This window comes from Erpetoichthys calabaricus, chromosome 3 (genome assembly GCF_900747795.2).
Source record: "Erpetoichthys calabaricus chromosome 3, fErpCal1.3, whole genome shotgun sequence".
Taxonomy (NCBI): Eukaryota; Metazoa; Chordata; class Cladistia; order Polypteriformes; family Polypteridae; genus Erpetoichthys; species Erpetoichthys calabaricus.
This window is the reverse complement of record NC_041396.2, coordinates 214683772-214827950: the sequence shown is the minus strand read 5'-3', so window position 1 is coordinate 214827950 and position 144179 is coordinate 214683772. Positions and strand designations below refer to the sequence as shown.

Below are 144179 nucleotides of genomic sequence, written 5' to 3'. Positions count from 1 at the left end.
CTCCCAGGATTGTGCTTGCTGTGTCACAGAAGGTAAGACACAGGACACAAAGGTAGGAAACTCTTGTTCTAGAAAAGGTATGACACATCAAACATCAGCACATACTGCCTTTTGAAAATAAAACGTTTGTGTACTAAATGTAAAAGGCCTGCCAATAAAATAAGTTACAATAAGTGGGTAAGTATAGTGTATATACTATTAGCTTTACTTTCATTGCACAATCTTCTATGTGGTAAATTATTACTAAATATTTGTGTAAATCTCTTGCCAAAAGCCAAGTAAATAGTTAATGTACTCTTTAGGCGTGCATAAAAAGAAAAAGTACTATGTGTGACTACTAGAGAGCGCTTCATCAGACAAAATACAAACCTTCATCAATGTTATCCACCCAGAAGAAAAAATGCTCCATCTACACCAGTAGCCAAGCTTTTCCCTATTAAGGACATGTCATATCTGACAACTTTTCCAGCTATTTTTAGTCATATCCTTTGCATACAAATCTTAGCCAGTTAGTGGTATGTTCTTGTGAAATAATTTTCAAAATATGACATGACTTGCAGCTCACTCTGTATTTGCACGACTCACTTCAACATAATCAAACAGGTTTGATTTTGTTTTAAGTCATAGGGTATTAATCTGTGTACATGAGAGCTAACAAACAATTAATGCTGATCTCAAAGTGCAATGTGCATAGGGAATGCTGGTGTTTTGGACCTTACAAACAGAACAGAGGCTCATCTGTCTGATGTCTAATGGTTTATGTACGACAACTTTATTTTTAAATATATTTTCTACTTCAAATTTTATTTTTGCCCATCTTTAGTGAGCAAGGTACATCTCTTTTACTTTACAAGGTATGCCAGAATTCGTCTCCCAAGCAGAGTTCTTTCCTCTATGAAATTCAGAAGTGAACTGGCCTGCTGTCTCTCATCCCTTTTCTCATACTCCAGTGAGGTCACATGACCAGAATGTACTACCAAAAGGGAAATGGGCAGAAGTCAGGGCTATCATGGGCATGCTGGGCAATTGCCTGGGGGCTGCACAAGCATAGAGGCTCCATGCTAATCTATGTAGGCTATGTTGTGACTTGCTGAGTGGTTGTGTAGGTAGGGGCCCCAGTGCACTGGTTTGCCAGGGGGCCTATAATGCTGTTAAGACGGCCCTGGCAGAAGTAATTGTTTGAATGTGACAAGACACACTGTCAAATAATTGTGCAAGAGCTGAAACCAACAGTCTGTCCTATCCTTCATCAAATAAAACCCTAATCAAAGATCAGAGGACTACCTTTGTTAACCAGGAAGAGAGAGAATTGAAGAAAATCGTCAAGTAAGTTTTCAGATTTCTCTGCAAACTCAGATGACCAGGAAATACAAAAATGCTTTTAGGCTTTTCAGCAGTGATGGCTTGGACCAGATAGATAGATAGATAGATAGATAGATAGATAGATAGATAGATAGATAGATAGATAGATAGATAGATAGATAGATAGATAGATACTTTATTAATCCCAAGGGGAAATTCACATATTCCAGCAGCACCTTACTGATACAAAAACAATATTAAATTAAAGATTAATAATAATGCAGGTAAAAACAGACAATAACTTTGTATTATGTTAATGTTTACCCTCCTGGCTGGAATTGAAGAGTCGCATAGTTTGGGGGAGGAATGATCTTCTCAGTCTGTCAGTGGAGCAGGACAGTGACAGCAGTCTGTCGCTGAAGCTGCTCTTCTGTCTGGAGATGACACTGTTTAGTGGATGCAGTGGATTTTCCATAATTGATAGGAGCCTGCTGGGTGCCCGTCGCTCTGCCACATATGTCAAACTGTCCAGCTCCATGCCAACAATAGAGCCTGCCTTCCTCACTCATGCATTTCTAGTCAAGTTTTCATGAGAAAGCTAGGTCACTGGTAATGGAAATGGTGGCAGCTGCAAGAAAAAAAATGGCATCTACATAAGAAGTAAATTTATTTTTAAAAACTTACACCCAAGTAAATTCCAGGGTTAAAAATCTAATTTATTTTTTTGTGGTTGAAAACCTCTAAGGGAATGTGAAAATATAATAACAAAAATGGGGTTTAATAACAAGAAATAATGTGAAGAACAATAATAAACAGACTGGATAACCTCACTGAGAAGACCAGACTCCCGTAGACTTCTGGTTTCTTCTGAGGTGCGTCTTAAATATGACGTTTCCAGTCACCTCCAGTAAAAAGAGAAGAACACTTGGAAGCATCCGGAGTTTCACATCCTTTCCCTCTGGGGGCCTCTCTGTGCTCTCAGTTTGTTCATTTTGAGAAGGTAGAATGAACTGTGACAAATGAAGAGAAGAAGCTCTTCTTACAGACAAAGCTTTTTACTTGTAGCCTCATCTTTACATTAATCTTCTAATTTGTTCTGAAGAAGCATCTTAGTGAAAATTAAAAAAAAATGTTATGTAACTTTTAAGAAAAGTTATGGATATAAACAATTAGCTTCAATTAAGGCCTGTGGAATCACCACAGCAGGGCTAATGAACAGCAGGTTAATGATAAGCAAAAGCTCTCTGGTTAATATTTTATTTACCCTGAGGAATATGGCATGGTGGGTTGGGCTAGTTTTAATATATTTTTAACTATTACAGAGAAAACATTGCACAAAACAGAACATTTGTTAAGTAAACATTATCACACATTGGGCTTATCTGCACATAGAAGGAAATTACTATTTTCAATTTTACTGGCAGACACTGAGAATGCAAACAGAAAGTTCTATGAACCCTGAAGAAGTACTCACAGTCAAGTTTGACACTAAAGTTAAAACTTAACCATAATAAGGCAATAATCACTTTCCTATCACAATAACTTGTTCATAAATTGTTAAGCATTTGAGCCTCAGATGTGCTGCCCGTTTTTTGTCCAACTGAGATATTTACTGGGGGATTTGGGTGTGACATAGCATTTAATACAATTTCCATTTGTCCTAGAATAGAGTAGAACCTCCCAGAAGACTACTAATGTCACTTCCTGTCTCATCTGCACCTCTTCTGAAATCACTCTGGACCAGACAACTGACTGGAATGGATCTCCTCCTGGAAAGACATCTTATTTAAAAGGCTATGAGAAGCCTATACATCACTAGTGGTGTTTATAATCACTTTTTGATATTTTTCTTCATTTATTTCATCACCCAATATTAAACGGGGTAACCAAGTAGTCACCCAACACTTTATCTGTTTCTGTGCTTTATTTTAAAATATATTTAAATTAGAATGTACTGTATTCCCATTGTTTCAATGGCATTTTTTGAAGAGCACTGTATACACAATCTGAAGTATAGAAATAACCACAATTTATACTGCAAAATATCCTAATTAAAACTACATTATTTTAATCATGATAAATTTGTTCCCATACATAAAATAAAAACTGCAGGAATTTAGAAGAAAACAATAGTCTTACTGAAAAATATATCAGAATGATATTTTCTCAAAACTGTCTTGACTAGTTCACAAGTAATTCATATTTTATTATTATATTTAGAAACAACAACATTTATTTGTGTAGCATGTTTTCATACACATGATGTAGCTCAAAGTACTTTGCAAAATGAAGAAAGAAAAAAGAAAAAATATATAAAAATTTGGCAATGCTAATTATCCATCCATCCATTATCCAACCCGCAATATCCTAACTACAGGGTCACAGGTGTCTGCTGGAGCCAATCCCAGCCAACACAGGGCGCAAGGCAGGAAACAAACCTCGGGCAGGGCGCCAGTCCACCGCAATACTAATTAACAAAGAATAAAGTAAGGTCTGATGGCTAGGAGGACAGAAAAAATAACAAAAACTCCAGCAGGCTGGAGAATAAAAAAACAAAATCTGTAGGGGTTCCAAGGCCACGAGACCACCCAGCCCCCACTAGGTATTCTACCTAACATAATGACCTCAATCAGTCCTCATGGTTTTCAGGTTTCACATGGAAGAATTAGAAGATGATGGTCATGTAGACCTCTGGCCTTCAATCCATCAATGTGGGGACTGCATGGTGCTTTGATCAGGTAGTGGTGGCGCAGATTGGCAAGTGGTGGCATGAAAAAAAGATAATTAAGTGTATATACAGAATATCAGGGTTACACTAAAATGAAGTTATGAGAAAGCCATGTTAAAATAATGGGGTTTTATCAGTTTTATAAAGTGCTCCTGGTGAATTTCTATCGGTAAGCTATTCCAGATTTTTGGTGCATAACAGCAGAAGGCCACCTCACCACTTCTTTTAAGTTTAGCTCTTGGAATTCTAAGCAGACCCTCATTTGAAGATCTAAGGTTATGATTTGGAGTGTAAGGTGACAGGCATTCTGAGATACAGGATGGAGTGAGATTATTTAAGGCTTTGTAAACCATAAGCAGTATTTTAAAGTCAATTCTAAATGACACAGGAAACCAATGTAGTGACATCAAAACTGGAGTGATGTGCTCCATCACTCTTTCTTTTCCTAGTTAAGATTCTTGCAGTTGCATTCTGCACTACTGTAGTTGCAATCTATTGATGTCTTTTTTGGGTAGTCCTGAGAGGAGTGCATTACAGTAATCTAGTTGACTAAAAACAAAAGTCTGAACTAATTTTATAGTATCTTGCAATGTTACAAGGGGTCTAATTTTTTCTATATTTCTTAAGTGAAAAAAATGCTGTCCTAGTAATCTGATTAATTCGTAATTTAAAGTTTATGTCATAATTACCCCTAAACACAAAAATGTATTAAATCTAATATTGGCAAATTTCTGGAAATCTATTTTGGATTTTTGTTTTGGAAGATGCTGATCTTTTTCCTCCACATGAGGCTACATGTTTTTATTATCTATTGTCAAAATACATTTTTTACAGTTTCCACATTCACCACACTGTTATTTGCCTGGAAAATGAATACCAATCTCATATTGTTTCAAAAATGTAAGAACTGCAATGGGTTATTGATGCAAGTTCTGGTAAATGTTAAAATGATCCCAAATGTTAAAATGGTGACATTTCACATACAAGGGACATTCAAAAAGTTTCTGCACTTTTATATTTTTGTTGGAAACGGTGCAGGCGGGAGGAGTAGTAATTGGTCGTGTCTGAGAGTGTCATGCGAGTGAGAAAATTGCATCACAAGCGAAGGTGACTATGTAGAAAAGTGATGCAAAGTGTCTTTGAAATTCTTAATAAATAATAATAAATTTTAACGTCCCTCATAATTACATTTGTTTTTAGAGGTATTTTTTTTATTTGAAGCACATTTTATATACTGCTTGTAGTTATTTATAAAATTATTTAGTAAATTTGTCTCACAACTAACGTTTGAGGTTTAAAAAAACAAATCTTGAAGTGCTATTACTTTTGAAGTGCTTCTTAGTTGTGGTTCTCTTCCATGTTGTCTATGCCATCAAGTTCAGGATGTCAGGAATAGTCTGGAGCTCAGCCCCTAGCCCTTCTTTTATGTCTGTATTTGGCTGCCATTCTGCCCTTTGTCCTTTCCCATTGTATTTTGTTTGCCCCCACCTCTTCTACCTTTATATTTTTTAACCAATGTTTCTTATTCAGAAGTCACATGACGGAGGGGCAGGGGACCTAAACTGATGAAGCTCAGATGATCCATTGTTACAATGTTTATATCTCAAATGTTGTAAGTTACCTTGGATAACGGCATCAGATAAATAAATAATAATAATAATAATAAAAGAGTGTTGTGTGTTATAGCTTTGAAACATCCTATTAGGAACTGTGACACCCTGATTGAAATCTGCATTGCTTTAGATTAATTTTTTGCTGGTCATCTATTATGGATATTTTGAGTTTAAACCTCAAAAAATTTGATCCGTCATCACAGATACTTAGGGATACTTCCTCGCCGATCTGCAGGGTGTCACTGTATACCAATGCTTCTGCAGACTGGATGACTGACAACCTTACCACCTCTGACATCACTTCCAGTGTCCGTTCACCTGGATCTGCCTTTTTCTGCCTACCTGTATTTAACCGGAAGTGTCTCTACCTTGGGCAGTCTATATTCAGACTCACATTGTTTTTTTTTCACTGAAAATCACTTTAGCATTTTGTATTTACGGTAAATGTGGTTGCTGTGTTGCCCCCAAACTTTTATCTGTTTTTGCCCACATTTACAGACCATATATGTGTTTGGTAAAAAATAATTTACTTTACGTAAAATATAAATATTTTGTGTTCAATTTCAGGTGCGTCACACTACCCTTTTGTAGCACAAGCATTTTGTTAGCAGGTTGTTAGAATGAGCTGCACTGATACTAAGGGCTGCTTCCCAAGAAGTACTAAGCACCGTGTCATTAAGGCTCTGGTCTTTGTCTGAGATTACAGATTGGTTGTCCCTACCTTGGCTGGTCACTTCTATAATCAGAAATCAAGTACTACTTTTATCACACTAATATATACATTGTCATTTTGCAATAATAGTGGTCTACTGTAGTAATGGTGATTAAATGAATCTGTCTCCCCAACAGGATTACGAACAGAGAGTACGAAATGTGATTCAATGTAAATTGCAGTATCTACTGCAAGCGTTTTGCGACATGTTGTGACTGGACAACAATGGATTACCTACTGCTTTGAGAGGGTTCTTACTGACTTACTGAATTAATTCCTAATGCTTTGTGATTGAATTGCTGCAGTTTGTTATATCAAATATACAATGTATTATTTAAGCTTCTTTCTTTATTTCTTTATTAATACACTGATTTATAACATGTACCATATATCTCAGATCACAAGGGAAGATAACACTCCCCCAAAACAAAATAATGTTCAATTGCAAAGTGTTGCTTAATTACTTCAGCAACTGCAGGGAATAAAACTGATCAGACTATGTTTTGTCAGATATTTCTGGGTTTCTTTTTAATGCAGTATTATTTATAAAGCTGTAATGCATGAAGCTTGAATTAAGTTTGCAGTTTAAGCTTTGATGGGATGCATATGCCAAAGAATATGTCACCCATATTTAACTTTGATTTTAAAATTAAACTACCGTCCACCGTTATTTTCCCATTCTGTTTACATGTATCCTTTGTCAGCACTTATGCAGTTCCTATTTAATGTAACACAGATGAATGTGTCAATGTTAGTCAGAGGAGGACTTTATCAAATTGCAATATAACAAAGTCACCAGCTAACTGAAGAAATGCTAAATAATGAGAAGGCGTAATCTGTCCTGTTTTTTCATTTTCAGTGCTAAATTCAGGGAAACAAAAAAAACATGAGCTTCTATTCCTTAAGCCTCTCAATACTAACTGCAAATGGCAAACACATGTGACTGAATAATGTGAACTTTCTTTTTCCAAAACAATTCTTAATTCCATTTACCTATTTTCCTAAAAATACTCCAATGCACCCATTGACAGCAAGAAGTGGTTTGCTAACCAATTGTCTCTTAGTCTTTTACAAAACCACCAAACAGCTACTATAGTGCTAAATGAGTGAATTAAATTAAATTAATGACAGGAAAAAATAATCATAAGTTCTAATTTATTTTCATGGGTGGCTAGTATAAAGAAAAGCTTACTTGCATGTCTCCATGAAATAATGACAATGAGAAGCAAAAGATGAATAAAACTGTGGAGTGGAAAGCAGACGCCAAACAGGAGTAATGACAAAGGAGGATAGATAGATAGATAGATAGATAGATAGATAGATAGATAGATAGATAGATAGATAGATAGATAGATAGATAGATAGATAGATAGATAGATCTTCTTATATAATACGCTACCATGGCTGTCCGTTTGTTTGTTCAGGATTTTAAATCACATGTAGCTCTCAAACCATTTGACCTATTGACATGAAATGTGGTACACATATACTATGTGACATCTACTATCCGCTTTCGGGGTGATGATTGATCTCCAAGGTTATTTCTCTTTTTATTTTTATCTTATTTTATTGTAGAATCAACTCTCGGCAGTGGCCAGCAGGGCAGCCATGCGACATGTGTACAGGCGCCATTCTCATCTCTACCACCTTCGCCGTCACTTCCCCTACCTCTTCATATCTTAAATCATTGTTGAAGCAGATTGAAGACTTAAATGTCAGCTTCAGTGAAAAATTAAGGAAAACGTAATAAGTAATTGCAACACAAACGCTGACTTAATCAGTTTTAACGCGAAAAGATGCTGATGAAAGAAGAGAAGCGGGCCGCTAGGGTGGAGAAAAGAAGAGCTGCTCAGGAAGCAGCAAGCGCATCAACCTCTGAGCAAATAAATGCTAAATGTACAGAGAAACAGTATGAAAACTATGAATGCTCAAGTGAAGTGTGTTCACTGCACATTATCATGCAGTGTGCCGTTACTGGTAGATAGATAATACTTTAAAGTAATCAATATTAATATCAGAACAGAAAGGTAGCTGTACCTGCTGTTAGTATATTCGACATTTCTGTGACTTATTGAATGCTCCCTTTTCATGAAAACAGCATGTTATTTTATAATTTGCTATAATTTTCCTAAGGCTCCTGGAAAGTGTCCAAGAATTCCATTATTACAGCTTGCCATCTCTTTTGTGTCATGAAGTCTTTATGCTTGGTACTAGACAGATTACATACCTAACCTCATTGAAGTACAGCCTCTTTTTCTAAGAGTGGACCAGTTTCTCTTCTCATGTCATGTCATCTCATCTCTTGAATCATGGGGAACTGAAGCCTATTCTAGCTGTATCTTTAGTAAATAGTATACAACCTTCAATAAATAATTAATTGAGCTGTTGATAATAAACATATACTATTGACACAAGCAGTTCAGTATCAAAAATCCATATACGCATAATAAACAAATACTAAAAACAAGAAAAAAAATTAACTAATACATTACATTTTTATTTCATATAACAAATTACAACCATTCGGGTAGTATTAGGGTGTTGTACCATGCTAGACATTCTGGATGCAATGAGAAGTCTAGCAAAATGACACCTTTAATTGGCTAACTAAAAAGATTACAATATGCAAGTTTTCAAGACAACTCAGGCCTCTTCTTCAGGCAAGATGTAATCAAATGTAATTACATGTTGCCTGAAGTAGGGGCCTGAGTTGCCTCGAAAGCTTGCTATTGTTATCTTTTTAGTTAGCCAATTAAAGGTGTCATTTTACTTGATTTCTCATTGCAACCATTTGGGTACAAAGCAATAAGAATCAATTAAATAGCCCAAATCCATTTTAGCAGCCTTTATGGAGTAGCACATCCACTGATGTACATTATTGAAGTGTTGCAAAGGGCTGTGACACCACAATTCACATGGAAGTCTCTCCAATGTGTAGCAAACAAAGTAAGTCCTTCTTAAATGCTGTAAAAAGCTTTGTAACCCTGTTGGGAACACAGCTGCATGCAATTGACCAAAATACAGTAAACAACTATTTTTCAGAGTGACATTTTTATATATTAGAATGATGACTGTAATATAAGTTTAAACAGTTTCAAATTATAGAAGTGACCAGCAATTAATACCAGACTTTCTGTAGCTATCCCGATTTGATTTTTCCCACAAGAAAAATTTATAGGATTGGATAATCAGAACATCACACTTGGATCTTGACAGACAGCCCAATAAATGCCACACATGGATCAAATCTGGATATTTTACATGTTTAAACTGCAGTTGCTACAGCAACATTTTTAAAGGTGACAGCCTAAATATCAAAAGTATAAATATACCATTGACACATTGTTTGAACTGCAATACAAAGCGTTTTTTTTACATTTTATTTTGTCCAAGCACATACTTTTACATTGGAAAAACACAACGTTGTATACTCAGTAGAATTTTAGAACACAAAAGTAACATACACACTCACTCTGAAAAGAACCCGATATCAAGACTGGAGTATCTAAACAAGGTAGGTAGTATAAGTGAACATAGAAGTATTTTTGTTCACCTGCCCATAAGCAGGCTGATGTTAGTACATTCATGAAATATCTAGCTGCTAGTGAGTGAATAAAGCAATTCAAACCTGAAAAGGGGAAAATGTGATACAGAGAAAACAACACCAAAGAACCTGCAAGGATCTTCATTAAGGAACCTCTACCTACGCTCAGAATATCAAGTCAGTCCATCAGCAGTCTCCTGAATAACTTGGCTGAAGGTCTGGTATATGAAGCCCAACACTGATTTTGTAGACAATTAAGGTCTGTTTGGAAAAGGCCACAATTTTACAAAAGAGACAACCCACACCCCAGTCAACAAGTCTTCAAGGTCCTATTGGGCAACATCAGTAAAGTAATTAAGTATTTTTAACTATATAAGAATAAATATATTCTAAGAGACACATTAGTAAACAAGTTAAATACAACCTGTTTACTTAGAAATAGGTTCTTCTTAAATTCTGTAATGACTAGTAGCAGGACTGAATAATTTCACCCTTTGTTGTGTACTTTGAGCTGCATTCAATGTATGAAATGTGGTATATTAATACATATATTGTTATATAAAAATATCATTCAAGATCTGAGTAAAATTATTTGCAAAAAGACCACATACTAATGGCAAGAAGTATGTCAAAAAATGCAACCATAAAAATACCATAAGTTGAGGAATTCCAATTAAGATCAGAAAAACTGGTGATTATTTTGTATTTCAATGCTCTAACAAAATAAAAATGACCACTCTGAGGACACACAGCCGTGCATAAGTGTCTTCAAGTCTCATATGCGCATGCTTTCTCCCAGGGAATAAAGGCACAGTGATATCACAGTTGCACCTTTGTACCAAAAACAGACATGATGCTGACCACTATGGCACAATTATACCAAAACACTGAAAATGAGCCAGACTCCAAAAAGAAAAAAACAATAAATACAAATTAAAAACAAAAATAAATCATGAAATCTACACAAACAGAACAAAAATGCTTTCAACCTGTCCAACACCCCTGGCATCAACACTTTCTACTCTGCTACTATTTGTCTACTGTGACAACAGCGTGAACAACTATATTTTGGAACATAAAGTAAGTGTTCTGTACCATATCAATATTTAACATCTGAAAACTTGCTATAACTAAATCTGAAAAATAAAAAACAGTAAAAATCCACTAAGGGATTCCAATGATGATTTCACTCCAGAGTGTACATTTTGTATTTATTTGTCCTCTCAGTTTTATGCCATTTTATTAGCTTCCGATCCAGTTTTAGTCACAAGGTTACCACTTTTATGTTCACTTAATTTGTTTCAGCTGTAGAAATCATTTCTACACAATTGTTCTATGCACTTGTTCTCTGTAAGTTATATTGGATAAAACTGTCAGATACATAAAAAAGCATATAAAACAAATTCAGAATTTTTTATGAAGCAATGGCAGAGTGAGATACTTAACAAAAACGTCAAAGTGTACTAATTTTATAAATTATATGACACTGAGTAAAATACAAGTCTGTCAAACATACATTGCATCCCCTTCTTAAAATCAGATGTGATGCTCCCTCTCCTAACCATCTGGGGCCTTATGCATGAAGCCTGTTTACACTGAGAATTGTGCATAACCCTTTTGTTACGCAAAAGTCGAGATTTATAAAATACTAGCTGCATATGCCCATGCTGTAAAAAGTCTGGGTTCCTAGAAACTATTGAAATTATCAGAGAAAAAATTGAAATGCAGAGTCAGCGGTTTCCTTTTGTCTTTTGTCTATAAGTAATTTTGTCTCCGACTTGTTAATTTGGGGTCACCTTGCCGGCTCCTTGAGCTTCAATGCTCACACTTCTGGACTGCCTCATACTTCCAGGCTGGACAAACAGACACACAAACTTCCACGCATAGATGTTTATATATAAGACAAACTTGATGTGAAAATTGGCTTAATTTTATTGTAAGTTTCGACCATTTGTTAAGTCCTATGCAAATATTTCTGCTGTCTGGATTTTAGCTACACCATACGGCAGATCAAAGAAGTGAACAGAAAATCCTTTTCATTATGGATTTCAATGCCACATTCCAATGATCTGTCGTCAATATTGATAATAACACCTCTTGCATACACTTAATGTGAGTGTGTCGTAGGACATAACTGGCAATGGTAGCATTAGCTCAGAGAATATCACCATTGGCAGGCTATCAGAGGATTGCAATGATTTGTTGGCTCATGGTGATGACTGGTTTATAAGCCGATTTAGGCTTCCTAAACCTGTCGCCTTGGAGTTGTGTGCTGAATAGAAGACTACATTACCGAAACTATCATACAGAAATTCACACAATCCCTGTTCCATTACAGGTTTTAACAACTGTTTGGTATTTGGTGATGGGTGCCTTTCAGCATGAACTGGCTGACCATCAGGATTCTTTCAGTTATTCCTGAGCCATGTCATGCCATCTGTATGAGATGGTATAATTAAGGTGCTTCCTAGATATGTACACTTTCCTAACAGTCAGAGTAAGCAAGCCAAGATCAAAAGGCAATTTGCAGCAATTGACGATTTTCCTAATATAATCTCCAGAAATTACTTCACAAGTGTTATGATGAAGGCACTGTCACAGAATGAATTTGCTCTTTTAAACAGAAATCACTTTCATTGAATTAATATACAACTAATATGTGATACTCAGATGTGTCCCGGCAAATCTACGATTCTTTTATTTTATCAAGTAGTAGTGTGGGAAGCAAACATGCTGTATGTGATAGTTGGCTTCTTTTCAATATCAATGTCAATTTATTTATAGAGCACATTTAAAACAATTTCCGTAATGCTGTAGCCAAAGTGCTTTACATTAACAGATACAATGAACATAAATAAAATAAATAGAGATAAATTACAATAAAATGAAATACAGCCCGTGGTGAGTTACAAAAAAAAAGAAGATGACTAAGAGTAGGGCAACCATAAGTATCAGTGAAGGTCACTGAAAGCTAGAATATAGAAATGGGTCTTCAATCTAGTTTTAAACAGTTCAGTTGTAGGTGGCTCCTTAATGTAATAAGGTAAAGAGTTCCATAGACGAGGTGCAGCAGCTGCAAAAGCCCTGTCCCCCTTAGTTTTACACTTGGTCCGAGGGACCATAAGAGACAACTGACCAGTAGATCTAAGCTCTCTGGATGGCTGGTTTAAAACACACAATTCAGATAAATCTGCAGGAGCATACCCATGTAAGGATTTAAAAATAGCAACAAAATTTTAAAGTCTGAAACTAACAGGCAGCCAGTGTAAAGAAGCTAATATTGGAGAAACAAATCAAACGTTCTTGACCCAACCAAAAAATGGGCAGCAGCATTCTGAACCAACTGCAACCTGCGCATCAGGGATTTGCTGATCCCAGAATACAACGAGTTGCAGTAATCAAGCCGAGAAAAGATAAAAGCATCAGTAGCTTTCTCAAGATTCCTAGGAGATAAAAAAGGTTTGACCTTAGCTAAAAGATGAAGCTGGAAAAAAAGTTAATCTGTTTCTCAAAAGAGAGGTTACCGTCAAAAATGGCACCAAGGTTCCAGATTTGAGGTTTGCAAAATTCAGCTAAAGAGCTGAGAAGTTTGAAACCAATTTGAGCTTTGGCAGGGGGACCAGCTATCAGCACTTCCGTTTTTTTTTTGATTGAGATCAAGAAAATTGTCAACCATCCAGGATCTTAGTTCAAAAAGACAATTGTGCAGCTAATTAATTGCAGAATTATAAACAGGAATATAAACCTGTGTATCATCAGCATAACAGTGAAAAGAAATACTACATTTCCTGAAAATAATTCCTATAGGATGAAGAAAAACAGAAAATAAAATAGGACCCAAAAATGATCCCTGAGGAACACCACATTTAACAAGAGCAGTAGAGGAGAAACAGGAATTGAAAGACACTGAAAAGTGTCTACCAGTAAGATATGACCTGAACCAGTTAAGAGCAGCCCCTTTAGGCCCCACCTGATTTTCAAGCTGCAACAGCAAGATCACAATAGTATCAAAAGCTGCAGAAAGGTCTAGGAGGACAAGGACTATAAGTAAGTTTAATTGATAGTATTGCAATTAAGTTTAGTACATTATAAACAACTTGTATAATCTTTCTTTCAGGTAATAGTTGGTACACCACAAAACAGGAGATATAATGAAAGGCACTCCTACACACAATCTGTGATAGGACCAGTATACATTATCTACTATATATGTGCTATGATACATATACAATACATACTGTATACATATACATATAATACATTGGCAGTAATATGATTTATTACTAGCTGTCCCCTGCGGCTCCACCCGCATAGTAGTGAAACAGGACAGTGAGGAGGGCCCTGCCTGGCTCCCCACTCCTGACGTCACACTTCTCCCTCAGCCCAAAGCCTCTGTCTCGGATTAGTACAAATATATCGCTCCTGCAAGCGAACTATGATTCGTAGTGCGATAAGAGAAGTCACAAAATCAATCAGAATGTTCAAGCAAATTATTGAAAAAATTTGTTAAAGTAGTTCTCTCGTGAAAAGTGGGCAGACATACAGACAGAAAGACATTGGATTTTATACATATACAGATTTCTTGCTTTGCAAGTTGCCTTGGATATAAGTGTCTCCTAAATAAATAGTAATTATAACAACAGAACAGACCATTGGCTTATTAAAAGGTAGATGGGAATGTTTCTACTCGTCGGGTGGCTGCACACTGCTATATGGTTCCACAAAGGTTTGCCATATTGTGATGGCTTGTGAAGTACTGAACAAAATAGAGCACAAACATGAGCTGTCTTTGCCACTCGAGCCAAGATGAGCGCACGGATGGCCCAGAACCTGTTCCTCAGGACATCAGTGCTATGGCAATTCAAAGATGTTTGGATGGTGCACATCAAATGTAAAGAGACTTTTATGGATTGTAACATTGACATATGCAGTACTTGGCAAAATGCTTTAGTTTTTTTTACAAGTTCAGTAAGACTGTTCTTAATATCTCTCAGTTCTGAAAATACAGCCAACATTAATTCACACTGTATATTAGAGGTGGTCTGAACACGGCATGATGGTACGTTGCTGTTCTCCACTCAGCTGCTGTCACTTGCTCCCATTTTCATTTTTTTCCTTTATTTCTGACATCTGCAGAAAGCCCACCAAAAAGAATGCTTTTGCAGTTCTCTATTTCAGTCAGTAATACCTCAAATTCAAATTCACTTAAGGTTAATTTTTTTGGACTTTATTTTCTCTGTTCTTCTATGGATTGTAGTAAACACGTCACTCAGGGACATGGGCAAATGTATATAGTGATTACATCATGAATATTCAAAAAATCATTTTTGATAGGTGGTGATGTGGATTGGCTAAAAGCGTATGCACGAGCACATAGTTTTAAGATGATTTATAAGGAACTTGCCATGGCATGTAGCATACATATGATTTTTTTTTTTTGTGTGTATGCTCTTTTTACCTTGTGAGTGTAAAGTTCAGCATGCTTAAACATTTAATTAATTAATTAAGCAGTTAAGGGAAACCTGTTTGGACTGTTCCTCATAAATGTGATTTTTTTTCCAATTTTAAGATAGGTCATTGTTTTTATATTGTGTTATAGTAGCTTGGATGGGATTTTTCCAGTGCAGAAAGAAAGATAATAAGCTGGCAATGTGGTGTAAGCTATCATAATAAATCATTCATTAAGCATCAGGTGTTATTATGATACCAAGGCTATCTAAATTATAAGCAAAACATTTATTGCAGTGTAGTCTGGGCATGGGATAATCTCAAAACATATACCCTATTGAGACAGGTGCCTGATAAAGTCTCTCACAGTTAGGATACTCAGGTAGTTTTTGAATAGCCTGCATGAAGAGAAATGTGGGCTGTGTAAAAGTTTCAAAATAAGAATGTATGTTATCAAGAAATAACTTCAAATTAACTATCTAAAAGTCTAATTTAAAAGTTATTTTCCAGACGTCCTCAGGTTATCTAAAGATGCAATTTTCTGAACACACTCGTTTAGTTAGAAATACCATGCTTACTTTTTATCACAGATAGATAGTACAGTAGGGATTGTAGGACTGAAAATTAGGTAAGCATCACAACCTTCCTCCCTACCCCACTTTAGATCTCTTGAAAAGTATTTTTTGTCATTCACCTTTGTGTTCAAAATGAACAAATTTACAATTGCATAAACTTTTTAAATAAGTACATAATATATATTGCAAAACACTAAAAATACAGAATAGTGTGGGAGGATATTCACTTTAACAAACTTGATTCACCTAGCTAATGTAAGGTGAAGACATGAACAGATGATGTTGTCTTTTTAACACTTTCTACTCAAATTAAATTGGAATGGGTGTTTAAATAATTACAGTAATTAAAGAAATTATATAAACACATTTTAATTGGTGTCAAAATAATTAAGTAGAAAAATTAATTAAATAAATAATAGAGAATGATGTATTATAGAAAGTAGAAATAGACAAAAAAAAACTGAAAACATTCAAATAAACAATTCTGTAAACGAGAGATAAATTCGATCTTATTAGTCTTATCTGTATAAAGTGATTGGAACAACAGGCAATTACACAGCGGTAGATGTTCATAAGAACATAAGAAATTTGACAAATGAAAGAAGACCATAAAGCTTGTTTATTTACCTAATAGCTAATTACTAAGTTGTTCCAATATATAATCCAGATATGTTCTAAACTGTAAAAATTTCTGTTTCCACTGCATGACTTGGTCATTTGATCCAGTTTCCTAACCCTTTCTGCATGAAGAGGTGATACACTTTGAGATACACTTCCCTTTCATTTCACTGTTGTTCATGAGTATGTGAAGTTAGTTGAAAGAGTTCTGCTGGCTTTTATCAATATCTTTGAGAATTTTGTGAACGCGGACATAGTCGCCAAGTAGTCTTTTTTGCTCTTCTTTATGACAACCATTGCATGAACTATAAAAAGTAGATTCCATCAAGCAAACATGCAATTGGGAATTCAAAAAGATAGTAGACACTGAAAGAAAAATGTAGAAATACGTATCTGTCCAAGTTATATTTTGCTTTTAGTGCTTATTGTGGTGATTTCACAAAGGGCATATCAGTGATATTGAATGATATAAAAATAACATAAACACATGATGAAGTTTTAGAAAATTTCAATCCTGCTGACTATGCTATATTCATCCACAGCTTAAGCCATAGTCAAGGACACTAGCTGGCACAGCTCCTTTGTTATCTCAAGTACAGTGGAGGATCAGTTTTCTAATCAGCAAATAAAGGGAAGAATGACTATTATAGTAGACTATTAAAAGTGGTCTATTTAGGCCTGAAAGGATTCACCTAATGATTCATTTAAGAAGCTGCTGATAATAAATCACAAATTTAAAACAAGATGGGTTTAAAAATGTTTAATTTTATTATTTCTTGGCTATTTCTATTTTTAACTACATATCTGAACTATTCTGTTCAATGATAAGTGAAAAACTACTAAAAACTATTGAAAGTGAGATTTGGGTTGGGTTACGCAACAATAATCTCAAAAATATGGGCTTAATTAAATGGTGCAGCTGCTTGAATTGTTTGGGTTTTTTTTCCAAAATGACATGTTTTTTTATTAGTTCATTAATGTGTTGACTATTGAGCAGTACAGTAGAATAGAAAATCATTAGAATATAATAGAGACGTAACTAAATTTTTAATGTTTCTATACAAGCTAAATGAAATGACATGAAATGAGCATGAGTCATACAGAAAAAGTAATCTATATAGTATATTTTAAAGAGACACTAATTGATTAAATAATATATATATAACTTAACACAGCTTTGGTTATTTGAGTAAAGTTCACTCTCCTTTCCTTCTCTTATTTTATACAACACTTATATTTTAAATAAACTTTACTTGTCTTGCTTTTATCTGAGCAAATTAAAAAGAAACAAAAACAAAACTGCAATCACTAAGTAACAGATAAATAGCTAAGTTAGATTTACCTACAAACAAAGTGGTTGTAAATTACACTGGTACAAGTTGGTGTAACAAAGGAAATGTGTACAGTAGAAATACTGTATACAAACTGACTGCGGTTCCCCCAGAGGTTTATTTTTTCCAGGGATATTGATGACTGGAGTTTTAATTTTTCTCTCATTCATTATCAAATGAGCCATAGTTCAATAACTAATTAATGAACAGATATTGTTAGGTTCCATTTATACTAATTAGTTTGGAACTGTACTTCTAGTGTGTTCAAACAAGTCTGATTCTTTTGTGTATTCCATTATATAAATAGTATTTTGTAAAGTTTGTAATTTCATTTTACATGTGAAGTTGTTACAGGGCTTTGAGCCTGCTGTTCAAAGACAAGCTAAACTGAATTGATTTGAAATGTAAAAGGTAACAAATTTTATAATAGGAACGGTAGTTTGTATAAGCTTTAAAGTCTTCCATTTGTAGCCTTGACAAAATTAGATGAGTTTAGTTCTGCCCTGTTAAAAATTTTAACATTTCATTTTTATTTTTACATTTATTTTGTGCTTGTTCATTTTTCTTACATCACATGTTGATGACTTCATCACTGCACTCATTTTGGAATTTGGCTGCTATGATGTGTTAGTAGGGGCATGTGCAAATGTCTGATGTCAGAGTAGCTATCTTATGCACGTTGTTTCAAAGGGGATATGCTTTGTTTAGCTTGAATAGTTTCTGTCAGTTGTTTTCCAGTTTTTTTTTTTTTTACTGTTTTCTTTGACTTTCTTTTGTTCACTATTTCAACCTTGGCTTCAAGCTTGTCCATTTATTTTGGTTGCTGTATTCATACAGCTTCGTGAATACACCCGTACTCTGTGCAGATTTTTCTTCTTGATATGCCCTCAAAAGACTTTGCTGTCATTTTGGTACACTTTTATGGACAGATGTAATCAGTCAAGACTTGCACATACTTGGAAACTAATTATATTCGTGTGACAATCACATTTAAAAATAGACTAAAATCCCATCTCATTTTCTTAAATATTTCACTTGTGACACTTTATATATTTTGACTGTAGTCGTTTAGTTACCAATTTGACATTTTTCAATTATTTTCTGAATGACATGGCGATGTTGTAATTACTACTGCTGCTTCACAGAAACGGGAATCAGTATATTCTCCACCTCTGTCTCTTACTATCAAAAGCATTGGTATTCTGTGGTGCTCTAGTTTACTTGGTAACTGTTTGAATTTGTGAGTGTTTATGACTGTTCCTGTCCTGTGCAACTAACACTTTTTGTACCTATTTCTAATTCAGCATATGACATTTTAACTTTTCAAGAAATGTGTTCTTTATTAATGATAATATATTTACCTAAGACTTTGAATATAACTATTTTCAAAACCTTTAGATATACACAGATGTAGAAGTCTTTAAATCTTACTTATTTGAGACCTTTGGATATACAAGTGGTCGTCAACTTACGACCATGTTCGGTTCCGACTGACCGCTTATAACTCGATTTGGACGTAAGACAGACCATTATATATATTCAAACCTGACTGTATGTATAGTACTGTATAATAAGTCCCTTAAGTCGTATTGTTTGTTTTATATCCTTTACTATCATCATTTTTAGCACTTAGTGTAGATTTTCCATCATAATTCTTTTTATATATACTAGGGGGCTTCGCTCGCCAACCCCCGTGTTTGGTTTTCCAGATGCACACTTTTAAGATTTTTTTTTCTTTGAATTGTTGCTATTTCATTAGTTTCACTTTTATTTCAGAACTTCTGTAAAAACAATATTTGTAATCTTGCGAGTCCCAATATCCTGAAACCTTTTAATGAGGTCAGGATAGGTTTCTCTGTTTGGAATTTCAGCACAGACAAAACGATCTACATCATCAGCAGTTAATAATTTTTTTTTACAAAGTAAAAAAGTAAGTAGAGTTCTGCATTGGACTCCTGTCTGTAAAGTCGTGCTGTTTTCCTCTCACAGTTCCAAAAGTACATGGGGTTACCAAGGTGATACCCCATTATTATTATTATTATTAGATTTTTGTACAAGGGCTAGACAGAACGTTTTTGACACCTGGTATAAATGTAGCTTTTTAAATAAGCAGACAGATAAATATATATACATGAACAAAGTAACCAATAAATGCATTTGCGGTAAACTCTGTTTTTGAAATTCTCAAGATTCTTTATTTGTCACATGCATAGTTATACAGGACAACACGCAATGAAATGCATCCTGATCCGCTTATCAAAAACTGTGCAAAATTAGAAGAATATCAGTTAGATTAACAAAAAGTCCATCCATCCATCCATTTTCCATCCCGCTGAATCCTAACACAGGGTCACGGGGGTCTGCTGGAGCCAATCCCAGGCAACGAACCAATCCTGGGCAGGGTTGAGAATCGCCAATCAACCTAACCTGCATGTCTTTGGACTGTGGGAGGAAACCGGAGCGCCCGGAGGAAACCCACGCAGACAAGGGGAGAACATGCAAACTCCATGCAGGGAGGACCCAGGAAGCGAACCTGGGTCTCCTAACTGCGAGGCAGCAGCGCTACAACTGCGCCACCGTGCTGCCCTTAACAAAAAGTCATAGATTGAAAGGTAACAGTATAGTAGAACATAATAAATAAGTACAATTATGTGAATAAAGTAGAATTAAGTGGTAAGGTGCAATAGTGTAGTAATTATTGTGCAAAACCAAAGTTAGACTGGTGCATAGTTAAATGAGGCAGTTTGTTTGTTTGCGCTACTGCGATCTTTACTTTCTTTTTTTATATTTTCTAATTTTCCTACTTTCATATCCTTTAACTTTCTCAACATGTGTATAGCGCAGTTTTTTTTGTTTTTTTGTTTTGAGCCTTTCTAATTTCACTGGTTTCATAATCACTAACCTGCTCTGCATGTGTATAGCGCCAGCGTTTGTAAATGTCTTTATGAAGTTCTACTTTCTTTTACTCATTGTCTTTTAATTCTGAGCTGGATTGAACGTGCTATTTTTTCAGTTCCACTTGTTCCGGGCTGATAATTACTTTCCTTATTTTCTGAATTTGCAGCTCGATTATTCTTTTTTGCTCTTTTTTCTGTCCAACACATTTGAGTCTCTTTTCTCCGCGTTGCTCTCTTCTTCGCTTAGATGTCAACATTTAATTTATAACGTACTGTCCTTATACGCTTTATATACGCTGAGAGCCCTGGATCTGTGTGTGCTCAAATCCTTCACAAGACTGAATGTTTTGCTGCCTATTGTCCTATTTGATAGATTGTAAGTAGGGTGTGTCTTTGGTCTCGTGGGTCTTTAAAATGTCTTACGAGAAGATCACTTTTTGTTTTCCAGGAGAGGATTTCTTTTTATAATAGATAGATATATTTTTTTTGTTTCGTTATTACTGTTGCTTGCATAAGTGCTGAACCTTTAACAGCTTCACAAATCCTTTCTTTGTCTGTGTTATGTTATATCATCAGTGTGAGTCTCTCCCAGTGTTCATTGTGTTAACTGTGAGAGGAGGAATTGTACTGGCAGAGTTTGAGCACTTATATGGTTTCTGCTTTAACATTTCAGGCTGTTAATAATAAATTTTAAGAGATAAAGGAGTTTGGCAGTTCACACGAAGCAGCATATCGTGAGTCACAATGCAGAAACCTCCGAGGATAACCGGATTCAAAGCCAGAACATAGCATTACAGCACGTGTGGTGAACACCGGTTACAATAGGACAACTTGAAGTCACATGTGATCGCATTCTCTTTCTTTCCTCCCTCATACTGCTTAATCACCTTCATTTTTCTGTCAAGATCAATTGCCTTGTTTTCCCGTAATTGTAAAACAAATGTAATTGAACGTAGTTGAAATTGTTGCAAGTAATAAAATGAGATCGAGATGAATGAGTCATGGCATATGGAGCTGAAGTGGCAAAAACTGTCGTATGCCTATGAGACGCAGTAGCGGTCATAAGTTGAATGATCATAAGACACATAGGTCGTAAGTCGATGACTACATGTACAGAGATGTTTTATATCATTTATCTGTATGCTGACTGCTACAAATGAATGTATGTTTTTTTGTTCTTTATTTCGCCTTATACAATTTCTCGTATTAGGAATTTATTAGTTTTCGCATACCCCTTGGGGTTAGAGCGCAGGGTCAGCGCCCCTGGAGCAATTGAAGGTTAAGGGCCTTGCTCTAGGGCCCAGCAGAGTAGGATCTATTTTGACAGGGACAGGGATTCGAACTGGCAACCTTCAGGATACCAGCGCAGATCCTTAGCCTCAGAGCCACCACTCCTTAGCGGTATTATTCAAGTTATCTTACCTTTGATACGCAACAGCTCTCCTAAATTCCGTCAGTCTAGTCATAATGAACTGAGCTGTGCACGTGACTGGACTCCCTCAGGCTTCTTGTTATAAAGTCCGTCCATCTTGGAAACATTAGAATAGTGATTTTAGCTGTTATTTAAGAGAATTTCCCCAACAGCAACCAACAGAGATGCTGGCTCAGTTAACTAGTGACTCTAGACTGGACTGTTGTGGGGACCTAAGTGATCATGCCTGGCATATGAATGTGTGTTTTGCAATGAATTCAAGTCTATTCAATTTCGTTTCTGCCTTGCAATACTTCTAGCATAAAGCATGACTTTTTGTGATCCTGTCATATAAGGATTGGGTCCAGAAAAAATGTGGATAGATAAGGTTTCATGTTTACAAGAAAACATGACAATTTCCTTCTTTTTTAGCATAGACATGACTGATTAAAAGCTAATATTTAAAAAATGAACACCCCAAAGCATCCATAGTATTTGAAAACAATTTCACAGATTTATATCTAAAAACAATAACTGAATAACAATTTCTCACAGTAGACAACATGTCTAATTAGTGGTGAGTAGCAGGTTTGAATCCAAGTCTGACCACTATTACTGTGGCAGGTTTGAATATTCTCCATACTCAAACACTTGTGCATTTTAATCAATTTTTACTCTATGGTTGCTTAAATTTATACAGATTAAAATTGCAAGAGGACACAGAAATACACCAATGCCCTGGAGCCCCAGCATTAACATTTAATCTGATACTCTGTTTGAACTTGCATGAGTCAATAACTCTGCTCACTCCTGCCTGCATTCATTTTTTGAATATGACTGGCCAGAAACAAATAATGCTAAAATATGGATAAAATGTATCTGTTTACATGTCACAAATAAACATTTTATTTTATATAATACCATTCATGACAAACACCCTCTGAAACAAATCTCCTTTTTTTTAAAGATTTATTGATTACAGGCAGGTTACATGATTTGCTCAGGGCCACACAGTGAGTCAGTGGTGGGGACCGAACCCAAAACCTTGTGGTTTCCAGTTCAACTGTTTAACCACTATGCAACACTGCCTGCCTGGAGGAAGTGGTGAGAGGGCAATCTTAAAATATGTAAATATGCAATTCAAGTGCATGCAGATTTTTTTCCAAAGATCAAAATGTATTGCATTCATTTATCCTTCAAGTGGAGGCTTAATCATCTGCCAGGGTTTTGTAGTGTATCTTTTTCCAGGCAAGGCTTTCATAAATGCAAAAATGTTTTTATTTGTATGCGAAAAGGCAGTTGACTTTTTACAATGTTTTATGTGATTCATCTCAGTACCAGTAAATGAAAACAAAGGACAAAGGATTATATCTGACTTTGAAAACAGAAACAAGTGACAACATTATACTTTCAGGAAGGATTAATTTCCAAACATAGCAGTACAACTGGTACAATCAAGTTATATTTTAAAGTCATGGGCTGACATAATTTTTCAATTATTCAACGACAACTTAAGCAAAAACAAAAGAACATAGAGTTTATTACTTTAGTTATACAGTTCATTTACTTGAAGATTTAGAGTTGGATATAAAAAAACTTCACAAGTCTTGTAAATAAACTTTCTGCTAGGCTGTAGTGGTTAAATGGTCTTCTTTTAGAACTGTGATGCAATGAGGACACCTAGTGGTAAACTTGCTGTAGTAAAGTTATTTTATAAACTAAATCACTGGTATTCATTTGTAACTTAGGACAGCCAAAGTGTCAACAGATTTTCAGTGCAGGACAATTTCTTGCAAAGAGACAAATATTACATTTTGTTTATTTTTGTGAGCATTTACTGTTAAAGTTACTATGTAACAGTAAAAATAAAATTATTTATTCACAATCTTGCTTCTAAACCTTTGTTTGACTGTTTATTGTTATCTTTATAATAATAATAATAATTTATTACATTTATAAGTGCCTTTCTCGCTACACAAAGTGCTTAGACAGAGGGGAACCACTTCAACCACCTTCAATATGTAGTACCCACCTGGATGATGCGACCGCAACAATTACTGCACCAGTACACTCACCACACATTAGCTATTAGGTGGTGAAAGGGTGAGAAAGAGAGAGACAATCAGAGACAGGAGATGATTAGGGGGCCAGAATAGACGATGCTGTGAAAAGTAATTTAGCCAGGACATCAGGGATAAACTCTACCCTTTACAAAAGATGCCCAGGGATCTTTAATGACCACAGAGAAACAGGACCTCTGTTGTATGTCTCATCCGAAAGATGGCACCATTTTTACTGCACAGTGTCCCAGCCACTACAATGGGGAATTTGGGATCCACACACAGACCACAGGGTGAGCTCCCCCCTGCTGGCCACACCAACAGCTCTTCTGACAGCAACCTAAGCTTTTTCCTAGATGGTCTCCCATCCAAATACTGGCTGGGCCCAAACACGCTTAGCTTCAGGTGGATAACCTGTTCAGAAGAGCATGTGGTATGACTATGTGATGGCAAATACTGTATAGAACAATCAAATTGTATTACCAGTGACTGTCAATGATATAGTCTTCCCAAGAGTTCAATGAGTGTCAGTCAGTCAGTCATTATCCAACCCGCTATATCCTAACACAGGGTCACGGGGGTCTGCTGGAGCCAATCCCAGCCATCACAGAGCGCAAGGCAGGAACAAACCACGGCTGGGCGCCAGCCCACCGCAGTCTATGAGTATTTTTTTATTTTATTAAGATACTGTATGTATATTTAGAAAAGTGTTTTAATGTATAAATAGAGATAAAACATAGTTCTTTCATAGTATCTTGTCCTGACTTGACCAAGGACTGTGTCAGCAGTATGTGGAGGATAACCTCTCTCAATGGAAAAACTCTGCAGTTTGAATGAAACTTATTATGTACTGTAACTACTTCATAACAAATGCAATTTCCTTTTTTCAAACTTGGATGGCATGTGGTTGGTTGGCCAATTCCTTATTCGTAGTGAACACTCTAATCCATTTTTCAACTTGCATAGTCATGATAGAATCCTGCAAAAGAATCAGGTGCAATTACGGTGCAGGGCACACTAACACACACAATCCCACCCTAGGCCAGTTTAAAGATCCCTTTAATCTAATATGCACATGTTGAGGGCATGCCAAGAACACCAGAGCATCCAGTGAAAACCCCCAACGAAAAGTGAAAAACTGGTATTTTGTACACAGACAGCAAGTAAAGCATGAACTGTGTCCAGGCAGCACTGATAATGTCTATAAATACTGAGCAATGTAAAGCACCTTACAAATAAATCAGCATTATTGAATTACAACAGTAATCATACAAATCTCTATGAATAAAAGCTGGTGCAGAAAAGAAATTAAACTTAAAAAGATTGCTTGTATAAAAAATATGAGATTGTGAAATACATACCTTAACTTAGAAATATCAGAATATCTCTAGTCACTATTCAAACACCCAAGGGTTTTGTCCAATGAATGGCTGTTTTTTCTCTGACATTTCAAAGACATTAGAACATTATTACAATCTAGACGAGAACAGGCCATTTAGTCCAACAAAGCTCGCTAGTCCGATCCACTTAATTCTTCTAAAAAAAATATCAAGTCTAGCTTTGAAAGTTCCTAAATTCTTATGGTCTACCACAGTGTTTGGTGGCTTATTCCTAGTGTCTGTGGTTCTTTGTGTAAAGAAAAACTTCGTAATGTTTGTGCGAAATTTACCCTTAACAAGTTTCCAACTGTATCCCCGTGTTCTTATGAACTCATTTTAAAATAACAGTCTCATTCCGTTGTACTAATTCCCTTTATAATTTTTAAACACTTCAATCATGTCACCTCTTAATCTTATTTTGCTTAAATTGAAAAGGCTCAGCTCTTTTAATCTTTCCTCATAATTCATTCCCTGTAGCCCTGGAATGAGCCTAGCTGCTCTTCTTTGGACCTTTTCTAGCGCTGCTATGTCCTTTTTGTAGCCTGGTGGCCAAAACTACACAAAGTACTCCAGATGAGGCCTCACCAGTGCATTATAAAGCTTGAGCAGAACCTCCTTAGACTTGTACTCAACATATCGTGCTGTATAACCTAATATTCTGTTAGCCTTCTTAATGGCTTCTGAACACTGTCTGGAAGTCGATAGCTTAGAGTCCACTATGACTCCTAAATCCTTCTCATAAGGTGTACTCTCTGTTTTCAGACCTCCCATTGTGTATTCAAACATAACATTTTAACTTTCTACTGTATGTGTAATACTTTACATTAACTGACATTAATTTTTTTCTGCCATAAATTTGCCCAAGTCTGTATGCTGTCCAAGTCCTGAGTGGATACTACAAACGACAGGGAATAAGTCCAAGATTATCTGAAACTTTGCTGAGCTATACCCCAGTTTCCTGCAACCCTGAGCTGAATAAAAGGTTTGATAATGAATGTGAGGAGACCAGGGTTTGTGTCCTGGGTTCTCCCTGCGTGGAGTTTTCATGTTCCCCCCATGTTAGCCCCATGGGTTTCTTCTGTGTGCTCCAGTTACCTTCCACAGTCCAAAAACATGCAGGTTAGGTGGATTGGCGTTTGCTAAATTGGCCCTATGTGGCTGTGTGTGTTTGCCCAGTGATGGACTGTCCATGGTTTGTTCCTGTCTAGTGCCCTATGCTAGCTGGGATAGGCTCTAGCCTATGATATATCATGGTGACAGGCAAATTATCTAATACTAAAGTGATTTTGATTAATATCTATGCACCTAATGTGCATGACAGAGATTTCATTCAAAATGTATTTGCATCTATCTCTAATGTGAACACTCATACAATTATAATGGCTGGAGACCTTGGGTTTTAAATCCAGACCTGGAAAGATCCTTGGTTGCAGAGGCGATAACATCTAATACTGCAAAGATAATTACATATTTTGCAATGGATCATAACTGTGGAGGTTTTTAAATCCTAACTTAAGAGCATACTCCTAACAGTTATAACAGTTATATAACAGAACCAAGCAGGTTAGAAAATAATTGATTGATTGATTGATTGATTGGATGGATGGTGTTTCAAAATGAGATCTGTTAAGAAGAGATGGATTTAGATGTAAACTCTACAGTCAGACACTGATTGCCATGAATTTTAAAGTTTTGTAAAAATGCAGAACCTGTGCAGCCTGCAATGAGTTGATCTTGTGAAGTCCAAGTGCTAAGTTATTTTCAGTAAACAATTTTAATTGGAAAAACTGTTAATCTATTCACTAATTTGAGTTACTCTGATTTGCTAATCTGAAGAGTTAGCTTAAACCCTTTTTTCATTTAGTCCGATTTGCAGCAGAATTTTTAGATGAGTATGAAATATCATATGACTTCTGTCACCACAATGTGCTGAACCTCTTAATGACCTCGTCCTCCTAACCACTATACCAGACACAGAGGAGATGAGTTTCAGCAGCTTCAGAACATTTATTTTCACCTAAAAGCAAATGATACTCCACTATAAATTTATTTAAGTCCAAACAACATTTCTCCTAAAGTTTCCTTAAAGGAAAAGTTTAAAATTTTACAAGTCAACTTTATTAATTCAGAATCATAGTACATACCGTACTATATATATTCATTTGCCTCATTAAATTGTTTTCTAAGATGAAGCTTTTAAACTTTTTCTATTTTAATAATTTTTTAATTAAAAGTGTTATGCCCGTTCTTGTGGATTTAGAATGGGTTTCAAGGGGTATAAATCCAAACATGAGAGCCTAGTCACATCTGCTGTAATGGTTCTCTGATGATTTTCAGTTGCAAAATATATTTTAAAGATATTGTGGCAAAGTAACCTAGGAATACCTAGTGTATAATTCCTTCATCTGAGTCACATCAGAAGGAAAATATAGCAAGTTTGGTAGTGGATGTAAAGTATGTTTCAAAATCAGATTTCCATCTCAGTCATAGTGCACTGTAGTTGTGTGTGCGATCCTGTCCACTCTTGGCATGGGACAGAAGCTGGCAATGTCAAAATTGCTGAGGGTGTAAATCAGGTTGGTGTGGAAGTTAGGCGGACCATCATCAGTACCATTTATTACACTTTTTATTATTACTTTTTCCAGTTTTTAATTAAAAGACTTTGACAGCAACCAAAAGAAAGCGTGTAATGTTTAGAGTTAATTGGCATTGTAAATTTTTTATCAACATGCCGATGGCCTCGGCTTTTTCAAAAATCTAAGGATTTGATGAAAAAATGCAACTAAGTGTAATCAGTTCAGATTTATTGTCATGTGTACAAAGTACAATGGAACTCTTATTTACATGCTTGGGCAAACATAATTAGAGAGGCAAAAGTAGAAAAATATACAACCCATACGTTACAGTGAGACAGCGGACAATTGGCAGTTGGGGGGTTGCCAATGAATAATGTCGAAACTCCACCCGTGCTCTGAGCAGACAAGCGAATATGAAATGGATCCTCACCTCAAGAAAAATTTGCACCAAGAATATGTGATAAAATGTATTGCTTGTATTGTCACAAGCATGCCTCAGTAAGGCAGAAGTCACATTTACTTAAATGAAAGCTTTTCTCACTTCAAAATGTACATATGTTTTAAGGCTTTTCACGTTTGGACTCATGCCTAGGTATTTTCTTTAATTTACACAAAATTCTTCACTTTAGAACTCAATTTAATATACTAGCCAACCCGCGGCGTAGCATACGCCGCATAATTATGTATTGATGGGTGAACACTTCCTGAATGACACAGTTGTCCAAATGGGGTGGGTTTGAGGATACCACTGTGAGTGAATGAAAAGATAGACCTCTGGAGAGAGCAACATACAATTGTCCGTGACTGAAAGCGAGATCGTCTGTGACGATGGAAGCCACGCTGGTGAAAGTTACTTCGTCAGTAGGGATAAGTGTCAGTACTTGTTCATTAAGGTGTAGCAAGTCTTCGTTGTTGACGCTTAACTGTCTTCTCTGTCTTGTGGCGCAGTGGTAGTGCTGTTGCTTTGCAGTAAGGAGACTGTGGAAGATTGTGGGTTCGCTTCCCGGTTCTTCCCTGTGTGGATAGCGCTTTGAATACAGAGAACACTGCTATATCAATAAAATGAAGTATTATTATTCTTATGCGTCCAGCCCTCTCTCTCTCGCGCGCGCCTGTGTGTGTGTGTGTGTGTGTGTGTGTGTGTCGCTCTCTCTCTCTCTCTCTGGCTCGCTCACTTGCTGCACGTGTTCCTGCAGGCATACGCCGCATAATTATTTATTGATGGCTGAACACTTCCGGAAAGACACGTGGACCTTTCATTATTCTTTGCGGTTCCGGCTGCTTTTCTATATATTATCCACCAAGTCACCAGACCAAGGTAGTAGCGGCGGGGGTGTGCATACAGAGGGCAGGGACGTAATCAGAGTGAGCGTATGACCCACACTTACTGGGTATTCCTCATTCGTGGGGAACAATTGCAAGCCCCAGTCCCCATTACGAATTGGGTTCAACGGCTTACCCACGCCTGTCGACGCCGGGTAGACACACATTGATCTATTCAGTGTAGCACGCGTGCAGTACCGGACATCCACGGGCATCACATACCTGTTAATGCTCAATCTCACGTGGCTGAAAGCCACTTGTCCCTCTAAGAAGTTGGACGCCGACCGCTTGCCGATCGCGTAACTATTTAGCAGTAGGGAGTCTCATTCGTTTTCGGACTTAACCAGATTAATTGCTCCACCAACTAAGTACGGCCATGCAACACCACGCACAGAATCGAGAAAGAGCTATCAATCTGTCAATCCTCTCCGTGTCCGGGCAGAGTGAGATTTCTCATGTTGAGTCAAATTAAGCAAAATTTGTGTGTGGTGAGTTGTTGCGTCTGGGCACATGAGCAGGCACTGTGAATGCCTTGAGAGCGTGGGTGGACGTGTGCCGGGGAATAATGAGTATCTATATATCTTCTTAGGTATAGACAGCGTCTGATAGTTGTGATGGTTGTACACTCCTGTACATTGCGGTAAACGCTGGTAACAGTCAGGCAGGCAGGCGTTCTCGTCCCATGCTCTTAGAGTTGGTGGGCGTGTTTCTGTATCGGTTCGAGTTGTTGGGCGGTGCTCTGTCGTTTGTATGCCATGGTCAGACGACTTGGTGGATTATATATGGAAATGCAGCCGAAACCAAAAAGAATAATGAAAAGTCAACGAGGCTCAGTGGTGCATGTGTACTGTAGCAGAGACAAAAGCAAGTTGGTGAGTTGTTGTGAACGGGCACATGAGCAGGCACTGTGAATACCTTGAGAGCGTGGGTAGATGCGTGCTCGAGTTGGTGGGCTGGGCTTTGTGAGTTGACTGACATGGCTATTTTTTGCGTAACCCATGGTTGTCTTCCGGCAGTGTGAATGCCTCGAGAGACTGGGCGTCCTTGTTTGGTGAGTTGTTGCAGTTTGTGAGTTAAACGCTGCGATGGTTTCACATGCTTGGTGAGTTGTTGCAGTGTGTGAGTTAAAAGCTGTGATGGTTTTACACACTGGTAACAGTCAGGCGGGTGGGCAGGCGTTCTCGTCCCATGGTCTTAGAGTTGGTGGGCGTGGCTCTGTGAGTTGTTGGCGTATCCCATCGTCTTAGCGTTGGCGGGCTAAGAGTGGTTTATTTATCATGCGTATCCCATGTTTTACACGCTGCATACAGCGATTCACATCCGCGATAAACATGCCTCTTCTTAGATGGTCCTGCCATGTCCAACCTCGTTCTCGAAGCATACACACCGCCTGGTCATGCACCCACTCACAAGAGCAACTCACAGAGACCCACCCACCAACTCTAAGACCATGATGTGTAAAACAGTTTGCGATAGTGGACGCGGTCGTGCGTCGTAACCGAAAAGAATAATGAAAAGTCAACGTGGCTCAGAGGTGCATGTGGACTGTAGCAGAGACAAACGCGAAGGACGCCATGTTTTGTGAGTTGCTGCGTCCGAGTTGGTGGGCGTGGCTCTGTGAGTTGTCGTCGTATCCAATGGTCTTAGACTTGGTGGGCATGGCTCCGTCCTGCGTGCGCCATGGGTGTCTTACTCGCTGGTGGCTTAGTGAATTATATATATAGATACTATGATTGTGAAGAAATAACTTCAATATGAAAAGTACCAAACATGTCCTTTAGTTAATTGCATCACTGAACTGTAAGTGTTGGCGGATGGTAACTGCTTGTCTTTGAATAAAGGAAAAAGAGAAATGCTATTTATTGAATGAACGATACACACCATAGCAATACTCACTACTTATAACTCAGTAGGTCTATACATTAGGTTTATTGAATTGGCATATAACCTTTTGACAGAAGATTATATAAATCAAATATCTGTACACAACAATTCACAGATTGCTTCTAGGCTGTTCAGGTGGTGTCTGTATGTCCAAAAAGCAAGTAAATAACGGTGGTGATGTTTGGGCATTAATTCACATTACTACCTCATTCTACTTTTGTTTCTTTCGCATGGCAGGTCATTAGGAAGAGCTTTAGAAAAGTATGTTTTTTTACAGAACATGTCCATAATATTTTTTGCACCAGTCCAGTTTTGTGGTTATTTATATGAATTGGAGGAATTGGTTATTGAATAATGATGTGACATTTTTTTCATATTACTTTACACAAATTTGTTTCATCCCATTAGAGGGTCAACACCATCACCACAGAATAAAAGGATTGAAAATAGATTATTTTTCCTATTGACTTATAATTTTTTTTGTATTACACCGGAATTTCACAGGAATTAACTGTCATTTTTCACAATAAAATACTGCTTTGAATAATGGATTGTTTAATCACAGCAGGCTAAGCCATCTAATGTAATAAGGCAGCAAATTACTGTAAAATTGTATTTGGACTGGTCCATGTTGTATTGTGGGACATTTTCAGTTTTCACCTTTTCATACCATTTTACTTCTGTGTGTGGTAAGATGACAGTTAAAAGTGAAATCCTGGCTACTGGGACAATAATTGAAACTTGTTTGTTAAAGTAGAAACATTAGAACCTTTTTCTTCATATAGAGAACCAGAAAAACTGAGGTAGACAGGAGAAGGACTTTAACCCTGCCACAGGGGATGCACAAATCAGTGTGTTTCTTCGTGCCGGTCCCAAGCCCGGATAAATGGGGAGGGTTACATCAGGAAAGGCATCCAGTGTAAAATTTTGCCAAATCAAAATGCGGACAACAATACAAATTTCCATACAGGATCGGTCGAGCCCTGGGTTAACAATAACCACCACCAGTACTGTTAGCCAACAGGGTGCTGGCGGAAATTGGACTAGAATTGGGAGAAGTGTCTGGAGGCAGAAGGACAGGAGGAAGGTAAAGAGAGTGGAACTGAGGGTAGGGACTTTGAGTGTTGGCAATATGACTGGTAAGGTGAGAGAGTTAGTAGATATAATAGAGAGAAGGAAGGTTGATATATTGTGCATGCAAGAGACTAAATGGAAGGGGAGTAAGGCCAGGTGGATCAAAGGTGGATTCAAATTGTTCTGGGAAAGGGAGGAGAAATGGGGTAGGTGTTATTCTGAAGGAACAGTATGTCAAGAGTGTTTTGGAGGTGAACAGAGTGTCAGACAGAGTAATGATTATGAAGCTGGAAACTGGAGGTGTGATGATGAATGTTGTTAGTGTATATGCCCTACAAGTTGGGTGTGCAATGGATGAGAAAGATGATTTTTGGAGTGAGTTGGATGAAGTGATGAACAGTGTACCCAAGGGACAGAAAGTGGTGATTGGAGCGGATTTCAATGGGCATGTTGGTAAAGGGAACAGAGGAGACAAGGAGGTGATGGGAAGGTATAGTGTCAAAGAGAGAAATTAAGAAGGTCAGAGGATAGTGTATTTTGCCAAAAGGATGGACATGGCTGTAGTGAATACGTATTTTAAGAAGAGGGAGGAACATAGGGTTACGTACAAGAGTGGAGAAAGATGCACACAGGTAGATTAAATCCTATGCAGAAGAGTTGATCTGAAGGAGATTGAAGACTACAAAATGGTGGCAGGGGAAAGTGTAGTTAAGCAGCATAGGATGGTGGTCTGTAGGATGACGGAGATCAAGAAGAGGAAGACAATGAGGGCAGAGCCAAGGATTAAATGGTGGGAGTTGAAAAAGGAAGACTGCAAGGTTGAGTTTAGGGAGAAGGTGAGATAGGCACTGGTTGGTAGTGAAGAGTTACCAGGCAGTTGGGCAACTACAGCAGATGTAGATGGTGACAGCAAGGAGGGTGCTTGGCATGACAGCTGGACAGAGGAAGAGGAAAAGGAAACCTGGTGGTATAATGACAAAGTACAGAAGAATATACAGAGGAAGAGGATGGCAAAGAAGACGTGGGATATTCAGAGAGATGCAGAAAGTAGACAAGAGTACAAGGAGATAAGACGCAAGTTGAAGAGAGAGGTGGCGAAGGCTAAAGAAAAGGCGTATGATGAGTTGTATGAGAGGTTGGACACTAAGGAGGGAGAAAAGAACCTTTACCGATTGGCTAGACAGAGGGACCGAGCTGAGAAAGATGTGCAGCAGGTTAGGGTGATAAAGGATAAAGATGGAAACGTACTCACAAGCGAGGAGAGTGTGTTGAGCAGATGGAAAGAGTACTTTGAGAGGCTGATGAATGAAGAGAATGAGAGAGAGAAGAGGTTGGATGATGTGGAGATAGTGAATCAGGAAGTGCAACAGATTAGCAAGGAGGAAGTACGGACAGCAATGAAGAGGATGAAAAATGGAAAGGCTGTTGGTCCAGATGACATACCTATGGAAGCATGGAAGTGCTTAGGAGAGATGGCAATGGAGTTTTTAACCAGATTGTTTAATGGAATCTTGGAAAGTGAGAGGAGGCCTGAGGAGTGGAGAAGAAGTGTACTGGTGACGATATTTAAGAATAAGGGGGATGTGCAGGACTGCAGTAACTACAGGGGAATAAAATTGATGAGCCAAAGCATGAAGTTATGGGAAAGAGTAGTGGAAGCTAGGTTAAGAAGTGAGGTGATGATTAGTGAGCGGAAGTATGGGTTCATGCCAAGAAAGAGCACCACAGATGCAATGTTTGCTCTGAGGATGTTGATGGAGAAGTTTAGAGAAGGCTAGAAGGAGTTGCATTGCATCTTTGTGGACCTGGAGAAAGCATATGACAGGGTGCCTTGAGAGGAGCTGTGGTATTGTATGAAGAAGTCGGGAGTGGCAGAGAAGTATGTAAGAGTTGTACAGGATATGTACAGTTGTAGAGGGATTTGTGACAGACGGGTATCAGCAAGAGTGAAAGGGAAGGTCTACAGGACAGTAGTGAGACCAGCTATGTTATATGGGCTGGAGACGGTAGCACTGACCAGAAAGCAGGAGACAGAGCTGGAGGTAGCAGAATTAAAGATGTTAAGATTTGCATTGGGTGTGACGAGGATGGACAGGATTAGAAATGAAGACATTACAGGGTCAGCTCAAGTTGGACGGTTGGTAGACAAATTCAGAGAGGCGAGATTGCAATGGTTGGACATGTGCAGAGGAGAGATGCTGGATATATTGGAAGAAGAATGCTAAGGATAGAGCTGCCAGGGAAGAGGAAAAGAGGAAGGCCTAAGAGAAGGTTTATGGATGTGGTGAGAGAGGACATGCAGGTGATAGGTGTAACAGAACAAGATGCAGAGAACAGAAAGATATGGAAGAAGATGATCCACTGTGGCAACCCCTAATGGGAGCAGCCGAAAAAAGAATAAAGGAGAAGGACTTTAAGGACCTTCAAAACTCAGCTTAATATAAATGCTGGAGAAAAGAGGTGAATACAGTTTAAAAAAAGTCCTGTAAAATACATTACATTATTTGTGTATTTTCACATGCAAAAAAAAAAATATAATAAATGGTTAAAACAATGATTTTAAATACATAAATGCATGTAAACTTAGGTTTAAACAGTGTTTTACCTGTCAATATCAATCGATTGTTTCAATGTGGAAGACTATTGTTATAAATAATTGTTGTATTGCTGTTAAGTCACAATGGCACAGCAAACTAAATTTGCATAATATTAATATACTGTATTTGCATAAGGAACACCCCCTTTGCACCAACACTGTAAACAGAATCTTAATGTCCAGCAAACCCATTTTTCTGTGTGTACTGAAGGTTTTTCTGGAAGATGATTTATATGTTTTTTTTTAATAAAGCGATGAATGCCCTACATCACAAAAGGAAAATGAAATCATTCTATTTAGCACTGTATTTGTATCAATGTTTAAAAGTGATGGTCTGTCTGATGGCAAAATGATTGGTAGCTGAATTGCTAGTCAGTTAATTATTTTGTTACAGACCAGTTTTTTATCACAATTGTTTCTTAACTAAATTTGTTCTAGTAGATTTACAGAAAATTACTGGCTAATAAATTGTAGTACTATTACAGATAGCATGTAAAAATTAAGGGAATTACTGTAATTTAACAGTAGCATAGGGCTACATCGCAGTCAACTTGGCCACACAATTAATATGAAATCACTGTTTAGTATATCTTTTTTGTAATATCCAGCAATATGATATAGTAAAATACTGTACAAGTAATGCATTTAATAGCCAGTAATTTACTATAAATTAACAGTTGAATTTTTTACAGTATACTTTATATGCTCCTAACCAACCATGCTTTATACTCATGTTATAATCACTTATAAGATGGCTGATTAAGAAAGTTTGGGACAGCTGATGAAATAGCAGTACTTACATTGTGCATGTACAGTGCACCATAACACTGCTCTTTAATCTCTAAAATGTACTGTTTTTGTGAAAGTCATGTGTGTATTTTTAGGTCTTTGCATCTTGAACTGAATTGAATTGAAGCAAGTGAGAAAATCCTCCGCTCCATGTAGACTAGTCAAAATGAGACAAATGAGCTCACTATGTAGGACACAAAAAAATTGAGTGGCCTGAGATCCATGACTCAACCTTGAAAAAACAAATGCAGTGGTCATTTTTTGTACTGGTAAAATTCAATGAATTATATGCATATCATGAAAAAAATATTTTCAACAGCAACAACATCAATCCAGTTTTCTTGTTCAAAGCCATGCTGCTAATAAGGTTATCCTGTTTATAGTGTTGTTCTATTTATGGCACTATGTTTAGACACATAAAAACTAACATTTCCTTAACTGTTTACTCCTAAATCAATGCAGTGTGACTTATGTCTTTGGCATTCTCATGATGATTTTGCATTTGCTTTAATTAACTGGGCTGTCAGCAAAGAAGCTTCTCTCCAATACATAATTTCCTAACTAAATATTTTAATTGCTACCATTTGGTAATTTAATAACATGTACATCAAGTTATTTACTCTACATTAAGAAAAGACACATGTTTAAGCAAAATCACTCTGATATTTCCTCTGGTTTATTTTCCTGTGGAACATAAATGACAACAAAAACACAAACATTTTTTGTTATTTCCTATCAATAATTATTGTGGCTAAAGCTTTCATTTATAATCTTTGCATCAAAATATGCATAATAAATAGCTATGTTTCCTCAGATAACACTGTTAGTGCTTAAAAATTAAAACTCAACATGTCGCATGGTATTTTGTCTTATTCATTTACAAAAAATAGTTGCATGCATTGAAAGATAAAGTATCTATTCATCCACTCCACTTTTTTCCATTACAGAGTAAGCAGGCAACAGCTGCCAACTCCTACATGAACAGATGCCTGGCAGCAACCATGCCTGCATAGGCACAGTCACTCTCACTCTCACTCACACTGGGCCCATTTACAGTTACCAATCAACCTAACCTGCACACTTCTTGGAGTTACAAAAAACTGGCACACTCAAAAATGCACATTTGTACTCAGACAACTCACAATGACACAGAAAGGACATGCACAAGCTGTGACTGGGTCAGGAACTGAGTCCAGATGCCTTGAGCTGTGAAGCAGCAGTGCTAACCAATATGCCATCATTTTTCAAATGGAAAATTATATACAAAACAAAATAATAATAAAGGTAGAGGCTACAGCTCTAGTCTGACTATATATCTCATGAGATTTTTTTCTTTGATTGCTGTGGGCACTGATTAGAGGTTAATATGTTTTAATTAATTCTGTAAGTATGTATTTTTTCTTTGTCACCTTAGTTTAAGTCGAGATGTAACTTATTTGAACTGTTAGTGACTATAGAAGGTCACATGACTAGATAGAAAAACAGACTTTGATACAGGGGATCAGTATTCTTAAAATAAATCACATTGAGTATAAATGCATATTTCTAATATAAAAAAAAATCAGCACTGGTTTTGTCTTCAAGTCCTGCAACTTCATATGCTATCTCCTGCCAAGCATTAAACATAACTGAGTTCTTTCAACTTCAGGCTTAATCACTACTATCTGAACTAAAATTCTCATATATAAGTGCTGCTAACTGCTAGCCTGCTATGTTCAGTGTGTTATAGCTACTGAAGTTAACATGTCAACATGACTTACTTTTACATAACAGTAGTTCTGCCTTGAGCGGGCAAGGAACTACCGAGCCTATACTGCCACTAAAGCATCCCAACTGGCCTTTGTCTTACCCCAGAGCTGGTTTTGGTGAGGAGGAAAAGTCAGCTCAAAGCTCACAGTGCAATGACAATGGTCAAGTCAAGTAGCTTTTATTGTCATTTCAACCAAATAAAATTAACACAGTACATAGTGAAACGAAACAATGTTCCGCCAGGACCACGGTACTACATAGAACACAGGACTGCAGAAAAAGATACACGTTATGATTTAAAGTGCATGTATGCAAACATGTGCAGATATTGCAGGATAGTGCAAAGACAATTGTACAAGTGAAGACAGTGCAGTGCCGATCAGTACACATTTATGATATCTAAAGGTACAAAAAAAGAAGCAGGTTATGCCAAAATGTGACAATATCTTAAAGGAAGGAACAGATGTAAACATGACACTGGAAGCAGGAAGAAGGTAACAGTATAATAATAAATATAATAATAAATATAAAGTCATGATCTAGTTGAGTGGGAAGGTGTGTGTGTCTAGTCCCTGAGAGTTTAGGAGTCTTATGGCTTGAGGGAAGAAACTATTACAGATTTTGGTAGTGAAGGCCTGAATACTTTGATACCTTTTCCCAGACAGTAGGGAGGTGAATAATTTATGTGAGGGTGCTTCAGGTCCTCCACAATGCTGGTGGTTTTGCAGATGCAGCATGTGGTGTACATGCCCATGATGGAGGGAAGAGAGATTCCAATTATCTTTTCAGCTGTCCTCACTAACCGCTACAGGGTCTTGCGATCCATGACAGTGCAAGTCCCAAACCAGAGAATGATGCAGCTTCACAGGATGCTCTGAATAGTCCCTTTGTAGAAGGTGGTGAGAATGAGTGGTGGGAGATGGGCTTTTCTCAGGCTTTGCATGAAGTAAAGACACTGCTGGGCTTTCTTGGCTATGGAGCTGGTGTTTAGGGACCAGGTGAGGTTCTCCACCAGGTGAACACCAAGGAATTTGATGCTCTTGTTGTACAGTGGAGTATAATTGCATCTATTTTTTCTTTAGTCATCAACCATGTCTGTTGTTTTTTTCTGTGCTAATAGACAGGTTGTTGGCTTTGCACTAGTCTGTTAACTGCTGCACCTCCTCTCAGTATGCTGACTCGTCGTTCTTGCTGATGAGGCTCACCACAGTCATGTTGTCCGCGAACTTGTTGAGGTGGTTTAAGTTGTGCATTGCTGCACAGTTATGAATCAGTAAAGTGAACAGCAACAGACCAAGCACACAGCCCTGTGGAGCACCAGTGCTCTTTGTGGTGGTCCTGGAGATGCTGTTTCTAATCCAGACTGACTAAGGCCTGTCAGTCAAGAATTCTGGGATCCAATTGCAGAGAAAGGTGTTCAGGCCCAGCAGGCTTAACTTTCCAATCGGGTGCAGGGAAATGATTGTGTTGAAAACGGTAATGGCTCTTCTGGATAAGTATTATAGACAGATTCAAGTGGGTTATTTGCGCTATTATATTAACATGTTGTTATATGTGTACAAGCTGTGCTACCTGTCTAAGACAGTTTGAAATCTAAGTTATCAACGTAGACTTCATCATTAAGATTTGTAGTGCTCCATATAATGCATATGTCTCTGTTATATGTCATTTTCTATCTATCTATTTGGTATAGAATTCGTTGGAATTGAAAACTGTGATGCATTTTATTACTAAAAATGTTTGTGATGCCTCCATCTTTTGGAATAACAGAGACATAACAACCAGACAGACACACAGACACTTATCCTTTTATTAAAATAGATTTTTGAGGATTCAGAGAATAATGATTCTGTTTCTGTTGTTTATTTTTTATTATAACCTAATTTGACAAAGTTTATTTCTTGCTTGCTTTTTGCTTTCTTTGTTTTTGGAACACCATTTGGAGGAATTACATGACTGTGGTTATTTCTCTGATGATGTTAGAAGTGATGAAATATAAGTGCAGTGGTCACTTCATGTACTATCCATCTGTCAATACATTCATTAACAAAGTCTTCATTAGACTAGTAAGCGTATGAATTTAAATAGGCCCTAGTGGTAGGTTTCTGTTTCTGGTTATGATGTCTTTGTGCTCATGACTTCTTATCAATGTCTTACCCCTTTTATTTTCCTTTTTCAATTATTTCTGATAATTGTTTTGCCTGACAATTTCTTGTTTTTGGTTAACCATCTCTTGGTCTATTGCTCTCTCACAGTAATCCTCAGATGCACCTTGTGTCACTACAATAGTAACAGCAGAGACAGGAGACATAAGAGAATTAATAGATCTGAAGCCATAAAAATACAGAAAAATACCTTGTATTTTCATGAAGACAAAAGAATTATCACAGATATACAGATGGGCAAACTAAAGACAGGCAGGACTATGTGCAAGAACACAAAGAACCAGAAGAATACAATACAATACAATACAGTTTATTTTTGTATAGCTCAAAATCACACAGGAAGTGCCGCAATGGGCTTTAACAGGCCCTGCCTCTTGACAGCTCCCCAGCCTTGACACTCTACGAAGACAAGGAAAAACTCCCAAAAAAACTCAGTAGGGAAAAAATGGAAGAAACCTCGGGAAAGGCAGTTCAAAGAGAGACCCCTTTCCAGGTAGGCTGGGCATGCAGTGGGTGTCAAAAGAAGGGGGTCAATACAATACAATACACAGAACAGAACAAATCCTCAATACAGTATAAAATAAAATGTTTTTTTTTATTTTTTAGAAGTAAAAAAAATAAACATTTTTACAAGTACGGAGCAGAATTTAACAGTAGATGATATCATATAATAAGATTTGGATATTTTTAGAGTCCTGGAGACCTCATCCATCAAGCTGCCTCCCCCATTTGGCCATTCCACGGGTGAAACAGTGTTGGGCCAGCCAATCCGATGAAAGGACCCCTCTTTCTCACGATTCCTGCGATCCTCCATAAGGGATGACTTTACCTTAGGCAGGTAAAACAGCTTGGCAGGTGGGCCGTGGCACCAAGTGCCACATTTGAGTACCAAGAAGAGAAACAGAAAAGGTGAGGGTTAGTATCCAATTATAACTCTCATGTTACTTATGTTTTAGTGCTAATGACTAACAACAGAGATGCTGTATGTGCAGTTAATCAGCAGCTCTAGTCAGGATATGCTAAACTGAAGTAGTGAGTCTTCAGCCGGGATTTAAAAGCTGAGACCGAAAGGGCATCCCTTATAGTAGCAGGCAGACCATTCCACAGTTTAGGGGCCCTGTAACTAAAAGCTCAACCTCCCACTGTTATTTTATTAATCCTTGGAACTATAAGGAGGCCGGCATCTTGAGATCTTAATGTGCGCTCAAGAATGCACAAATACTGGAAAAAGTGTAGAAATATAAAAACTTAGAACTAAAAATCAAAACTAAGCAGAATGAAGCAGTGTGGACTGTGGAGGCAGAGGTGCTGTACAGTAAGGTGGGGGCTGAGTGAAAGAGAGAAACTCAGTTAACATCACCGGGAAGCGCTCCACTCACAGTGACCAGAAACACTATCTGCTCAGCCCAAGGTTAAGGAGTCTCTTTTAGCTCAGGCCAGTAAAAAAATTACTTCTGGGAGCCATTGTAATCCAAATTTTGTGAGTTCATGGCAGCCCACAGCTGTTACTACAGTGCAAATCTGTGAACTCAGTAGGCTTGTGGTGTGTGTGTATGCGGGTCCACAACAAAACGATTGGCGTAGTCAGCAGCCAGCAGTCAACGCACTGCAGAGTGGTGGAGTGTGGTGGTAGAAGTACTGTGCAGTAAAGTGGGGACAAAAAGAGAGAGAGACAGAGAGAGAGAGAGAGTTTAGCTGACATCACCAAGAAGTGCTCTGCTCGCAGTGCTCAGAAACACCATCTGCTCAGCACAGGGTCGATAAGTCTCCTTTGGTTCAGGCTGATATGAAATTGCTTCTGAGAGCCTTTGTAATCCAGAAATTGTAGGTTTGCAGCTGACCACAAGTGCAAATCGGAAAACTGAGATGGCTTATGGTGTGTATGAGCCAACATCAAAAATAGTAGACATTAAAGGTGCCCATGTGAACAGAAGTCGGATTTCTAGAGCTCACATGGAAGGGTGTTCTCTTCCTTTATTTTCCTACTTCTCCAATTACCTGACTGCCACAATTCACATATTTCCAATAAATAATAAAATGAATATTGGAGTCAGGCAATTAGTGAGGAGCAGAATTGAAAGTAAGTCAGCCCATTTGCCTTTTTTGTTTTAATCATCTCATGGCTGTCACTCTAGCTGAATATTAAAAATTATTGCTTCATCTGAAAGGTTAAGGTCTCCATGCCTATGAAAAGCATCCATTGGGACATTAACCATTTATATATAAAGCACAGTGAAGGCCCATTTTAAACTTGATTAGTCATGCTGCAACATGATATTGAGCTTCTCTCCATATCAAATATTCTTTTAGTGCCAGTCTTAAGTTATATCATTCTAAGTTGTTGGAACACAGAATGTCTCCAAGGATTATTGTGAGAATAATAAACCAGGTGGTTAACATGAAACAGAGACATGACCAAACAAGTAAGGGTCAAAGCCAGGAGTCAGAACTTGAAATCGGCAATCAAAATCAAACTTCAAAATCATTAACTTGGGGCTGCCTTGCCAGCTCTTTGAACTTCATGCTGTAGCCTCACACTGAGGGCCACCTCGCACTTCCGGGATGGACAGACACACACACTTACACATGCAGATGTTTATATATAAGATATAACTGCTGGCAGAAGTAGCAGGATGAATTCTGAAGTGTATACAGCGGTACTGTCTGCTCAGATTCAGCCAAATCCTGCAAAACTGATCGGATGACGCTTCACAATTGAGATGGACAATGAGCCAAAACATACTGCAAAAGCAACTCAAGTGCTTTCAAGGCAAAGAATTGGAATATTCTTCAATGGCCCAGTCAATCAGCTGACCTCAACTCAATTGGACATGCATTTCACTTGCTGAAAACAATCCTGATGGCAGAAAGTCCAATGAATAAGCAGTGCCCGAAGACAGCTGCAGTAAAGGCCTGGCAAAGCATTACTAGGGTGGAAACCCAACACTTGCAGATGGCCATAGGTTCTGGACTTCGGTCATTGACTATAAAGGATTTTCAACCAAATATTGAAAATGATCATTATATTTATGATTATGTTACTTTGTCCAAATAATTTTGATCCCTGAAAATAGGTGGACCATGTATAAAAATGTCTTTTTTTTTTTAAACAGCTCATATGATAGTTTTTTAAACCCCTTAAATTAAAGCTGAAAGTCTATACTTCAGTCACATCTTTATTTCTTTGTTTCAAATCTATTGTGGTGGTGTATATAGCCAGAATTATGAAACTTGTATCACTGTCCTAATACTTATGAACATGACAGTATTAGAAGCCAACTATGCTACAGACTGATGATGTAGCCTGTAAACATCACATTGAAATGTTGTCACTTCTGTAATGTCAACCATGACACAATACAGTAACATGACATCTCCAAATGGCCTGGCATAAACAAAGAAAATATGACAAACTTTATCAAAATGTATCAAAATAAAAGTAAATCATAGAAATGCAGTCCTTATGTGAAACCACCATAAAATATACACAGTTGTATTTATAACAACCAGCTAATATGACAGTAATTTTCCCTCTAATGTTCAAATTAAGAGAAAAACTAAAATGTCCTGTGCTGGAAAATTTGGTCCCTGTATGTGGGTTGATCAGAGTGGGCGCTCAGATATGTTTTTTTCTCCATGTTCAACAATTACAGTGTCAGTAATGGCACCAAACAAATTGTTTGGAAATCATAAAGTATGACTCACATTCAGAATCAACATTGTTTTTTGAATCTTATGTGCCTTGTGGAGTTTACAAGTAAAAGCATTTTTGTGGAAAAATGTTTTGCCAAAGTTACCTTTCCATTTTCCAATACCATTACGATTTACACTGTGCTGACACTGACACTAAAACAACAAAGTTATATTAACCAAGTACTTGGACAGGTGTGTTGAACATTACTACACAAATTTATACATTTTCACTGGTTTTCTTCAAATATCCCAAATGTGTACATGTTCAGTTAATTGGACTTTAATCTCTTCTGGAGTGAATGAGTATGGCTGTGTCTATGACTGCACCTTGCAATCAAGTAGTACCATATGCTTGATGCCCCACAGATAGGCCCTGTCCCCATGATTGCTAGATGTACTTGCATCCATGAAAACAAAATTCAGACTTATGTATTACATCTGATCTGTCTGTTTATACTTATAATTTCTGTTCAGTCTAAAGCCAGGATCCATGCTGACTAGTTTTTTGCAGTGAATATGTTGTGTTTGTCAGTGATCTTCTTCACCAGATATTTTCCTGGAAATTCACAATACAGCTGGAATGGGTGGACATTTTTGTTCCACTGTGAAGCCCAGGGTGCGTACAGCCCCCCTTAACCCCTACACAGATTGGCTGGACAAACGTTTGCCACACAGCACACAGTTTATTTACATGTGGGAGTGTTTCCTTCGCTGCCCACAGCACAGCACTAAATGGCACACAATGCTCATTCCCTTCTTTCTTTCCTCTCTTCTCTTTTCTTCCTGTCCGCCTCTACTCCTCCTGGCAAGCTTTGTCCTCCGCCTCCCGACTCTGGCTTCCTGAGTAGTGGCTTGCTGGTTCCTTTTATAAAGGCAATTAGAAGTGCTTCAGGTTGTCCTACTTCCAGCAGGACTTCTGGATATAATGGAAGAGCTGAATCCATGGGCTCAACAGCAGCTGCAGCACCCCCTGGTGGTGCCCATGGAACCCAACAGGGCTGCATCAAACTCCAGCTCCCATGGAACCCTGCAAGAGTCCAAAGCAGCACTGCAACTCAAGGGGGCTGCCACCTAGCACTCTGGGGGAGATAATGCTCTGGATAAGCTCCCTTCACCAGTCTTTCCAGTGTGGAGGTGTCCCAGCTAGGCCGTGCACCACACCAGGCACTCATTAATACTCTGCAAAACCAGCACTGTAAGGCTGTTGCCAACATGGTTATCATTGGGTGGCACGCACAAGAGGAAAAAAAAAAGCCCTATCGGTCATGACAGTGCTGTGCGATATTTCAATATTTCCCTCATCTATAACTGCACTCATTTCACCAAAGGGAAGCTCAAGCTCTTCCAGTTGATGTTGTTTTCATCCCACATGTGTTTAAAAAAATAAATAAATAGATTTGCACTTTTCTTCATTTGAGGGGTACATTAGCAGACCATAATGAGAACAATAGGAATACTGCCATTGGATATATGCAGCACTGCTTAGCTAATTATACATGCAAATTAGCCACGTGCCCAGCTATGATCCCAAAACAAACCTTAAATTAAGCCCTCACCCTCTCCCTCCCTCCCCTCATCGGAAAGCACAGGACACGCTATGAAATAATAAAAACAAAATATTTATTACTATTTACAAGGCATTTCTTTCTTCTTTATGAAGGTATTTGCACAGATAAACAAACGTTCTAACTATGCCCGGAGCTACATCACACATTGGAATGAGCCAGTTGCACACTTGCTTAAATACACAGCTACTGTGTACTCCAAGATGGGAACTCTGTGAGTGCTATGATCTGTAATTTATTTACTTATTGCTAGTTTGTGGCCATTTGTTGAATTTTGTTAGTGGCATTAATTTTGTTTGCTTCTTTTGTTGATAAGGCATGGTGGTGTAGTGGTTAGCAGTGCTGCCTCACAGTTCAGATCACATACAGCTGGCAGACATTTCCCTCATCCTCAGGGACACTTAAAAGACCATTGCACCGTTATAATCTACTCAGAACTAGTTCAGTTCCTCCTTCCCTACTGACTTCAATTCTTTTTGTGGAGTTTAGCAAAATTCACAAATATTTCCATGATTTTGTAAAACTGGGAAAGCAAGCTTTGCAGGGTTCACTCATCACTAATGAGGCAGCAGCATTTACATCTGAATGTTAGCTTAGAAATGAGATGATGTTCACAACAAGCAGTGTTAGAATCTGTATAAATAAAACTAGTAACCTGAATGCATGTGGGCATTTTGTTTCCTCATTTTTAATTTGGCAGTGCAGATGATTGCTCGTTGCTTTCTATAACTTTCATCTAGTTTTAGAATTTAGGTACTACATGCCCACCCAGTGGCGTAGCTAGGGGCAGGCGGAGGGGGCGGTCTGCCCCAGGCGGCACATTTTTGGGGGCGGCATTATTGGCCAAAAGGCTCAGAACACTTCACGTGTAAGCAGCAGGTTTCGGAAAAATATCACTCATGAATGAAAAAAAGTCAAATTCTCTGATGTTCATCCACAAATGCTTCAAAAATCATTTTCAGATGGTCCTTCTGTGACGGCATCAGACACGGCAGTTGAAATTTATGAGGCAATAACAAAAATAAACAGAAACATTACACCGATAATAATTTCTAGGAAGATAAACAACTAATTCACAATGTATAATTTCGTTTCATTATCAATCCGAATGCGTTCTTGCTCATCCCCACCTATCACTTGTGCACCACACCAGTTCTGATTTTCGCAGTATAATTATATTAAACTAATAATCAGAACATGGCTTATCAGTGCGTCTATACTATATTCTTGTCTAGTTGATGCTTATAAATAATTATATGTGAAAAAAAATTGCTGTTTCTCTATATATAAATAAATCTATGCAAAATGTATCTTAATATTTCTCTATACGTCATTTTAATTTTCTATTTAAATAGGTTAACATATTCAGATACGTTGAAGGGCGGCAAATTAAAGCCCCGCCCCGCCCCAAGTGGCGCGAACTCGAGCTATGCCACTGTGCCCACCCAAACTGAAATTAATCTCACAATCTTAATGTAGCTCCACTCACCATTATTTTCAATAACTTCATTCTACACTGATTGCTTTAAACACAATTTAGCAATGTGTAATGGATGGCAAGGATGGACAGGTTTCCTAAATGGGATGGAAGGGACCCTTGCCTGGCTGGAAGACCCGGATAGTGGATGGAGGTTCTAAATGGATGAACATCTCAACTGGGATGGTTGGTGCTACTTTACTTGGTGTGACAGAGAAGTGGAAGTACAGGAGGAAATTGCCTATCAGGGCTAAATACTCCCCCAAGGAATTAAAGGGTTGCATCTTTTTACAAGAGTGCCCATGTGCACACTCATGGGGCAACCTGGGAATTGTAGTCCTGTTGGACAGCCCTGCTGGTTGCCATGGATGCTGCCTGAGGGAGCTGCTAAAAGTAGGTGTCCATACTTTGAGGTGTTTTTCACCTGACCTGGAAGTGCTTTCACTATGTGATGCTGTAGCTCTTGAAGTACCCCTTTGTCCAGCTTTACAAGGAGTTTCCTCACCTCAAGCAGGGAGTCGGAGTTGGGAGGAGTGGACAACACTTGCTTGGAGGTGCAGAGTAGTAAAAAAAAAGCTGACAGAGGAATTACATATTGTAGTGTGCTGTATTTGGAAGAAAGAGACCTGTTGAAAGGTAGTTTGTTGAATAAAATATAAGTTCATTTTAATCTGGGGCTGTTGTGGTGTAATTATGTCTGGGGACTGGGGCTCAGTGACGCCTCCCCAGAGGCCACAAATGCTAATAAGAAAGTGTAGTGGAAGATACTGCATACAGTATTTCAGTTTTAAAAATCACACCGGTTTTTCTACTGATTGCATTTTGCACATCCAAAATTTTGGTATGGGAACAAGTCCAGTTTGTGTCAAAATAAGGCCAGATGGAACCGGCTGGACTTCCCTCCAACAGCTCCTGGTGTCCCTGCACCTTGAAGCTCTCCTTTGCTATTAAATGATCAAGTCTACCAACAGGTTCCACACTGCATGCCCTATTAAGGAATTGCATGATTACATACTGTAAATGTCTGCCGAGGACTGTATTTCCACCAGCAGCCATGAGGTATCCTCTTGCCTTAATTTCCTGACTCCTCTCTCTCTATATATATTAATATTTGTCTCAGCTTCACCCCCTCAATCTCTTTCTCTAAGAAAAGGGTCCGTCACTCTTTTGCCCAGACCGAAGGACTCTCTCATCTGCGAGTCTTACTCTGCTTACTGCCCTTCTGTGCAGCACACATGCCAGAAACAGGACCTCTGTGCTGTTGGCATGTCTTACTCTCTGCACCAACTTTAGGTGGTCTGTTGAAGCACCTGCTCTACCGGCCTGTTTCCTGTCAGGCACCCCTCGACAATACATTTAACATTTTAATTTAATTTCTAAATTCCATATCATGGAAAAGAAGGAGATAGAGTTTTTAAGACGGGAATTTTTTCAATTAGTAAGTCTACTTAGCTACCTTTTTTTATAATCTGAAAGTAGTACATGTTGGCAATAAATATATTGATTTCACATTGATCTATTTAGTTGTCTTTTTAAACTTATTTCTATATTGTAAGCCCAGGCACATCACACACACTGAAGCAGAAGTGGGAGTTGAAGTAAAGATTTGTCCAGACTAATGCCTTATCAAATGAAACACATTTTTCTCTCATTCATTTTAGATTGGCCATACTTGGATTTACAGTATTTCATTCTGTTTCTGACATTTACAGCAGGTATCTACTATACTGTAGTGCTTCCCATCTCTAACACTCAATCTATATCTATATAAAATAGGAGTAAATACCTTTTAATAGTGCGTTCTGTATAGGGTACTAAAAGGCATCTTGAATGCATCAATTATGGTTACTTAATAATATTATATTTTAACAGAATGTATTTATTTCTGTGGCACAGAAAATGTCTTTGGTGCAAATCACTCAGCAGCCTTTATTGTTTGCTGTAGCTCCGTACAAAAGCACCTTCAGGACAAGTCACAATGCTAACAAAGTTGTGCCTAATGTTTTGCCCCACCCAGATTCCTTATCCTGAAACACTGTCCTTGCATTCTTCTTCTTGGCCACAAGGAGGCACTCTTTATCTCTTTTTAGCCCCTCACTAGCAAACAGTTCAGTCCTAACTCTAAATTATGTTCTATGGAGTTTGTTGGTCTCACACCTTTTGCACCTTTTAAATGTCATAAATAAAATAATCTCTAACCAGTCCTTTATTTTCTATGTCAATTTTCTTAGCAATAATGTTATTACTGTTATATATAAACAAAATTGTAACACGCTCTCTTTGTTGTTTGAATTTTTTTGCTCTGTTTAATGTTATGTGTCCATTTTGAACACTAAGGATCTCATTTCAAAACTCATATTGCATCTTCCCTATTTGTTTGCATAAACTGATTTTCATGAAATTTTGTATGTAGGTTGCTCTTTGTTTCAGCTTCAAATATAGGCTATATAGTGTTTCAAATATTTAATTGAGGAGGGGGCTTGTAATGGTGGGTGCAACTCAAAAACTGTATTTTCTCAAAATGGCTGAGCTATTTTTAATGATAGTTTTAATGTACAGCAAAGCTGAATGAGTTTCAAATCTAGGTTACCTTGCATTTCAAAAATTTCATTGGGAAGGGTGTTTGTAATGGGAAAGGAGAAAAAAAGGCATCTAAAATGGGTCAGTTGAAGCTCATGAAATTCTGAATGCATATTGCTGTAATTTACAATACAATTTAAAATCTAAACCTGAATGCCTTTCGAAAAAAGTTCCACTGAGAAACAGAGTTGTAAAGGCAATGTGGAGGGAGGGCACAAAGTCAAAACTCCATTATCATCCAGAAAAGTTTTAGCCAGTAGTAATGAATTTTGCATATTATTTAGGTTTGGCCCTTCTTATAGTGAAGGCTCCATGTCATTATTTAAATAGAAATGATGGGTATAGTGTAATGAGGGACCAACACAAAAATTGTGCATTATTCAAAAACGCCTATTTTCACCAAATTTTATATTTACATTATTGTTCATGCAGTTTCAAAAGAAGGCTTCATGGAGTTTCAAAAATTTCCCTGGGGTGTCCAAACTCCAAAAAAAACACACATTACTCCAAAACAACTGAGTAGAGATTCAAGAAATTTTGCATGTATATTGCAATCAATCCATGTTAACATACAGAGTTTAAAAAAAAAATTATGAATGTGAGGGGAACAACACAAAAATTGGTAGTTTTACCAAGTTTACACGCAGAATCAGTGATTCACTTATTCAACAAGCTATCCACTTTATTAGCGTAGGATTAAAGGTCTATTTGTGAAACCACAGTAAATCATGAAATACAAAGAAGGACTGTAGCGATCATATTTCCAACCCATCAAGGAGTTATTGCAATTATGGAATTGAACTAATGAGAGCAGAGAAATTGATACTGTAGTTAACAGAGAGGTAGTGTAGATGTTGCATGGGACACCTGCACTTCTGTCAGCATTTGAAAAACACATAAACATTTATTTTCTTACCTTAATCCATTATATAAATATACCTAGACAACACTGGGTACTTCGGCCAGTTAAGAAATAAAACAATTCAAGTCAACAAGGTAGAAATAGTCCTAAACAAATTTAGTTAATTCAAATTAACACATTTAATTTATAATTGACTATGGTTCTATAAATGTATTCCGCATGTTTGATTACCAAATACAGTGGAACACCTAGAAGATCTATGAAACAGAGAGAATGGTGAGTTTTTGTTGAATTAAATTCTCTATTAACATGGGTACTGTTCATAAACAGATATGTTTGTGGAAACTAAACAAATACTTGTTTCTTTTGTACAATGTAACTCACTGCCATATTTGAAACTATTTATATCCATTACTTTTCTGGTCTGGATTATCTGGATTGGACATGCGGGTGATGGGTGTAACAGAGCAAGATGCAGAGCACAGGAAGATATGGAACAAGATGATCCGCTGTGGCAAACCCTAACGGGAGCAGCTGAAAGAAAAGGAAGAAGACTTTTCTGGTCTGGATTGTAAGGGGCTGTTACAGAAAACACTTAGTAAATAAAAACAGTCTTGAGCCATCGTTATACAACATTGTATATGAAGTTCAACATGATCATTCTTTATTTATACCAACTGATGGAGGCCCACATACTCTTGTTAATGCAGTATGGAAGACTGAAGAAATCTAACAGAGAACTTCCTTTAATCAGCTGGGTTAATTTGCATGACTACGAAGCATTTCAAACACAACAGTCAACACACAGATAAATGTTATAGTCCAGAAACACACCTCTGCTGTTAAGTATAAAGTCCCAAAACAGTTAACAATTAAGAGTCATGGGTGGATACCTGGCTAAAAGAATTAAGACTTCTTAAATGAAAACTGTTGTTAGAGCACAAAATATAAAGTTAAATTCATATATATATCTACTCTCTATATATAAAATCCTAAGCCTAAAAGTGCAACAATTTTGTGCAACGATTTTATGTGATGTTTTTATTCATGTTTTTTTTCACACTTTAAATCAGGCTTATTTTAAAACTTACATATATGTTTGGTATCATTCTTTTCAGAATTTATCTAACTTTCAGATTCTTATTCCGTTTTTAAATTATAAACTCAAAAATATCAAGAACTCACATCCCGTGAGACAAGACTTTGTGCCAAGAAATTTAACTACGTCCAGGGCCGGAAATAAAAGACAAAGAGCAGGACAGCTGCTATACAGGCTTTTAAATGTTCGAAGTGCTGCGCGAGATGCAGGTCATGCAGCACAGCAGCAGCAGCAAGCCAGCAGCTGATCGAGCAAAGAGGAGGTAAAAAAAACTGTATTTGTTTCCCATTGTATCACCATTTAAGAGGGGGTTTCGGAGGAGCAACTGCAAAGTATCTATCTATCTATCTATCTATCTATCTATCTATCTATCTATCTATCTATCTATCTATCTATCTATCTATCTATCTATCTATTGTAGCAGTAGAGGCTTGTATCGACCTCTTGAACCCTCAGGTACCACTCCAAACACCAGGTAAAAGGACAATTATTATTTATTGCACAATAATTACGTGCACAAAGCAACCTCCACTCCACACTATTCATATAATTAACAAACCAATCACAATACTCTCTCCTCCGCTCCCAGACACTTAGCCACCCTACCTCCCAGCTCAGCTCAGTGTCTGGGCTTTCCCAGAGTCCTTTATACCCCCTGACCCGGAGGTGTTCCTGCCCAACAGTCCACAAGTCCTTATTACTTCCGGGTCAGGGTAAAAGTCCTTTTCTTCAACCTGGAAGTACGTCATTTCTCCTGTTCACGTGACCAGGATGTACTTCCAGGTTATAGGGCACATAAGAGTCCACGAGCCTCCCTACAGCGACTCCCGGTGGTCCCCAAGGTATCCAGCAGGGCTGTGTATAAAAACTACAAAGTCCATGAGGCCCTGCTGGAATTCGGGGCACGTCCATGCTGTAGGGACAGCTCCTCCTGGCGGCCTGGGGGTGAGGGCTGGAAACTCTCGCCGGCCATCCATCATACTATCCATCTATCTATCTATCTATCTATCTATCTATCTATCTATCTATCTATCTATCTATCTATCTATCTATCTATCTATCTATCTATCTATCTATCTATCTATCTATCTATCTATCCATCTATCTATCTATCTCCTTGGGGTGTGTTCAGCCCTCCTCTTCACAATGTGAGTGGTAGAGATGCAAAGTTGCTGGTGCGTAGTGCAGGCTGGGGGGGTTGGCAAGGAAAGCAAGCACAGGGTGAACCCCCTAGTATATACTGTATATAAAATTCCAAGTTGTTTGACTGACTGACCAATTCACATACTCATCAACAAAAACACTTTCCCGTTCAGCTAAAAAGCTGAAATTTGACAAGATGGTACATCTATGGTAGTAGGTATCGACTAAGAAAAGACATTTTTATATATCAATATTTCAGGATAAAAAAAACCCACAATTGAAAAATTAAATACCTCAAAAATCTCAAAAATGCCTTGATGGATTTCACTGAAATTTGGAGACACTGTAGAAAAAACAAAAATTAGCAAACATGTTTTTTTTTATTTGTTCATATTTGTCATAAAACATGCTCTAGCGAATGGGACATTCTAATGATCAGTTTCCCCTATTTCACCACAGTGCTGACAGCAATCTCATAGAGGAATGGGACATGCCAGTTTATTCAAATGAAGCAAAGTGAAACGTGAAAATTCCATCAAAGTTCAAAGAAGACACATTTAGTATGTGCTTGCCAGACACGGCGGTTGTGACCATAGTCAATTTCATGCAACTGATCCAGTGAGAAAGGTATATAATAAATTTTATTCCCATACCTATTCATCTTATTTGCAACATTACGCAAATGCCAAAGTGGGGACTACCATTCACATCAGCTACTGTACTGCTCTGGACGATTTCATCAGTGCTCACACAGTTTAAATAAGAGCATCAATAAAAGTGCCATGTCATCAATGGTACATCACAGCTGTTGTGTTTTTTTTCTCAGTTACTTTGGTATAACAATTTCATTGTCTTGCTGGATTAGAGCATTTATATTTATATTAGAAAGGTGCTTCTCAACCTTTGTGGCCTTGAACCCAATTTTACCATTTTACTGACAGCCTACACACTGTATTTGAAGGGGGAAGGATTTCTCTCTTTATAATAAGAGTGCTATTAAAATAACAAGGGGGGGGGGGGGCACTTGGTGAAACCAGCACAGTTAGAAATGGATAAAAATATTGCATAGCATTGTTGATGGGTTCAGTGCACCGGGCATGTGTCACATGTCATAAATGTCTATTTACACTGCATTTTTTTATCAGTGCATAGTCTTGTGTTTTTGAAAAAGTCAGCACTGTTCTCCACCTACATATCATCATTAATTCACAATACCAATCAATAATCAGCATTAAACATTTTTTGAAATAAAAAAAAAACAAGGAAATAAAAAAATTCGGATATGAGCATAAGTAGGCTGTACGCCATAAAAACCAAATACCCAAACTATTCTATAACATTTCAGTAATTGTTTACTGCTCTGGTGCTGATCTATCATAAAATAGATCATTATGATAGTAATTGATGAGAAGAATTCATAATTAATTGCAGAATTACAGAAATTGAGGGTTCATTTAGAGCAGTGGTCCCCAACCTTTTTGACAGCAAGGACCACTTTATTAGATGCTAATTTTTCCACGGACCAGTCGGGGGGGTTGGTTGGGGGGGGACAGCTTTATACACAGTTTACATAACATTTCTATTATTATTAAAGTTATTAAGCAGTTCGCATACGTTTGCAATGTGAGATTTTTCTTCTTTTTTTGCATATAACAAACACATATGCTTTACATTTGTCAATCCAACAGATTGCACATCACAAACATTAACACTGCAATCTTTTTTTCGTGTCTGCCGTTTCTATAGGAGGGTGACAATGAGTTAAATTCCAATGGATGTTTTTCAAATGTTGACAAGCAATAAGCAAAAGGAATCAATGAAAACCACAGACAACAAAAACAGCAAAAAAAAAAAAAAAACAGTACGAGGAAAGTTCGAAGAAAGAGATTTTTTTACAATGTTTCTGTTTGGGGATCGTTGTGCAAACGTGCACATCTGAGCTGCGACCACAGATCTAACTGCTCTGTGGATGATTCATTCAAGCATTTCAAGCTTACTTCGTTGTAATGAAAGCATCTGTTGAATGTACTTCGTAGTAACGTGATTTCTATAGACTCATGTCATATGGGGAAACTGTCGGGACCATAAAAATACTTTGTTGTAATAGTCTCTCACCTCGGTCTCTCTCCTCTCTCTGCACCGCTGCAAAGCCCCGCCCGCCAAGTATTCTGAAAAGTCTGAATGAGTCGCCATTGCCGGCAGTTCTCTCGCGGCCCGGTTGTCGGACGGCTGCGGACCGGTAGTGGGCCGCGGACCGGGGATTGGGGACCCCTGCTTTAGAGTGCCTCTTTCTTTTGCACGATTTTGGCACAGCAAATTGTATCTCATAACAGGCTTAAGTTTTTGGTATTGTTCTGTCCATCTATTTTAGCTCTAGACTGTCCTCAAGAAACTGTGACACACAGACAGACACACACCTATCATCAAGATATTGATGTTTTCGTTATTTGGGGACCCTAAAATGTCAAAATCTTTCGAAAACTTCATCCTCCTCCGCCTCCTGTCAACTCTGGCTCCTGGAATACTGCTTTCTGGCCCCTTATATAGGTCAACCAGAAGTGCTCCAGGTGCTTGTGGACCTACTTCCGGCAGCACTTCTGGGTGTGGTGGAAGAGCTGCTCTCCAAGGCTCAGCACCTCCTATCTCAGCTGCACCTCTCCCTGGCGGCACCCACGGATCCCAACAGGGCAGCACTAAACTCCCACTCCCATAAAGCCAAGCGGGAGTCTGAGGCACCACTGCAACCCAGGGGGACTGCCATGTAGCTCTCCAGTGGAGGTAACTTTTTTGCCAGGCCTGCTCCCCCGTTCCTTCCAGCATGGAGGCAACCCGGGTGGGTAAGGGTGTCCTCCACACCTGATATTTTAAGGATAAAGAAGTTTATTATACAACTGGCTACAAAAGGGCCAACAGGGGGACCAATACTGAACAAGAATAAACAATATTAAAATGTCCATGAAATAAATCTTAAGTTACTTGTGTTGCAAAGTCTACATGCCAGTTATCCAGTTGTACGTTCACAATGTGCAAAATGCAAGCATTATTTTTGCTAAAATATTCTGAATAAAATCAGAGTACAATACGGTTGGAAAGCTCTTTTGAATTGAACATAAGGCTCTTGACCAATAAATGAGGGGTGTTATGATCGTGCCACAGGTTTAGACGTAAACAGCAGACATGACCATCAAAGGCAGCCTTGCTCCCAACTCAATAGGCAGGCTTCTGACCTGCAGAGGCACCAAAATGGGGCCAAGACTTTTAATAAGCAAAAGTCTAAAAATGCCCCAATGTGGAGAAGAGAAAAACTATAAAACCTATGGTCCCAATAAAAACAAAACACACTTCCTTCATAGTAAAGAATTTAATTAATTTGAAAGAATTGCCAAAAATACCACAGAAAAAGAAAGGCAGAATAAGAAGAATCAAAAACAGGTTTTCCCTTAAAGCAAACAAATGCAATAATTACTCATCAAAAATAGTACCTTCAAACAAGATCGGGGTTAAAATCCATCCAAGAAATTCAAAAATCAATAGGAATCAAAGAAAATGTAGGAATCAAAAACAAAGTAATGCAGAAACTGCAGTTGAGAATGAAGCTCCTCTACCGATATTGCTGGGGGCTGTCCCCCAGATGCCTGTTCAGAACAGGAAATTTTACATTTGATTGTTTTACAACATTGAATAACAGTGAATTTAATTTGGCTTTTTGAAACTTATAAACAGAAGAAGGCTCTTTATTGGGAAAGTGAAAACAGACTCTGCAAAGTGATCTAAAGTAATCACAAAAAAACATACAATAACTGATCACAAAAGTATTTACCTCCTTCAGGCCAGCATTTAGTAGATACACCTCTGGCAGCCATGACAGTCTTAAGTCTATCAGCTTTGCACATCTGGATACTGCAAATTTTCCCCATTCTTCATTACAAAACAACTTTAACTCTGTCAGGTTGAATGGTGATTTTTGAGTGAACAGTGCAGCAACAAATTATCAATTGGATTAAGATCTGGACTCCGACTTGGCCACTCCATGACCATGATGTTGTTCTTTTTATGCTATTCGTGAGTAGCTTTACCTTTATGCTTGGGGTTGATGTCTTGCTGGAAAACAAATTTTCCCAAGGCACTGGTTTATTGCAGACTGCATCAGCTTTACCTCTTAAGGTTTCCTTTTATTTTACTGTGTTCGTTTTACCCTCTGCCCTTGCAAGCCTTCTAGGGGCTGCTGCAGAAGAGTAGCATCCCCACATCCCACAGTACAATGCTGCCACCACCATTCTTCATGGGTGGGTGGGGGGGGGGGGTGTTCTTGATAATATATAGTGTTTGGCTTATGTCAAATATGGAGTTTAGTCCAATGGCCAAAAAGTTCTGTTTTGTTCTCTCATTAAACCATATGACTTTCTTCCAGCAGTATTCGGAGTCTCCTGATTGCCTTCTGACAAACTCTACCTGAGATGTCATTCACATTTATTTTATAACTGGCTTGTTTTTTGTCACTCTTCCTTAAAACCTTGACTGGTAAAGCACCTGGGAAACAGTTGTTGTCTATATAGTCTCTCTAATCTCAAGCACTCCTTCAGAGTTAACATAGGTCTCTTGGTGGTTTCCCTCAGTAGTCTTCTTTTTATACAATCACTAGTTTTCAACCTGCTCTTGACATATTTATAGCTGTGCCATATTTTTTCCATTTCTTAATGATTGCTTTAACTGGACTGCAAATGATATTCAGAGACTTGTTTTTTTTTTCTTGTATCCATCCTCTGACTTGTGTTTTTCAATCACCTTTATCACAGAGTTCCTTGGAGTGTTCATTTTGTCTTCTTTGTGTAGGTTAGGTCATGATACTGACTGCCACAATTTGGCCCTACCAGATAAGGTTTATTTGTACTACAATCAATTACAATCCTTTGCCTACAGACAGGTGATCTCCATTTACGTAATGTTGTGACTTCTAAAACCAACTGGCTGCATCAGTGATGATTTAGGTGTGTCATATTAAAGGGGGTGAATATTTATGTAATCAATAATTTTGGTTTATATTTGTAATTAATTTAGAAATTTTACATAAATCTATTTTCACTTTGACATTAAAGAGTCATTTTCTGTTGATAGATGTCAAAAAAACAATTAAATCCAATGTGATTCAATGTTGTATAACAATAAAAATGTGAAAATTTCCAAGGGGGTAAATAATTTTTATAAGCACTGTAAATAAATAATATATGGAATAAACAAAACCAAAACATAATACACAAAACAATATTTACAAAACTAGGGGGCTTTGCTCCCTGCTCGCTTCACTCGCCAACCCCTGTGTTTGGTTAATCGGATATAGAATTTAAAATTTTTTTTCTTTGGAATTGTTTCAATTTCATTATTTGCACTTTTACTTTAAAGCTTCATTGAAAACAATATTTTTTGGAGACACATTGTGACAACGCAACATATAACTGCCCGTGAGTGAATATTGTTTCTGTTTCTCTAATAAATAATCCGACTTTTTCTAATGTTTGTCCCTGTGATTTATTGATTGTCATAGCAAACGCTATTCTGACGGTAAACTGTAAACATTTTAATACGAATGGCATATCATGATCTCCTTTGGTGTGTAATGTTATTCGCGGAATATATACATTACCTTTCTTTTTGCCTGTTAAAATTTGCATCACTTCTCTGTGATCATCAATGTACACCTGACCGAATTGTGTATTCTTTGAAACTTAACTTGTCGTTGCTTTAACTGTTCCAGGACCACAGATTCTCATAGCATATGGTCCATTATTGTGTAAATCCACGTTTTGTGCATTGAATGATGCGAATGTGAAAAGACTTTGTTATTTACTCTTTGCCTTTTATTTCTGACCTTGATTTGTCCTGCTATTTTTTCAATTACACCTGGTTCTGATGATTAATCACCTTTTTGTTTGCGGTAATGCAATCTTTTCTATCTTTTCTTTGATACTGTAGAGACTGACATGATAAAGTGTCGCAAAAGTTTTACTTGAACAATTGCCGACTTCCTAACCCCAAACACAACTTTCTAGCACCCTCTCTAACGCCCCCCCCTTACCGCATCAATCAATTCCCCACTATCAGTCTTCCGTGCTGTACTTCGCCCTCCCTCAATCGGACCTAACAGTCACTTAAAACCAAAAATCCCTCAACCTGACTGGAACGCTACAATAATTTCGAATTTTACTGCTTTCATATTCTGTACCTTTGTCTGCATGTGTATCGCGCCATCGTTTGTTTGAGCCTTTCGAATTCCACTGCTTTCATAATCTCTTACAGTATCTGCCTTTTTTTCTCTCCAACGCCTTTGGGTCTCTATTCTCCGTATTGTCCTTATACGCTTTATATGTGCTGAGAGCACATGATTGTGTGTGTACTATACGACTGAGTGTTTTTTGATGGGTGAGCTCTTATATTATATATTTTGTAAGTAGGACGTGTCTTGCAAAAATCTCATGTTCCATGTCCCCGCGAGATGGCCCTGGGACAATCTCTTGGCACCAAGTCTCATGTTTACGGTCCCCGCGAGAGCTCTGTGGCAAGTCTCTTTTGTCTCGCGGGTCTTTTAAATGTCTTTCGAGAACTTCCGAGAAGATCATGTATCGTAGCCTTGCTTTTGCTTTCCAGGATTTTTTTTATAATAGAGAGACAAGAAAAACATTGAATTAACCAAAGAAAAAAAACATGACTTCAGCCAGGGATGTAAACTGAAACAACAAAAGGCTAAGGTGGATCTTCAGTTCAAAAGCTTAATCCCATTTCAATGCACTTCTTGTTTATGTTCCTGCTCTGGTTTTATACAGTATGTAGATACATCAATTGATGCTTCTGAGCACATCATCAGTGATGTGACCTGGGGTTATAAAGTGTTTTGGATCTTCTGACATAAGACACCCTTACCCAGGTCATTCAGACATGGTTGATAAGGTCATGGCTTGTGCTCAGGAGGCACTTGTGTCTCCCTATAGTCCTACTCACGTGATGCAGAGTTATTCTGAGACCCTTTCTGCTGCCTCTGTGATGTTCTGGATGGTACTTCTCCTCATCTCTAAACAGAAGTCAAATGTGCAGTAGGCTCTAAAGAGTGATTGCCTTCTGCATCATGCCTTGAGGGGCATAAACCTTGCTTTCCAACCCTGTTTATGGCAATCCAGCACAAGATCTTCACACTTGGCCCTCTCTCTTGTGTGTTTCCTCCAGTCAGTTCTCCCCTGGGACTATCAACTCCAAATAAATGATGCTCTTTGTTGCTTTTGAGTCATGGTGGATGTCTGGCAACATGGAAATTGAGGCAATATGTCATGGAAATTTCACTTGCTTCTCCAAATCCACAAAGAGGTGCCAATGCTAAGCTGTTGCCTGAATTCCCTCTGGCTTTTTGTTTCTTCCCCACAGTTGCTCTCCAGCCCTTACAAAACTGTACATGTTTATTTATGCAGTTAGACATGATCTTTGTCTCCTTTTTAATTCCCATGCATATAGCTTCATAAGTGGATTTCAGCATCTGATTATGGAGTCAGATGTACTGGCTTGGCTTCAGACTTTAGGCAGCAGCTTAAGATGTTCTCCAATGTCCCTCTGCTGGGGCATAGTAGATAAAGTGGAAACTCCACTTTACTCCAGCTAAAGAGATTAGAAGGAATGAACAAGATGTCATACACAGCCTGCACCAGGAACTTCAAGCACACTGGCTCTACCTTTCATAAGTCAAACCATGTTGATCTGTAGCTACTTGTGGGATTCCTCTTCAAAAAGGAAATGGCTAGGGCTGCTAATCCACAATCCCCCAGCCTCTGCCACATGGCTGTTACTGGATTACCTTCCAAGTGATGTGCAGGTACCGCTCTTGAAGCTCCTTAGCACATCATCAGTGATGTTATCTTAGGTCATCAGGTGTTTTGAACCTTTCAACATAGGACACCCTAGCCCAGGCAACCCAGCCATGGTTAGTGTTTTAGCAAAAAAAAAAAGTGTGCTTTTGCACACTGTGAGCAAGTGGATTATGTGACTGAAGTAATTAAAGCCTGTTGTAAACTTTGTGATTTTCACTAAAAGATTTTTTTGGCCATCTTTACAAACAACAAGGGTAAAGCAATATAAAAAATATCAATAATGGGTGGAGAATTCCTTTAATTGGATTTACAAGTTACAATGAATGAATTACAAGTCAATCAGACCTAATGCCACATTTTATTTAAATCAAATCCAACATCCCCTTCCCTACCCATTTTTAGAAAGCAACAATTTGAAGATTTACTTTAAAGTAAACAGTTAAATATATTTACACATGCTAAGGTTTAGCTGAGGTTTGGCATGCCAAATTAATAATGATGACATTAATAAATGTCTGACATATTCTAAAGATGTTTTTGACAGTTTCTCGAAAAGTTAATATGCATAATATAAGATTTTAAAACTCGCTCAGGGACATGCACAAAGAGGTGGCTACAGTGACTCAAACTCCAGCCCCATTCTCCTTGCTGGTCCAAGTGCCCTGTTCTCTCATTAAGAATGCGTGCCTGCATTTTGTTGTTGGAAACAAAGAAAAAGCAACAAAAAGTAATGGGCCTTGTTAAAGCTAGGTAGGCCACTCTTTACTAACCCACAGGGAAATTAAGGGTGGTCTTTAAAAGGGACATCACTACACTGGGTACTTATTTTTTGTTGTTTAACACAAATGGAATTCCCAGCACAGAAGTGAACGTTCAGCTTACTTATTGGCTGTACACAGACATCCAGCATTAAAAAAATGATCCACCCTTTAAATAATTCAACACAATTTTGACTGTTCACTGGTCTGCATGCCTTTGTGCACATCATTTTTATTCAGTTCCACAAGGAAACCACAAACAGTTAATACTAAATGTACCTGATTGGCCATTATTGTACATTATTCATTGAACCACTATTTTTGCTGTTTGAACTCCTTGAAGCAGAGGCTTAGTGGACTCGTATTCTGTAAAAAAAACAGCTGCTATTCTTGTTTAATTAAGATTACTATATTGCTGATGTTTGTAATTTATAAAACTATACATTTTCTAAAGTGTAAATAATTCCCTTTTATTATTAATAACACAAATACATCTATTCATATTATCTTTTATTTTAGACATAATGGGATTTACAAGTTTGAGTTTTTACATGTGTGTGCTGGGTGTGTGTGTGTGTGTGTGTCCTACAGTGGGCTGACGCCCTGTCCGGGGTTTGCTCCTGCCTTGCACCATGTGCTGGCTGGGATTGGCTCCAGCAGACCCCCGTGACCCTGTGTTAGGATATAGCGGGTTGGATAATGGATCGATGGATATTACAATGATGTTTTTACTGCTTTTGTTTAGGAAGGAGGGAAGAAACCTAAGCTTAAGTGCTTATGGATAAAGATGCAGAGGAAGGTGAATAAACGTTAAGCTGCTTAAAAAATTAAAGCATTTTTGTGGTCAGAATTTCAATATTTCTGGTCCTTGATTAAAAACACTTCAGATAATCCACCTCCATCACAAATTCACAGGGCTGCTGAGCTCGCCCCTACAGCCCTAAAAGCAAAGCCACGTGGCAGGCAGTTCTTTAAAGGTTTACAACTGGTTGTTTGATAACGTTCCAGCTGACATTCTGAGAATGGATTCACTTTCAATTTTAACATTACGGTAGCCTAGATGTAACCATCAGATGAAACAGCGTTAAATTTCTCGGCTGGAGAGTGTCTGTTTCACCCTGCCTATTAAACGTTGGCGAGGTGGTAACAACTGGATCGGGTTGTGATCGGACAAAAGTGCGCATTCCAAAGAACTGATCACTCTTTCCACTGTTAAAACATGAAAAACTTGCAAAGTTAACTTAAACACATGAAACGCTACATGAGAAAAATATGTCGTAGTAAAATTAATGAAAAACGTTTACATTTCTTTAATTCTACACGTAGGCCTACGTCCTGTAATACAAAAAATACCGACGCATTCCCATTTTGCATTATCTACACTCAGAGTTGCCTATGATTATCCACTTAGTGTGAAACCACCCCAACCGCTTTCAAATGCCTTATTTGTGTGAATTAATGAATGTACCCATTTCAGTATTCAGACAAAGAGAATAACGTTCACCTTCGGGTGCCATGGCAACAGTGTTTCACCTAAAGCATTTAACTTGATTCTCCTGTGACATAATTAGTGGTATTTAGCAACACTTCTCGGTTAAAGACATTTCCAAAACTTTCTTACTTTTCACATTTTTGCTACTTTATATTGTACACAGAGAATTTTTTAAGCGTGGGCAGAGGCCGGTGACGCAATTGTTGCTCTCCTCCAATCAGAAACGACAGGCCTATAAAACGGCACGTTTAGGCTTCAATCAGCCTGTGCTTTGCTGCTTCAACACGTGAGCTTTTGTTACATAAACAGAACGCGCAGCCAATCAGTGCTCGCGATGGCGCGAGTGACGACAAACAACGGGGTGGGTACTAGAGCGCATTTTCGAGTTGCGGGCACTTGGTTGTGAGGTTTATTGTTCGAAGATTGCATTTTTGTGATTTTTTTCCCCTCAGAATGAAGCAAAATTCAAACGTCCCAGCATTCTTAACCAAGCTATGGACCCTTGTGGAAGATTCGGATACTAACGAGTTTATCTGTTGGAATCAGGTAAATATGTATTCATCTTGCGACGCATGGGTCGGAGACGATCAACTCCCTGTCCTGTATTGGCTGACATTGAAAGGCCGAAGAATATGTTAGCTTAGTAGGGATCATTTGTTTAAAGTGATATTTATTAGAACTGAATATGCGTTTTATAGCATGTTGAATCTTTGACTTGTAAGTTTCGCTGCACAGTGTTTTTCGATTAGTATTGCGTCCCAGCAAATACAATGGACGCTTAATTTAAAACTAAGTCGATTTGCTGTACGGCTATGAATGAGAGGAGATGTGTAGTTTTTCCCCCAAGTGAGCTGACGTTTTCTACAGGTCTTGTGTTTTTATTCTGAAATGGTCATTGATCTGAGATGTCGGCTGCAGATTTCTCTACTTTTGTATATCAGTGTTAATTTTCAAGTACACGAAGGGGCGGGTAGTGAAAAGCCCCTTAACTCCTCCTTTATTGTTGCCCTCGGAAACGGCAAACGTCATTATTGGTTACCGGGTTTGCGTTCTACGTTAGCCGCGAAAACGGGATGCCTAACAGATGATGCTGTGTTCAATCTATATGGAATAGTGAAGTATCGAGGAGGCCTATTTTATGTGAGATTTGTGGCCTATCCCCTAGAAAATTATGTCGATCTCCCGTGGTCAAGTAAAATTTGATAACACACCACGTCATTTTAAGAATAGACATCTTCTTGCACCTTTATTCCGTATTAAAAGACCATATTAGTGTAAATGTTTTATTGTAGTATTTCCTTTATTTACAAGTGATCATCGTTACACGGCGTAAGCAACCATGTAATGTAAAAATGGGTTGAGAGTTGTTATCCTCCCAACAGAAAAAAGTTTGTTTGACTTTGAAATCTGAAAAGTGGGAGATCTATTGATAATGTACAGCTAGCCCACAACCCCCTTGTGTTGTTGTTGTTGGGGTTTTTTCCCACTCCCTCTTCCCTTACTTCTCCCCCAAATCGTCACATTTTAAAGGATCATTCAGATTTTTTGAGATCGACTTAAGTTTTTAACGTCCAAGTGTACTGTTTTTTGGAAGAGACTTGATTTATTAATTCCTGCTGTATTTGCTTGAAAAAAAACTTCTCCCTGAACAACTTGCAATTCTGACTGTTTGTGCACTAATTTATATGTGAAACAAAATAATAATTTGGGGATGGCAACACTGTACTCCCAACAGAAATTACACCAAAAAAGCAACTCTTTTTCAGTCTCTTGCAGGCATTACTGCTTGACACAACACACAGAGCCAATTAATTTAGCAGTGTGCAGCTAGCGATGATATATCATTCCTGCAGAAGAATGGGATGATGACATTGATAAACATTGGCATAAAGAAAAAGGTCACATCTCCAGATATTGCGATTCAGAACATCCCAAAGTAGCTCTTTGTGGTTAAGGTCAGGAAAGAAAGCAGGCTAAGATCGCACATCCACACTGGTATACGTTACGGCACTTGTGACCACATCAGATGTATGTGGTTTGAAATACCTGAAAACATAGCAGGTATGACTTTAATGCCACTGATGTGTCACCTTGCACCAAGGCCAATTGCATGGTATCCTGTCCATCACTCTCATGTCACTAACATGGACATTTTGTCCATCTGTGATTTAAAGTTGCAGTAAAGATTACATATCTGAAACGGTTACTCAGATGGATCAGTCAGCTTTGTGGGCCCTTTGGATCTTGGATAGTAATCTGCTCTGCCAGTCTACTGAAGCCTGCCTGCCTGCAGTGTGCCAGTGTTCTTCATTTTTTGTTCTGGTGGCATTTGGGGCATTTTGGAATGAACAAATACTACAACATGACATTGCTGTTGCTGTTCCCTTTGTTTGTAATTAATCTTTATATTTAAAAAAAAAAAAAAAAAAAAAAAAAGGTGATTGAATTGTTTCATCTGGATGCACCTAATAATTATCATTTCAGAAAATGGTTTGCTTTAAAGTGACAAAGCTTTGGTGGTACAATTTGTGATGTGAATTTTAAATGTATAATTTGTTTATGACAACAAAATTAACTTTAAACAGCACCTTATCTTAAAGCATGATGTGACCAGTACTGCTGCTTTCTCATCAAATTCTGGACCAATTGCCCAAAATCTATTATCACTTTTCTTTTTTGTATTTACAAAATTGTGATTTATCTATCCACTGAAAAAACATTTAATCTGTTCAGAACATTTATTCACAATAATGCAAGGTAACTATACTTGTTTCATGTTTGTTATGACTTTTAGCTGCAGTTTCAGTTTTCAGTCTTCACAGCAGTCATTCACTGTTTTATATAGAGTGTATGTAATAATTCTTTGCATTTATATAGTGGTTTTCTCACTACTCCAAGCGCTCTCCATGCAGGGAGGACCTGGGAAGTGAACCCACAATCTCCTTACTGCAAATCGGCAGCGCTACCACTGCACCACCTGCATGGACTGTGTAAAAGGTATATTACCAGGAGTGGGGTTCGAACCCACGTAGACATTCGTCCATTGGATCTTAAGTCCAACGCCTTAACCACTCGGCCATCCTGGTTTATGTATGTATGTATGTATGTATGTATGTATGTCCACAACATTTTTATAGGATTAGTAGCAGGAGTACCTGGTGTTGCCCGGGAATCTATAACCGGTGAATTTCCTAAATGAAAGAAACAGAACATAGAAATAGAACAGTTTTCTGATTGATATTTTATTGTAATAGGTAATATAAGTGGTCATTCCAGAGCCTTTGGATACACAATATTTTTTGTTTTGCCTTGTGGTGTGAAAATGAACAAATTCTGAGGATTGCCCACTGTAGAACATGCTACATAGAGTTGTCCATGTGAAAAGCATGGATCTTCCAAATTGATGCGTCTAACTTGCAGTGATTGCCCTTGAGCCTTATTAATTGACATAGCAAAAGCCAAACGAACATGAAATTGTAGCTGTTTGAAGATTCAAAGGGTAAATCATTCAGAATCAGAGGAACTCTTGGTATGAAAACATCTTCAAGTCTTGCGCAATGTTTCAGAAGCCCTTGAAATAGACTTTTTTTCTGGCATCGGAAGTGGACTTTCTAATTCTAAGTCTTTTTTTCGGTGGGATGGGTATATTGGCAAAAACCAGGACAATCATGTGTTACATGGTATTACGTACGGAATAAGCACCACAGTGAGATGAATGTACATTATTTACAATACGTGGGAAAGCGAACAAATAGCACCAGTCAGTCAGAAAGACCAAGACTGAAATCGTATTATGAGTCGGAAAGCGAACAGATAGCACCAGAAATATGGAAAGCCAGTCACGCGCACTGGGTCGTTCACGTTTTACATCCATACGGCAGTTCCCCATCACCTGATGAAAGCAGTCGGCGTTCTCATACTTGGACACTTCCGCCATCGTTTGGCAATTTAAAGAAACATTGGTAAAGAGCGATGCACAGGGACCAAACGTGCCGCTAGATGGCGTCGCCGTTGACGTCTGTTGCAACGTGTGGCCATCTTGTCGATTAAGTACAGGGACGTGGGCCGAACGTTGTGTTGGTGAAAAAGTGCCCTGCGCTTCACCACAAACATTTTTCCCAACCAAACATACCCCAGGACCTCCTCCTAGTCACAAAGGAGCCCCATCACCAGTTTGGTGGTGATCGGACGCCTGGTGCAGATTTGTATGGCAAACAAACATATATACACACATACATACATCGACTCTGTTTTATATATTTAAAAAAAAAGATCAAAACTTTGACTTGGCCATTCCATAACACACAAAATTTATTTTGCTTCAGCCATTCGTTTGTAGAGTGACTTGAGTGTTTAAGGTTGCTGTATTGCAGCATGAACCCTTTTCTCTTCAGCTAGTTCTTGGGACAGATATCTTGCCATTTTCCTGTAGAAGTTAATGACTGGCTGTTCTGCTCCAGAGATGGCAAAGCCAGCACAGGCCATGATACTGCCACCACCAAGTTTCACAGTTGGGTTAAGGTTCTTATGCTGGAATGCAGTGTTTGCTTTTTGACAAACATAACATTTCTCAGTTTAGCTATAAAGTTCTATTTTGGACTCCTCTGTCAACATAACATTCTGTCAGTAGCTTTCTGGCTTCTTCACATGGTCTTAAACTTTAGATGGGAAGTAATCTTATTGAAAAGTAGTGGCTTTGGCCTTGCAGTGCTATCATGCACACTATTGTTGTTCAGTATTCTTCTAATGATGGATTCATGGACAGTGATATTAGCCAAGGCAATCCTGGGTTCTTTGTGACCTTCTGCAATATTGTGTGTCTTGCTCCTGAGGGAGGACAACAATGGTGTTTAATTTCCTCCATTTCTACATGATCTGCCTGACAGTGGACTAGTGGAGTCCTAACACTTTTTGTAAATGTTTTTTTTTTTTTTTTTTTCTCCAGCCTGCTGAGCATCATCAACCTTTTTAAACTTTTTTTTTTTTTCTTGAGGTCTTCCGAAATCTCCTTTTGGTTAAGGCATGATGCACTTCTGCAAACCTGTATTTGTTCTTTTAATGGAGCGGGGCCTTTGCGTATCACATCTGATTGTCATCCCATTAATTGAAACCCTTTACTCTAATTTAGTCTTCAAATGAACTGATCATCTTAGAGGTTCATATAAATTTTCATAAACAAATATATAAAAAAAACGAGTAACAACATTGGATTATTTTCTTCAGTAAATACAAAAACACTGCTTTTTTATCATTTAATTGGATTCTCAATCTAATTTTAGGACTTGTGTAAAAATCGTCTGAAAACATTTTAGGTAATAGTTATGCAGAAACAGAATATTCTCAAGGATTCACAAGCTTTGTAGCACCACTATAAGCAACATGATGATAAAAGAAGTAATGCCCCAATGTTACAACTCATTATGCTGTCTCATCGTACTTAATAGCTGATGCTTTACTGGCGTGACATTCTGGGTTGGCATTAGGAGTAGCCATAGTAATTGAGGATATTAGTTATGAAGCTGAAGTGATTTTGCTGAAATCTGGTCGTGTATAAATAAGCGTTGCAGATTTTGGGGAACTTAACTGCCTGCAATAAGTTGATGTAATCATGCAGACTTTCTCTAATCCTTGCAATTGGTTGAAACAAATTAATTAACATAAGCACTGCAGGATGCCCCTTAATTTTTGCTTGGTCTGTGTCAAGTGCAGTTTTCTCCTTGACCATATTTTTCATATGGCCAACTAATTACAGCAAAAGATAACAAGAACACATTGTATGCTTTCAGTTTGTGACTAATCCACCTGCTGCCATGAGTGTGGACAGGCTTTGCCACATCACTCTGGTATAGCTTGGTTCCTTCTGCCCTCTCCATTTCTTTGGGCTCTTCAAATACAAATAGTAAAGAGTGCAGAAGATACTGCTTAATTTCTCAAAAAAAAATGTTCCCCTGAAAAAAGCTATTGGGCAGAGTTCCAGCCTATAATTAAGACCACGAATGCCTACCAGCCATGGGCAGCTACCTTTTTGCAATTTAACAACCAGTCTAAGACCTTTGTCCTAAACTGACAGCATACTCCGTCTGATATGAAACCCACCAGTCTCTCATCTTGGCAAATCCCATTTCCTGAAATATGCTAGCCAGAGCTGCCTGCAAACAATTAACTGTGCCATGAGAAATGTCTTTAAGGCTAGTATCCAGTTCTCGGTGCAACTACTTTGTAAATTTACAAAGGCAACATGCAATTGTGCTTTTTCCATAACCGCAGAATCCGTGGCACTGTCAATGAGAAATGTAAGAAATGGGGTGTTTCACAAGATGTGTTTTAGTTCCTCCTTGAACATATGACAAGTTGTCATAGTTCAGCAGCTCCACTTCACAGTCACACACCATGACATTTTTCTGTTTCAACCAAAGTCGGAGATTATTTGAATGCTAGCTCTTTTTGGGTGGCATGGTAGAATGCTTAAACTAAGGCAAGTAATACAGTTTTGAATAATGTAATTTCTTTCAAAATCTGTATATTCACAAAACAGTGTAAATTTGTAAAGATGGAACAAATCTATTTCAGATGACTGAAATGTAGGCTTTCTGTTAATTGTGGCCATGAAATGTTATTGCAGAGCTATGATCATGCAGCACTGCTCAGTATGCTAATTATTAATTGAATATAAATTACTTTTAAAATAGGTCAAAAAGCTACTAGTACTGAAAATGGAAGTTTTATGCTGAGTTAATGTTCAGATTTGGTACCAACCTACTGGAGTCTTGCTGTAAAGTACTTCGGGTGACCGTAAATGCGTTCCCAACTTATTGTTTCTGAATGTTGTCCTTCATTCTGGCAGTCTGTGGTTTATGCATAACTAAATATTTCAGCAATGTTTTAGCCAATCGGTGTACTTTGGGCAAACACTGTAACTACCTGACCTTTCTTACCAGTCTCAATTATGATGAAGAAACAAAATTTGCATATCTGGTTCAAAGAACCTAACCTAACTTATAATTCGTATTTAAGACTGACAATAAGGTTTATACAACATATTGCACTACAAACTTCACCACACCACTTTCTGCTCTGCTCCACACTTCATTATAACTTGCAGATACCAGCAGACTTTCTTCCTATCTAGAGTGCTAATAACCTCTGCCTTTCCAACAGCACCGTTTTTTTAATATAAATGAAGGTGAAGCTAGGCTTAAAAAGATTAGTCTCGCACAAACCTCCAGTGGTAGGCTTGTTTGAAGATATAAATGAAAATTTGACAAAACGAATATTTGTTGACAAATTTTTATTGTTGACATTATCAGAAATCTGTTTTATTCTTACTTGACCACTTCCCTTACCACTGGTCACCACCAGTGGGTCCTGGGGTTGCTGCCGTGAGTTTTCCAATTACTCCAAGACTACAGAGGTCTTGAACAGGGTCCATTCAGACTCTATATCCTTAACTAGAGGTGGGCGGTATGACCAAAATTCTATATCACGGTATTTTTCTAAATTCTGCCGGTTTCACGGTATTAGACGGCATTTTTTTCCCCATGCATGAGTGGATGTTAACCACATTTTCCACTGCAATTACTGCAGTAGACTGGCTAAGAATAACCTATTAGACTGTTATGAGAATTGTACATTGTACAAAAAGACATTTTAATGTGCACACAAGTATTAATCCAGGTTTGCATGGCCCCATAAAGTGATAGTTTTCAAGGGGGTGGCACTAAAGAGAAGGAAGCACATTGCATGACAGATGCAGTCAAAATATAGAACCTTTTAATTGAACAAATTTTTGCAAAAGCTTAAACTATGATTTTGACAACATATTTTCAACCATCCAAAGAGGCATTTAGACTTCGTAAAATATCCAGAGGTGTTTGTCAAAAGTTGGATTGCACTGAACACGTCTTAGAAAAGGAATAAATAGTAAATATTTTTTGTAAACCAACTACACTTTCTGTTAATGTTAACAATCTCTGTCCACTGACACGTTAAAGTGACTTTTTAAACAATTTTACCATCATTAAACTGCATAATATTTAAACTAATAAATAATAACAAAAAAATACATAATAGTATTAATGATAGTTGCACCATTACTTCAAAGCTTCAAGCCCAGGTGCATTACACAGTATTCACCAAATTAAAATAAAATAAAACAAATGCAACTTGGTGATGACCTCTTACCAACTGTACCATCATTTAGGCAAACTGCATTAATATGGACCTTGCTTCAAGCTAAGCTATATACATAAATAATAAAAACTGCAACTTGCATTTATAATGCTGTTTGTGGTATAGCCCTATGGAAGCGCATTAGGGCCACTGTGAAGAAAAAAAAATATGGACACGGAAGAAAAAAAACAACCTATATGTCGGAAATAAATTTGACATGTTGACTATGTCAAGATTAAAGTCGACATTTCCACTTTATTCTCATAGTTTATTTTATAATTAAAGTAGAATGTTGTAAACTAAACTTCATCCTAAAATCAATGTTTAATTTACTAGATTTTCTCAAACCCCATCACAAGTTAATGCAGCACTTGAGATACTTTGTGTTAAGTGTTCCCCGACCCAGTCGTTAATCACTACGCTTCTTAAACTGACTTCCTCCGCACTAAGAGCAGGCGCCTGCAGCAATCACCGCACAGAATCCATTCACTTCATGATATTCCTGCTCTCTAGCAAAACCCCAGTTCCTATCTTTCCTTTTTCTTTCTCCACATTACCAATCACCACACGATAAACTTCTTTGTGAAATTAAAACTAGTTATTAACTTAGCCGACGGAGTGTTCAGAACTTTAAAATATCTTCGTTATACATGCTTAATTATGCCATCCATTCAGAGTTGCGCCCATCTCTGAACGAGTCGCCAGCACTGGATGAATACAAGCAGAACATACACTAGCAAGTACAAAAACAAGTACAACTTGGCTTGCAGTATTATCCAGTAGTATAGAAACAGTATTTACACATCTGACCCTTTAAAACTAAAGTATCTCCAGGCAACGGACGTGACTCCTTTTTTTCGGCAAAAGTTCTTCTGTTCATCATGTTCAACTTTTAGTTCAGTTTCGGAATGAATGCTCTCTGTCCATTTTCACCGCGCGGCATACCTATGCTACCGCCCACTATTTGGTGGTGTAGCAGTGAAAAAGAGCCCTAGTGCAACAAATCTGTGTTTAGCGGTGTAGCAGTGAAAAAGGTCCCCACTTGAACAGTTTCCCGCTGCGCCATGTTCCGAACGTCGTTTAGGCAATTTAAACTGGTGTTGCGGTATAAGAAAAATCCATATCATAAAAAAAATCGGTTTTCGGTATGAACCGGTATACCGCCCAGCACTATCCTTAACCAGGAGAAACTTCTATAGAAGTAGGTATTGAACTCATTCTAAATATACCTAATTCACAGTGGTTCCCAAGACACCCTCAGTACCCATATTGTTTTTCCAAGCCTGCCCACTTGGCACTTCACGCTGGTCACCATCAAGTGTTTGACAGCTCACCACCTCTCTCTACTTTGAAGATATGATATAGGTTAGTTTTGAACAGTCTAAGGTGCCTAATACAGACACTGCTCTGACTAATAAATGCATAAACAAGTCCCCAAAATTCCTATTTAAACATGAAAGGAATTGTATGCTATTTTTTTGCACAATTGGTGTCAAAATGTGTAAGTTATCTGAGGAAATTACAGGGATTTGCCCTACTGTAAGTCAAGATGGAAGAAAGAAAATAAAGGCAGTACATAAAATTGATCAAGATCATTGCTAGGTACTTTCTCATCACAGGAACGTTTTCAGGAACCTGGGACTTTTTTTAGAAACTCCGGAACTTTTGTAGTATTTCCATTGCAGGAGCTGTTTTTTGTTTGCTCCTCCAGTATATATACATTTTGTTTAACTAGGAGCTGTTATGAGTGGAGCTTGGATAGTAAATTGTTCTGCGTGGTTGACCACAAGTACTGGGCGCAGTCTTACAAATCTGTTAATGGTTTGGATTATGGAGAGTAATGGGTGAAGATGGAGTGCAGCACTTCACACTGCATCATTCTTTATAGCCACCACCATGGGGTGCTGCACAGTGCACTGCAATGGGGGGGGGGGGTCTCCTATAAACTTCTGAACACACTGTCTTATTGCACCCTATCACTCTTCTTTTCATGTAACATAATTTGCATAAAGGTTACAGTTCCTGTTGTGCAGTGGGAAGACAATACACAAAGTTCACCTACTTTGTACAGTTTACACTGTGTAAATGCTTTAAATTATTCAATATATACAAGAATACAATATTGGTTAAACCAGACTCTGTGTTCATGATTGTAACATGGAAGAAGATAGGATAGTATTTTAAGATCAATTTATACATAGTTATTCCCAAAGGGTTCACATACTTTTTTGTTTTTTGTTGCACTGTAGCTCGCATATTGTTCTGAGCTCTTCTTAACTTGTGGTGTTGCAGGACAAGGATACAGAATTCATCACTTGTTCCCAAATAGTCCTCAAGATGTTGACGTAATTATGTTGACTTTTTTTTAAAAAGGCTCACATTAGAGAAATGGCTGCTAAGTAGTAAATATAAATGTTTTTTACAGCTCTATAAATTGGTGCATTGTTTAATTAAGGATTGGTGGAAATGATGGGGGTGCCTTGTCCAATTTTAAACATCTGGGCGCTTCAGCACTTAAGGGAATATGTCTTGGATGGAAAAATGGCATTACATTAAGGGAGTATTGGAGACTTCCCCAGTGCAACAGTAGTGGCAATGGACATATTTTGTGCAATGTAATTTTTTTTTTTTTTTGGTTTCCTTAATATCTGTAAGGTTTAAAGAAATGGTTTACTCCAAAATAGCTTGTCTGTTACTTACTGTTTTTTTTTTGTAGAAGATGGCCAAGAAAAATGTTTAATCTTGTGTTTTAATGGAGTATATATGACACCAAATTCCTGATATGGGTTCATCAGTGTACAACAAAGTGAAAAGCAAAACAAAAGGGAGGTGCATTTAAGATTAATATGGTTATTTGAATTAACTGCTGCTAACTTGAGATTTAATATTTATCGTAAAATTGTCTTTAAAGATAGACTGTAACATTCTCAAACCCTCTTTAATCTAGTTCAGGTGGTAGCATTGGGAGCAAGGAAGGAAATACTGGGTACGTACGGCTGCTGGAACACCTGGAAAGTCTTGAAAAATTTAACAAGCAAAATCCAGTACTGAAAAGTCCTTGATATTTTATGGTATACTGGTATACATATAGATATGTAGTAGCTGTTTGCCTGCACATTGAGTTATTAGTCTTGAGTTAGTGTTAAGTGGTAAATAGTTAGCAGGGTAAATTATCTGGTGTATGTTAGATGTGTCACTGTGATTTATCAACCAGTCAAAATGACAGGAATGTGTACAGTTAACTAGAAATGGTTGGAAAATGCTGACTAAGACTGGCTTCAAGACAAATCAAATAAACATATGGCTAGGTTCTATTACTATATACATAAGACATTTGATGTTTGGGGAATATGGGCGAGTCTGCTTTGAAAAGCTATATGTAAGGAAGTAAGCATTGTGAACTGAAAAAGAGCAAAGAAGCCAGTTAATCTAACAATTTTCTTGGATGTTTTGCTGAGCTATTGTCACATTTGACCACCACACCAGCGAACTGTCAGATGCCAGTTGGTTAGCTGGCTGCAGGGCTTGTAAGAGTTAGTTGGACTAGTGATACTTCTACTATATTACCTTCTTTGTCTTCATATGTGACTGAAAGTGAATATCAAAAGTCTGAAATCCTCTGGTTGCTAAATGTGATGGACAAGCATTATTCATGCAAGCCATGTCAAAGGTATGAATACCCCTTTTCAGGAAATGTTTCCTGATAGTGAGCTTGTAAAGAGTCATACAATGTGCATGGATGCCCTTCCCAAGGTATACCTTGTACTTTTCATCCACTGTTTTTTATTTATTTGCCTAATAGGTATCTGGTTGCTAGCACTCCAACACAGTAAAGTTTCTGTATTTTTACATGCTTTTTTAAAGTGTTGCATTTTTAAAATGTGCATGAACAAAACATGTTTTTTTCATGAGGAGTTTGCATCTTTTGCTTGTGTACACCTAAATAACGGCACAAGTCGGCTTTGTGCACACTATATGTACAATGTTCTGTTTTAGTGATTTCATGCCCTTTTTTAAAAAATTTTCCTGGCTGCTGTTTACTTATGACTGTGAGGTTTCTTAAACAAAGATTATTGAATAGAGCAGCAGTTTGGAAACCATAAAACCTGAAAAAAAAAAATATTTTTAATTTTTTTTTTTTTAAAATAAAAAGGCTTTTAGTAATAACTGAGATGTCTTGTTTCATTTTTTTTTTTTTTTTTTCTCCTCCTTAAAGAATGGTCAGAGTTTCCTTGTATTGGATGAGCAGAGATTTGCAAAAGAAATTTTACCGAAGTTCTTCAAACATAACAACATGGCAAGTTTTGTACGACAGTTAAATATGTGTAAGTATCTTGGTAAAGCCAAAATGTGAAAAAGCCTTCCACACCTAATTAAGATGTAGTAGTCCTTGTTTAGAAATGTTTAGTACCTAAAGTAAGGCAGAGTGGTCGCTCTGAGGCTAGGGATCTGCACTGGCAATTGGAAGGTTGCCGGTTCAAATCCCGTAAATGCCAATAGGGACTCTGCTCTGTTGGGCCCTTGAGCAAGACCCTTAACCTGCAATTGCTGACCTCTTTGAGTAGTGAGAAAAGCACTATGTAAATGCAAAGAATAATAGTGAATATATATATAATATAATATAATTCACTAAGTCCATGGCAAGCAAGACAGAGCCCCGTCCACCAACAATTCACTAAGCAGCTGACCATGGTATGCAAGACCGAGACCAGACCATGGCAAGCAAGACACACACGCAAGACAGAGCCCCACCCACCAACTCTAACCCTCCTCCCGAGTCCACCCTCACTCTCGAGGCACACAGCACCTCACCAAACACCGCCTCAGTCGCTTTCGTCTCTGCTACAGTCCACATGCACCTCTGAGCCACATTGACTTTTCATTGTTCTTTTCGGTTCCAGCTGCTTTTCTATATATAATTCATCAAGTCGCCCGACCATGGGATACGCACGCACGCACGCAAGACAGAGCCCCGCCCGCCAACGCTAACCCTCCTCCCGTGTCATGGGGTACGCACGCCCGAGCCCCGCCCACCAATCCTAGCACTTACTGTCACCGGTTGCATTAACAAGCAACCTTTGTGGTGTTCCATGCATGTACTTACACTGATGACAAATATGACCGCTCTTCCTCACGAACAAGATTTCGCAAGACAGGGAAAAAAGGAACACCTGCACCATTACCTTCACATTGTTTTCCTTTTATTTCTGATCCCGTTCAACAACTATGTGGCGACATTGACTTCTCAGCTGTGACTCCGGAAGTATATTAAGCATCACCAACGAAGACTTGCTAAACCTTAATGAACAGGTACTGAAACTTGTCCCTACCGACGAAGTAACTTTCACCAGCGTTGACTCCATCGTCACAGACGATCCCGCACATCAACTTTCATTCCCCGAAGAATTTCTTAGCAGTCTTATTCCCACTCACATGCCTCTGCATAAACTCAAACTTAAAATTGGTTCAGTCATCATGCTTCTCAGAAACCTCATGCCAGCAAGAAGTCTCTGTAAAGGCACTAGACTGACTTACCAGAATTCACCGCAATGTACTAGAGTGTAAAACAATCGCAGCTGCTACCTCACAAACTGTCCATATTCCCCGAATTTCCCTGACCCCATCAGATTCAAATTTGCCTTTTTACTTTTACACGCAGACAATTTCCTGTTGGATTGGCCTTTGCAATGACAATTAATAAGGCACAGGGACAAACTTTCAAAAAGATACGCCTGTATCTGCCAAAACCAGTTTTCAGTCACGGACAATTGTATGTTGCTCTCTCCATTCCATCTTTTCATTCACTCAGTCGTATCCTCAAACCCACCCCATTTGGACAACTGTGTCTTTCAGGAAGCGTTTACCCATCAAAAAATAATTATGCGGCGCAGCGGGTTGGCTAGTTATAATTATTACGGTATTTAAACTGCATGTAAAATTAACAAGCGGATGTTTTGATCTCTGTGGTGGGCTGGCGCCCTGCCCAGGGTTTTTTTCCTGCCTTGTGCCCTGTATTGGTTGGGATTGGCTCCAGCAGACCCCCCCGTGACCCTGTAGTTAGGATATAGCGGGTTGGATAATGGATGGATGTTTTGATCTGTTTATTTTTTTTCTAAGCTGATGTGGGGGTATGCATCCCTCGGTATTAGTGGGATCCCCACTTTGAACATGATTGAATACTGTGCATCTCCTGAGCAAAAGTGGAAGTATCTTTCTTGAATTGTTAGAATGCAGCATTCTACAATTCACATCAACACTGAGATGCTTGTGGCTTGTGTGATGCAGCTTCTCAACTACCTCCATCTTCCACTGACCCCTAAGCTTCCAGCTATGTGTTACAGTCACCTGCCGTTGGTAGTAAATTTTTAGCCTAATTTAGAAGAATTTTTTTTTTCCCCGCATTCATCCAGGGAATTTATCAGAATGGACTGGAATGTACCCCTTTGCAAAACCCTTCCATTCAAACCAGTTACTAGGGTCTCCTGCTGTTTCAACTGCCTCTTCGTCTTGACCAGAATCCCCCCCCCCCCCCCCCCCCCCTGACTTTTGGTTATAATTTTATATACAATTTATTTTGCAAGTTTGCTTTCTAGTTTTGTTTTCATGTGTCTAACTACAGTATACTTTACAAACCAATTAGATGGATTTCGAAAGGTAATTCACATGGATACAAGCATTGTGAAACAGGAACGAGACGGACCAATTGAATTTCAGCATCCATTTTTTAAGCATGGACAAGATGATTTATTGGAAAATATCAAAAGAAAAGTAAGTTGCATTTATTTCCAAAATTGTGCAATATTTTGTTATTCTAAAATGTTTGTGTATTTTAGTTTATGCAAAGTATTTTAATTTTGCATATCATCAAGAAACTCTAAAATACTGGTATTTTCAGTTAGGGAGGCTATTTCTTGAGGGGATACTAGATATTTAAATACATAATAAACATATCAAAAAAACTTCTTACATTTACAGAGTGCCTAAGTGTATGTGCATTTAATTGCTGGATAAAATAAACATGTACTGTATGCATAAAATTTCTCCAATTGCATAATTTCTTTTCCCCAGAATAAGTGAACTGGTAAAGTGGTGGTTAGGACTGGTATGGTAACATTCTCTCCTCTGTTTTCTCTTATGTATCAGAGTTGCATCAAACATTACTGCCTCAGTTCACATGGTTTATTTTTATACAGGTAGTCCCCGAGTTACAGACATCTGACTTGCGAAATGGGCCGCAGCTGCTCCTTCATCTGTCTGGGGGGACGCAATTTGGGCTCCTCAGTAACTGCTGCTCTGTCAACTTTGGCCTGGGGATGCTACAAGCGGTGGCTGGAGGGGTGCAGTTTCGCTGTTCGCACAGTGTAGTGTCCCTTGGCCGGCTCCAGTTGATGAATGGGGCAGTGGGGGCCGCATCCCATTCATTCTCCGTGGGCGGCTGGGTGCACGGCAAGCGGTGTCCATAGTCACCGGGGCTGCAGCTACCGCTCATATGCAGGGCAGAAGGGGGCGGTTCGCTACCCGCCCACTATGCCGCCGCAGCTATACTCCTGACTGGATGGAGGCTGGATGGGGTGGAGGGGGGCTTTTCACAGCTTTTGAAGTGTCCCTTGAATGGCTACTCCGTTCGTTCTTGGAGGGCAGCTGGTGATGCTGCAAACTGTGACCCGGTTGTGGCTGAACGGAGGCCATTGAATGTGAATGGGGAGGCGGGGGGCAGCATTGTAGTGTGCCTTGGGTGACTGCCTGTTGAATGGGGGCGGTGGTGGGCGATTCACTACCTGCCTTTGGTCCCACCGTGTTCGTTCTCAGTGGGTGGACGCTGCAGGCACCATACTGTATGCAAGTGGAGGTGACTGTGTGGTGGGTGGGTGGTGAACCGCCCCTCGTCGCCCCCATTCATTCTCGATAGCAAGTCTGCTTGTACAGTTACGTACATAGCAGGAAGTTGGATGCCTTCCTGCTGTGATAGCATGTACAGTGCTGTGCAGAAGAGCTCATCTTAACCTTTTGTCTTCGCCCTTCAACAATGTCTCTGAAACCCAAATCTGATGCAAGTGCTGATGATACAGTAAAGAAGAGAAAAACCATCACCATGGAAAATATAGAAATAATGTCAGAGAGAGCTGAAACTCCATCATTCATTGGCAGAGCACTTGGTTACAGTTAGTCAACAGTAGTATTTGTTAAAATAATGTACCTGTTCCGACTTGCATACAAATTCAACTTAAGAACAAACCTACAGACCTTATCTCGTATGTAATCCGGGGACTGCCTGTATGTAACATTTTTTTTTTTTTTTTTTTTTTTACATTAAAATAGTTACACATTAGCTTGGCAAATCAGTCCAAAGACAATTTGGGGTGAGGATTATCATTACCTCTAGGTCATAAACATATACTGTGTTGCTTCATTATCACATTTTAATATTATCGGGATTGTTCCTAACATTATATCATTTTCAGGTTTCAGCGACTAAACCTGAAGATGGAAAATTTCGGCAAGAAGACTTGAGCAAAATTATATCTACTTTTCAGAATGTCCATGATCAACATGAAAATCTAGATCTAAAGCTTGCTACATTAAAAAGGTACTTTTACAAAAATTAAACTCCAGCATTTATTTATTTAATATTAATATTTAATTTAATATTTATTTAATATTAATTTATTTCAGTCCCCTCCACAATTACTGGCACCCCTGGAAAAGATGAGTGAAAAGGGTTATAAAAATGCCTTTTGGTTACTTTAATCTCACACTGAAAAAATAAGAAATACAACCCTTTAATTGAAGTTGTTGTTCTCAGGAAAATAAATCCTCCATCAAGAAATTTTATTTCTAACAAAACCACTTGTGCCACCAAAAAAATAAATAAATAAATAAAAATAAAATATTTAGCCTTCCATGGAAAATAAACCTAAAGTATTATTTTAGAAAGTTTTAGTAATTAAGTACAGTACAGTAATACCACTCAACATGGCAGCGTATTCCAGACATGTTGCATAATAAACGTGGTAGTCTCACATTTTATTGAAATTGAACAGACTAACTTGGCAAATTAACTGTTATTCCAAGGGCATAATAACGTAGGGTGTGGAGCAATTTGATGCTCTGTTAAAAATAGGAGAAGATGCTAATGTTTCTGCCATCCACCACTGATTCCTACACTTGTGGTGTAGCATTATCTGTTGAAAAAGGCCTTTACGGAGGCTTTCTTCAAAAGGCTGTATCATTGGCCTAGTCATACCATGTCTAATAAGCAGTAGCGATGTCTAGCTATCATTGGTGATGATGCCTGGTATTTTGCCAGTATGCTGTTCTAGAATGGTATTTGTATTAGCAGTTTGGTGGCCAAGGAGTCTCTTTATCCCTAAAGGTCAACAATGACATGATCCCAGATGGGCTAACCTAAATTCACAATATTCAATGATTTCAGCTCCTTGAAAGCTTGTGTACATCTGATGAAAACATCATCACAACATTCTGGATATGCTGCCACAGATGCACAAAGTAACCCCAGGACACCATGATCGGACTTTCTATTTATATCCCTTTTTTTTTTTTTTTTTTTTATAGAAAGCCCAATGTGTTGCGTTTTTGTAGAAGTTGCAGATATTAACAGATATGCAAACCCAATCTTTTGCTTGCCAGGCCACACTGATCATGCAACTTGAACCACTTTGGATTATTTTATTTTCCTTTTGGTCAGTAGTAAAAGAGGGGAATAATATGTAGTATAATTTTATTTGTGATGCATAAACATGAATATAGAGTACATAGAATTTTATAGCACCGGCGCGTACAAGAAATGCTTTTATTATTTGTAGTGGAACTTGGTTGTCCTCCGTATTGCATGTATTAATTTTCTGTGCCTCTCTGCCCTACATTCAGGGAGAATGAAGCATTGTGGAGAGAAGTGTCAGAACTGAGACAGAAACATTCTCATCAGCAGCAAGTCATTAAGAAGGTATTAAGTATAGACTAGTTATAAAGTATGCAGATCTTATCAAAATACTGTGGAGGATTAAATCTTTGCTTCTGATTTGAGAAAATTTGTTGAAACTCCCAAAAAAACTTAACCACTTTCACATTATACTTTTCTGAACTGGAAAAGCCAAAAATTTACATTGGTTCCAAGCAAAGCTTTGTTTGTTCAATTTTGTTCGTTTTATTTCTTGCACTCTGTTCTTTTCCATAGATATCACAACTCCTTAGATTCCCTTGTCTCACTTTTATTAATCAAACTAACATTACCTACAGTATTTTTTACATAAAGCAGTTCTTTGGCTGTTTCATATAAAAAAAAAAAAAATACTGGTCCATTTATATTCCTCAAATGTTTAATGACACTTTATTCTAATTGTTGTGTTTTTGTAACCCATTTTCTATTTTTTATCACTATCAGTAATAATCTTTTTAAAAAAAAAAAAAAAAAATTGCCAATAAGTTTTGGAAATTTCTTCCCCAAGCCATCTTGAAAGATTGCAATAGATAACCATAGCTTAGTGTGTGTTAATTGCAAATCAAAGTTGAGAGTCAATTGAGAATAAAGCCTTCTCAAAGAATGTCAAGTGTAGTATTACAAATATCTTTGCAGTTTAGCCCTAAAGATAGCAACTACTAAGTCTTGGAACAGAATAGGTGCATGAAAACTGTTAGAAATCACATACTTGGCTAAGCAGTAGACCCTACTAGAGTAGTAGAAGATGTTGCTCATTAAGGCACATCTTCAATACTTACAAGGCTGTTAGACTGGGAGCATTTTTTATATGGCAATAGGATGATTATTTAATAATTTGGGAGCAATGTGGAAATGAAGTATCCATTTTTAGTCTTCACGTTTTAGTGACTATATATCCTATTTTAAACTTTGTCCAAATAAGAGCATTTTCAATGTTTTCATGTTTCAGGTTCTCATAGGGTTTTTTTTTTTTTTTCTTTTCCAAATATGTATTACCAACATTCTTAGAGGACCTATAAACATCAAATTGAATTTTTTTTTTTTTTTTCTCCTACCCCACTCACCCCAAGATTTTACAGTTTATCGTTACTTTGGTTCGAAATAACCCAATGGTCAGCCTAAAACGAAAAAGGTAAGCATGATTTTGTTCTGTGGCAAATTTACTGCCTACATAAAATGTTTTTCATCTAGTTTCACTTGAAGCTACTCCGCTTGTAACCATTCTTTTTGCTGCAGTCCTGAGAAATTTTCCAGGGTTCATTGCTTACTTTTGGAGGTGCCTGTTAATGACTTGCATTTGGGTAGAGGGAGTGTTTAGTGGTATATTGATATAACTGGAGGGGCCATCTGTTGGGGTCACTTTGTTCAGATGTGCAAACAACATAACATAGTGAGATATTTACACAGTAGGAAGTTGTCCAGGTGGCCTTGATTAATATTTCTAAAGGAGATGTTAGTGGTTTAATTGTATTTGTGTTACAACACTAATGCTATGGTGCTTGTAAGAGTGTAATAAATTGCAAAAATGCACGGATGTAGGTATTAATATGCTTGTACACTTAAAAATATAAGAATACACTGATGTAACAAGTTTCATGTTTTGGATTTTGCCTCTAGGCCCATAATGATGAATAAGAATGGAAGCAAATCAAAGTTTATCCAAGAGATTTTTGATGAATCAGTTGATCAGACAACTGTAAGTGTCTTTTATTTATGAATTTTAATGCCAAATGTTTTTGTTTAGTTTTTTTTATAACTTTTATTAAAATTAAAAATTGCTCAAAAAAGGTAGTAAACAAGCATCACTGATTTTTGTTAGAGGTATTTGTTGCTGTAAGGTTGGGAGCATGTGCGGATTACAGCAGAATACCGTACCCACCACATGGCGAACCACCCGGATTGAGATCTGATTGCAGTCGTGCAATTGGTGACACCTCAGCACCACACTGAACAGTGTGAGGTGGTGTTTTTTTTTTTTTTTATATATATATTATACACAGTACTGTGCAAAAGTTTTAGGCAAGTGTGGAAAAAATGCGATAAACAAAGAATGCTTTCAGAAATATAAATGATTGTTTATTGTTATCAATTTACAAAATACAAAATGAGTGGACAAAAGAAAAATCTAAATCAAATCAATATTTTTGGTGTTACTACCTTTTGCCTTCAGACCAGCATCAATTCTTATAGGTACACTTGCACAAAGTCAGGGATTTTGTAGGATTATAGTCAGGTGTATGATCAACCAATTATACCAAACAGGTGCTAATGATCATCAATGTCACACGTAGGTTGAAACACAGTCATTAACTGAAACAGAAACAGCTGTGTAGGAGGCTTAAAACTGGGTGAGGAACAGCCAAACTCTGCTACCAAGGTGAGGTTGTGGAAGACAGTTTCATGTCATGGCAAGATTGAGCACAGCAACAAGACACAAGGTAGTTATACTGCATCAGCAAGGTCTCTCCCAGACAAAGATTTCAAAGCAGACTGGGGTTTCAAGATGTGCTGTTCAAGCTCTTTTGAAGAAGCGCAAAGAAACGGGCAACGTTAAGGATCGTAGATGCAGTGGTCGACCAAGTGCAGCAGATGAAAGACACATCAAGCTTATATTACCCTTTGAAATCAGAAGATGTCCAGCAGTGCCATCAGCTCAGAACTGGCAGAAACCAGTGGGACCCAGGTACACCCATCTACTGTCCGGAGAAGTCTGGCCAGAAGTGGTCTTGATGGAAGAGTTGCAGCCAAAAAGCCATACCTCCGATGTGGAAACAAGGCCAAGCGACTCAAGTATGCACGAAAACATAGAGACTGGGATGCAGAAAAATGGCAGCAGGTGCTCTGGACTGATGAGTCAAAATTTGAAATATTTGGCTGTAGCAGAAGGCAGTTTGTTCGTCGAAGGGCTGGAGAGTGGTACAATAATGAGTGTCTGCAGGCAACGGTGAAGCATGGTGGAGGTTCCTTGAACGTTTGGGCTGCATTCTTGCAAATGGAGTTGGAGATTTGGTCAGTATTAATGGTGTTCTCAATGCTGAGAAATACAGGCAGATACTTCTCCATCATGCAATACCATCAGGGAGACGTATGATTGGCCCCAAATTTATTCTGCAGCAGGACAACAACCCCAAACATACAGCCAAAGTCATTAAGAACTATCTTCAGCGTAAAGATCAAGAAGTCCTGGAAGTGATGGTATAGCCCCCATAGAGCCCTGATCTCAACATCGAGTGTGTCTGGGATTACATGAAGAGACAGAAGGATGTGAGGAAGCCTACATCCACAGAAGATCTGTGGTTAGTTCTCCAAGATGTTTGGAACAACCTACCAGCCGAGTTCCTTCAAAAACTGTGTGCAAGTGTACCTAGAAGAATTGATGCTGTTTTGAAGGCAAAGGGTGGTCATACCAAATATTTGATTTAGATTTCTCTTTTGTTCATTCACTGCATTTTGTTGATTGATTGCTTTCAAAAATGGAAGTGCTAATCATTTTATTTTATTTTACAGCATTTTTTTTTCACGCCTGCCTAAAACTTTTGCATAGTACTATATATACTGTGTGTGTGTGTGTATTATATATTAATCTACACATACAGTGGCTGGAGTGCCAATCCTACCATCAACCCCCAAGTTTTCCCTACAAGTTCGAGGACCTGCTTGCAAGGCTAGATTCAGGTTTACATCACACCTAGGACAGAGCATTTGCAGGTTAAGGGCCTTGCTCAGGGGGCCCAGTGGAGTAGTCACTTCTGGCATTTTATGGGATTTGATCCGGCAACATTCCTATTGCCAACACAGATCCCTAGCCTCAGTGCCACCACTGTTGCTGTAAGCAGAGAAAGTAACAATTTCATTTTCAGGGGTTGCTTTAAAAAAAAAAAAAAAAAAAAAAACTTTTATAAGTCTTTGGCTATGGTTTGCAATGTAATAATTTTTTTTTTTATATATATATATATATATATATATATATAAGTGTGTGTGTGTAAGGTTATTGTGGTGCACCTTTCACACAATTGTAATGTGGTGGTAGTGATAATTTCACAAGTGTAAATTTTATATTATCTTTCAAGGAGAACTTGGGGCATTTTTGTTTCACTTTTCTGTCCTCTAGTATAAGCTAGGAATAGCCTATTACATACTGTGTCCTTTCTACATTTAAGCAGTATATGATAACTATAGTACTTGACATAACTAGTGTCTTAAGAGCAATTTAGATAATTTTATTCCTAATAATAAAGAATGGTTGGACAATTTTTGTTCATATTATTCCTAAATGAGAAAACAATACAAAAGTCTACTTTGTGTTTTAATAGTAAAATATATTTTTATTCCCAAAATTCTTGCAATAATTTACAGCACATGTTTATGCTTACATTGTTTAATATAATGGAGTTTGTCATTTTGCCATCAGACCATTCTAGGGTAAAACTTCAATTATTTAAGTGGCTGTTCACCTGGGCAGTTTTTTTTTTTTTTTGTCCCCAGGGAAATCTCAATGGTATAAATGGCTTAAAGAAAAATTTTGAAGATGTTGTTATTTATGATGTTACTGATGACACAGACAATGAGCAAGAAATTCCAGAAAAGATTCAGAAAAGAAGCAAACATCTCAACAACGTGTAAGGTGTTTTTTAATATATAAACCATATGTATATAACAGATGTAAATAACTCCTATATAATCCTATCCTAATAAAATTGAATAGTTTTTATTGTGAAATAAACAAAGGACATGATGAGTAAACTATCCCAGACAGGCTTGGTTTCACATAATAATAAAATTCAAAGCCTTACCTCAATGAGATGAAACCTTGAAACTTGCAAGGACTGACAGTCGCCTAAGAACTTGTATTTTGTAGTACAGTTATTTGGTTAAAATTGACTAATGTATTTAGGTTCTTTTCCACTCTCAACATTAGAAGATTTCCTGGCTTGGTTGGTTGTCATGGTGAAAGACTTTTTTCTACTACAACATAACTGTTGTTCAAAGCTAATCAAACATGACTTATCAGTCATGGGAATTAGATCATCAGTTACAGTGATATACTAGGATGGGATACTTGTTTTACAGGTTCAGCTTCCATATGGCTGTAAGATGGTAATGTCCAGGATACCCTGGCAGTGCAGCAATAATACAGTTACTCTGCTCTCTGTCAACAGGCTGTTCAAAATATTAACCCAACCTGAGAGTGAAGCTCACTTCTCCCACTTCACCATTTAGGAAATGGGAAGGGAATCCTCTTTTATAACATTATAACAGCATGTTGTAGTAAAGGCAAACGAGGTTACTTGCTGTAAACCAACACACTACTGCCTTGTAACATGTTGCTTAAGGTTGACCATTCAGTCACTACATCTGACTTTGGTGTGTAACCCTGGCTTAATCACCTAAACTAGACAATAATCTTGAATGTTATTTGTACAATGTATAAAAGTACAGTTAGGAACATGTCTGGAAGAACTTAGCAGCTGGCATATATTTGTTCAAAATCCATAATCAAGATAATCTGTGTCCGGGGTAGGGGGTTCATTTAATTTTGAATGATATAAACATAATGGGTTTTAGTAATAGATGGTATGATTTTAGAATACAGTATTAGTATATTTCTTTAATAAAAAGGTTTATAGTATTTATTATGATCAGAATATACATTTTCTTTACATTGTTTCAATTTATTACAGAGCCTCCATAGAGACCATTGAAGTAGAAGATGAATCTGATGGCGTTACTATAGACTGTGAGGAAAATGCAACAAGTTTGACAATAACGGAGTCTGAGTTACCAATGATTATTTCTGAAAGTGCTCCGGTAACAAGTAGTGCACTTCAGCTGAATAAACCACCTGCAGTGAGTTTGGATGACCCTTCAACAGTGATGGATTCGATCCTCAATGAAAATGGAGCAATTTCACACAATATTAATCTTCTTGGCAGGTAATTTTTGTTTAGTTATCTAGGATTTTTTTATGTAAAGTATATGTACAGTGTACTTAGTGTGGTTACAAAAGAAATTATTCTGCTTAAGAACATGATTTGCTTCATATTTGTGTAGCTACTTACTCGTTTGGTTTGCCTTCATGTAGTTTAGGTGTAAACATACTGTAAATGCTGGTACTAATAGTATACTGTGTAACTGTATTGCCTAAGTAGGCATTTACTCAAAATATGTTGATTTTGTAACATTTGTCCAATCCCAGCCTAATAGGGCACTATTGGGTCTCATCACCAGCAGCAAGCTGGTGGGGCTTCATATTTTTCATTGCAGGACATATGCAAATTGTTCAGTTCAAGATGTTAAAGAAGAGAGATAGAAAATGAAAAAAACCTAGCTGTTACTTTGTGCGCAGTTATCACTACCAGATTTGTATGTAGAAATGAAGGTTTGAGAGCGGCATTAAGGGTTTTGATTGAAAACTAGAGTTTGACAATTTTCAGAATGTCAAATGGGATGATCGGTTACTTATTTCAGGGTCTTTGTGCAAGACTCAAAAATATCCTCTTGGTTCACCTTTTCTGTCTTGGATTATGCAGCACTTGGGTCATATTGGCTGTTGACAGTCACCCAGAATGCTTATTAAGTCTACTATCTTGCTTTCTTTCTGTAGACACACACTGTGTTGGTATGTTTTGCTATTCACATGCTATTTATTAAAAAAAGATCTGTGCTATGTTGCATATGTGAAAGTAGAATTTAGCTGCTTTACTCATTTCTGGAGGAGGGGTAGAAACTTGTACCTTCCATAATGCAGCGAAGATGGTTTTGGCGTTTGTACCGTCATCTTATAAACTGAGGTGCAGGTTTTAAATCAAAAATGTGATTGGAACAGCTTGATATCCTGTGATTAACATAAGGCATAAAATTAACAAAGGTGTAAAATATAATCCATGTTTATTTCTAAATAGGGCTTTCAACAATGATTATTTTGTATTGAATTATATAACACATAATATTGTCCAAGTAATGCAAGTAGTCATGATTTTTTGCATTTAAATTTGGTACTGAATAATGATAGGTACAGGATTTGATAGCAGTCCATCTCAAAAAATGCTGTGGTAGACATCAGTGTTACAGTGGAGGAAAGAAGGCATGTTCACATGCTTGGGACTAAGGCAGGCTGTCTTTGTTGCTATATTTTAGTGGCAGAGAACATGCATTCTGATGGGAATAAACATGGCAGGTGCATAGGTCTAACTTTTGTTATAACGTTAATTGTGAGTAACCTTGCCACCTTGGCTTTCCACTATTGCAGTGGATTAAAACTTTTCAGGAGGATATGCGATCCAAAATAGGCAAGTGGTGTTGGTTTTTTCTTTTTTCTTACCATTTGTCTGGTTATGCCTTCTGGTGCGTCGCTTTCATTTTCTCAGTATCCAACACTGGTAGTGAATCCTTCAAAGACCCTTGCCTATTTTGAGTGGCCTTCACCTGTAGTTCGTAGACAAAGATGCATTGTGAAAGACTGCATTCTCTGTAGGCCTAGCAGTTCTTTAGTTAGTGCAAGAAAGCCACAGAATGTCACATATAACCTAACAATCTGATGTACAGTGACACATATGTATGAATTGAGATCCAATTTCTTTCCTTCTAGAAACTTCACTTTTTAAAGGTCCAAAGAACAGGCATAACCAGCTACCTATGCTTTAACAAGAGACTGATCAGCAGTTGGTTTTCAGTTTAACTCTAATGTCTCGAATTAGTTTGCATTCTGGTTGCCAATTGGGTTTGCCAGTTTGGAGCTTGTAGCTGGCCACTTTGTGCGTCTTGATATAATATGTAGTAGCTTCAGTGATTTGGGCTAAGACTTCTTCAATGTCTGATGTACTTTTACTTGTAAAGTGTGGTTTTGCACAGTGTATTGAAGATATCCCATGCCTCTCTTCCACCACAGTAGCAGTTTTCTCATGCATGCCATAACACTTTGAAGTTCTCTCTCTCTCTCTCTCTCTCTCTCTCTCTCTCTCTCCATGCTTCATTATTTTCTTATATAGTTTTAAGACCATTTTGTACTTTAAGAGATGTTGGTGAAAAAGTTCAAGCGTAGTAAAAAGATTTTCCTAGGACAAGGGAACACTGTATATTAGCAAACAAATGTATTTATTGTAAAATCTGAATCTAATAAAATTTTAACTAAACAATTCTGAGCTACAGACAGCAGGTTCTAATATAAAATTTAACAATTGGTTTTTTCCTTTAGGGCTGAACTTATGGACTATTTGGACAGTATTGATTGCAGTTTAGAAGACTTCCAAGCTTTACTATGTGTAAAACAATTTGGCATTGATCCTGATAACTTGACTGATGTAAGTAGTGGTGTCTGCTCTATTTATATTTGTCATTATTTGGGTAAAATGAAGGATGCAAAATATACAGAAAAAGGGCAAATTTAATAGGAAAACAATAAGAGTTAAGCATTTAAAGCTATTGCAAAAGTGGAAGCATTTCTACCTGTCTTATAAATGTAAAAGTCCTACTTCTGTTCTTTTCTTAATGCAGAATATGAGAAGAGAAAAGACCAGCTAAATAAACAAGATCAGTTAGTATTAGTTGTTATTGCTTATTGTGAATCTGGTTGGAACAAAAGCCTGAAACCACATGGGTTGCACAGGACTGAGTTTGGGAACCACTAGTATATAGAAAAGCACTTAGCAGAATTTCTATGCAATAAACCACACCTGATTAATAGATGATAGTATAAGTGATGAGCATTAGCTTAAGAAATTCTGAGTAACAAAGCTAGTACAGTAATCCCTCGCTATATCGCGCTTTAGACTTTTGTGGCTTCATTCTATCGCGGATTTTATACGTAAGCATATTTTAAATATATATCGCAGATTTTTCGCTGGTTCGTGGGTTTCATCGGACAATGGGTCTTTTAATTTCTGGTACATGCTTCCTCAGTTGGTCTGCCCAGTTGATTTCATACAAGAGGCGCTATTGGCAGATGGCCGAGAAGCTACCCAATCAGAGCATATATTAAATAAAATATATCGTGAGCAGGGGTCTGTTCGCACCCCCTAGAGGATATGGACGCTCCTCAAAAAACGCTGAAAGACTACCTTCACATTGCTCCCTTCCTTGCTGGGCTTACTTGTGGCTGCTTTGTTGCGCGATATGCTTTCCGCATAGTGCTTCGCATACTTAAAAGCCCAAACAGCACCTATTGACTTTTGATTGTCAGAGCAAGAGAGAGAAGCAAACATTCTCTGCTCCTGACGGAGGGGGTTTGAGCAGGGGGGCTGTTCGCACCCCTAGAGGATACAGGCGCTCGTCTAAAAAATGTTGAAGGACTACCTTCACATTGCTCCCTTTCTTGCTGAGCTTACTTGTGGCTGCGTTGTCAAGCGATATGCTTCCCGCAAGGTGCTTTGCATACTTAAAAGCTCGAACAGCACCAATTGGTTTTTGATAGTTTGCTTTTCTTTCGCTCTCTCTGACATTCATACTTAAAAGCCCAAACCGCGCCTATTGATTTTTTGTTTGTTTTGCTTTTCTCTCTCTCTCTCTCTCTCCCTCTCTGACATTCTCTGATCCTGACGCACAGTCCTTTGAAGAGGAAGATATGTTTGCGTTCTTTTAATTGTGAGATGGAACTGTGATCTCTGTCTTGTCATGGAGCACGTTTAAACTTTTGAAAAAGAGACAAATGTTTGTTTGCAGTGTTTGAATAAAGTTCCTGTCTCTCTACAACCTCCTGTGTTTCTGTGCATATCTGTGACCCAAGCATGACAATATAAAAATAACCATATAAACATATGGTTTTTACTTCGTGGATTTTCACCTTTGACGGGGGGTTCTGGAACACAACCCCTGCGATGGAGGAGGGATCACTGTACATCAGTACTTATCAGAGTTTTCCTTAAAAGTAAATGTAACTAGCTGAAGTATTTGTTTTGCTTGATATACCGTAGCTTGCTTTTGTCATATGATGATACCGAGACTGATTTAAGTGATTGTGATTGTTCCTGGTAAGTTTTTGGTAGTAACCAGAATTCTGAATTTAAAACCCCTTAAATCTTTACTTGTGCTCATTGTCTCTTCAAGAGTAGACTTAAAGATTTGTTTTTACCTACCTGCACATATGAAACAATCAGAAGGGACACCCTTGTATTGTGCTTTCTTGTTCACTGTGCAAATGGAAAACTGTAACAAATGCACATTAACTTTGAACCAATGTTTTGACAGCTAGATTTTTCCCATCTTAAATGAACACAAAATACAAGGAAACTTTATTATTTCTTATCTAGCCTTTATTTTAACTTTATTGCACTATTACTGAGGGAACAAATGAATGTGAGTTCTAATCAACTTGTTGATAATTAACACGGGTTCAGCTTACAAATTGTTTTACATTGCAGCAGCTTGCCTTGTCTTAATAGAACAAGGTTTTTCAATAGCTTTTTCCTCGCTACAGTCAGACTGATGGCAAAACAAAATTATTGAATATGTGTAATAACCTCACGCTACCTCACTTCACTTATCATGTAAATGACGAGTGAAAAATGTGCAATATTTTAACTGGGCAATACCTACATTTTTTGTGTGTGTGTGTGTAGATATTACCACGTTTCTGTATAGTGCTGGTATAATCTAAATTTTTTTTTTTTTTACTGTTTTTTAATCTTAATGTTTTACTATGACTCAGACAGAGCTCTGCACAAGAATTCCAGTGTGCTTTAACGGTTGGTTTTATGCACAGATGGCAAATAAAAGAACCTTGAACCTTCATGCTACCGGGTTTAGTGATAATTTTCTACACAGGCATATTATCTGGGTTTTTGTACAGGCCTAATCCTTGTCCATTCTCAAGCCCAAGTAATGCGGTAGTATTGCAGGGTGCCAGTCTGTCACATAGCACACTCAAGAACACAATCGTGCGGTTTCAAGCTCCAGCCATGAAATTGCATTTGAGTCATACTTCCCTATGCCCTCTTTATTTTTGCCATTCTAGTTGCCGCCTTTTTTGATAATACACTGAAGTAGTACTACTTGGAATTTACCTGACCCATTTTTATATGTATATGGTTTTTACATAACCACAAATGTCGTCTGTTTGTTTGTTTTTTTCTAAATGTTAGTTATTTTAGAAAAATGCCTAAACATTCAAAGGCCAAAACTTAGCTGTTCTCTGAATGGGGAGAAGATAATGTCTAACACTGGACAGGAGTGCATGCTGTCGACCTAGTCATGAGTGAACAATTTGTTTCAAAATTGAATTCACAGTGAAACAGTTTCACTTCAAGCAACATTTGCAAAACACACCATTTACGATTCATTTTGAGTGACATTTATGCCACGGAGATGGGAAAAAGTATTGGTTCTATCTGACAGTGTCTGCATGCATTTACTACTTCATGCATCTTCCAGCTATTTAGTATTTAAATAAAGATCTCTTGGGGGCTAATCAGACTTATTTATGTCACCTGTAGACATTTTGTTAAGCTGCTTAATGTGTTACAAAAGTACAAATCCAGTTTTGCTGATTACAATGACAATCTTGGCACTTGCAATCCTAAGTGCTCACCTGAGAGAGAGAACCTGAAGTTCTGTAGCGCATATTTTCAATTTCTTCTGTGGGAATTAAGAAACCGGAAAGGGTGGTCGTTAAGCAAAAGTGTTAGGGGGAGTTCACATGTAATGAGGTTTTCCTGTGAAGAAAACAGTACAGTACCCAGTGGAGCATTTTGATGTGTCTTCATATGTATGTCACCTTTTTTTAAATGGTACTCCTCCACAGTGATGTGAATGAGGGGCAGAAATAGAATTGATTTAACATATGTGCTGCAGTTTACATGCATTGTAAAACTGCACTAAAGAACGCAGGTAAACACAGAAGTGTAAACCAGGGTTTGGGGAGGTTATGTCTTCCAAATAAAATCTATTTAGAGTTTCACATTTTGCAATGGCGAATTCCCCAGCAAAACAAATTGAGTGCCATTTTTGCAAAACTGTATGCAAATTTGAAACTTGGCTATTTCATTCTTCAGTACTGTCAACCTCAAAGCAACTTTCATATTAGTAAAATGAAAAGTAGTTTGATACAAGTTGTAAGCAGTTTTGATTAGAGAACTTCTAGTTTACAAAAATGTACGTTCTTTTTAAACTATTCACAAAATTTAGCCATCAAATATGCCTGTAGTGCACAGGAATACAACAGAATAGCCATGCTGTGCAGGGAGGGATGCTTGAGAATGGCTGAATGTGCCACTTGGGCAAAACTTACGTGGGTTGCTCGGTTTGGAATGGACAAGTACAGTCTCTTCCCTGTTGTGAATATTTCAAAAAGTGAACCAATGAATGAAACTGTTCATGTGCTGAATATCAAATTGGGTGTCAGACTAGTTCTGTACAGTATACACTTCAGAATGTATGCAAATTTGAGTAAAGACTGTGGTGTTAGATTGTGTTTTTCACCGTGCATCAAGATATACCACACAGAAAACACATTTTGACAGTATATATATATATATATATATATATATATATATATATAATATATATATATATAAATTAGCATTTTTATTATTTATTAGTAGTAGTATAATACGTTCATCACTTCTGAGTGTCTTGCATGTTTTATAGTAGAAAGCTCAGATTTAATAAATATGTAATTTTTCAAGCAAAAAAATGCAATGCTTGTTACATGGGTTTTTCTGCGGAAAAAATGGAACACTAAGGCCAGGTTTATACTTCACGCAACGCATGCTCCAGCGGACGCTCCTGCTATGCACGAGTTTATACTTGTGTGCGTACTTTATGGAAATCTGGAGGAATCCACCAGGTGGCAGTGCAAGATATTATCACGGTGAGAACAGGTTTGGCTTCGCTGTGTTGTGAATTGCCTGGAACCCCCATTAAATTCCGATGACCCCGTACCGCAATATCTCTGAAAAGGATGTTAAATGATTAAATCCATCAATCCATGGATTTGTCCATTCCAGCAAGCATTGGGCATTAGGTTGAAACAATCCCTGGACGGGGCATCAGCTCATCGCAAGGTGAATACAAGCACTCGCATACACACTAGTGTCATTTTAGTGTCACCAAGTCTGCATATCTTTGGAAGGAAACCGGAGCACACTGTGGAAACACAGAAGGAAAACATGCAAACTCAAGGCAGAGAATACCAGCGACGTGACTCCCTACGAGACGGCAGCGCTACCACTCTGCCACCATGTCACCCCCATGTGTGTAATTATTAACAGTATTCATTATTTAAACGAAATTAACAATTTATCTGTAAAATGTAACATACATACTTCAATGCATTTCAAATATAAATCTTAGGATTTTAAATGTGGAGAGAGTTGGAATATCCTACATTTAATGTGTTCTGTGTGGCGATCTATTGCTGTTTGCCGCTGCTGTCAGGTCCAGAGGAAGCCATAGAAGAAAAAAAAGGCACAGAAGACGGTATGTGAGACTTTTAAAATGTATTGTGTCATTACGATTGGGAATATGCGACGCTTGAATATAAAAGCACCACAAATGCATTTGTATGTCTGCATTTTGCTTCACCACATCGATCTCATAGGATCTGCAAAGCGGCTTTCTGTCACATGTAGATAGTAAACAGACTCTGACATCGCATTCCAACTTTTAGCTTACTGCGCCCCCCGACTTTATGCTAGTACTGCAACTCGCACATGCGTCATGTTAATTTCTAAGGACCTGCTCAGAGGACGCGTCAAATGAATGCTGGGGATGCGTGGCGGCCATGATGCATGCACATACGCATTTTGCGTTCGTATAAACGAGCCCTTAGAAGGTTAAGACATACTACACAGTTCAGCAGGATTATTTATGCATCCGTGAAGAGAATGGTCTTTAATAGCATTTACCATATAACATGCAAAATTCACTTAACACCATATTTTAAAGATTCATCTACTCTATATCTGAGTTGCTTTAAAAACTACATGTCCTGTTTTCTCACAGTGCTGTTCCTCTTAAATTTTCTAACTTTTTTTCTGTTTAGATGTTTTCTCAAAACTTTGTTAAACCTCAGGGAAAGTAACATTGAGCTGAAAGTGGGTTAATTTCGGGATATCATTTAGTTTGAATAAAGATCAAGTGCAGTCGCTGCATATTTTGATGTAGTTCGTAAGCTTGTGGTTACCAACCTGATTTCTAAGGGAACCCATTGACTGACGATGAATAATGAAAGGCTTGAGACTAGAAATTTCAAAACTGGGTTTCCTAAATTTTATTTTATATATATATATATATATATATATATATATATATATATATATATTTGTGTGTGTGTGTGTTTTATGAGGATATATATTTTGTTTTTACCCTGTTTTTAATTTTCATTTTTCCAGATCATTTATATAATTTCTTAAGGGTCCAGCTACTAGGTCTGGCCCTGCAGCCTTTTAAGTGTTCAGAGTCATAACACAATGTGCGGGTGGAGTGGCAGTGGTGGTTTAACTTCACTGTGGTTTATGGATATTCATCACGCCCATCTCTAAAATGGTGGGGTAAAAACTGTTTCTAATGTTCTTGGTGTGTGATTTTATGCTACAACATTGGGGAAAGAGCAACTTGTGTCCCTGTTTCCCGGAATTATGATTTCTTATACAAGCAATGTTACAAATGTTTTTCTGAATGAGAAGTTCTACTTTTTGTTTTTGTTTTGTTTTCTTCATTATGGGTTTAATATGGTGGGTTCAGGCAAGTCTATCAGATCTGTAGTCAAGGATTTTGAAATAGCTAACCGTTTCCACTGTTGATCTTTAGTACAGAGAAATTCACAGTTAGTCCTTTTGATGTAAGTGTGCTACACAAGTCCTTGTGATTTAAAGCTTTCTCATTATTAGGCAATCGCAGTATAGTTTTATTTGGCCAACAATATGTTCTAAATTTTTAGAGATGCTGTAATCAATCGGCCAATCTAAATCAACTGATTTTCAGTACAAAAAAACTCGTATGTGGTCTGTAAACTAACCAGTCACAAATTCCCCCCGCCCCACACCTGCTTTTCTAAGCTTTATGGTAGTTTAGTTGGAGTGCTGCAGAGTATTTATGGTAGTTGCTAGCACATATCTATTTTTTTTTTATTTTTTAAAAGCTGTGAACTTTCTGTAAACTGGGAGCTGCAAGACTGACTTTACCAAAGTGAAAGAAAATATTGGAATATCTGCCTTTACATTAAAGAAAGTGGAGCAAAAAGTAAACGGGACAAAAAAAACTACTTTATTGCATCCAGAGACTCATTTTATTTTGTCAAATTAATTAAAAACAGGCAATGCTTATCTGAGTTTGGATGGTGAGCAACCTTGTGTTAAGTACAGCAGGTCATATTTTAAATCGGGGAGGAGGGGGAGTGGGAGACAAAGAATTTGAAATTGGTGCTTAGTAAACAATAGACCTATTAGCTCAACAGCAACATTTGTCTATTTTACTTGTAAACCTGTTAAGCGTGTGTGTGTGTATTATTCTCTCTCGATATATCTCTCTCAATATCTCTGTATAGGTCAGGGGTGGTGAACTCCAGGCCTGGAGTGCCACAGTAGCTACAGGTTTTCATTCTAACCCTTTTCCTAATCAGTAACCAGTTTTCACTGCTAATTAACATTTTCCCCACCACTTTAATAGCCCTGTTAGAAGAGTTCAGCCATCTGAATTGATTCCTTTCTTCATTAAATGATAGCCAAATAGAAATGAGATGTGAAACGAGCTAACAGATGACCAGCTAAACTGGGGCATCAATCTCCAACTAATTTCACTCCAATCACTTTCTTAATGAGAAGTCAATTCTTGCTGTTAATTAAATCTGTCATTTAATTACATGGCTTTTTGCTGCTCTCATTTTGCCATAATACAAATTTCGAAAACTGTTGGTTTTCTGTTCTTTCTAAGAGCACCGTCAAAATATTTTGGTGACCTGAGAGATCAACCAAGACCATCACCTCTTTAATTTCAGATATTGTGTAATGGGCACAGGGGAGCTGGTCATGTGGTGGCTTGTTTTGTCTCATTATTGTTTGGCTGTTAATTAAAGGAAAAAAACAACTATGGGACCCGAGTCAAGTTAATTAAAAAGTAATAATTAAGAAGATGGTAAGAATGAAAACCTGCAGCACTCCAGGCCTGGAGTTCGCCACCCATACTCTAGATAGATATACGAGGGGGGACCCAAAAATAACCGGAAAGAAATAAATAAATAACCTAACCACAACAAAATTCCGGTTATTTTTGGGTCCCCCCTCGTTTTATATATCTATCCTATATAATATACACACACAATAGGGCCAATTTAGCAACGGTAATTTAGCTATGTGTATTGGCTTGAAGTTTAACAAGTTTTAGTACCAATCTTTTAACAGAGGCAGAGTGGGGTGTCATTTCTGCCTCACCGCAACAGGTTCTACATAATCTGCATTTATGTAGATTGATTTGATATCAGGGTCAATAAATATACTTGTTCAAAAACATTTTTTTTCCTATATTATCAGCAAGAGCAATTTTTCGTACACTTAAAAGAAAAAAAAATGGTTTGCACGGTTTCAATCTGCTCTATTGTATATTTCTGAGGGGTGTTGTTGATTGTGTGTATGTTCCAGAAACGACATGGTAAAAGTAGCTAGGCTCCTTAAAATTTGTAAGACTTTTATTAAAAATATAATGCAATGTAATCCGCAAATTGATATACAGTAATCCCTCGCTATATCGCGCTTCGCCTTTCGCGGCTTCACTCCATCGCGGATTTTATATGTAAGCATATTTAAATATATATCGCGGATTTTTCGCTGCTTCGCGGGTTTCTGAGGACAATGGGTCTTTTAATTTCTGGTACATGCTTCCTCAGTTGGTTTGCCCAGTTGATTTCATATAAGGGACGCTATTGGCAGATGGCTGAGAAGCTACCCAACTTACTTTTCTTTCTCTCTCTCTCTTGCGCTGACTATCTGTGATCCTGACGTAGGGGGTGTGAGCAGGGGGGCTGTTCGCACGCCTAGACGATACGGAGGCTCGTCTGAAAATGCTGAAAGATTATCTTCACGTTGCTACCTTCTGTGTGCAGCTTTTAACTATGCTGCACGGTGCTTCGCATACTTAAAAGCTCAAAGGGCACGTATTGATTTTTTTCTCTGTCTCTCTCTCTCTCTCTCTCTCTCTCTCTCTCTCTCTCTCTCTCTCTCTCTCTCTGCTCCTGACAGAGGGGGTGTGAGCTTCTGCCTTCAACAGCTTTGTGCCGCGGTGCTTTGCATACTTACAAGCCAAACAGCCCTATTGATTTTTTTGCTCCTTTGAAGAGGAAGATATGTTTGCATTCTTTTAATTGTGAGACTGAACTGTCATCTCTGTCTTGTCATTGAGCACAGTTTAAACTTTTGAAAAAGAGACAAATGTTTGTTTGCAGTGTTTGAATAACGTTCCTGTCTCTCTACAACCTCCTGTGTTTCTGCGCAAATCTGTGACCTAAGCATGAGAATATAAAAATAACCATATAAACATATGGTTTCTACTTCGCGGATTTTCTTATTTCGCGGGTGGCTCTGGAACGCAACCCCCGCGATGGAGGAGGGATTACTGTATACCCTGGTTTTGATAAAAAAAATTTTTTTAAATTTAAAAATACTGAACCTCTGAAACGCATTCTGTAATTATAAACATCCTTTATAAATGTCTAACCTGTCCCAAGAAGTGAAGTGGACCAGACAGGTAGTGAAAATAGTCTGGTCTGGTTTACTTGTCAAGTGAAATGCTTACTGTCTTTCCCTCGGGCTTTACAGACTGTCACTGACTTGTGTTACAACAAATGATTCCAGTGGATGTCTTCCCCAGGTTTACAAGATCACTAATGTGTGATGTGTTTTTTTGCAACCAACAGGGCAGTGACATTTCTAAAGATAACCAGTCAGTACCCAAAGAAACTTCAGAAAACAATGCTGGTGAGTATTGCTGAAAATGATAGTCAACGTGCTAGTAAGATAAATTTTGAGTAAAAATTTCTCTAGGGTATTATGTGTAAATGAATCCCAGTGTTGCATGCATGACTTCTATTAGTAGGGTATGTCACAATTCCCGACAACAGTTGATCTCCTTATTGGACTGTGTTGGTTTACTCAAGTGAAAACTTGATACTCCTGATATGGGAGCTGGTACTGTACGAAGAGATACTAGGAACAGCAAGTTCAGCCACAATCTTAACAATTTTTCCACAACACTCCCAACCCATCCCCCAAATTAATTGTGGTACATAAAACATGACCTAAGAGACCAACAAGCTTCTCCTCTGTTTCGTTGGTCTTTAGCAGCCGTGTTGCTTTTTCCTCATCATTTCATTCTATGTATTGTACTTCCAAATGAGCATTCATTGAATGCCAGCTCTAATGAACAGAGTGCTTGATTTTTGTTAGAAAACTAGTTGGAGTGAGTCACTGAGTGTCGGACTAAGTGAATGTCCTTCACAGGAACATGTCACAAACGGCTTCCAACTTGTGATGATGTGAATAAAGACTGTGACTGAAAATTGCTGGACAAGTCACCAAATGTGACATGGCCTTAATGTACTTGAGCCACTTTTTCATTGTCTTTGATTTGCACTAGATGGCAGCCAGTGTTAATATTGTGTATTAAGAAACCTGTTTAATACCTTTTTCATTGTATTGTACATGTGTGTGTTGTGTTTTTGTTTTATTGAACTTATAAAAATTAAACAATATTCCATACAAGCACATCAAATTTTACTAAACTAGGTTTAAGTCCAGTCAACCCCCACCCATGAGAAAGAGAGCTAGGCCAACATAGTGAAACTTTACTTACTTATTAATTTTTTCTACTATTAAATAGAATTTAAAAGGGGAAGAGAATCTGCTTCCTTAATTTAAGTGCTTATTCTAAAATGTACTAGTGTGGTTCTGGGTGAAAGCGTGATTTGGAGCTGCTACCTGACAGCTTCAGAAACCTGTGTTCAGTTTGTATCCATTTGAATGTTTCCTGAGAACTTTAGTTTAGTTCCATTTATTACAATGAGTGACTTTCTGGTTGAATAGTGCAAATAAGGTTTTATGTTTGTGGCCAAGTGTGCCCTGTGATGTATTTATATCCTGTTCTGGGTTGGATGCTGCATTACATTCAGCTCCTATGGCTTGGCCTTTAGATTGCTGCAACCGTATAATGTAAAAGGTTCAGTATTTTAAATAGTTTTTTAGATGTGGGTACTAACCTTTTTACACTACTTTTTAACATGCAGTCCTAAAATAGTAAGATCCTGTACCATTCTGAGCTTGCTGTCAAGAAGTGTGCAAAATGTTGTGTCCCAAAGGGAAAGAAACCCTGAGATCTTAAGTTGTTTTTTTTTTTTTTTTTTTCTCTACCCAGACAAGCAGCTGGTCCAGTACACAACATGCCCACTTGCAGCTTTCTTAGATGGCTATTCTGCTTTGCCTTCAGAGACTGACAGTTCTGTACCTGATCTTAATGAGTCACTGGATGAAAACTCTGAAGACCCCACTTATCTTCTTGACGCATACTTGACCAAAGAGTCCCCCACACGGAGTAAACTGATTCATCTTGAACCTTTGACTGAGGCAGAAGCAAGTGAAGCAACATTGTTCTATTTATGTAAACTGAGTCCTGAGACTACAAACAGTGAATCATCATCTGTGTTAGATGTTTAAGGAAAAGCCCCAAGGAAATCCTTGTAAATATTCATCAAAATGATGAAAGTTTGTTTGCTAGTATCTTCTGGTACTCTATGTGCTACAGAATTAAAGGGTTCTTTGTTTTTATTTGGTTTATATGCATAATCTATGAGCAACTCTGTATATTTATTGCTGTGTACTATACCCAGGTGTACCTGGTATCTTGGCATCATTATTGAGGATAGTGGACTGGGTGTTTTTATTTTTTGTATTCTCCAACCCCACCTCATTAATTTGCTGTTATATACTGTATATAATTTTTACAGATTATTTTATCTTTTTATCTTTCTCCACCAAAAAAAAAGGGGGGGTTGGGAAGAGTCCTTGTGTTTTAATCCTTTCTATCCTATGCCTCAGACTTATTCCCAAAGAGAGCAGTAATGAGGCCCAAGGAAATGGAAGTGCCTACAGTTTAACTTGCTTAGTGCAGCCTCTTTGTAAAATTGTTTTCACAATGGTTTATCTGTATGAACAAATATCCTGGTAAACGGCATTTGGCTTTTGATGTGCACTTTCTCCGACATATCATTGCTACATTCTATAATCGGTCCTAATAAATCACATTTTACGTTTTTGTTGTCATTCACTCTTTGTTAATCGTGGTAGTATTCAACTAAGAGGAAAATCAATGAGTAATCATTTCTTAGTGTAATGTGCAGATACTGCTATGTATTGTTTAGATTAATTAACAGGAAAATTTGGGCATGGATTAAGAGACTATCCCAAGAGCATTAATGGCAAAACAGAAACTAGCCCACCACAGGCTATGTTGTTCCACTAGACATGACTGCTATCTCATCCATGGACAATTTGACTATATGGTAGTGCTTGCCATGCTGAGATTTTTCAAAAATATTTCGAGCATGAGCGAGGTTGGGAGCATGCACTGATACCATGCATTGCCACACCCACCACAGAACGAACCACCTCCAGATACCAAATTAGGACCGGAGTGTAGCCATGCAGTGGGTGACATCTCAGCACCACACTAGTTCAAAGGAACCGTGTGTGGTGTGTTTGTTTATATATATTTATACACACCCACCAAGAGTTTTCCCTGTACGTTGGAGGGCCTGCTTGCACGGCTAGATGCAGGTTAAAGTCATACCCAGGGTGGAGCAATCACCAGTCAAGGGCCCAGTGGAGTGGAATCACTTCTGGCACTTAGAAGGTTGCCGGTTTGAATCCCATGATTGCCCATTCAGCTCCCTGTCTTTGAACCACCACTCTGACAGAATATAAAATTGCCTAATGCAAACTACTTTTTCCCCAAATTGAGTTACTTTAACCCAAACACTGATGTGCATTAGTTAGCACTGCTGCTTCGGACCCAAGTTTAATTCCAGAAACTGACTGGACTCTTTGGAGTCCAGTACCCCTCCCAAAAAAAAAAACTTCTTACACACATGCAAGTTAAGTTAGCTGTTCGCTCTAACTGCACCTTGCCCAGGATAATTCTTACCTTGTGCTCAATACTGCTAACATGGATTCCAGCTGCCTACAACCCTTTAGAGATCAAAGGTTCCCTAGAACAGAAAAGTATGAAGGGTAAGGTAGACATTTCTGTTTTTCAATTCTACCTGGTCAGCTCTAGTATTCATTCTTTCTACTCTACTTTTATGTGAAACACCGGCTTGATTTCTTGAGTGATTATTTCCTTAAACTTGAAACACTATGAAGGGCAGTCTATAAACGTCTTCTGTGCCCATTTTGTGTCTTGCCTGTATGTTAAAGTTGGCCACCCCACCCTTTATCTGTGACATTCTGGGTTCACAGTACTATTTGATTCATACCTGAAGCCAGTTTGACTGTGCTCATGTGAAGCACAGATCTGTTGGCACTTTAGTTCTGTCAGACATTTGAACACTTCCTCCACTTTGAATTGCAGTTCAGTCCAGTCTCCTATTGCATGTTACTTTAAAGGCCAGCACAGATATAGAAAAATAAAAGGAGTAAATACAAATTATTGCAACATTTACATTAATGAACATGTTTAAATATGCAGTGATTGATTAGTGCAATGGCTTACTATCAACTGCACCAAAGGAGGAAGACTTGTAGTGTTTGCCTTGTCAAGCAATATGAAGGATGTTTAGGTGTATTGAATGTCTGGCAGATCCCATTTAAAGATTGCATAAAATGGCTTGATCATTCAGGGAAACATACTTTGAAATGAGAATACTAAACAATTCTGGCCAAAGTCTTGGCCCACTAAAAATTATTTATAAAGCTAGTTCTATTAAGTTTTTATTTACTTGTGAAAATAATATACAATATTAGAATGACTACGATACAATAAAAAGCAATAAGAATTTCTTGTTTTCACATTTTCTGGCAGTGCCAGTTCTGCATAAAGGGCAGGTGGGATAGGTTCAGTTATTACATTATTGAATTTACTATGTGTGTAATGCTTGCATGTTTGTTAAAATGTGTATACCAAACTCAACTTGGTCATCACAATTAGATTTTTTTTGGAAATTCCCCATGACATGCTCAATGAAATTTCCAATCTAGAAAAATATTTTCTATTTGGAGTATATCACATTTTATTTGGGCTTGTAGCCTGTTTCTGTGTTGCATGGGCAGGGCCTTTGACGCTACAGTGTTCTTGGCGTGCCTTTGCTCAACTGTGCACGTGTGCAACCAAAACTTTTCAGTTGTGCCTTAGGGCTTGAAAACTAGATCCCTTTAAAAATGACCCGTTTTTATTTTTTTTTTTTTTTTTTTTTTTTGGGGCAACACAATTTAAAGTGGACATGAACATGCACATCTCACTATTTTGGAATAGCCATTATCATGAATTAAGTTGATTATTTATGTCATGTCATCTTCCCATTCATTTTCCCTGGTGAGTGTCATGGAGGCAGCAGGCCAACCAAGACCTTTCTGTCCCCAGATACAGGGAAGCCAGCAAAGAGAGAAATCCTCTAGCAGTCCTAAGCCTCCTGTATGGTCTTTGCCTACTGAGATGTGCCAGGAGAAGTTCTAGGGAGAGCCGCCCAATGGCAGGGGGCATTCTTACGACATGCCCAACCCACCTTAACTGGCTTTTCTCTCACTGATCCAGAGAAGCAGAAACTGTAACCTGAGGCTCTCCAAAATAAATGAACTACTCACCCTATCATGGAGTGTCCACCCAAGCGCCCTGCGAAGAATTCTCCTTTCTGCCAGTTATACTCACAATCTCATTTTGTCGGTTATTGCCTACGGCTTATGACCAATGGTGAGGACAAGAATGTAGACAGACAGGTAAACCAAGGGCTTTGTCTTTAGACTCTGCTCCTGCTTCTTTACCATGGGCCATTACAGCATCTGCAAAACAGCTGCTGAAACTCCTCTTGTCAATCACATAGAGGTACTGTATACCCTTTTTCCATCACATGTGAATACTTAAAGCAATTGAGACATCAAATGGTGGCAACCCTAGGCCCCCAATGGTGCAAGCTGTCAGAATGAAGAAGGCCCCCTTTATCAAAATGCTCTATTGGATCTCCTGACTCATATGAGAGATACTGACAAGATAAGAGTAGTGCTGCAAATGTGTTTGTGGAAGAAAAGGCTCAAGCATGGGAGGAGTTCAGAGAAAGACGTGGATGGCCTTGAGGTGGTTCTGACAAATTGTTCGGTGCCTCTGGGGAAATGGTTGAGTAGCGGACGGAACACTTTGAAATACTCCTCAACCTGGTGGCGATACCCTCCTACCAGGAGATAGCATTGGACACGTCCAGTTGAGGGGATCCCATCACAGTTGCTGAAGTCACTATGGTGGTTTAAGGACTCTGTAGTGATAGAGCTGCTGGGGTGGATGAAATCCGATCAGAGATGCTGAAAGCACTGGACATTGTTGGGATAGCATGGTTAACACGTTGTGAGGGATGGCTGGCCATATATTCCGGCCAACACCTTCAAGTCGCCAGATGGAGCCCTCCCGGCAGCATGGAATTTCCCCGAATTCCAGCAGGGCCTCATGGACCTTGTAGTTTTTACAACCAGCCCTGCTGGATAACGTCGGGGTCGCCAGGGGACGCTGCAGGGAGATACAGAGACGTTTATTTTCCATACAGCCTGGAAGCAAATCCCAGTCACATGGTTGGAAGAAATAAAGTGCTTCCGGGCTGATGAAGAAAAGGAGAAGTTTTTATCCGACCCAGAAGTGCTAAGAAATTACATGGACGGGTTTGGGAGCACTTCCAGGTCATGGACTATAAAAGGACCATGGGAAATCCCAGACGGCGAGCTGAGCTGGGTGGAAGGGTGGCAACGCGTCTGGGAGTGGAGGGTCACGGGGACCCTTAATCTGTCACAACGTCTACTCAGTGTTGCATGGAAAGTGGGTAAAGCAGCCTTGGAATGGTTTACTGTTGTTGTCCCCATATTTAACAAAGGGGACTAAAGAGTGTGTTCCAACTACAGAAGGTCACATTCAACCTGCCAGATAAGGCGTATGCAATAGTGCAGGAGAGAAAGAATCTGTCCAATAACTGAGTCAAAGATACAGCAGAAACAATGTGGATTCCATCCTGAATGTGGAATAGTAGACCAGGGGCCTCATGTATAAACGGTGCGTACGCACAGAAATGTTGCGTAAGAACGTTTCCACGTTCAAATCGCGATGTATAAAACCTAAACTTGGCGTAAAGCCACGCACATTTCCACGGTAGCTCATACCCTGTCGTACACAAGTTCTCTGCTTGGTTTTGCAGACTGGCGGCACCCAGCGTCAAAGCAGTGCTACTGTACCTGTGTGGTTTCCCTTTCTTTTTTAGATTCACATCCCTGACGCTGCTTTATAAATACACTGAAATTAACCGCATATTGTTTATTAGTTTAATGCATCTGATTGTAATTAACCTGTAACAGTATAATGGTCCACAGAATGGTCAAACTATTCTAAATACCCATATCTGCTTTAGCGTTGTTACTCTCACTGCACCTTCTTCTTCTGTCAGTTGCTCCCGTTAGGGGTTGCCACAGCGGATCATCTTTTTCCATATTACTCTCACTGCACCACTCAAGAGTATTTATATCACTATATCTGAGTGTGAATCACAGATCTACAGCGATTGGAAAGAGAATTATCGGTATACAGCATCAAGCACATGCTGCCTCAGCCATTCGCTATTTGAACTGCTCTCATCCGACCAACGCTTCAGAGCCTTTCCTGTTTGGACCTCGCGATTCACAAACAGTTTCATCCCAAGAACTATACACTCACTCAATCAGTCCATCAAGTGCTCCTTGTAGAACTGTTTGTACTTGCAAGTTACCATGAGGTAATTGTACTTATGATAGTTATAATATTGCACAACCTGAGCCACTTTATAAAGCGTGTATTTACATATGATGACAATATCATTTTTAAGATGAAATGCAGCAAAATATATTTATTATATTATACAGATAAAACTTAAACTTTTAACTACACCATGCCGCAGCGCTAGCGAGAAACTTGAGCTTTGTTCACGGTTTGTTCCTGCCTTGCGCTGTATTCATGCTGTGGCTGGCGCAAAACTGAAAGGATAGATGGATAGAATAATTAAACATTACGAAGATATTTTGATGTTTCTTAAAAGTTTTGAAGAATCGGCGTTCTAAGCTTACAGATGGCTTCACGTCTATTACAGAGCTGATTGTGTGGCAATTGGGTATTTGGAGAAAGAAATAAGGACAGGAATTGGGGGTTAGTACGTTTGAAAAAGACAGTACTTCTGTAATAAAGCATTTCATTGAAGGTTGCGCATGGCGCAGCAAGCATCTTGCCTGAGACATGAACAATTCACTGCGCCACTGTGTTCCCATGTTTAATAACATGCTTTAACTCATATCATCATGAAAATGATATCACGTATACTTTTCAGTATTTTAATTATTCAGAGAGCTGTAATATCATGAATGTAATGGATTATGTGTCCTGTTGGAGAAAGAGAAAGCCCGTTTAAGAAGCAGGTAGTGATTCACACACAGAGCACAAAGAAGATCAAATACAAAACAAAGCATTTAATGTCCTACTTTAGTTACAATGGGATTTGAGAAACTAGTAAATTAAACAATTTTAAGATGAAGTTTATGATGTTCTACTTTAATGGCAAAATAAACTACGTGATTAAAGTGGAAATTTCGAGATTAAAGTTGACATTTCGTGCTTTTTCCCCACTGTGTGCCTGTTTTTTTGTCTGTACCCTAATAAGCTTTCATACGACACTCAGACGGTGGGCTACGACTCGCCTTTTCACGGCGACTTTGATATGTGATTTCTTTTTTATTTCGGGCACTGTGCGATTTTGTGAACTTGAGCTTTCGAGTTTCTCCAACAATCTGTCACTCGATCAACTTCCTTTTGTTGATTATACCACTGTTTAAACCAACAAATAGTACATTTTTCCTTTGCCTCCACTTGGTATTCGCTGAAATTCTTATATTTTTCCCCCGTGCTTTTCCCATTGTCTTTTCTCAGAAGGCTATTTATATCGATTTGCATATTCAAAGAGGCGTAATTCTGGGAGGAGTTGGGGCGGGACAGAAGGCGTGTGCACGTGCGTTACTTTTCACGCTGATCGGGATTTATGTAGTGGAAGAACGTGAAAGTTTGCGTACGTACAGATTCCTGCATCTGGATTTTTCTGTGCATACGCACATTCCCGTTTTTGTGCTTACGCCATGTTATAGTGTGAGTTCTACGCACAGCGTTATACATGAGGCCCCTGGTCTTCTCCCTGGTCCAGAGCCTGGAGGGTGTATGGGAATCTGATAACCCAGACTACTTGTGGATTTGGAAAAAGTATGACCATGTCCTTCACATATGTTGTGGAAGATACTGCATGAATATGGGGTTCACGATGGGTTTTCGGACTCCATCAAGACTGTCTTTTCACCACTCCATGGTTTTCATGGACAGCAAGTCAAAGTACAGCAGAGGATGTAAGAGTGTCCAGTTTGGGATGCTTGGGCTGGCATTGTTGCTTAATGTAGAAGATGTTGTTCTGCGTTATCCGAATGTGACCTTTGGCACACACTCAAGTGATTCGCTGCAGAGTATGAAGCAGCTGAGATGAGGATCAGCACTTCCAAGGCTGAGGTCATGGTTGTCTCTCAGAAAAGAATGGATTGCTCTCTCCAGGTGAAGTGGGAACAAATGCCATTAGTGGAGGAGTTCAAGTACTGTATCTTGGGATTTTGTTAATTCTGTAAAATATAATTTAGCACTGCCTATTGAACAAAACTTTGACATTTATGAATATTATTGTGCAGTTCTGCTTTTTATGTTAAGATATCCTTTAGTACTGTCTTTTAATAGTTGCACTCTCTTTTAAATTAATATGTTCACAGATCTTCCTTTGTGTGATTTTTTTATGGTATTATTCAGATCGACCTTTGCACTGCAGCACTTGCGTCCTAATTTGAGGCGGCCCATCCAGGGGGCGCATGGAATGACTTGTCTCTCCGGCATAATGACCATCTTCTGCTTCTTCTCGGAGGAGCTTCGTAAACTCCGCATTTCAGTGGTGGCACTCTCTGAGGTGCACAGACCTAGGACTGACCAGGCCATCTCACAGGGCACCCTGGATATTACTGTTTGGAGTCGCAGCACATGGCTTGATGGCATCTCCGATCTGTACCAGGAACTGACAAGAGTGCAGATAAGAAGGTGTTTGTTAGAGGAATCTGTGGTCAAGTGAACCATGTCCTGCTTACAGAGGAATCAAAGCATTACACTCATCTGAATCTGTTCCTCGGATAGTCACAGTCAGGGTGGGTGATGGAATGGTCCTTATGGATAATGCTGCAGTTGTGACCCACTGGAGCTAATCCTCCAATTAGCTGTGAACTACCCAGTCTCATTGAGATTGTACAGGTGGTGAATCAGCTGAGGGTAGGGAAGGCTCTGCAGTGATCTGTGGTATCTGGGGTGAACTTCTCCAACCTGGTGGTAAATTTGTCCTCCTGGCATTGCAAGCAATCTTTGCTTCCATTTTGGAGATGGGTGTCATCCCAGCTAACTGGAAAACGGAACTTCTTGTCCCTGTCTGGAGCCTCATGCATAACACTGTGCGTAGAATTCACACTAAAACTTGGCCTATGGACAAATGCGGAAATGTCCGAACGCACAAAAAAATCCAGATGCATAAATCTGTGCGTACGCCAACTTCCATATTCTTCTGCTCCATAAATCCCGGTCAGTGTGAAAAGAAACGCTGTCGCTCCACCTCAACTCCTCGCAGAATTATGCCTCTTTGAACATTCAAATCAATATAAATAGCCCCTTATGTTTTGCATTCTGTGAAAAGACAATGGCAAAAGCACTGGAAAAAAGAAGAAAATTTCAGCGAATACCAAGTAGAGGCAAGGAAAAAACATACTATTTGTTGTTTTAAGCAGTAATATAAACGACAAAAGGCAGTTGATCGAATGACAGAGTGGCGGAGAAACTCGAAAGTTCAAGCTCGGAAAGTCGCAAAGTGCCTGAAATAAATAACAAGTGGTCAGATATCAAAGTCGCCGTTCAAAGGCGAGTCGTAGCCCACAATCTGAGTGCCATATGGAAATGTAATTTGGTACAGAGAAAAGAAAAAAAATGGGACACAGTGTGAAAAAAAGGTTGAAACTTCCACTTTAATCACATTGTTTATTTTGTCATTAAAGTAGAACGTCATAAACTTCATCTTAAAATTGTTTAATTTAATAGTTTCTCAAATATCATTGTAACTAAAGTAGCACGTTAACTGCTTATTATTCTATGTACTCTTACGTGTGTGAATCAGTACATGCTTCTTAAACGGGCTTTCTCTTAGGCTGACAGAACACAGAATACATTACATTCATGATGTTACAGCTCTCTGAACAATTTAAATACTAAGATGTATACTTGATATCATTTTCATGATGGTAGAAGTTAAAGAATGTATAAAACATTGAGGCACATTGGTGCAGTGATAGCGACGAGCTGGTGCCCGTTCCAGAGATTGTTCCTGCCTCCCACAAGATGCTTGCTGCCCCGTGAACAAACCTCAATAAAATAATTTATTGCAGCAGTACTGTCTCTTCCAAACATACTAATCTCCGATTCCTGTCCTTCCTTTTCTTTCTCCAAATAACCAATCACCAAACAATCAGCTCTTTAATAAATGTCAAGCCATCTGTAAGTGTAGAATGCCAATTCTTCAAAACTTTTAAGGAACATTGAAATATCTTCGTAGTACATGTTTAATTATTCCATCCATCTATCCATCCTGGGTCACGCCAGCCCCAGCAAGCATATAGCGCGAGGCAGGAACAATCCCTGACCGTGGTGGCTGTGCCACTGAGACCTCGCATGTTTAATCAATAACAATCTACATTATTTAAATGAAGTTTAAAATCTATCTGTATAATGTAATACTGTATATATACTTTAATGGCTCCACAAAGATAGCGCCTGGAAATCTAAATCAACTTACAAGCCAGGCGTCATCATCTGTAAATAAGCGCTGTCAATTGAATTGAATTCCTTTAGATAGATTTTTATTGTTATTGTATGGTACAATGAGATTCAATATGCAAATCCACCATAAACTTATTTTCCTATAAAATGCTAAAATAATAATAATAATAATAGGATTAAAAAACTGTGAAAAATATACAAAATGAAAACATAAGTGGCTCAGGTTCTGCAATATTACAACTGTAATGCAAGTTTACAGTGAGGTAATTGTACTTATAAGTACAAACAGTTCTACAAGGAGCACTTGATGGACTGATTGATTGCGTTTATAACTCTTGGGATGAAACTGTTTCTGAACTGTGAGGTACGTACAGGAAAGGCTCTGAAGCGTTTGCCAAATTAGAGAAATTCAAATAGACTGTGCGCATGACTGAGGCAGCATGTGCTAGAAGCTGTATCCCGATATTTCTCCCCACTCTTGACGCAATCTGCGGTACAACTTTCCAATTAGCTGCTGTACAGCTGTGATTCAACACTCAGATACAGTGGGTTAAAATACTCTGAGTGGTGCACTGATAGTAACAACGCTAAAGTGGATATGGTATTTGGAATAGTTTGGCTATTTGGTGCACCATTATATGATTACAGGTTGATTACAATCCGATGCCTTGAACTAAAAAATGATATGTGGTTAAATTCAGGGTATTTGATAAAGCCGTGTCAGGGATGTGAATCTAAAAAATAAAGGGAAATCACACAGGAACAGTAGCACTGATTTGACTGGGTGCTACCAGTTTGCAAAACCGAGCTTAGAATTTGTGTACGCAAGGGATTGAGCTAGCATGAAAATGTGTGTGGCTTTATGCCAAGTTTAGTTTTTATAAATCGCGATGTGAGCATGGAAATTGAAAAACATTTTTGTGCATACGTACCGTTTATACATGAGGCCCCTGGGTTGCAGCAACTACAGGGGGATAACACTGCTCTTGGTGCTGGATAAGGTCCTCACTAGGGTCATCTTCAATAGGATCCATGACCACTTGCTCACCTACTAGCGACTGGAGCATTCCAGTTTTACACCTAAGAAGTCTACCATCAACTGCACCTTGGCACTCTGGGTTCTCATCGAGCACAAATGTGAATATTGGCAGAGTTTCTTTGTACTCTTTGTCAATTTTCATAAAACGTTTGAATCAGTTGATTGAGCTGCCCTGTAGGACATTCTGAGACTTTGCAGGATCCCGCTGAAGTTGCTGGACGTCGTGGCTGGCCTGTACACTGGTACTCTGAGTGCTGTGCAGAGTGGAGGCAGAACCTCTGTGTTTTTCCCAGTTCATTCTGGGGTTCACATTTTTTCCCAGTTCATTCTGGGATTCATCAGAGGTGTGTTCTTTCTCTTACCCTGTTCAATATTTGCATGGACTGTGTGTTGGGCAGGATTGTGGAGTCCAGCGGCTGTGGGGCATCTGTTGGTGGAGACAGATGCACTGATTTTATCTTTGCTGACGATGATGTGATCTTCATAGAGCAGATGGAGGCTCTGATCACGGCTTTTGAGAGACTGAGCTAGGAGTCTAAGTGTCTAGGCTTGCAAATGTCTTGGATAAAAACCAAGATCCAGTCCTTTAATGACCTCTTGGGCACAGCCATCAGCACTGTGTCTCTCCGCGGAGGGAATGTCGACCTTGTCAAGAAGTTTACTTTCCTCTGTAGCGACATTCATAACTCTGGTGACTCTTCTTATGAAGTCAGTAGATGGATTGGAAGAGCATGGGGGGTCATGAGGTCGCTGGAAAGGGGTGTGTGGTGTTCCCAATGTCTTTGCAAAAGGACAAAGGTCCAAGTCTTTAGTGTCCTGGTGCTTCCTGTTTCACTATATGGTTGCAAGACATGACGCTATCCAGTGACCTGAGACAAAGACTGGACTCCTTTGGTACTGTGTCTCTTTGGAGAATCCTTAGGTACCGCTGGTTTGACTTTGTGTTGAATGAGTAGTTGCTCCTGAATGAGGCACATTACCTGCATTATGAGGGAGAATCAATTATGGCACTACAGCCTTGTAGAGCAATTCCCTGAGGGTGATCCAGCTCGCAAGATCCTCATTTTTGAGGAACTGAGTGGCTGAACCAAGCCAAGAGGATGCCCACGTACCACCTGGCTGGGGCAGATAGAGGGTCATTTCCGGAGAGTGGGACTGGACTGCGTGTCTACCTAGGGGTTTGTCAACCGGGATCATGAGTCGTTTCGTGGTGCGGTGGGTGTGGCAATGTAATGTTTCAGTGGCAAACTCCCCAACATGACCTGACCCGATTATTCGGGTGGTGCTGGTAGTTAATACATTGTGAAACACAGTGTCACTTCCTCACTTGAGATTTACTGGAGGCCATCTCTTTAGTCAGCTGCCCTCTAATACTAGTGCTGTTGGTCTAATTTTCCACATAGCTCCAATAATATTTTCCCTGCCATGTCCTGTGCCCGCACATTCTTACTCAGCCTCACATGCTTATTTGGCACCTGACGCAACCCCATCCCCAACTATCTCCATTAGCTGATTTAAGCCATGATCCTTTCTGAATCTCACTGGTAGCCTTGTACCCAGGCCAAAGGATTTAAGCAGAGGAGTGGATCATGTAAGTTCATGTGTCTCACAAACACACACCCTCTGCACAAGCCCTTCTTATGGCCAGCTCCTCAGGGTGGTTCTGCCCCTTTTGACATGTCTCTCACCCAGATACATTTGGTCCCACTTGAATGCCAAATATATAATGCCACTGCTTATGAGATGGCTAAAAAGATACAGCTACAAATAAAAACTTATCCTTACATGTATTTATTAAAATTCATCAAAGGGCATGTGATTCATATTAATGAATATAATATGATAGGGATTAACTATGCCAGGTGTGTGACTGGTCCAAATGAGAGTACTGAGGTACTATGAGGAGAGATTTGGAAATGGCTAAGCTGTCACACTTTGACAGACATAAAATCTATAGTTTTGTATAGACAAGGACAAATTAAGCATGCAATGGCACACAAGACTGGATGTTTAAGCTGTCATATAGAAATCTGAAAAAACCGGGCAAGTAGAGGACAGAAAACACAGGGGGAGCCCAAAACAACTGCCTACATCTGATGGAGAGCACTTAATGGTCACTTCTTTAAGAGACAGAAGGAAATCTGATGAAGTGTTTGCTTAGTATATGCCACCAAAGTACACGCCTCAACCATTAATAAGAGGTCTTAAAAGAAATGGTCTTATGAGGTGTGCTGCGTCTATGAAACAATTTTTGAAGCAAGTCAACAAGCAGAAGAGTTGGCAGTATGCAAGATACGATAAAACAGAGTAATTACTAGGCGGCTGAAATCCTTATGGACTGATGAGTCCAATTTTGAAACTTTTTGATCCCAAATATGCCTGTAAACCTGTCCACAGCCTGTAAAGCACAATGGAATTTCTGTCATTTCTGCATGTGTATGTTTCAGCCAGCATCCTGTAAAAAATGGATGGATTGAAGACTTCAGAAATATAAAGTGATTTTCATTATTCATATCATACCTTTGGAAAAATTATTTTTTGTCAAATATGTCATATTTCAACTCGATAACAACCCCAAAATACACCTCAAATGCAATTAAGACCTACTTGGACCATAAGTCTGCAGATGTAACCCTAATAGTATTGGATCGGACACCTCAGAGCCCAGACCTTAACATAACTGCAGCTATGTACGTTCACTTGGACAGGAAAAAGAAGGCAAACTCAAAAATACATACTTTTGGTAAATCCACAAAGAATTACTTGAAAAATTTTTTACAGCAGTGCATCAATGGAAATTGCTTTAGTTTTGAATTCAAAAGGAGGCCACACAAACGACTTACAGTATTTTGTAAACACAAGGCTTGCATGTCACTTTTTTATCGGATCGATATTTTTTTTACGTATAGTATTCTCACAAGAAAACAAACAGTCCAGATAACTACTTTTAAAATTGTTTTATTTGGTGGGCTAAGAATTTTCTGTAGTACTATACGTGAAGAAATCGAGTTAGGCCAGTGATCCTATACTATTATAAAATGTGGCGTTGTGCATGAACTAATTCAAAAGAGCGTGTTCATTGAACAAGCTCATTTTTCTAAGAACGGTGAACTTAACGTAACGTATTTGCAAGTGAAGAACTTGAATGTGAGCTAGTTCAGTTTTATGTGACATTCTGGATCTGGTTTAGGTCCAGATTAAATGTTTTGCCTTACCCTATAATGTAGGGGTGGAGCCGAATTCAAATAAGGTATTTTGATTAGCACAAATAGTGGATTTTTACAGATATTTATTTTTTACCATTTATTTGTATTTGAAAAAAATAACGTAAAATCAAATAGGCACTGTCTGTGTCCACCTGCTTGTGCTTAAGCTGCACGCCCACTGACACAAGCAGGCGGTGAAGCTCCGCTTTCGCTTTTTGTACTTCACAAGGCCACTTTATATTTTCCCCATTGGACGTGCAACATGTGACGTGAATTTTGACCAGCAGCGTAATAGGTTAGTTCACCTACACCCTGGTTCCACAGTCACCATTTGTGTCACACGGTTGGAAATAGAGCGGTAATTTATATGTATACTTGCATCTATTTAATTTCTTTTTTGACCGGGAGGATATTAGCATATACAGTGCATCTGGAAAGTATTCACAGCGCATCACTTTTTCCACATTTTGTTATGTTACAGCCTTATTCCAAAATGGATTAAATTCATTTTTTTCCTCAGAATTCTACACACAACACCCCATAATGACAACATGAAAAAAGTTTACTTCAGGTTTTTGCAAATTTATTAAAAATAAAAAAATTGAGAAAGCACATGTACATAAGTATTCACAGCCTTTGCCGTGAAGCTCGAAATTGAGCTCAGGTTAGGTTAGGTTAGGTTTCTTTATTTAGTCATGTTTACACAGGAAAACATGAAATTTGCCTTCTCAGTTGCATCTAATAACAGGTAACAGACAGAATGAAATACAACAGACAAATAGAAATAAGAAAGGTTAAGGTAAGGCAGTTAGATAAAACATATTTATACCAAAAAAAAAAAAAGGTAACAGGATATATATCAAAACCTTAAACATTATCTCCAATATTTCTTATTGAAAAGTCGTATGGCACTAGGAAGAAAGGAGTTTCTGGAGTGATTTGTGTGGGTTTTCAAAGCAACTATCCTTCCTGATTTACTGAAGTTTAGTTTAGTACATGTAATGGATGTCTGTCATCAGTTGAGATGATTTCCAGTTTCTTTAGCATTGCCCTCTGACACACACTAGTCAAATCATCTACATCAGCCCCAATAACTTTAGATGCATACTTCGTAATCTCCTGGAGCTTTTTTGAGTTTTGGTTTGTCAGACTATTAAACCAGGCAATGAAACTGAAAGTGATCACGGATTGGATCATTCTACGATAGAAGGACAACATGAGGTCCTTGTCTACTTTAAATAGTTTGAGTTTATGGAGGAGAAATAAGCGCTGGTTGCATTTAGAAAATAATTTTTTTGTATTTGTATTCCAGTTAAGATTGTTGATTGACAGGTGCATCCTGTTTCCCCTGATCATCCTTGAGATGTTTCTGCAGCTTCATTGGAGTCCACCTGTAGTAAATTCAGTTGATTGGACATGATTTGGAAAGGCACACACCTGTCTATATAAGGTCCCACAGTTGACAGTTCATGTCAGAGCACAAACCAAGCATGAAGTCAAAGGAATTGTCTGTAGACCTCCGAGACAGGATTGTTTCGAGGCACAAATCTGGGGAAGGTTACAAAAAAATTTTTTGCTGCTTTGAAGGTCCCAGTGAGCACAGTGGCCTCCATCATCCGTAAGTTGGAGAAGTTCGAAACCACCAGGACTCTTCCTAGAGCTGGCCAGCCATCTAAACTGAGCGATCGGGGGAGAAGGGCCTTAGTCAGGGAGGTGAGCAAGAACCCGATGGTCACTCTGTCAGAGCTCCAGAGGTCCTCTGTGGAGAGAGGAGAACCTTCCAGAAGGACAACCATCTCTGCAGCAATCCACCAATCAGGCCTGTATGGTAGAGTGGCCAGACGGAAGCCACTCCTTAGTAAAAGGCACATGACAGCCCGCCTGGAGTTTGCCAAAAGGCACCTGAAGGACTCTCAGACCATGAGAATGAAAATTCTCTGGTCTGATGAGACAAAGATTGAACTCTTTGGTGTGAATGCCAGGCGTCACATTTGGAGGAAACCTGGCACCATCCCTACAGTGAAGCATGGTGGTGGCAGCATCATGCTGTGGAGATGTTTTTCAGCGGCAGGAACTGGGAGACTAGTCAGGATAAAGGGAAAGATGCCCGCAGCAATGTACAGAGACATCCTGGATGAAAACCTGCTCCAGAGCGCTCTTGACCTCAGACTGGGGCGATGGTTCATCTTTCAGCAGGACAATGACCCTAAGCATACAGCCAAGATATCAAAGGAGTGGCTTCAGGACAACTCTGTGAATGTCCTTGAGTGGCCCAGCCAGAGCCCAGACTTGAATCCGATTGAACATCTCTGGAGAGATCTTAAAATGGCTGTGCACCGACGCTTCCCATCCAACCTGATGGAGCTTGAGAGGTGCTGCAAAGAGGAATGGGCAAAACTGGCCAAGGATAGGTGTGCCAAGCTTGTGGCATCATATTCAAAAAGACTTGAGGCTATAATTGCTGCCAAAGGTGCATCGACAAAGTATTGAGCAAAGGCTGTGAATACTTATGTACATGTGATTTCTCAGTTTTTTTATTTTTAATAAATTTGCAAAAACCTCAAGTAAACTTCTTTCATGTTATCATTATGGGGTGTTGTGTGTAGAATTATGAGGAAAAAATGAATTTAATCCATTTTGGAATAAGGCTGTAACATAACAAAATGTGGAAGAAGTCCACCACAGAGACCTCCAGCATGCACCAGCTAAGAGTGATCAGCTAACCTAACGTCACGCATCCACTTTACGGTTCCCACTTCGGGGTTATGAGAGACCTGAAGCTTAATGTGTACGGGATACCAGTCCGTGGCAGCCTAACAGGTGTGTCTTCCTGCGTTTTAAAGCACATTCGCCATATCGTGGCCAGGAGATATTCAGACATAGCTCTTGAACAACTGAATACATTTGTCTACATAACCACTTCATTACGAGTCGTAATTGAGTCGTTGAATGAAGATACTTTGTAGTACTGGATCGGGAGTTCACATTAAAAAAAAACAACCCAAACGAATATGCTTGAATAGAATGAATCTGTCGAGTGTTATAGAGCTGCCACAAACCGATCGCGGTGTAAAATACCTTACGGTTTTCTTAAAATTAAATGCAAACAATGCTGGAGAAATGCCTGTGAACTCCAGGTCTGGGCGCTCGTGAGTCGCTCCTCTTTTTTCTTTCAACGCCTCCCTTACAAGATGGCTACGGCTGAGGTGGCCGGGAGTGAGGTGCTCAGGATGGAGGAGAAGAAGTTCGAGTATTTCTGCTCGATCAATCCCATGGCGAGGAAGATCATGCTAGAGAAGCAAAAAATCAAAGAAAAATACGGCCCCGAATGGGACGTAATGAGCCCCAAGCAGCAGGACACCGTCATCGATAACTGGATGATGGATCCCATGATCCAGGCTCGGTACGCTATGCACAGAACAGAGAGGGTGGTGCCCGTTTGTTATCCCAAGTTACAGATCCAGACGGGACAGAAGATTGTGCACTTTGGAGAAGAGGTGAGTTGCACCGCTGCCTCGCTGTACCCATGCACCAAAGCAGCCCGTGACGACTGTCGTGTCCGTATTTACTTAACCCGGCTTTATAATGCCCAAACCGGGTCTTATTTCCGCAGTGTGATCGCCCTGTTAGGGGGGTGAAATATACGTAGATGGGGATAATAAAACGGCTAGTAGGTTGCCGGTCGGCGGCTTCCAATAAATCTGCTGATTATTTGGGCTTAACTACAGCCCGACAAGTCGCTTTACACGCGTGAACTGAGTATGATCAAATAGTGTTCAGGTGGAATACCATCTGACCGCTGTGTACGACATACGCGTGAAAGTATCCAGTGCAGAATGGCACTGCATCGGTTCAATAAAGATGTAGCTTATCCCTGACGGAGCGCAGAGGATCTTGTCATATGATTACCCGTAGCCACCCAGATGCATTCATTAATGTAATGCTTGCGTCAGTATTGTTACATTAACTGCTGAAAACTACACGTATACATCGTAGATGTTAGGTAAACTTTAAGAAGTCTGTGCTGCCCTTTGTTCATGTTAGTCACTATAAATAACAATGGGGGGTGATTAAACCGTAAGAGCGCAATTGGCTGTTGCTGCTAGATAGCGGAGGGTCTAATCCTGAGGTAAAGTTCCATTGGTTGGGACGCCCAAGGGGGCCGCGATTATAATTTAGACGTGTATCATGATTGGCTCTTAAATGTGCACATCCCTAAACCCATTGGCTGGGATGGATAAGTGGAATTAGATTCTCAAATTCTTAAACGCCAATATGCCTTGGTCCGTTGGCGTGCATTCAAAGAAACATCCCTATAGGCTGAGGGGCTTAAGTAGGTGGAGTTTGTGGTGCAGTTTTTCTATTGGCTTTTGGACCTGGTTTCAAATACGTTTCTCTATTGGCCGTGAGGGTTAAGTAGGCTGTGATTCGTATTAAGCAGCACATCTCTATTGGTTCGAGGGTCGAAGTAGGTGGGAATTCGTATTCAGATACGTGTGTTAAGAGGTAAGCGGAACTGACACGGTCGGTTTTGTTAATACAGAATCATGGAGTAAAACCTCACAGCATAGTAAAATGGTTATTCAAAGGGGGTAATATTTTATTGGCATAATATAACTGGTACAGTGTTGCAGTTTTAATAACAAATATAAAAATATATATATACACTACCAGCCAGAGGTGTGGGCACACCCAGAAATATTCGTGTTTAGATAAAAAAATTCAACGCAATTTCCCATTTAGCTAGCCTTTCCAAAGACCATCAGTAAACTTCAGACAAACATTAAGCAAGGCTAAACTCATATCCGAATTTGACTGTTTTTTCTCATGAGCAACTGTACATTGCATTTTCAGGACTCTACCTCAAGTCGCCATGGATAATGGTATCAGGCACATAACTAAATGGTGGAAAATGTGTATATATATATATATATATATATATATATATATATATATAGTTATAGATAGATAGTCACTGGCCACATTATTAGGTACATCATGCTACACCCTGCTAGTACTGGATTGAACCCCTTTTGCCTGCAGACCTGCCATAATTCTTGGTGGCATAGATTCAACAAGGTACTGGAAACATTCCTCCGGGATTTTGGTCCACATTGACATAATAGCATCATGTAGTTGCTGCAGATTTGTCGGCTGCACATCCATGATGCGAATCTCTGTTTCAGCACATCCCAAAGGTGCTCTATTGGGTTGAGATCTGGTGATTGTGGAGGCCATTTGAGTACAGTGAACTCTTTGTCATGTGCAAGAAACCAGTTTGAGATGATTTGAGCTTTGTGACATTGTGTGTTATCCTGCTGGAAGTAGCCATCAGAAGATTGGTACGCTGCGGTCATAAAGGGATGGACATGGTCAGCAACAATACTCAGGTAGGCTATAGCATTTAAATGATGCTCATTTGGTACTGAGGGGTCCAAAATGTGCCAAGAAAATATCCCCCACACTATTACAGCACCACCACCACCTGTCTGAACTGTTGATACAAGGCAGGATGGATGGATCTATGATTTCATGTTGTTGATGCTAAATTCTGACCATACCATCTGAATGTCACAGTAGAAATTGATACCCATCAGACCTGGAAACGCTTTTCAATCTTCTGTTTCCAATTTTGGTGAGCCTGTGCAAATTTTATCCTCAGCTGCCTGTTCTTAGCTGATAAGGGTGGCACCCGATGTGGTCTTCTGCTGCTATAGCCCATCTGCTTCAAGGATCGACATATTGTGTGTTCAGAGATACTTTTCTGCATTGTTTGGTTGAAACAAGTGTTTGAGTTAGTGTTGCCTTACTATCAGCTCAGACCAGTCTGGCCATTCTCTGACCTCTTGCATCAACAAGGCGTTTTCGTCCAGAGAACTGCCTCTTACTGAATATTTTCCCTTTTTTGGACCATTCTCTGTAAACCCTTGAGATGATTCTGTCTGAAAGTCCCAGTAGATCAGCAGATTCTGAAATACTCAGACCAGCCCATCTGACACCAACAACCATACCATGTTCAGTCACCTAAATCACCTCTCTTCTTTGTCCTGATCCTCAGTTTGAACTTCAGCAGATTGTCTTGACAAAATGTCTACCTGCCTAAATTCATTGAGTTGATGCCATGCGATCAGCTAATTAGATGTTTGCACTTATAAGAAGTTGAACAGGTAAACCTAATAAAGTGGCCTGTGTGTGTGTTATATATATACAGTATATAAATATGAACGTAATATATGCACTGTGCAATACTAAAATGAATAATAAAATTTTAAATTCAAGTTGTATATACTACCACATTGGCTGGACTCACTGAATTTCCTTAAGCAAATGGAAGATGTATTTGTATAACAAAACAACAGTGAACTGGCAGCTTAAAGGGCAAGTTCAGTATTTTCCAAGTCAAAGTTATTTCCTCACAATCATGGTATATATTAATTTTATTCTAAAGTGAAGAATTTTGTATAAATGTTAGTACTAGGGTGTTGTACCGTGTTAGCCATTATGAATGTAGAGAAAAGCCAAGCAAAATGACACCTTTTATTGGCCAACTAAAAAGATTACAATATGCAAGTTTTCGAGGCAACTCAGGCCCCTTCTTCAGGCAAGATGTAATCTTTTTAGTTAGCCAATAAAAGGTGTCATTTAGCTTGACTTTTCTCTGTATAAATGTTAAAAATACCTAGTGTGCTCTTATGCTTTAAAAAAGTGCTAAATGGTACTGGGATCTATGCATGAAAGCAAAAGCCTTAAATCTGCCAAACAGTCCACTTTACAAGCCATGAGTGTTGTCAACTATTGAATCATATCTTGAGATTGGACACATACAGAAATGTCATGTCATTTTATGAAGGAAGAAAGCAAAGCATTTTTGTGAGATTCAGCTATTTTTAAAGGACACTGGCAGTGGGCTTCACCTCTTTACTTTCTTCCTACACAGTAAAATTTCAGCTGCGGGGGCACAGTTTCTTCCAGCATATACTTTTCACCACTAAAAGTTGTCTCTAAGCACCAGTATGGACATTTTGTCAATAGCTGTCTCTCTTCTGTAGACAAGTAGGCAATAATCACTAAAAAAATGTTGCACAGTCACTCACAACCTTAACGTTTCTACACATAACATGTTATATATCCGTAACAGTGGGAATGGATATGTTTTAATACACAATAAATGAGGGACTAAATGTTTTTGGCAAATGACAGATATTACTGACACATTTCCATTATTCAGTATTAAAACATGTAATCTTCCGCAGTAAAACACACTGAATGATACCAATCAATCCTTAAATACATGGAAATAATGTCAAATCCATGCAGACCCTGGAGCTGTAAGGTAGAAACGACAGCTCTGTGCTACAATTAATAACTATTATTACATATAATTTTTTTGAGTGGCTGGAATAAGCTACTATATAATTCAGTATGTGTGCCAACTTTAAGTCACTTCCAGCAGACAAACAGAAAACGTATCCTTACCTCAAGATAATAGTACCAAGAATCTGTGATAACATGTATTACTTCCAGTGTACTTTTGTTGTCAAAAACATGTCGTTGAAACACAGAATGCATGCTTTCTTAAATCGAAACATTTGCTGTTTCAAAGTAGACATATTAGGTAAGTGATGTGGTTTTCACTTTTGGACCTTGGGACCTTTCACTTGATTTTAAAGTCCAAGAGCAGGCTAGGTATTTTTTTTTTTAATTTTTAAAAAACGCTTCTTTTAGAGCTCATTTTCTTGTGGAAAACTAATATTTTACTGTATCATAACTGTAAAGAAATTATTTTGATTTGAAAAATACTAAACTTATCCTTGACGTTCATACAGTACATGTATTAGGGAGAGTGCGAAGAGAAAACCATCCATCCATGTTCCAAACCTGTTTATCCAGAGCAGGGGTGCAGGAGCCTATCCCACCCAGGGAGGAACAAGCTCTAGATAAGGAGTCAGTCCATTGCAGGGTGAACACACACACATACGCACACACACACACATACACACACACAAATACATACATACACACAAGGGCCAATTTAACAACACCAGTTTGCCTAAACTGCATGTCTTTGGAGAAATCAAATGTTAGGCAGTCTTGAATAGTGAAGCTGCCAGCATCCATGTGTTGCTAGTAATATAGTATATTAACAATATAGGCCATTATAATGAGACCCTCACCCTGCATTGGCATGTTTTGTGAGTTTAACATTAATATTTAATAAGATGATCCCGTTTTATTTACAGCATATTCTGTATTTTAATAAAGTATGAAGTGGTATTCTAATGAAGCCTGTGCATTTTTACCTTTGCATGGTTGTAATTGGACAGGAATTTATAAAGTTTATTTATTCAAATACTTAGAACAATTGTATGGGGTTCTTCTTATGGAAAGGTAGCCTTAGTGCTTCTCTTTGTTGTCTAAATTATATATACAAGTAGTAGAAACAGTATTGTCGCTTCTTGCTGATCATATATTGTACTGATTCAATTCGATTCAAATGTTATTGTCCTAAGTGGGGAATTTTTACAACAAGCCATTTTGGCATTTAATCAGTCTTTTTTGGATATGAAAATGAAAGATGGCAATATTATTCATTTTAAATTTGATACAGCTTTCCAATTTGAAAATTCATAGTAAATATGCGGTACTTTGGTTAGAGCTGACCAATGCGTATAGCTCACTTTCCCACAAGGTGGTTGAGGTGGTGCTGGAGAGGTACCATATACCACAGAAAGTGAAAATCTAATTCTGGAGTATAACAGCAAGTTTAGCTTGAGAGTCTATGCTGGCCCGCTGACTTCTGACTGGCCCCAGCTGGAAGTTGGGATTATCACTGGGTTCACTGTCTCTGTGATCCTTTTCGCTCTGGTGATGAACATGAAGGTCAAGTCAACAGAACAAGACTGCTGGAGCCCCTTAGCAAGTCCGGGTTGAGACAACTGCCTATTAGGGCCTACATGAACAATCTCATGGTCACAATAATGACAGTGCACCGAGCTAGGTGGATCCTCTACGGGTTGGAGAGACTTGTGTTGTGGACATGCATGAGTTTTAATCCCCCGAAATTCCGGTCTTTATTGTTGAAGAAAGGGAAAGTGATTGACAAGGTTCACTTCAGGTTGGGAGAAGACCTGATCTTGTCTGTCACAGAAAAACCAGTGAAGAGTCTTGGGAAGGTCTTCAGCTGTAGCCTGAAGGACAGGGACTCCATCATAACCACCACTGCTGAAATGGAGGGATGGCTAACAACTGTGGACAAGCCAGGGCTACCTGGGAAGTTCAAGGCCTGGGTTTACCAACATGGAATTCTCCCGAGGATCCTTTGGCCGCTTTTAATTTACAAAGTCCCCATGACTGTATTGGAAGGTTTAAAGAGTAAAGTAAGCTGCTACCTATTCAGATAGCTGGGCGTGCCACATAGCTGGAACAGTATAGGGCTGTATGGGAACTGTAATAAGCTTATGCTTGCATTCAGGTCTGTCAAGGATGAACACCTTTAGTATTCGGGGTCTAAAGACGCTAAAGTGCCTGGAGCAGGTATCATTTTAAGGACGGGGAGGAAGTTTAAAGTGGCTGAGCCAGTCCAGCAGGCAGAAGCTTGGCTGAAACACATGGCTCTTATAGTGAGTGTGGCACAAGGTAGGGCAGGACTTGGAAGCTCACTACTAACCCGATTCAACACCACTGGCGAGAAGGAAAGGCGGAGGCTGGTGCAGCTGGAGGTGTGCGCTTCAGTGGAGAAAGAACGAACAAGTAGAGTCATGGCAATACGGAAACAGGTTGAAAATTGGTATCAATAGCAAAGTCAAATGTCTAGTACTGCTCCAAAACTAGTATGCGTCATTGAACTTAGTACATACTACAATTAGAGGAGAAGCACTACACGAAAATAAACAAAAAACATCGAACAGACATCTGAGCTGGCTCCAAAGTTTGAGAAGTTTCCTTAGTTTGGACAGTCTGAAGCACTCACTTACCTTGTTTCTTTGCAGATTGCAGTTGCAATCATTTGACACTGTTTGTAAGTAGTGAATGCCTTTAACTTCTAGCAGAGGTGCCCTGTGGACTGTTACTCTTTCAGACTTAAAAGCCAACTCCTACAACTAGGTATGAGCAAGACAAACCCAGTTGGTTTTGTTCTAATAAGTTGAGGAGAGCTTTAGGAGCTGTTATGGGTGGTATGAGTGGGTCACTGGGGGTGTCATACTATGCAGCTGATGTCCACATCTAAACTGGGCTAATTTAGAGTCACCAGTTAGCTTAACACAGATGTCTTTGGGAAGTTGGAGCAAAACCAGAACTTTTTAGATGAAAGCTACACGGATAGGAAAAGAATGTGCAAATTGTAAAAATGATGACAAGGCAGCACCACTAATCATAGTTTACAATTAGTCCACTTCTTATTTTATATATCTTAGCAATTATGATAGGAGAAGTTTAGTAGCAGTTGAGTTGACATATGCAGGTTTTCCAGATATGTGAAGACAGAGTAGACCCAAAATCCTTGTAATGCTACACAAAACACATGACAATCAGAAAATATTGATTTTTACACATGCACCCTTTAACTTTCTGTCCTACATTTTTTTTATACCAGTGGTTCTAAAGTTTAGTTCTAAGGCACCCCTGTGGCTACTTTTTTTTACCACTCATTTTCACAATGTGTATTATTCCATCCATCCATCCATTTTCCAACCCACTGAATCCGATCACAGGGTCATGGGGGTCTGCTGGAGCCAATCCCAGCCAACACAGGGCACAAGGCAGGAACCAATCCCGGGCAGGGTGCCAACCCACCGCAGATGTGTATTATTCTTATTTTTTAATTGATCTGATTGTTTAGTTATTTGGCCTACAAAAATGTGGACAGTGCTATTTAACCCAGAATGGTATACAATGCAGAAGTATTTGTACAACACCTACCCACATTGGCGGAATAAACATTTTGGCTAGATCACTTTATGCTAGAAACTGCACACATATAGACTGTTATAAATTTTAGAACTAAGTATGAAATGGGGTCTATCTCTAGCACCACAAGAACAGGAACAGTGATGTGATTAATGGGTAACTGCTGCACAGCCATGACTCTACGTAATGTCTGATACACTTTGGTGCAGAAACTTTAGTGTTCATATGTGTGATCTCTGTGTACTGAATAACAGGTCAAGTCAAGTTGGGGAGCATGCACTGGTACAATGCGTTACCGCATCCACCACACGACGAAACAGCTCAGGATCCCGGTTGGCAGCCCTCCAGGCAGACACACGGTCCAGTCCCACCCTCCGGAAATGACCCTCTATCTGCTGCAGCCAGGTGTTACGTGGGTGACCCCTTGCCCTGGTCCAGCCACTTGGGTCCCCAACAATGAGGATCCTACAAGCTGGATCACCCTCGGGGAATCGCGCCACTGAATAACAGTGCAGCAAAAACACTTCTTTAATCTAAAATAGTTGCTTGTTTGTTCTTCCTAGGATATTACATGGCAAGATGAACACTCTGCACCTTTTTCATGGGAAACAAGGGTATGTATTTCTGTCTTGAACTGCCATCTGCTCTTTTTTCAGAGTTTTAATAGAACTAACAAGCTTTGTAACTCGGCATTGCTTAATTCTAAATTCTGTTATGAATTTTACTTTACACTTGTCTGGTGAGATTAAAAAATAACTGGAGCATTCTTCATTTGATTGGTATTATACTACGGGTTATTGAGCATGGGAATGGCACTATATGAATAAAATGTATTATTATTAATATCATCAAAAGAATTCATGATTTTTCAAGTAGTACTTTTTCAGAGGCAGAAGTAAAACATTCTTGCTGCTTCTGACCCTTGAGCAAGCAACATACATACATCACATATTCTAAGTAGGACTGTACCTGTGCAGTCTTCCCATTTGTTTGCAACTCTTTACAAAGATTTTGCATGATGTTGTAACAAACATACAAACAAATGTCAGCTCAACTTTATTCAAATTGATAAAAATGAATACAGTGGTCTATAACAGGGGTCGCCATCTCCGGTCCTGGAGGACCACTGTGGCTGCAGGTTTTCTTAATTAGTGACTGGTTTTGCTGCTATTGAACTTCTTTTGAATTCATTTTAGTTGAGTTGCTCTTGAAGACTCTGACCCCTTAATTGTTTCTTTTTCCTGAATTAGCTGCCAAACAATAATAAGATACAAAATGAGCCAAAACAACTGGTGTCCATCATACAATATCTGAAAATAAAGAAAGATGAAGGTCTCAGGAATGCTGATCTGCTCAGGTCCACAAAACATTTTAACAGTGCTCTTAGAAAAGAGAAAATCAATAATTTCAAAAATGTCAGCTATTGCACAATGAGAGCAGCAACAAGCCATGGAATTAAAGAACAGGTTTAATTAACAACGAGAATCAGCACCTAATTAAGCAACTGGTTGGAGTTTGAGGCTGTGACTTAGTTGGACTTCTGTTGGCTCAGTCACTTCACGTTTCATTTCTGTTTGGGTGCCATTTAAGGAAAGAAATGAAGCAATTAAGGGGAACAAATCTTAAAAAAACAAGTCAACTAAAATTAATTCAAAAGAAGTTAATTAGCAAAATCAGGTCACTAATTAAGAAAAAGGTTAGAATGAAAACCTGCAGCTACGGTGACAACCCCTGGTCTACAGGTTAGTCAGACTTAGTATGTGTGATGTGCTTTAATAGTGGATGATTAAAAATACTAACGGCTGCTTCTTCTTTTTTTCTTCAAACTACTTTGCAAAACCAGAGCCAAATGGAGTTCAACCTGTCATGTCCAGCAGTACAAGAGATGGGCATCATCTCAGCACAAGGGGACCAGAAACCTCCAGTTAAAACATCCCAGCCAATAAAAGCTGTTCCTCATGGAAACAACCAGCCCAAGATTTGTCAAAATGGTAAAAACACCAATGCAGACACTGTTTTGCCTGCAAGAAAAGAGGAAGAGTCGTCATTTTGGAAAATCAGTGCAGAAAGATCTAGACTTGAAGGAGGGCAGTCAGAATTTCAGTCTTTAACTCCCAGTCAAATAAAGTCTCTGGAAAAAGGGGAGAAGCCACTGCCTTCATACCTTAGACAGGAGTCTTCATCAAAAGATAAGGAAGAGCACAAAACAGACAAACAGTTGGCCTCCAAACAAGAAAAGCCTGTTAGCGTCTCTTCAACGGTGGCAGAGTGGGAGAAGTCCCAGACCCCTCATGCATCTGTTAGTACTTTTGACGAAGTTTTCACACCTGCCCCGGACAGCAAAGATTCAGCTACTAAAGAGAATGATAAGGACGAGTCAATTTTTGAAGAAAACCTGTTTTCCCAGGTAAGAATCTGCTGCTGTTAGAATTTTCAATTCATTAATTACAGTAAATACTTTAGATGACATTTTGCAAAATTACCATTCAGTACTTTTTCCATTAGAGGAAGTTCTAGAAAAAGGAAAGAAGCTTTAATATTTTTTTAAATCTGTGAAGACATGAGAATACCTATGGACAGTTTCTGAGCTATTTTGAGTAGGCAATCTACTATCAGGTTTCTTTGCATGTAAATCTTATATTAAGAGAGTATTAAACTGGGCCGACTTCTGCAGTCATTCTCTCTCTCTCTGTCTGTTTGTCTTATTCATCATATGCTGAGCTGTTTCTCTTTGTTTTCTTTTCATTTTACATAGTTACACTAAAAATGATAGATTGCCTACCAAAAATTTTCTTATTGCAATGTGGCCTATTGACCAAGATATTAGACTTTAAACCACAAGTTTGCCTCCTCAGTTTCGACCTCTGACATACAGTTTCACCCATTTAAACATTCGTAAAAGTATTTCATAACAATCATACTAGGACGTTTTGTTAGAAGAAACCTACCCACCTTTCCATATGTCACATCTACATCTATCCTAGAGGCTATAATGGTTAAGCCTATGTCACATTAGATGACTTTCCCAGCAATTTTCAGTTGTAGCCTTCATTTACATAATGTTAAGGAGCAGGTTGAGGAGACCCTGGAGAGGTGGAGATATGCTCTAGAGAGGAGAGGAATGAAGGTCAGTAGGAACAAGACAGAATACATGTGTGTAAATGAGAGGGGGTCAGTGGAATGGTGAGGATGCAGGGAGTAGAGTTGGCGAAGGTGGAAGAGTTTAAATACTTGGGATCAACAGTACAAAGTAATGGGGATTGTGGCAGAGAGGAAAAAAAGAGTGCAGGCAGGGTGGAATGGGTGAAGAAGAGTGTCAGGAGTAATTTGTGACAGACGGGTATCAGCAAGAGTGAAAGGGAAGGTCTACAGGACGGTAGTGAGACCAGCTATGTTATATGGGTTGGAGACAGTGGCACTGACCAGAAAGCAGGAGACAAAGCTGGAGGTAGCAGAGTTAAAGATGCTAAGATTTGCACTGAGTGTGACGAGGATGGATAGGATTAGAAATGAGTACATTAGAGGGTCAGCTCAAGTTGGACAGTTGGGAGACAAAGTCAGAGAGGCGAGATTGCGCTGGTTTGGACATGTGCAGAGGAGAAATGCTGGGTATATTGGGAGATAGGATGTTAAGGATAGAGCTGCCAGGCAAGAGAAAAAGAGGAAGGCCTAAGAGAAGGTTTATGGATGTGCAGGCAAGAATCCAGTTACGTAATGTGACACACCCAACAACTTAGACCAACTAGCTAAGCATTTAGTTGTACGGGGCTGGGGGGAGCGGCTCTTTGTACATGAGAACTGGCTACCAATGAATGCTCATCCGGAAATACAACGTATAGAATGAGTGATGAGGACTAATAAACACACATGTTTAGCACCTGTGGCGTAGTGGTTAATGCTTTGGACTTCAAACACAGAGATTGCGGGTTCAAATCCTGTTGCTGACACAGTGTAACCATGAGCAAATCACTTGAGCTGTCTGTGCTCCAATTGGAAAAAAAACAAAAAGAAATGTAACAAATTGTATCATAAATGTTGTAAGTCGCCTTGGACAAAGCTGTCGGGCAAATAAGTAAATGGAAATTAAATTTGCAAACAGAAGAGAGGCTCGTCTTTCTGATGTCTCATGTTTTATGTACTAAAACAATAGAAAAAAGAGAAAAGGGCTGAGACTTCAGCTGAACTTATCATACCTGTGTACCCTTTGTACAGCACAGACTCCATCATGCAACAAGGGGGTTTTGAACCTCACAAATAAAAGAGAGGCTCGTCTGACTGATGTCTCATGTTTTACATACCCTAACAGACTGAAAAAGAAATAAAGGGCTGAGAATGCTGCTAAACTTGCCACAGGTGTTAACTGTTTATACAGCACTGGCTCTGTCAGACAGCACGCTAATGGCTGAGCAAGATTGTGTTGGACAATTGGCATGCGGTCACTAAATGTGACATAGCCAGTAATTTTCAGTCATTTAAAATGACATACTCCACGACTAGAAGTAGCACAGTGTAACATTGCCTTTAGTCTTGATGAAAACACAGACAGCATTTCAACAATATGTAAAAATATTTCAAAGAATTTACCCTTCAAACATCCTAGAGCAGGGGTCCTCGGTCACAGTCCTGGAGGGCCGTAGTGGCTGCAGGTTTTTGTTCTTACCCGGTTGCTTAATTAGAAAGCAATTCTTGCCAATAATTTAATTTCATGGCTTGTTAGTGCTTTAACTCTGCTATGTCAGGTCATTCTCATATCCTAGATTTTCTTCCCCTTTCTAATGATATCATCCAAATGATTTGAAGGCTAAAATGCATGAGTAATTCTCAGTCCTTCATTTTTTTTCTCTTCACTTTCCTTCCAAGTATTTAATTAAACCCAATAGTGCATGATAAACACACATGGGTGTAAATGAAGAAATGCTGGTCTCTTTTGTCATTTGCATCTTATTGCTAATTAGGAGCAATTAAAAACCAAGAATACAGCTGTATAAGACTAAAATAAGCAATAAGGATTCAAAATCTTAACGAGCGAGACAACTAAAGGGAAGCAGAAATGTTACTTGAGCAATAAGTGTGTCTTATTAAGCAACTGGGTTGGAGCAAAAACGTGCAGCCACTGCGGCCCTCCAGGACCGTGATTGAGGACCCCTGTCCTAGAGAATGGTGGGAAAGGGACTTTTCATTTAGTATCCCAGAAAAGAAGTGGAATTCAACCATACATAGAATGCACTGTGGTTCTATATGCAGCATATAAGTAAGTAAGCATATAAGTGCAGCATATAAATATTCCATAATTCAAGTAAATGTCTTTCATCAACCACACTTTTACTCTTTTAAAATTGTCTATATTGTACCCAGGGCAAGATACAACCTGTGAGAACTACTGTCTTGCTTCAACTGCACTAAGGCCACATGTTTTGGGAATGCACTAAATTAACATTGTTTTGGACAGAAATTTTTACAGATTTTCAGACAGCCTTGATGTAACAATCACTCCTAATCCTTTTACAACTATATTTGGTGTACTCCCAGATTGATTCGTTTTTGTTAATAATTGTTCAATTTTATTTAAAAAGGTTTTTTTTTGCTTATGTATCTCTTATTTTCTTTTTCTTATGTGGGGGTAAAATCTTGTTTTGTATTTCTTTGTATTTTCCTTTGTTTTCTCTGTATTCATTTTTGAAATAAATGTTTTTTTTTCTTTTTTAAACATTTTTTTAAAGAGAAAAAAGGGAAACATCAAAAATAGAATAAAATCCTAATCCCACTGGTGTCCAACCCCAACCCCACTCCACTCCATTCAGAAACAGCTGGAAAAAAAGTGCTAGCAATTAGAATTAAATAAGTGCAACTGTTTGTTTAGTTCTAAAGATAATATAGTGGATAGAGGAATTACTACAAGCAACTGAAAGTTCTAAAGTAAATGTTACAAACGAGTTCCTCCAGGAACTCACTAGACATTGGTCTTGCTTTTTCAAGTGAGATACCAGGAGGATCTTACTAACTAAAATAATAAGAGAATGAAAAGGAGTGCAATGAAGAACGAAGGAGTGGAGTACAAGGAGTAAAGACATCAAAAGCGAGCCAAAAAAAAAATGTGGAAATAGAGGTCCAAAAAGATGTGAGCAGAGGGCAGGACCAAAACATATGCAAAAAGGAACCAGTGCTTTAAGAGAGCATACATTACAAACTGGGTCAGCAGCTAAATGCATTTAAATATAATTTTAAAGCAGTATTATTTCTTATATTGGATAAAGCAGTAAAGAAAAAATCTGACAGATGCACTGGTTTCAATAGAGAGCCATGAAGGGTTTGAATTTAATGAGATAAGAGACACAAAACAAACGCCCAATTGTAAAGCTTGAAGTCGGGAAAGGATATGCCTCAGTCAGCCCTGGCCAAAGTGAGAACTGAAGCGGGTTTAATTCTTGGGCGATGCACATTCCAGAGGAAGGATGAGAGTTGCACACGAACATTGCTCCAAACGCAAGGCAAGGGATCGAGAGGTAGCATAGCACCCACATAGTTCAGTCGCTGTAAATATTCTTCTTTATTATAAGTAGATGGGAAGAAATGAAAGGGTAACATTAGTCCAAGCAATGAGAGATTGCGAAAATTTAATGTAGCAATATATTTAAAAACGTGTATAACAGAGATGCCAACATGCTTAAAGAATCTTACATTAGGGATGAAAGGGGAGATCAGATTCATGACCCAATTAGTGTTGGATTGGTACTAAAATTTTGAATTGGTATCAATACCAGCTTTCAGACCTAAGTAGTAAAGTAGTAAAAAAAATGATTCAGAAGTAAATAATGGATAATTCCAACTCAACCCCAAAACTTCTATCTTATTTCAGCCTCTCGGTTGTGGAGCACAATTGTGAGCCTCCCTGATCATTTAGAAGCTATGGGGGGTTGGTTTTCATCCATGAAGGCCTGATCATGTTAAAGAATTAAGCAGGGGTGGCTTGTTAAATGAATTACTCAGAACTGGCTTTATTTTTTCTCATGAATACACTACCGAGTGTCAGCTTCCGGTACTGTGAATCCGTGCCTTTTTAAAATTTGGGTTTGTCTCTGCTTTTCCAGTACCAGCATGCTGCGCAACCTTATAGAAGATGGAGAAATGTAAAGGGAGAAGGGCAGGTTAAGCCCATTTAATTTTCTCTCCGGAGAGTTCCTCATATGTACAAAACAGTTTTAAAATAAATGGTAAATCCTCTGAGACATTCCGACAGAACAGAAGAATACTACTGGAATAAAGGGAGATTTTGTAGGTGAATTACTAATAATTACAGGAAAATATTGTTGAGAAACTAGGGTTCTTCGCCAACCATTTTGCGTCACTGCTGTTCGCGTTGTGAAGAGGGGGGCTGAACGGACCCCAAGGAGACGCGATCGCTCCTCTGAAACCCCCCTCTTAAACAGTGATACAATGAGAAACACACAGTTTTTTTTTTCACCTCCTCTTTGCTCGATCAGCTGCTGGCTTGCTGCTGCTGCTGTGCCGCGTGATCTGCATTTCACGCTGCACAATTCTGTCATATCACCTATGTCCATATATTCGATCTCTTTTCACTTTTACCTTTTCATCAATATCGCATTGAATTTTGATTCCGTGTTTGGAATTACATCGTGATAATGCAACACATAACTGCCCGTGAGTGAATATCGTTTCTTTCTCTCTACAATAATAATAAATTTTTTGCATTTATATAGCGCTTTTCTCACTACTCAAAGCGCTCAGCAATTGCAGGTTAAGGGCCATGCTCAAGGGCCCAACAGAGCAGAGTCCCTATTGGCATTTATGGGATTCGAACCGGCAACCTTCCAATACAACAAATGTGTCTGACATAACTACGCAGGACTTTTCCAAATCTCTTTGCATAAGCTCTTGTCTTGTGGGGCTTCTGGCCCCGGGCATGGTTACATCGCTTGGCACGAAGACTCGTCTCACGGGACGTGAAAGTGTCTCTGAGACAATCACGCCTCGTCTCCTTCCAAGATTTTTTTTTATAATAGAGAGATATACACAAGTGCCACAAGCGGCTCTGCTGAAAGAATGAAGGGCGTAGAAGAGAGGGGGCAGCCCTGTTTCACTCTCCTGCTGATGAGAAAGGGGCGAGATAAGTTCTAATTGGAAAGAACTGATGCATTGAGAGTTAAGTGTAATGTCTTAGTCATGTTAATGAAGGGGTTGCCAAAACCCATCACCTGCAAAACTTATGTCAAAAGTCTTCTCAGTATCTAATGAATACAGCACTGCAGATACTGTTTAGGAATGATCCTTGCTAATAATATGTAACGTGAAGAACACTGTTCGTTACAGAGCAACTGTGAATGAAGCAGGTCTGATCTGTATTAATGAGCTTATGTTTAAAGGTTGGAAGACGAGTGGATATGACTTTATCAAGTAATTTAATGTCAGAGTTCATCAAGAAAAGTGGCCTGTAGTTGTAATAATCTTTCATATCCTTTAAAAATTTAAGAAGCAATGAGAGGATGGCAGAATTTAAATTGGGTTGATGATGATGATGCAAGGCATTTGTAGGTTTAAGAGATGCAGAAGAGGAGTCATCTGTATACGGTTTGGAGTAAAATTCAGCAAAGCAGTTATTAATTTCAGATGCGAGTGCCCAGTTTAGTCTTAATAGAGTATATGAATGCAAACGCTTCACTCTTGCTCAGCCTTAGAGTAAGTAATTTACTCGGCTTTGTGTCTGATAAATAGTATTTGGCGCGTGTGTGGATTATTTGATGAATTTACAAATTTTGAAGTAGTACATTGGTGTTGTACCGTGTTAGCCATTATGAATGTAGAGAAAAGCCAAGCATAATGACACCTTTTATTGGCTAACTAAAAAGATTACAATATGCAAGCTTTCAAGTCAACTAAGGCCCCTTCTTCAGGCAAGATGTAGGGGCCTGAGTTGCCTCGAAAGCTTGCATATTGTAATCTTTTTAGTTAGCCAATAAAAGGTGTCATTTTGCTTGGCTTTTCTATACAAATTTTGAAGTAAATGGCTACATCTGTTATGTCATTGCTATTTGTATCAAGTAGCATGTCACTGTAATGTTCTTCTTTTTGAAAATATATAAAAAAAACTGCAAAAAAAGGCAATCCTCATATTAGAACTTATTACCAGTAAAGTGCTTTGGGATGGTATCCACAATAGAAAGGGGCATTTGATTTGTTTGTCATGCCAAAAATTTGTAAAGCTATTAATAACTTCTATTATTTTTAACATGTTAATGTTAAATATTAATGTTATTTACTTACAGTACATATTGAAGTTGCAATATGAAATATATTCCATATTGTGTCATAAATGCAGCATTCTTAAACTGTTCACTCCAAATCAGGCAATGGGAGTACAGAGCCCATCTTGGGAACAATTGGTACAAGTCAAGAACCAACCCTTCATACAGCGCCAGTTCCTTTGCAGGGCTACACACACACACACACACACACACACACACACACACACACACTCATAATTGCATAAGGCCAATTTAGTATTGCTAGCCCCTGAACAGCTCAGTCTCCACATAAATTTCTTTTTCAAATGGGCTTCATCTTGGTTAATATATTGACATATGTATTTTTTTAGTTTTTACAAAGTTAGTTTTATATAGTGTGGTGGATCGCCTTGGCTCTTACCCGGCCGTGACACCCCAACCACGGAAGGACCAAGGGAGATAGTATTTTCAAGACTGTTTCTCCCCTGGACCGGCAGAGGACAACCCCCTTGGCTTCCAATGGGGCCACGGGTCACGAGCATGGAAGTTCAAACTTGCTGGGGCCCATGGCCACTGCCAGTGGGTGCCTGGATGCCTGGATGCTTGTAGGGCCCTATTTGGCAGCACTTCCGCCATACCCAGATGTACTGCCAGAAGAAGTTTGTTGGGAACCTAGACTCCTTCTGGGTGCCGCATAAAAGGAGCCAGCCACCACCACACAATGGCCTGAGTCGGAAGGAAGTGGACAAAATTAGTATGAAGGAGTGGAGGTGGAAGGACTGGCTGGGAGAAGGGACTGTGCTGCAGATTTGTGCTGGACTTCGTCTTTGTAAATAAACTGTGTGCTGTGTGGCAATTTGGCGTCTGTACGGACCCTTGTGCATCACAATGGTTACAATATTAACAATACCAGTAAATAACAATGCGAAGATATAACAATTATAAGAATATGAAATTACTGAAAACATAACGAATCAAAATTAGTATAACAGGTCTTTAGTTGTCCTTTTGAAAAGGCAAGTATCTGGGATTGCAGTGACTGATGTGTCAGTAAGTTATAAAAAATAAAGCGGTCATTGTGAACATTATTAAAAGACATTTATATGAGGTAAAGTGAGGTTAAGTAGTTAGTTATTTTAGGTAAGGAAGGCAGAAGTTTCGAAATTAAGGTCATGATCTTAGCAATATGTTACATGTTGATTAGCACATGCAAGTAAGATTGTCACTGTACTCTGTACATGGGACAATAACGACCCTATAAATCTTTAATGGCCCTATAATTGTATCACACATCTTTTGAACAGATGGGTAATATTTTTTATTAGGCTCTGGTGCAAATGCTACAATTGTTCCTAAAGGGTTTTTTGTGCAAGCGTTTCCACTTGCTACTTCAGCAAAAGTATTGATTTATACTTTATTATGTTAACCATGACAGTTAATGGCATCTACAATGTGTACAGTAATTAGATTTGCTAAGGCAGAAGAAAGTAAAAGATCCATAATATCCCTAATATCATGAATTCATGCAACTCTCCTGTGGACTTAAACTCAAGCCTTTTAAATCCCACTTGTCCTTACCCTGACAGTTACTTTTGCTCTGCAGTGTGTGATGCTGATGAAGGTTCTTAAGTCAGCGATTTAAATTAGACACATTTTGTTTTAAAAATATGCATGGTAAAACCCATTCAAGCTAATGAACCATAACTTTTCTTTTAATAGTAATAATGCTCAATAGTGTCTGTTAATTGATTGTGTATTTTAAAATGCCATTGTAGACAAGGAGATGTTTCTTGTTCAGTTTTACCATGTGTATCAGCAAAGGTACAATGAAGCCTATCTTTGTGTTTATTCACTTGAATGTTATGTTATGATGCCCTGACCCCCTGAGTCACAAGGGGCCAGGGCCTGTTATCATTAAGACTACCCAGAATGAAGCTCTCACCCACTGCAGACGAAACACACTCATGCCATGCTCATTTTGAGGGACCAATTATCCCATCCTATATGCCCTTTAGATGCCATCACCACCAAGAAACCCATCCACCCAGGGAGAACATGAAAATCGCACACAATCAATGACTGGGTTTCGATTCAAGTCTGGCCTCCTGGTGCCATGAATGCCACATTGCCACCCTCATGCTTTTTAGGAGAGTTCTGTTAAAGAGTTTTAATAATAAAGAAGCTCACTGCAACCCTGATTAGGACTAAGCAAAGTGCTTTTGAGAATGTATGTATTTATGGTTGACAAAATGTCAAATACGAAAAGAGTTGTCACTAATATACTGGAAATAAATGCTAAGTTTAAATGTTTATTAGCACATGCAAGTAAAATGTCATTATACATATGACAATGTTGACCCTATACAACTTAAAATTTAAATCACCTTTTTTCCAGGTGTAATTTGTGTGTCTCTAAACTTTAAAAATAAATAAAGTAATTTGTTACTTTTATTCAGATTTATATTGTATAATAGTAATTATTCATGTTTTCTCAAGCTGCATGGCCCTTGGTCCTTGAATTTTGAACATTGATGCTGTGGAAGCCAGCCCTGGACACAGACAGACAGACACCTGAATGTCTACAAAAAGCACACGTTTATTTTACAATGTCCACACAGCACACGGTGCCCCTGCACCACACACCCTTTCCAAGGCCCTCCAACGGTCCTGCACCACCTCCACTCCTCTCCACCGAGCTCTGTCCTCTTCCTTCCGACTAGAGGGAGGCGGCCCCTTTTTTTCCTCACCCGGATGTGCTCCCTGATTGACTTCCTGCGGCACTTCCTGGTGTGGCGCAAGTGCCGCCTGAGCACCCGGAAGCCCTCTGGGTGTCCCCAGTATTCCTTCCGCCAGCACCTCCAAGTGTGGTGGAAGTGCTGACGTCCGAGCTGCACAATCATCCAGGTGCCCTCTGGCGGTGGCCACGGGCCCTGATAAGGTTGAGCTTCTTGAGCTTCTACGCCCATACCAGGCGGGGCGGCTACCCTCTCGTGGTCCTGGGAAGGCACAGTCCCCCCTCCTGGTCTGTCCAGGCATGGCAACTGGGCACAATCCCCAGCTGACCACCACAATGCAATAACAAAAAGGTACTCTGAAATGTCAGACCAACCAGAAGAAGACATCCTTTCACTCAAGATGTGCAGATATACTAGTTTGTTTCAGGAATTAGATATTCTTAACACTCCTACAACCCCAAAGACATGCATGCCTAGTTATTTGACCTATCCAAAGTGGCCCATGTGTGTGGGTGTATGTGTTCACACATTCCTATCCATATGCTGAGTGGGGACAAAATCTTGGTCCCCGCTTAACAAAACCTTTATATCACATTAATTATCACAGAGCATGTGTGTGTGTGTGTGTGTGTGTGCGTGCGTGTGTGTTTATGCCATTCACTCAATTGGTTTCATGATCAGGACTAATTCTGGCCTTGTGTCCAATGCTAGAGGGTTAGGTGTAGCCCCCACCCCACCTCCGTGAACCCTAAATGGGATGCAGCAGACTTAAGAATGTTATCACCTCTTTTTATGAAATTTTACATTTTTTAAAATTGTGTATTCTTCTTTGTTTACCGTTCCAGACAAGCAGCAGTGTTTTGAAGACTGGTTTTGATTTCTTGGACAACTGGTAAATTCCTACTGACTGTGTGAGACTTCCAAGAGCCCTACAACTTACTTTGGCAAAGTGCAACGGATGACATTGTAAACAACCACAACCATAAATTTCAAGCATTTGTATTACCATAAGTATTCTGAACTATTTAAACCGCTTCATATTTCAGAAATACTTTAAAAGCACAGTAGCAGTGCATGAAGTATCACTTACTGTATTTAAGATTTTTTAATGTATTAAAATGCATGCTTCTTAAATCTATTTTATCTACTTTAAAACTGAATTTATTATAGGAATAAGAAAAGTGTTTATATGAGTAACATCCAACATAAATTAAACTCATACCTTCATATTGTCTTTTATTACTGTTTACATTATACATATTGGTTTTATAGGCCCTGCGGTGGGCTGGCGCCCTGCCCAGGGTTTGTTTCCTGCCTTGCACCCTGTGTTGGCTGGGATTGGCTCCAGCAGACCCCCGTGACCCTGTAGTTAGAATATAGCAGTTGGATAATGGATGGATGGATGGTTTTATAGGCTTGTAAGGTCATTACTGTCACATGTACAGGTTGGGAGCATGTGCCCCAATCAACCAATCGAACCAGTCACCTGGCTTGAGACCTGAGTGAAGCGGGTGGCACCTCAGCAGCACACTGGAACAGTGTGAGGTTTTTTTATGGTGACTTGAATGCCAATCCTGCCACCCACTCTCAGGTTTTCCCTGTAAGTTGCAGGACCAGCTTGCAGGGCTGGATGCAGATTAACGTCATACCCAACACGAAGCAATTACAGGTTAAGGGCCCAATGAAGTACATGTACAGAACAGTGAATTTCTAACTGTGCTAATCAACATGCAATATGTCACCATTAGCTGTACAAAGCATGACTTCCATGATGGCAACAAAGCATCAGACAAGTGCACATTATTATGGAATGGACTGGCCAAGGTATCATACTGGAAAAAAACAAACAAACTTGGAGCCATAAATCTATTGTGGAAGATGAAACTACAGAATGTAGGTTTCAATTATTCAGCCCGCAAATGTTTCTTTAGTTAGACTAACACCAGAATACTCTGCTGATGTTTCTTGCAGCAGATCACCTACTGATATTGGCTTTTGGAATTGAACACTGACACCCATCAATAGGCTCCATGTTGATAACGTTCTATTTTATTTGCATGAGTGCTGATTTGATTTGAGATGATGTATGGAAAACAAAGCTTTGTGTTTTTAGCCTGGGTTAATGACGGATGAATGCTCAACACCTTAAACTTAACCTTTCAAAGTCCGATCCCTTGTACTTGCCCTCTGATACTCTGTCCTCAAATTTGTTGCTAAGCATCGTCCTTGAAGATGTCACCCTTTCACTATCAGTCCCTGTCAAGAATGTTTGCGGGGTTCTGGACTCTTTGCTTTCATTCATTGAACATATACAGTATCTTCAATGACCCAGTCCTGCTGTTTCTTTCTTCATAATATTCAGAGGATGTGACCCTTCTGCACTAATTATACCACACAACTCCTTCTTCATGCAATGGTTCTCTTTTGGCTGGACTATTGCAACTCTTTCCTGGTGGGACTTCTTTCAGCTAGTGTCAGATCTCTCAAGGTCCTCCACAATGCAGATTCTCAACTGGTTATCTCTTTGCCTTATTTCACTCCTACTATTCCTCTGCTTTGATCTCTCCACTGGCATCCTGTTGCTGCAAGAATCCAGTAACAAACTCTTATCTTGACTTAAAATTTTCTGATTGGTTCCTTAAGTCCCTTCAAGAAGTCTCTCCATTCTGCCTTTGTCTGTTGACTGTTGGCCAATGTGCCAAGACTGGACGATGTTTCTATGTTAGTGCTCCAAAGCTGTGTAATGATCTTTTGAAAGCACACCTTTTCATTAAATATTTTGGATCTGCTTAGCTCCTGGAGAATAGCTGCTGCTGAAGTGACAAACAGTTTAGAATTCTGATTTTTGTCGCTTTGTCTTTGTTTAGTTGTTGGTATAATTATGTAGTAGCTATACCCCCTTGTGCTCAGTTTTTTACTTTCTTGTATACAAAATATAGGAAAAGTATTGTAATCGTCCAAAAATTTGGTATTGAGATTTTGATCAATGTTGATATTTTAGACTTCCCTGGCTTTCTTATATACAAAATAAAGGGGAAAGTATTACAATCCCCCAAAAATTCCATTTTGAGATTTTGATGAATCTCGACGTTTAGACCTCCCAGAGTCTCAAAATACCATTTTTGGAATTTTACTCCCATTTAATCTCTTGCATGCACAACATATCCACCTTCCTTCTCTCCATCACATCAGTTAACTCTCTCACCTTACCAGTCATACTGCCAACATTCAAAGTTCCTACCCTCTGTTCCACTCTCTTTGCCTTCCTCCTTTCTTCCTGCCTCCAGACACGTCTCCCCCCTCTTCTTCTCCTTCTTCGGTCAACAGTAGCCCAATTTCCGGCAGCACCCTGTTGGCACCCATTGTTAACCCGGGCATCGACCAATCAGGTATGGAAATCTGTATTGTTGCCTGGCAAAATTTTACACCAGATGCCCTTCCTGACGTAACACTCCCTATTAATCCGGGCTTGGGACCGGCGCGAAGAAACACGCTAGTTTGTGCATCCCCTGTGGCTGGGTTGATTATTCTAATGTTCTAATGGCACATAAAGCTGACTGTGGGAAAAGCGCCTCATAATGCCAAATACTTTAGGAGATCGTCTTTCAGATCTGGGGGGTATTTTTCGTACGTGGATTAGTCGTTTAGCCGGGTGTAATTGTTGACGATTTGGCCTGATCCTGGATCTGTCGGTTTTTCGAAACTCTTGCTGGAAGTGTTGTCATAGCAACACATTCTAATCCTCAAACTTGCTCAGAGCAGGTTTGTTCTACATAAACAAGGATTAGACCACACACGTGATCAGTGACGGTGCATGGAAGTCATCCAGTCATGGCTTCGGCGTTCATGAATGAGCGACCAATAGATATTGGTGCGCAAATTATGCAAAGAGAATTTCATATAGAGAGGGTTTTGCGCTATTGGTAAGATCCTTTATTGCTCCTGGAGGAAATTCTTTTCGAAAGATACCGCTTTAGCCGAGGGGGAATATTGTACCTCAAAAATTTATTAGCACCTTATATTCGAAGTCAAACTTGGCGAAGTCGGACTCTCACAACCACACAGACAGTATGCATTGCTTTGAGGTTTTTTACAAGCGGCACTTTTTTATATACTGTAGGCGATGCGGAAAATCTAAGTGCAGTTTGCCAGGCAATTCGTAAAGTCTGTTTGGCTCTGAAATATTTCCTTCGGGTTTTCGTAGTGTTTCCTGGACACCTGCGTGTGCAGACAATAAAAGAGGTGTTTAATGCCATTGCAGGTAGGTAATACACAGGCAAAAACACCCACAGGTCCATAAAGAATCTCACAATCAGCCTAACATTCTCATTACCCAGGGTTTCCAAATGTGATTGGGGCACATGGGACTGATCAGAGTGGAGTTTGATCAACCATTATTTGGAAAATGTACGTCTCCTCCTGATGAATAATCAGACACAGTGTCTTCATCAAATATTTGACCTTTGTCAATATCTCGTTGGTCAGACACAAGTTCAAGGGATATGATATTCCCTGCAACTGACCCAACAAAAAAGAGGGCTATATGGAACCTACCTATGGCACACATGGAGGACAAATATATGCAATGACCATCCTTTACCTGAAATGAATTGACCACTGCATCCTGCCACTGGTTCTGAGGAGGAGCTTCCCTCAGGAATGCCCTCAGAAACGGGGCGATGGGCATTTTGCTGGAGAGCCAACTCTTCTGCAGGGGTTAGGTGTGGACCGCCACCTGTTTTTTGCTTGTCTGCCTTCTTATTAGCTTTAAAATTAATGTTTTTTATATTATATATGATTATTTATGTCAACAATTCTTTAAATAGTTATATACCAATATTTACCAGTTTGAAGTATATTCTTGTACTTCACTTTAACCTGTTCCCATGTTCCCCTTGTGCTCACGTTTGATCTGGAATTATGACATATTAAATAATAATTAATCTGACACATAGGAAATGAAACGCTGCTTTCAGTAAGTACAATGCACACTACTTAGCGTTTAATTTGTCGGCCACTTTTTGCCAGCCGTCTTTTCTGGTCTGGGCTGCTTTTGCAGTGTTACCCCTTGTGCATATTAAATCTTGAAATTCTTCATGTCCTTCGAATAAAAGGTTTTGCGCTGCGTGTGTGAAAAAAAATGTGCCCGTTCTTTCGTCATTTTGTTGCAGCCTATCAAAGACTTGCTGATCATGTTTTCTAGACTCAATATATATGGGCTTTTCACTCAGCGCGGGCGCACGCATTCATCTCGTATGATTAGATCCAGCTAGACTAATCTAATACACGGCTGCGTTTGAAAAACCGACCTATCCTGGATGAGTGTCACCGGCATTAACTTATCCAAGATGAGGCACCTGATCGCGGATGATTTAAGTGACGTACGAAAAATACCCCCCTGCTCTGGTCTGCCTTTGTTATGGAGCCTCAGCTACTCAGGACTCCACCATTGCATTCACAGGTCATGCATTTCTGGTCAGACAGGCTCTTCATGTTGATGGCATTTTGCAGTGTTTAGATGTGGGAGTTCTGCAAGCGGAGAACCAATGTTTTTAAAAAAAATGTAGTCGTGGTTTTTTTACCTTCTTCTGTATAGAAGGATGGTCTCTTAAAAGTTTTTTGGCATTTGCTCTTACCATCTCTAAATGTATAAAGAACAGACAGAGACTGAGATTTAGAGATACAGTACTGTATATGGATGTCTTCTACTATAATAAAAAAATGCTAGAAAAGAACAACCACTCTCCATTTACATTACATGTCGAGGTTCATTTGTGTCACTCACATTCCTTTAACCTTCTTCATCACCTTTACAAACTGCTCCTTGCTCAGAATAATGTGAATCATTACTGTCCTACACCTGGGGTCAGATTATCTCACTCTGTAAGGGGGCATTCCAAAAAACTAGCCCAAAGATAAATTCAGTCAAGATCCTCAGACTTGTCCAGTGGTGTAAATTACAACAGAGAAGTTGTTCTCAAAGCTGTTCTTCCAGATGCCAGGCATTTTAAGTAAATTGCACTCTTCAGTATTTGCAGTTTAAACCCAGTATTTTTAGGATAGTGTATAGCAATTTTCTACCTTGAATGTCCTCCAATTTATTTCTGTATCTTAGGTTACTAGTAGCCGTATGATTTTAGAGTAGTACATTTTTGAAATACATAAGGATGGACATGCAATGAAGGGCAAAGTTACTGGAACCAAAACAGGTATATATGAGATATTTTATACAGATTTATTGTTAATCTATTTTAATATTCAGCTTTTCTTTAGCCATTTAAATTTGATAATTCTAATGCTGTACATCTGTTCTTATCCGACTATCCAATTAATCAATTAATAGGGTGGTGGGGGGTCGGGGAAGCAGGAAAACGGACCCAGGACTGAGCACAATAAAGGTCCTATCATACTAAACAATTTTTCCAGCAATTTTAAGATGCATAATCCTAGTGAGTCAGAGGCAGTTTCTGCAAGCTTCCATGACACTCGTCATGTAGTCTGACATGCCCAGTGACTTAATCCAAACAGGTTTGATTTTGTCTTAAAACACAGCAAATCCAAGGGCTGACAACTGATGAGTACTCAGCCAGAAGTACAATACATCTACTGTATATAGTGCTTTTCTTCCTGATCAAAACAATTTACATAGACCGAGGGACACCACTTCAAACACCACTTATTGCACCAGTACACTCACCACACATTAGCTATTATGTGAGAGAAATAGCCAGCTAGAAACAGGGGATGATGAGGGGGTCAGATTGACCAGGCTATGATGGGCGATTTAGCTTAGACATCAGGATACACCCTCCTCTTTTAGAACAATGACTCACTGCACTGGGACATTGGGATCCACACACAGACCATGGGGCAAGTAGCCTCTGCTGGCCTCACAAACACCTCTTCCAACAATAATCCTTGCTTCTCACAGATGGTCTCCTATCCAAGTACTGGCTGGGCTCGAATGTGCTTAACTTCAGGTGGATGACATGTCTGAATCACAAGTTGTACTGTATGCGATGCAGCTTCAAAGAAACAAGGGATGCACATGTTCTGGACCTTGTAAACAAGAGGCAGGCTCATCTGTCTGATGTCTTGTATTTTATGCATCATAAATGACTGGAAAAGAAAAAACAGAAAAAAGCTGAGATTGTGGGTGAATTTGCCGTACCTGGAAACCATTTATGCAGCACCAGTGTGGTCAGGCAGAATGTTATTGACTTTCAGAAAAAGAGGCAAGTCAAGTCAAGTTGGGGAGCATGCACTGGTACAGTGCACTGCCGCACCCACTACACGACAAAACAACTTGAGATCCTGGTTGGCAACCCCCCAGGCAGACATGCGGTCCAGTCCCACCCTCTGGAAATGACCCTCTATCTGCAGCAGCCAGGTGTCCCCAACAATGAGGATCTTACGAGCCGGATCAACCTCAGGGAAACACGCCTCATGACCGTAGTGCTGTAACTGATGCTCCCCTCACAATGCAGGTAATGTGCCTCATTTGGGACTCCATGAGAAATCGCTCATTCGACACAAAGTCAAACCAACAGTACCCAATGATT

At 38.7% G+C, this 144179-nt stretch overlaps 2 protein-coding genes, 1 long non-coding RNA gene and 1 other non-coding gene across 4 annotated transcripts; 2 read left to right on the top strand and 2 right to left on the bottom strand.

The window, feature by feature from the left end:
- Positions 1 to 62591: 62591 nt before the first annotated feature.
- Positions 62592 to 100649, top strand: hsf2 (heat shock transcription factor 2). Its single transcript, XM_028797786.2, has 13 exons — positions 62592 to 62651; positions 62743 to 62836; positions 74676 to 74784; positions 77100 to 77227; positions 78922 to 79046; positions 80348 to 80423; positions 81488 to 81549; positions 82035 to 82113; positions 84903 to 85036; positions 86099 to 86350; positions 88612 to 88717; positions 98257 to 98317; positions 99750 to 100649. The coding sequence occupies exons 2-13, from the start codon at positions 62744 to 62746 to the stop codon at positions 100046 to 100048; spliced, it is 1524 nt and encodes a 507-aa protein (XP_028653619.1). The 5' UTR covers positions 62592 to 62651; position 62743; the 3' UTR covers positions 100049 to 100649.
- trnal-uaa (transfer RNA leucine (anticodon UAA)) lies at positions 65294 to 65376 on the bottom strand. Its single transcript has one exon. It is a non-coding gene; the product is annotated as a tRNA-Leu (tRNA).
- A 16249-nt stretch (positions 100650 to 116898) lies between the features above and the next one.
- Positions 116899 to 127088, top strand: c3h1orf198 (chromosome 3 C1orf198 homolog). Its single transcript, XM_028797785.2, has 3 exons — positions 116899 to 117232; positions 125207 to 125257; positions 126487 to 127088. The coding sequence occupies exons 1-3, from the start codon at positions 116927 to 116929 to the stop codon at positions 127069 to 127071; spliced, it is 942 nt and encodes a 313-aa protein (XP_028653618.2). The 5' UTR covers positions 116899 to 116926; the 3' UTR covers positions 127072 to 127088.
- On the bottom strand, positions 126815 to 137617 carry LOC127527294 (uncharacterized). The gene is made up of 2 exons (XR_007934596.1): positions 137465 to 137617; positions 126815 to 127058 (listed from the first exon to the last, which is right to left on the bottom strand). It is a non-coding gene; the product is annotated as an uncharacterized LOC127527294 (long non-coding RNA).
- Between the last annotated feature and the right edge of the window lie 6562 nt (positions 137618 to 144179).

Excerpts from the sequence above, each read along its gene's own strand:
- hsf2 (XM_028797786.2), top strand. The coding sequence starts at position 62,744 with ATGAAGCAAAATTCAAACGTCCCAGCATTCTTAACCAAGCTATGGACC. Across the intron at positions 79,047-80,347 it reads AAGCTTGCTACATTAAAAAG|GGAGAATGAAGCATTGTGGA; the intron begins GTACTTTTACAA and ends CCCTACATTCAG. Across the intron at positions 98,318-99,749 it reads AACTTCAGAAAACAATGCTG|ACAAGCAGCTGGTCCAGTAC; the intron begins GTGAGTATTGCT and ends TTCTCTACCCAG.
- c3h1orf198 (XM_028797785.2), top strand. The coding sequence starts at position 116,927 with ATGGCTACGGCTGAGGTGGCCGGGAGTGAGGTGCTCAGGATGGAGGAG. Across the intron at positions 117,233-125,206 it reads TTGTGCACTTTGGAGAAGAG|GATATTACATGGCAAGATGA; the intron begins GTGAGTTGCACC and ends TGTTCTTCCTAG. Across the intron at positions 125,258-126,486 it reads CTTTTTCATGGGAAACAAGG|AGCCAAATGGAGTTCAACCT; the intron begins GTATGTATTTCT and ends TTGCAAAACCAG.